The following is a 139,294-nucleotide window of genomic DNA, read 5'->3' as shown; positions in this document are numbered from 1 at the left end:
TTTCTGTTTACTCCTTGGATAATTTTAAAAAGATGACATTGAATGTTTATTGCACCTCAGTGCAGTGATGTGGCAATAAAACCTAAATCTAATAGAGATTGTTTATGGCAGAAGCATGTATTGCTTTACAGAGTTTAGCAAAAGCTCTTTATTTTATGTCAGACTGTAATTCTATTATAATAATAAAGCTAAAAATGTTCAATAATGAAAGTGAATGTTTTACTTTGGTTTTCTTTAGTTACTGCTTTTTATGACATATTGCTTGATAAACTGCTATTCATTCAAAAACTTAGTTTCTGTGGATTTGGTAATGAATGCAGTTTTAATAGAAGTAATTTTTTGGCCAGTGTTTTCCAGGGACAAATATAACAACAGGAATGTTTCTGAAATCTGATTCGATATTCAAAAAAGACAGTTCAGTCTGTGCAATGTACACACAGTAAGGCAATTAACCGAATCAGGTGAACAATTGTTAAGGCTTGGTACCACAACAATGATTATGATATAGATTAGGCACAGAATAAAATGCATTGTCTCCCAGATAAAATGGCAGATAAACCAAAGAGTGAGAATAAAAATGCGGGTATTTGTTATAATTTTCACTGTTTAAATAAACGCACAGATCTAAGAAAGACAGTTAGAAGAGAACCTCAGGCTGTATAAAATAACATTATTTCAGTTATTTAATGAGTTGTGGGGACAGCATTCAAACAAGCATATGTATAGCTTGGAATTTTTTCCCACACAGAAAAATGCAGAGAGAGAAAAAGTCATTCCAATGCATTCAGCCCTCAAATTTTCTTAGAAAAGTTCTGGAAAGCAAGGCTCATGCTCTTAAGTAGGGGGAGACAACCAATTGCAGACATACAGTTTTAGAGGATCCAAAGCAGGAAAGGCTGATATAAGTGTATATAAATATATAACAATATTCATAATGTTCTTAAGCACGAGCCCTACAGAAGAATTCTTCAAAATGGAAGGAAAGATTGTATTAATACAGACACAGATTCTATTGACTTCTTATTCTTTCCTCTGTTTTGAGTGAGAATAATGCAGTCTGAATCCCTGTTCCTTGCCTCCTACTACTAACTCCACAGAGATGGATCCCTATGGAAACCCACACAGGATTTTCTGGAGGAGCATGGTAAAGAAAGTGGCGAGTGACACTGTTTGAACACCCACCTCCCGTGTTCTCATGCCAGATGCAGAGCATACATGGGGATTCTCACGTCTCCTTTGTCACTGCTCAGACACTTTTAGGCAGAACTTTACTTGAATAAAATGAGTGAAAAATGTCTAGATGCAACAGGATTTGACTCAGAGAAAAATATATAGCACTATTCAGCTTCAAAGAGTGGGAGAACAGCCTCAGATGACAGATTCATGGTCACCAGACAGTCCAGCATGACAACCTGACAGGGAATTGCTGTGTTTGCTCTGATATTCCACCAGTAAGGCAAACTTCTCCAGTTTTTTTGGGTCATCCCTAGAAGCTACTGCAGGACTTTCTTAATGACCAGGACCTTTTTTTTTTTTACCCCACCAATGACTTCTTAATGATATTTTTTCTCTTGGAATGACTATGTGAGACCTGAAAAAACTTATTTCCTTTTCTCTCTGTCTCCTTTTTTTCACCAATATGGTAAATAATAAAAGCTTATGAAACACCCTAATGGCTAGAAAATGGGGCACCCGTGGTTCAGGGAGCAAATAATAAGATAACCTCTTTCAGACTGTTCTTTCTATCAGAATGACCGTCCAAATAAATTAGTGTGACTGGAGAAAGTCAAACTTCTTAGATGCTGTAAAAATTTCAGTCATACTTTAAAAGATGAAAACTCAAGATCTCCTCAGACTTTCTATAGCAGATCTACAGAAGAAAAAAAAAAAAGATCCTCCTGCTATGCATAAACACGACATAGCTTAAATAAAAATGTGTTTGCAGCCTTAGCACACGAATTTTGCAAGTGAAGTGTATTATCAGCTTGTCAAGCTGTTGCTGTCATGTTACATCTGATTACAGACTACGTCAAATACAACAAGAGAGGTAAAAGCCTTGAAAGGACGTGTTTCTATAAGCTCGCTCACTCTGGCTATAGGCCCATCCAAACAGGCAGGATGATTTCACAGCTGCTGATAAACTTATTTGATTAAACTGCTTTAGGGCATTTGAAGATGCTCCAAGTAGATTTTGCCCTTGCAGCACAGCTGTTACGCACATTTCACCCAAAGACTAGAGACATTTCCCGTCAAAAACCCACAGAGAGATCAACCACCAAAGGGCACTGCTTTTCTGAATGTGCTGTCAAGGAAGGAAAGATGTATTTGCTGAATCCTTTCTCCAGTCAAGACCATTTGAATGCAAACAGATATGATGAATTTCTTACCAAATATCCTCATATATGAAGTGTTCAATTAACCTCAAGTTGTACAAGCTTAAGGATCTGAACCAGGCCTAATACGTTAAATTTGTTTAGAAGTGGTTTCCTAACGGCTGCCCAGAACGCGCTATCTTTGCTACACGATAGTTTTATATGTATGCATCATCTGCTTAATACTAGGTGACTAAAGTGCCTCATAGGAAAAGACATAATTTAGCTGCTACAGGATTAACGCAAATTCTTTAAACAACCCCACATACTTAGAGCTCCTATTCCAGTACTGCCCATAGCAGCACAACCACGCTTCTAAACAAGTAGTTTGTAAGCCTCTAGGATTGCTCTCCATTGTAGTGAAAAATCTACTGCAAGGGTATGAAAAAACGCAGAAAAAAAAAACAGAAGAAAACCTTTTATGATCATCTAAAGCCAAAAATAAAATGCAGTAAAGCCACAACAGAAAGATCTTTCTCTTAAAATACATTACTTTTTTTATGCAATACCTTACAAACCAGAAAAGTGGATTTCAGCCAAGAATCTTTTAAATTAATTCACCTTTTAAATAAGAGAAAAAGCCAACATAAGCCACGGTTAAAATCTCTGCCAATTGTTAGGACTTGCTGTAGGGACAAAAATTTTAGAAGGAAAAATAGCATTTTTCAATTAAACATAATCAACTAAATTAAGAGGCCATCTCCTTTTTTTGGATGAAATTGTTAATTTCAATAGCTTCAGGAGACATTTCAGACAGGGTTTTTGCTTTGATTTTGTTTTTTCTACAAGAACCCATGAAATTCCAACTTCATTTTTCATCTTTTTCCTGTCTGAGGGGCTATGGCAGGCATGAAGAGGTGAGGGACACAGTTCTCAGATGGAATGGTGCATATCTCAGGAAATAACAGCGTGGGAGTCTTAGATTGAACATTAGTTTTAATACGGCAATGTGAAATATTTTTGTAACAACACATAATGCTCAGCTAAGCCTCATGGACGCAACACAATAATATGCAAATTAGCATAAAACTTTGTGGGCTCGATAGGATTTTGTTTATTCATTTATGTGAGACAGCTAATCAAACTTTGAAGAAAATTGCTACATACAGATATTCAGAAGATGATACCTACTGTCAATCAGCCTGCTGATTTCTGCACATTTGTATCATCTCATGCCTAGCTTGCCTCACCAGTGCTTGGATTTGTAAGGAACGGGCTAATTTAGACCAAGCGCAATGGGACCTTGGGTTGTTAGGGCCTTTACCAGCTTGTCTGTGACTACCTTCACTCCTAACTATCTTTTCTGTGGGAAGGTGAAGAAAACGTAAATAAAGTAACTAGAGCAACACATCCCATTTCAACAGTTTAAAGGGACACAGTGTGTATTATGAGAATAAATATGTGTACTGATAAAATGATTAGCTGGCTGCAAAGCCAGAATTTTCACACCTGAATGCACTTCTTTTGTATCCATATGTAATCTCTTCCCCCAAAGGACAGCCAGATTCCCAGAGAAGGTGAATCTTTTTGGAGTTCCGTGTGTGTGATGGTGTGCTTCACCTCCCACCCAACCTTTATGTCCTGTAACCCTGCTCAAGTGATAACCACCCATGGTAGTTATAATTGGTGCAGCTAGTCGTGATGGCTGCACCCAGCTCAACATGGGTTTGGGGAGACAGATAACACCATAATAGCCAAGGGCTAACTTGAGCAATGCACCCACCTAACCACAATACTGGTACTGTGGTCAATTTGCAAATATGACTATATTGATACGATATGACTACATCTTACCCCCATAAATAGTGAACAGCCCAAGAGCCCTTTGAGCTCTCCTGCACAGCAGCAGGCTGCACACCAGGAGCTCCCCTTCAGTAGGGACACCCCTCAAGGTTACTTCTCAAGATTTGGTGATTCATTGCCCCAACAGATCCTTGGTAAGTGACTAACAGCATGCTAAACTTTGAAATCTTAGCTAAGTGATATAAGGGATTGATTGCGTATATATAACCTTTTAGACATAAATGATTGACGAAGACTGGCACTAGGACTGGATCCTGCTGCACCCAGAGTCCTCTCTGAAAAGGAGTTTAGAAAGCAAGGGGGCCCTCTCTGAACCTCGTGACTCAATAGGAGGGTCTCCCTGACGGTCCTGTCTGACCCTGTCCCCTGTGCAGTAAATAACCAAGTGTGCCTGGCCACTGAATCTTGTTAAAACACCATCGCATTTACTATCAAACTTTGTTAAATCCTTTTTTTATATCAATAAATGTGTCGCTGCTTCTCTCTAAGAGTGAGGTGCATCCCTCCTTCTGCAAAAGCATGATACTTCCAGAGGATCCCGGCCATGATTTTACCAGCAGCTTTCTAAGAACACGTCGGAGTTGTATTCTGGTCATTGAAGTACTGGATCTCAATGGTTATGTTCATTTGTAAGTGACCCTAGGCCTTCTTTTCCAACAAAGGTGGCAGGGCTGAAAACGTCCACTTCCATTTCACAGTTTTTGAATGGAAAGAATTTTTGCTTGCAACTTCCAGAAAGTATAAACATTGAGAAAATTAATTTTAAGAACACTGAGACAGAAGACAAAGATCATTATGGATAATATAAAGAACTGGTAAACCAGAAAGTTCATTTTCAGATGTTTATCACAGCTTTAGTCCTGATGATTAACCACCCATCATCCATCCCCCCCATCCCCAGAGAGCATTGGCCTTCTCCTAGCAAGTGAGTTAATAAAACAACAAAAAACCTTTCAAGTGGATACAATCAAAATTAAACGAGTCCCTGTTGCTTTTGAAAACCTCACCCAATATTTCTAGCCATGCGTAGAATGACTTTTAAAAGCATACTAGTGATACTAAAAATAATTATAACAGAAAGCAAGAAAGAGATCACTAGATTCCGCAGTAAGTTCTGCTAACAAAACTTGCTGAGTCTAGATTTTGCCAGAGCATGAGACTAAAAATCTTATTCTTGCAGACACATGAATGGTGCCATAAATACTTAGGTGGTAAGCCACACAAACATGGGTTTCAAGTCTTTGAAAGAGAAAACTAATTCCTTGTTACATTCACACTGCTGCAAAAGATTTTCTTACTTATGTAACAGCTTGAAAGTTTTATTAAGGATTGTCATAGACCTGCATGGAGCTATTTATCAGACAAATTACAGACACAGGTTAATTATTATCTTCCTGTATGAAGCCCTAGTGATGGCAGTAGAAATAACAGTTAGAAGTTCAAGTAACTAAATTCTGTGAAGTATTTCCATGACACTATTCTAGAACTAACATAATTTATCTGTCAACGCAACTTTTTTCCCTAAATATCATGCTTGGTTAATTGCAAACTAAAAGATACAAAAAGCAAGAATAATAATTTTGTTACAGCCTTAGGTTCAAAGGGAATAAGCAAGCTTCAAGAAATATGACCATACACCTAAAGAAAAGCAGTTTTATCTGGCTACTGCAAGAAGTAAATGGAAAGAAGTCTATAAATAAACATGATTCATTTATTTATAAATGTCTAGAGATAAGAAATAATAATAATTCTCTGGTGTAGCACAAGCTGACATATTTATTACTAAACATAGTGTACTTAACAACAAGAGTTGTAAGACAATAGGCTGTTTTACTACTGCCTCTTAATGGGAATTACATGAATAATGAGTCTCAGGAGGCACTTACCAGTGATAAAGGTAAATATTGGCTCTAAAAAATGTCAGGCAAGCTATTATACCTCTGTATTGCAAGCAAGCTATACAGATTATTAGCTATTATTTTGTTTTATTATATCTAGTATTTAATAGCTGTGAATGCGCGTTTAAAAGATAAAAAGACTGATGATGATATCAGAAGGTATGGTCAATGCAAATGGCAAGTAATCATCCATTTCTCTTCCCATCATAACTGTGGCTGGATGGTGTGAATCGTTAAAGTAAAGAAAACCAGCTTCAAGGTCAGCGCAGTGAAGGATCTTGAACAGAAACCAACACAGCAGAAACTGAACTGTAATGCATTATGTCCCCAAGCCCAGATAAAAAATGTCTTGTTTCTACTATTACTAGTTTCTGTGCAGTAACAGAAAAGAACTTGCCCAAGATTTCAGCTCTGCTACTCGAAGCGTTACGCAAAGAGTGCCAGCACTTTACAGAGTCAGAATGGACACACTGGTCTCATCACTGTACATGAATTAAAATAAGGACAAAAAGAAACTTTGCCTATACAACACCAGAAGGCAAGAAGGCTGTAAATAATGGGGGAGGAGGTGACACCACAGCTGCCACTGCACAATCCCCTGGTCAGGCCAGGACTTTGGCAGGAGCCAGTGCCTGCCAGAGCAGCCCGGGCAATGTACCCTGCACTGCTTGGCTTCCCCTGACCAGTCCTTGCTGCAGCCCAAACAGGTCTCCCTGCAGGAGTGACCTGACACAGAGCAGGACTGTACCTGCCACAGGTTTCCGGGGAAAATCCTAACCCTTAGTGCGTGCCTGTCTCTGTTGTTCCCTCAGAAGGGGCATTAGGGCACCATTGAACAATAAGGCTGAAAAGGGCTCCAGGTTTGTCCTTGTCCACCCTTTATTCCAAAGGGGCACCAACAGTCCTCACAGAAATCACCATTCCCTATGACTCAAATATTCTTAAGTGTGCATTGTATTAGTGTGATAATTTCCACAGTTAAACTAATGTGTTTCAGAAAGGCCAAGAAACCATTAACATTGGATGTACACTGAGATCCAAGAAACTACAGGTGAAAAAAAGGGCAGACCAGATCACAACCTGTTGACAATAGTAACTACTAACTCACAGTATCTGGAATTTAGGAAGCTGCTCATCCAAACATAACTTTCTGTCCACTTGTGAACAATCAAAAGAAAAATATTCACCATGGTCACACCACCATAACTGAGGTGATATAATCCAATGGTTTAACTTTCCAAGGAGCTACACTACTGAGTCTTTTCTGGGTGAATGTGGATAAGTCACTTTTTCTATAACTGCACTGCTTCATTGGTGAAATGGTGATAATGATGCTGATCTGCTTACAAATGCTCTGAATTCATATTTCCCTCTTTAAACAAATGAAGTTTAAGAGGAAGAATTATCTTGCGGTTCACTGGGTTTGAAGGATCCACTCACTCTGCTCTCCCAGATTTCTTGTATGACCTTCAGATTCTGCTGAGAAAAAATGTCATGTATCATCTAGGTATTATTGCTATTAGCTATAACAGCAACTGCAATCTGTGGTAAGTGATTGGGACTTCTCAGCAGTGACCGTTGTACAAAGAGGTAAGAGCAGATAATTAGAAAAAAAGGAGGAAAAGATGTAAATCTCAGAGTAACCGTTATGATTACATACATTGTAAGTCTCAGCAGAGACGTTGCTATTTATAGCAAAAAGTCTAGCCCATACTAGACAATAGTATACAAGAATATTGTGACTAAGGCAGTTTTAAAAGAGATTTTTTTAAATAAAACCAGAATACATTTTATGGAGACTTTTTTCATCCCAGCATGTTTTTAATGATAATAAAAAAAAGATTCTTGAGACAAATTATTCTCACAGAGTTTATTAAATTCTTATCGGAAGTCTAAAATAAGTTGTAAACAACTTTGGATTGTGTACTTACAGGGTAGACGCATTCCTTGTCCTTTCAGGAGATTTCTTCATAAAGAAGAAAGTTTCCTAAATTTGAATAGCCTCTGTGGTGACTGATTCCCAGCTGTAATATATTTCAAAAGAACTCTACTCATGAAGCTGTCACTTCTGATGTCCCAGAAATCACCAGCATGACTAACATTTCTTCTGCCACTCATGCCACTGCTGGCCAGTGCAGTGCAATAGGTCAAGGGGTATAGTTGTAAAGATATGCCAAGATGAGGAAAATCAATTTTGAAGCCAAAAGGCAAAACTACTGATGCAGAAGATTACTAAATACAACCAGTTGCCTTATGGCACTTGAGTCTTCCAAGGAGGACGCTGTGAGGCTGCTGTTCAGTAAATATGAAATAAGGTCTTACGGCAAGTCAGAAAAAACTAAGAATTTTTTTTTTTTTTCCTTTGTTCCTAATTACTATTTGCTTGGGGGGAAAATGGTAAAGCGTGTATGCGTATAAAATGCATTACAAAAATTTCTATGGCTAACATTACAGAAAGAGTGCAAAACCTGCTGACCCTTAGACAAATTTGCATCAGCTCTGGGACTCTGCCAAGGGCAGAATGTCCTTGGGGAAAAATAGCTATGTCTTAAATACATATATTTAGAGCTTAAATTGTGGAATAATAAGGGGACTCTCTCAAGCCTAATGCAACAGTCCTAAACATCTAATCAAATTATTAGAATGTTGTTAATACTTATATATTTTTATGTAGTTATATTTATACACACATATGTATGAATTTTCTCCCCAACTTCAAGTGGTTCTTCTTTCTGCCATAGCTTCAATGCAAATCTGCACTTAAACCTTGTTGTCTAGTCAGCTGCTAACACAACAGGATTCACGTAGAGAATGCCATATTACGTAGTTTCCCAAGAATTATGAACAATCCTCCTAAACTTTGTGGAAATCAATGGAAAGTTTTGGGTTTGGCATCCACTTCAAACCTACTTTTTTCTCAAAGGAGTGAAGCATATTAGAAGCTCAGGTACAACATCCCACTACTCAATGGCTGCATCATCTGCTGAAATGGCGAGTTTTGATTTATTAAATTAAATTTAAGTCAATTTATTAAGTTCTTTTCATAGACTTTAATAGTGAACAAGATCGCATAATCTGAAAACTTCCCTCAATGTATATATTAACATTTTGATAACAAAGTACAAGATCCTCTAAAAGTCATTTTTCTGATATGGTGTTTATTCTTGCCTAGTGCATTTAAATATGTCCAGTACCTGAAAACAGCGTGTTTGACTGAGTGCTCGATGCCACTGAGACACAGGCATGGCAATCGCTGTCACCAATGTACTTTCCAACCCCATTTCATCTATGCGGCTGGAGTACACCTTTGATGTGCTGTGGATGTGTTTGGCTGAGAGTTAGCTGTGAGCTTCGGCACAGCTGGAGTCAATCAATCTCTGTGCTGTAACCACAATTTTAAACAAGCCAGATGTGCACCCCATGAGTGATGAACATCTCGGTAACCCCCAAAACTTTGTTCCAATTTCCCATGGAGATAAATGGTGAACTATTCAAATGTGTGAATGGCAATTATGCACCTAACCTGGAATTCTGATTCTAAAGGGATCTTTCAACTTATGATAGAGGCAAAGCTCTTCATTCTGCTTTGCTACACTTACTTGCTATATTTTCTTCCTCCTTGCTCCACAAAGTAACTGTCTTATTATATGGGCATACTTGGTTTGACGGTCGTGGGCTTTTCTACAAACCTGTTTTTCAAGCTGTGTTTACCTAGACAGAGTCATCACTCGAACTAGAAAAATTAAGGCGGCCTAATGTGATCAGTGAGCACGTGATGGGCAGATATCCCTTCCTTAACTGTGGTTAACCACTGAAATGTGGGTGCCTAAATGAGTTTGGGTCTTGGACCATGTAGGCTGAAATGTATTTTTGATTTTTCACTCTCAACATACCATGTTAAAGTAGCAAATCATGTAAAAACATTTCAGTGTGATATTAACAGAACATTTCAGCTAGAATTTCCTTGCAGATTCCCTCCATTTTGCTGAATCCTCAATTACCTGTTGTTGTTTCAATCTTCCTTTTGCCAATATTTGTTAGGGCTGGATATAGGGAATAGACTTGGGACAAAAGTGCCAAGATGACAGATTGTTTCATGCCAGAGAGCTTGTGGAAAGATTAGTGGCTGCAGGCAACCTATGTTAGGATGAGAGCGCAATAGTCCTGGGACAGCAATGCCCCAGAGCTGTGACTTTTAACAACTGCATATGGCCTAGACATCATGCGTCACCCCCCTCCCACTTAGTCATTTCTGAACTAGTCAAAGGAGACAGCAAAACGTAGAAAGGAATAACGAAGTAGCTGCTGCCTTCCTGCCCATTCTGAGAACCTTATCCCTAACTAACACTGCCTTTGGCTTGACAAAAATTAGCTTTTAGAGCAAAAGTATTTTGTTATTCCCTTATAAGATGTTGTGACACATCACCAAACTGAATCTTTCGCATGAATAGCCCGAGTACTCCTCTCCCACCTCAGCACCCTCCTTCCCCTTTGGTTTTCTTTTTTTTTTTTTTTTTTTTTAAATATAATTTTCCTCCACCCACCCACCCCTTCCCTTTTGTGTTGGTTTGTTGGGGTTTTTTTTCTTTTGTTTTCCAAAATATATTTTTCCTCCATATGGTAAATTTTTCTTGGACTCAAGAAATGGAAAAGAAGGGAGGGGAAGATCATGGCTTTTGCTTTGATTATACTGGGAAATTACCCCAGGTTTAACAATTTGATAGTCACCCGTGTAAGTATCATTCCTTCTACAAGCATCCAGCAAGGGAAGCGGTAATTTGCAAAGATAAGGAGCAGGGAGGGAGATAAGGGTACTTTCAGTTTCACTGAATGAGATATCTCAGAAGAACAGTGTTTATTCGTGTCTCATTTGAGATCTAGCAATGCTAACACCCCTCGCTGTAAACGAAGCAGTAATTGTATACCTCTTGTTCATCATGATTTACAATTTTTGATGTTAAGATCTTGAAATGACACACTATTTAGTATTATAATAAAGGATAAGACAACAGATATTGCTGACTAGATCTTTTAGACTGCTTTTTTCCTAGTGCATGAAATGAGTTTGCCTCCAACAAGTGTTGAAGAAATACTGGAATTTCCTTTTGTTAGATCATCCTTAATGAACAGGTACTTTGAACATCAAGCTTCTTGGAGTCCAAGTCTTTATGAGTCAATAATGTACAGTTTGAGAAACTTGAATTAGGAATATCCATGTACCATTGCTCTAGTCTAAAGCAAGTACAAGGATACAATATGATATGTAAGACTAAGCTATCAGTAGAAAAAATAGCCTATTAAATAGTGAAACATAAAATTTCATGGGCTGTGCTCATAAGGTTTTTTCTGCAGATTTTAAAAGACAGATGTACTTTATTTTGAGCAACATATTCTTGCTCTAAAAGAATTGTGATAAGAAATTGTCAGAATTTTATTTCCAAGTGAATAGAGGATATAAGATGCTATGAAAAGAAGTGCTGAAGTCTAAATATGATGACTAAAATGCAAGGTCAATAATGTAGTAATATTATTAATGTGGTATCAAGTGATTCACAGGAAATAAACAGCTGACTGGGAAAAAATACTACTCAACTTCCACGAATTAATAAAACTTATTATAGACATAAGGTATATTCTGCTATACAAAAATTCTCGCATCTGCAGCCTGTCTTGTGGTTTATACCGAATAGTATAAAAAGTGTATTATGTACAAAAGACAAAAAGATGAGACCTGCTGGGGGGGGGGGGGAAGAGGCAGCACAGTATTATATTCCAGAGGTTTGTCTGGAAAGAAGAGCACTAAGAAATGAAAAGCGCCCTACGTGCAAGAAAAGGAAGACTCAAAGAGGCTGCAGCAGAAAGAAAGAGGGAACAAACTCCCATCCCCCAATAACGAGATTTGAGGATGTTCATGTACATTCCAGGCCTTTAGTATTTAGCTGTATTTATATACCTTCATTTTTGATTCATGTTGAGAAACCAAGCTAGTAGTGATTTTATCTAAGCAGTCAGGCCCCTCTCTAGCTACATCACAGAACGTAGTAATTGAGCCAACATACATATAATTCAAATTGGATTTAATTCCCCGATTTATTTGGAGGAAAGGCATGCGGAAAAAAGGAAAACATTCCTGCAGCTTCATCAAGGTAATTGCCACCATCATCTCCTACCTGGCCAAAAGATCTGATGAGAAACTGCAGCCCTAATTAGGAAAATCAGTTTGAACCATCCAACTTTAGATCTGCATACAGAGTGGGAAATTACATGGGTTATAACCATGGGGTTTTTGCACCTCAGCATTGAGCAGAGATTTGAATAATTTGATGCAGTTTGCAGGTTGTGTATATGATGCTGAGTCATGTGCAAAAAAAGTGCACACTGGAATCAGACTGAGATACAAGTGAAAGGTTTTTAGTGAAATAACATTTTCAACTGTAGAGAAGTAGAGGGAGATTCAGTGGCCCTATTCATAACCTGGGTGGTAATTTTTAGACAAAAATTTATCTTCATAGTCTTATGAGGTGATTAAACACAAAGCCTCAATTAATGAGTATTGTTATAATATGATTTTAAGTGGATTATAGCATCATTTTACTTTCTGGGCTTAGAAGATGGAAATAACAGATGAGTGCAGATACAGGGTCCTTTTATTTAGCAATAAAACCAAAGCCTACAAGCCAAAACTGGGAAGATAAAACAGAAAAGCAAGCGAGAAATTACCAACATGAGGACTAGGCTTATGCTGCTGCATACTGACCAGGGGAGGGATTTGGGAGCTACTGCTGAAAATTTACAAACTCCACTCCAATGCACTGCTGTCATGAAGGAGGAAAATGAAAATCAGAGCCAAAGCTCCAAAGAGACAGAAGTGGAACATAAATAAAAAAAAGAATTGGCGGTGTGTCTATTTTATTCTCACCTACAGCACTAGGATGTAAATACAGAAATCCTGTTCATATCCGAATGATAAAGTCGAGACAAGGAATGAGAAGAGGTTACCCAGCAGTGACTGAGTAGCGTAACTAAACACATCACATTACTTATTACTACTCATAATTAATTTTTTAAAATATAGTAAGTTAAAAAATGAGAAAGTGACTCTGATAGAAAAGTAAAGATTAAAATGTGTGGCAAGAACAAGTAAATCTGTGCAGTAGTTCAGACAACTAAACATAAAATGCTATGTTACCTGTTTCATTATGAAGCAATAATCAAGCAAGTTAACTAGACCAATTAACATTATGCAGCAAATTCAAATTAATTGGCCTACTGGGATATTTTCTGTAAAGGTAGAATTATTATTTATCAGAAAACCACACTCCTAATCCAAAGTGAAGGAAATTAATTTGCTTCATCACCAAATCCTGCTGACATGCAAAGTATAAACCTCTAATGGCTAATTCTTGCTCATTCCACAGACTGCTGAGAAGCATACAAGCTCCCTGTCTGGGAGTCCTCGTTGTACGTCATCTTGATCGATGACCAGTTCATTCCAGTTAAAAGAGATATCTGCAAATGCTTATTTAGATATAATGCTTATTTGGTCCGCCTTGGGTGAGACACAGAGTTTCAGTTGGCACAACAGATAGTCCAGAGCCACAGACAGTAGTGTGGCTTAGCTGAAAGAGGCACTATGCAAACCAGAGGCCTTCAGTAAACCACCACTAGCAAAGCAAGATAGAGAAAGGCTGAAAAGAGAATCAGACACACAGATCAGAGCAGAGCAGATCAATATCAGAAAGACGAGCAGACCTTCTGAGTCTTGCCCAGTATCTCCCCTATACAATGCTGTATCTCCATCATACTCAGAATAAAAAATTTGTATCGTAGGTTCTCCTTTTCCTCTTTTCTCACTGACCCAGTAATTGCTTTTTTCCTTGTCCTGTCAGACTGGAAGATGGCTAGACAACAGGCTGGAGGCTCACTTCCCAGCTTTGCTGGAACAATCATCTAAATATTTGAAAGGGATTGCATATAACCTCTCTATAAAATTAATCTCTCTCCCTTCAACAGACCCTTGCTACTCTGAAATACAAAAATAAGTCTCTCCTGAATCCCCATAATAATGAAAGTGCTATAGCCCTTGTTATAAATAGATTGAAGTGATCTCAGATCACTTGTTGCATTACTCTATTAGATAATCTTGCTATCACAAAGGGATTATCATAAATGGCGTGGAAAATTATGTTAACCCACAACGGCTGCAGCATCTTTTGTAGAGCAAGATACCTTAAAGCAGTTATTTCTATTCTTAACACTTATTCATGAAAGGAAAATCTGTACTTGGGGGAGGTCCTTTTTCTACTTTTCTTTCTCCAGATCTCATTTATCTCATAGAACAGGGGCATTCCCAAAAAAGCAACATATACTATCAAAATATTTTCTTTTCTAATTTCCTAAACCTCTTTCCTAATTTTGACTTTAAGATACCAGAAGTCAAGGTTAGTTCTAAGGCATTTTCTTCAACATAACAGAATCCAAGCTCTTTGAAGTCACACTCCAATTAGCTTGTGATTGACAGCTGTCGGACTGGTTCATAATCAGGATTCTGGATAAAGACTAAAGAAGAAAAAAGCCATAGAAAACTGAATTTTGGTAAGTAATCAGGCTACTGTCAGTTGATTGAAACTTTTTTGGTTTTGCATACACGTCTTTATTAATTTCTCAGATAGGCATGCAAAAAAGTAGATAGTTTTTCCATACCAGAGACATCTAGTGAAGTTTATAGATAAATGAGTTTTATCTTGGGGAACTGCTACCTGTTCTTCCTGAATGCCACATAATTCATCCCCAGGATTATTTGTTCTTCCTCCCTTTATTATTATTCATATCATAACCAGAGCCCATACTACATTGTGTCAGGTACTGAGCAAACACAGGCTGAAGAAATGAGTGTGGTTTTACTGCGCTTTCAAGCCAGAGTTCAAAACTAGTGCCAGCTGTTTTGGCACAAAACCCCCCCGCTATACATTTAAAGACCAGCGTAGCTATAAATCACCAAGTAAATTTTGACACCTCTATTTACCCGCCTGCAACCACAGGTTCACTATAACACATGGTGGTGTTTAAATTGCTATATTTTTCAAATTCTGTGCTCTGAATTTGGCCACCGACAACTAATGTACAAGAACCAGCTCAGTCCTCACAAGAAACAGAAAAACTGTCATGGAGTAACAATTGCAATTAATATAATCTCATTCTGTACTGAGAACAAAGGCCTTAGGAATCACTTTGCTTAAAAATTACCTCTGTGCTAGCGCCCCTCTTCCATGTGTTCTCACAGGGAGAGAAAGGAAAAACTACGTATTCTGGAGGGTGACAGCCAGACACAATTTGGGAATGGCCTTGTCTTACTGTGCTGATTTCACTGTGCTCCTAATTGTAGCATCAATAGTCATAATTAAAGTGTCACCAAGAAATTAAAGATGTTCCTACTCAGTAACACAAATAAAGCTCTGTTTATTCGACCAGGAGAAGGATTTTTGCCGCAAAATACCCTTCTCACACATATTTAATGAGCTCATTTTCTAGGGAGGATTAACCGATAGGATGTTTGGATGGAACTTAATTATTCGTAGTGAGATAAAGTAACAAATTAGGGTAGACTGTGTGGATTAGTAAATAAGTAATTTATTTTTCTATAATTAAGACCTAACTTAGAGTACCAAGTAAAATGGGTTGTGTTATCAAGAGACTGTAAGCTGCATTTTTCCCAGCATTCCCAAGTTCCAGCATGTGAGTTTATAATCTAGAATTTAAGGGCATTTAAGAAAGAGGAGAAGATGTAGTTGGAAAATGAGTGGGTAAAAAATGCTATAAGTTTTCGTGATAAATATTTTCATATGAAGTTTTCCATTCAGATTTCAGAAATGTTTAAGCTGAAGAGGCCCAACAATAGTCTTTTCTATCTGTTTCATTGTTTATGATATTTTTTTAAAGATAAAGAGGTTAGTATAAGCCAGCTATATCTATATAATCATAGAAAGATAGTTAATACAGATTGCATAATTGTTCAAAGACACTAACAATAGTCCAATATCATCACATATGGCCATTCAGTATCCTATCACAAGGCCAGAAGCCATAGACACAAATTCTGAGATTTTCTATGGTTTTCTTGCTGAGATTGTTAAGTCTAAAATTTCATAAAATGTTTCAGATTAATGAAAGCTTGTTTTTTAGCTAGATCACCTCTATTCAGCTTGTTTTAAGCTGCATGTCTATGGCTGGAATACATAAATGATAGCATCGTGGGACAAACACCAAACCATGTTAATAAAAATCAGGAATTTTTCATTTCAGTTTCATTTGAACTGAAACAGGCCCGTAGTTTAAAGCGTACTCCATAACATCATTAGCAGTTATACAGCTGGAGCTATTGAGCAATGCTCTGGCCACACCTTGGTTCATTGAGGCCTTAATGCAAACAGCAAAAGCATCAGCATCCAAAGCAGGTACCATTTTGCTCCTGCCAGCGAGCTGGAGGGACCACACAGGGCAGGCATGCCCATAGCCAGTCAGTAACACAAGTTGATATCCTCCCCAAAACTCACTCTGTGCTACTGCATTAGCATTTACATTCATAATCAAGCTGTAAGCTGTCATTTCTGAAAGCAAGTACATAAATAAAGATTGATCATGCAAATTACAACATCTCAATTTGCATACACTCTCTAAATATGTCACAGGTTTCAGCCTACCCATGGCAGAAAGGTGGGGAAGGTCACACTGTTCCCAGTGCCTTATACCTTTAGAATCTGAGGAGCTGCAATACTGCCCCCCTCCTTCAATACCCAACAATAACCACCGCAGAAAGGACGCACCTACTGCCTTTTAATACTCAGGAAGACTGCAATTTTACTCTAAGTTTTCTTTAATTCACAGGTTTTTTAACTTAAGATTCTTTCCCTTCTGGTATTTTTCTCAATAAACTCTATGCTGCTGACAACTAATCAACCAATAGGATGCGATGATTAACCTACTGTGACACACAAATGGTCAAAGAAAATTAGCCATAAATGGTACGAAGACAGAAGATGTATCTGACTTTCACCTTTTCTACTGAAGCCTCAATACCTGGATGCTGCTTCTCTGATATTTTCATACCTTGCCTCTAACACTTCTCTGGGCTTAATCATCCTTGTTTGTTTTGGTCCCTACAAGTGCCTGTAATGTCCTGAAAACAATTACTCAAGTTGCTGGTATGTTTGATTCTTTCAGGAGATGGCACAAAACCAGATGTCAGATATATCATGTCTCTATTAAACAAACTACTGAGCATTCAGCCAACAGCACAGTGGCAGAGAGGGAGGCAAATGATTGACTCCAACCTGGTTTCACATTGCTACCTTCCTTTCCACAGGCAAACGTAAATCAACATTACATGTCATTAGTTATTTAGCTTAAATCAATTCACATATTCTAGTCCTATTTGGATGTATCTAACTGCAGCGATATTTTTTCTCCAAGTTTATTATTCCTTTTCTGCAAGACAAAAACATTTATCTTAACAGTGAGCTACAGCTCCCCTACCAGAAAATTTCATTTCAACAGCGTTATTTTAGTTGTTTGCGGCTTCTTTGCCCTAAAGCTTCCATACTCTTTTCTCAGACCTAACTGCAGCCACTCAAAAAAGCCCAATGTTTATACCCGTACACCTTGTTTTGTTACTAAGGCTTCATGCTTGCCAACACCAATGACAAATAAAGAAGTAGAGTACAATCTAGTCACCACAGGGAAGATACATTAAGGGACCATATTTGGGTTTTAGCTACCGTTTACCCTAAAAAGTTGCAATTAAAAATACAGTATGCTACCAAGCTAAATACCTTATACAAGCCAAGTAAGACATCAGAGTTCTGTGTGAATTTATTTACATTTTCTGCAGCTCTTTAGAATATTGTATTGATTTTTTTCCTCTATTTCATATTCTCATTTTTGTTCTTAGAAAAATATCCTTAAACTGGAATATATTGAGAAAATTCTTTCCTTTGAAGTGTGCTCCATGCTTTTGACAGGTATATCTTTCTGGACATTGTAGATGGTTTTGCTCTTTTGGTGGTGAAAAGAAAAAGAAGAAACAATCCAACTGATTTTAATAAGGAACTCCCCCAAAGAGTTACAATATGCTACCTCATTTCCAAATACCAGTGATCTCTGAAAGATCAAGGCAAAACTCTCACTGGTTTCCACATTTTAGATGTTAACAGCGTTCTTCCCTTTCCTCCCCATTCTGAAAGGGTGAGTTTGAGGTATGAAAGAAGGGCGGAAAAAAATTATTTTACAAATGTGTTTGCCAATGGTTATTAAGTCACTTGAGTAGGTGACCCTGGTAAATTTAAACTCCCTCTCAGAAGGAAAGAAAAATCCTTTACGTCTGTGGATTTTGCTACTTTTACCATTCTCCAAGCAGATGTGGGGTTTTTTCCAAAATAAATCTTTTTTTCTTTTTAGCACTGGTTTTATCTTGTGATACTACAAACACAGAGCAGAAAGCAGCTCATTGTTCATTAATCCTAGTTCACTCTGCCACATTCCTTAAACAGCTACATACTAGAGAAAAGATACACCATTTCAGCATGGCAATCCTAAGAATCCAGCTGCTTATATAAATCACCAGCAAAATGCCTTTTCGGTTTTAGTCATTTTGAAGGAATGTAGCTAGTTCATCATTTGACAACTTGACACTACAAAAAGACCAAAGCAACTAAGACCCCAAACCATGTCAGTTCTATTCCTAATATTTAAATTATTACTTAAATAGTTACATTTATTTGGGAAAAATATTACTTAGCACTTTTACTCCCCCCCACAAAACTGAAGTAGACTTTCCCTTACTCTCCCCATTTCAGACTTTTTTCCAACTAGACAATTCAAAAAGTGGAGAAAATTGTGATTCTACTGAAGTCAGTGACAAATTATCATTGACTTTGAGAGGATTTTGTGCTTCAAAAAATGATTACATGCATATATGTGTAATGTTATTCCTGAATTTCCTGTATCTCTGTAGGAGTAGGAAGTAAGTATAAACAGGTAGACTGATCTTCGCATTTCTCAGATGGTCCTTCTTCAAAGATTCTTATGTCTTTGAATTTTTAACTTTGAAGTATTTAGATTCAAGAGAGCAAATATGATTATTCTCTGGGAGAATTTAACCATCTTAAGGGTTTTTTTTCCAGAAGTGTTCTACTTATAGCAGTAAACTAATTATATGCAATTAGAACACAGCAGAAGACTCAGAGAGAAGCTGATAGAAAGCATAATAGAAAGAAAGAATAACTATTTTCAAGTAGAGTTCCATCTTTCAGTCTTGATTTTTTTAAACCCTGCATTGTAAAAAACAATTAGATCTTTTAATGTTGCCAAATGAATATATATGTATCTTTTAAATGAATTAAGTTACAACTTTGTGTTTGCTTTTCATGAATATTCTAGCAAATAGCTTAATAGGAGAAAAACTTCAAAGCTGCAATGCCAATATGAATGCTACAGAATATTAATAAAAATGTGGTCATGCAAGTAAAGTCATATACATGAACATCTATTTAAAAAATTATTTTTTTTCTATCCAAAGATAAGCACATCTATATCTAAGTATTTGGGGTTAGATCAGTTAGATTAGAAAGTAAGCAGAGCTCGAGTGACTTCAGCATGTTTAGGCCATTTTTTAGAAATCTACTATTCCTTTTTTTTCTTTGAAAATAAATTCTACCACTATTTTATCAGAGCTCAACTGAGGTACTAATAATGAGATACACACTGTGTAAAAGACCTAAAGGACCTAATTAAGTGGCCAATAGCAAGATCCTGAAAATCACCTAAGTGTATTAATCCACAAGCCAAATTCCAGCCATTCACTGAAGCCCCAAAGCCTCAAGATGTTTGCTGTGAAAACATACATATTGCCTGCCTCCCTCAAAAAAAAAATAAATTATAAAATACTTTAACAACATTCATGTAAGAGAAAAAAATCCCATCTATTTAGTTTCACTGATTTCCAAGAAGGTAAACTCAAGTCTCTACTCCACCACTGCATATCAAATAACGACAGGACTGGCACAAGAAAGGACAAAATGGCATGGTAACGTTCATTAGTTAGGTTGAACATTGCTGTTTTCAGCATTGCATTTACAACTAAGACTGTCCTTTAAAGTTCCTATAACATATATAATTATAGAAACACTATTTTTCTGTTACCATTAAGGAAGAACTTTGGGAAACAAAACAAAGACCCCGCTGTCGGCAGAAAATGCCTCTGCCGCTCTTCACTGTTTGATGCAAAGGCTGGTATTGAAAAATGAAAACAGTAGCCTGGGGGCTGGGAACGTCATCGGTCTTCATTAACCACCATCTCCACTGCTATGGACTCAGAGAGAGCCTGAGGGGAAACAAAGTGCCACAGAAAAATGTCTTCCAAATAAATCACATTTTTAAAGAAAGAAGTCAAGCACTCAAACAAATGGCAGCCAGCTGCTAGTGTTAAAAAAAGAAATCCAGCCTTTACTATATATGTGTACTTTTCAAAGCTTTTCATGGTGTAATGGGAAATTATTGCCATTTGAAAGGAAAAAGCAATCAGCACTAACAACCCTATTTGGCACCATCATACATTATGTCACAAATCAGAGTTTCCGGAGACAGGTATATAGTTTACTATTCTCATCCTGAACCAGTCAAAAAATTCTAGACATAATCATAGGTGTGTGTGATAAAAAGATTTTAGTAATGTACAGTTCGGTGGCTGTTTTCTGTTGATCTATGTTCCTAGTGAATTTAAATGATTATGGTTGGTTAACAAATGATTCCTCTTAAAAATCCTTCATATTTTAATTGTAGGAAAGCTAAATGAATGAATGCTACTAGATTATCTCAGAGTGCAATGGGACCACCATATAGTCAAACCTTCAAGTGTGACTATATAAAATGTAAGCAAGAAGGCCTTACTGAGGTATTTTTGCCTCAAGCATATAATTAATTTTAAAAAACAACCTGATTTTTCTTCAGAATCTTCAGGTATTGATTTCTGGTTTAAAAAAAGGCACAGAAACTGTAAGATACAGAGAATCACCTTGTCTTCCCAGAACCTATCTATCTACCCTATTAAACTGTTATCCCCGATTTGCAACCTAGGTTTATGCAGTTACATTTTCCAAATATTACACTTCTGGTGGATTAGTCCCCTAGCATTCAGATATTTTTTTTATACAGATGCTTAATGTTTCTACCATTAATATTTCCATCTACCTTCTGTTTTCAGAAGCGACTCATAGCTTTCCTAGCTCCTTTTAATACTCTCATGAAAAAAAAGTTAGATCAAATGAGTTAAAAAAGTAAAATCCTCAAAGTTATAATACAGTGTGGTGAACAAGATTTAACAGAAGAATAAATACTGAAAAAAATGTTTCAGGAAGCATTTTGTTGTGCACCTGTTTCCATTAAAAAACCCACCATTGTTTTTCTTAGATTTTTTTTTTTCCATTCTATTTGGTAAAAACCCTTTTCTAGCTGATATAAATCTTTATTTTTGCTCAGTATTTTCTAGTATTTTTGCTAGCTTAATATTAGCTGCGTAACCCCATTTAGCTGCCAAATCAAACGCCAAACACTTCTGCCTACTCATGACACTGAATATAACTTTAGGATTCCTTTAGATCAGTTCACCGATCTTTCAGCTTCCAGCTTCAAGTGACTGTGCCGTCTCCTCACTTTGAGGAAGTCACGGTGAAGAACAGAAAGGTATCTGAGCTGGAGCTCTCCCATTTGGAGAGGGGTGTTGGCATGTTGCTCGTGATGAAAAGCTGTTATTCTTAGAACATGTTCTTCTCTGGCATCCACCAGAAACATGACTTGTCTCTAATAACAAACAGCTGTCGTCTCATGGACTGAGAAGAGTGAGCTGTGCTAAAAAGAAAAAAAAAAGACTAATCCTTATTTTGTGGGTTTTAGCTGAGAGTCACCTCCGTATGACTGTTTCAGTGCTCTGCACAGACGCACCACCTGCTCCCACGCCCAGCGGGTGGCTGTGGAGATGGTTGCCTACGAGCTTAAACACTGCTTGTTGCAGAATTGTCCCTCCACATTTTCTAGTCTTCAAAAAAACCTCTACTGTACTAGTACTGGACTAGTAACTATCACCATCTTCAGACATTCACTAAAGACACACCACCCTTGCTGTACTCCTAATTTGTCAACCCAAAGTACCTGAAATGCCAAAAACTAGCAGTTTGTTTTGTCGAATGCAGTCTTCAATGTAATTTTAAAAAGAAAAGACTGGCTAATCTCCCTTAGCTTAATGAAATGGAAGCAAGTTCTGACAGAAATACGAAATTTGGCAGGAAGTTTTTACTTTGTAAAAAAAATTGTATTTTCTGACATTTTGACAAACTGCCAAAGAACAGATGAGCTTCTAAAATACCAGTCTTTTTGGATCATATTCCCCAAACCCCTCAGATTAAAGCAGGAATCTTACAGTGTGGTACTCCAGAAGTAGCTATTGCTATAGTTTGCCAAAGACTTTTCTGAGACATACTTTTCCTGTATGTATGCCTGGTTCTTTTGTAAGCCTGTTTTTTCTAAAACTAAGGAAGATGGTCTGAGAAGGGGTGAATTAATATAATTTTACCATAGTCGCATTTATTTGACAAACAGAACTATCTGCTAAATTATATGTGAGCTGCTAACTGGCATCAGCATCAGAAATAGGTTTGCCGTGGCCAGTGGCAGCATAGAGCTGGTAGGAATGCCCAGGAATGGGGTCAAGACACAAATGAGTATGACTTATTTCAAAATGACAACGTTTCATATTTTAATCTAAGATTCACCCATACTTAATGTAAAACCTTGCTTTACAATTTATACTTTTTCTTCCTACTCAGATATTTAAAAAAAATTCTTCCCAACATCTAAACAAACAATAAAACAGGGTTTTGTATAACCAGCCCCAAGCTTTGTGCAGAGCTCTGAAGGGCCTACATCTTGCGTTACTTTGGCTGTACTTGCTATTCAATCACAATTCCTGCTACATTTATGAAAAACTGGCAGCATCATGATCTCTGTTCTCAGACAAGTTGCAGGATGGGTGCAGGACTGGCTTTACGTCAGCTAACTCCCTGATGCTGGTTTGAGCTCCAAAGACTTAGAAAAAACGCTCAGAGCAAGCAAAAAAAATCTTAGCATGCTACAGAAAGAATAGAGCAAACATGTGGTCTGACATTAGAGGGTTAAAAGAGGGGACCCCAAGAGGAGACTGACAGAACTTGCTTTATCCAAGAAAAACACTATCTCCGACTGTGAGCCTGAAGAAGACATACTTAAAAGATATAACGGATGGGTGCACACAAAAAGATATGCCTTATATGTATTATGTCTCACTCCAAGTTCTCTGTTTCCAAAAGTTTTATTCAGTAGTCTGATAAAACTCAGTTTTGAAGCCTACACACCTTTTTGGTCATCCCGAGATAAAGTCTAGTGACTCCCACTGAGAGCTCTGCCCAAACTGAGTCTTAGCATAAACACTTTGTCACCAAAACATGTCAATCTTGTAAAATTCAGCATTGGTAAGACTTTGTGTTGTGGGATAACTGAGACATATATCCGGAAATGTGAAGATAAGGCATCCTCGTGAAAACGCACCACAAAGAGACTAAATCAACTCCTAAAAACTAAGGCAATGATGTTGTGCTGCTAGACCAGCACATAGTTAAAGAGTTACAGCTTTAGACTGTCTAAATAAGTGGATGCAAAGGGTAGTACGTGAATAGATGAACCGAAAACTGAGTTATCTGAACAGGTCTCCGTAGATCAACTGAAAAATGAGAATTCAGTGCATGGTGCCTTTATCCCCATTCACTGCTCTTTAAACTAGGTTGCCTTTTACACTATGGACAAAAACCAACAATAAACCTAGAAGTCTGACAGGTTGATTCAAGCAAGTTCAGCAGCTTTCCAGTATGCTTTCAGGTCTCTATTTCTGGCACTATCTGCTATGGACAGAAAGAAAATATATTCAGCTGACAGTCATGTTGAAAATTTCTGTCTGCACATTTCACATTTAGACACTTTGGGTGAAGCAGGACTCCTTTAAAGGGGAATGGGGTGCAAGAGGGACTCAACTGCCAAATGGACAACAGTAGAACAAAAATGTCATGAAATAAAAGTGCAAATCTAATCACAACAGAAGTACACGGTAAGCTTCAGACTCACGAAAAGAGTTGTTGACAGACTTGGAGTCTAAAAATTTCACTGCATTTGTCAACCTAATGGCACAATTATTTTAACTAAGAGTATTTCTATAGATATGAAACTTGCAATTTCATTTATCAGCTTATGCTTTTTGGAGAATCAATCAGATAATTTGATCTTTGTTCATATGTCTAAAATATAGTGTATTGCACCACCCTTTATGAGCCAAGCCCATATTATTCTTGCAGATATTTCTACTAAATTAAATGAGGAAGAAGAGAAGTCTGGTAGAAATCACCTGCATAAAACACTCTTGGCAAAAGGTTTTGTCTGAAATACTCAAAGTTTGTAGCTTTATTTCTACCACATTGAAAACTGAAACAATGATCAGCCTGATTAAAGCCACTATTTATAAAATGATAGAGGAGTGACACTTAGACCTTAAGTGTTGTTTATTGTCACACAGGAAGTGATTATGCAGCAAATACCTTGTCTTGACACTGCTTGCAGGAATTGGAAGATTTTGCTTGTCTCAGCTCCTTTCCAACTGAATTCTGTTCTTTAAAGAACAGAAAAGCCTAAAGACAGTCTCTCTGCAGTGAGGATGCTAGTTGAGGAAAGACACCATTACCTACAGGGTACGCTGGAAAGGATGTTTCCTTTACAGAATGTTAACTGTTGTTGGAACCGTCATCAACAGCTATGTCTTCTCATGATTGTGCAGTTCTAAATGCAAAGTCTGGAGTGACGTTTGTGGAAAATAAAATGGTTTTTCCCCTAACTATGCTGTGAGGTTCCAAGAAACAGTTGTACAAGTGGCTTTGAAAATGGGAAAAAGTAATTGATGCTTGGCAAAGAGGAAGGTGACAAAGGGAGAACAAAGACAGACTATCAAGTCAAAAGCACAGACTAGGAAAAGGTCCTTTGCCAAATGGAGAATGGAATAGCACAAAGGAAACTGTCCTAATATGAAATTATAAAAAAAAATACCCCTTACTTTTCATGCTGCTCAGCAGAAGATACAAAGATTGTTGTAGGATGAACTGGCAAGTGAAGAGTACATGGTAAGTATTGATGGAAGTTTGTAATTAGTAGCTCCCACTCTATATTATTAATTTGGAAATGAAAGCAAGTCATCTACAGCCTCATTCTAGAATTGGCTGAAGTGACTTACATCTAAGCTATACAAATTTTCTAATAATTACACTGAATAAAAGGTAAACATTTAAGTTCATCATGTAGACACCTTGGACATACTGACCCCGTAAAAAGAATCACAGAATCGTCTAGGTTGGAAGGGACTTTTAAGATCATTGAGCCCAATCATCAACCTAACACTGCCAAAACCACCACTGAACCATGTCCCTAAGCAGCATGTCTACCCATCTTTTAAATACCTCCTGGGATGGCAACTCTACGACTTCCCTGTGTAGCCTGTTCCAATGCTTAATAACCCTATCTCTGAAGAAATTTTTCCTAATTTTCCTAAACCTAAACCATCCTAAACCTCCCCTTATGCAACTTGAAGATGTTTCCTCTTGTCTGATCGCTCATTACTTGGGAGAAGAGACTGACCTCCACCTCACTATATCCTCCTTTCAGGTAGTTGTAGAGAGTGATAAGGTCTCCCCTCAGCCTCCTTTGCTCCAGGCTAGACAAGCCCAGCTCCCTCAGCCGCTCCTCATCAGACTTGTGCTCCAGACCCTTCACCAGCTTTGTTGCCCTTCTCTGGACACAATCCAGAATCTCAGTGTCTTTCTCGTAGTGAGTGGCGCAAAACCAAACACAGTATTTGAGGTGGGGCCCCACTAGCATTGAGTACAGGGGGGACAATCACTTCTCTAGTCCTCATGGCCACACTATTCCTGATGCAGGCCAGGATGCTGTCAGCCTTCCCGGCCACATGGCTGGCTCACATTCAGCTGGCTGTCAACCAACACACCCAGGTCCTTTTCCACCAGGCAGCTCTCCAGCTACTCTTCCCCAAGCCTGTAGCGCTGCATGGGACTGTTGTGACCCAAGTGTAGGACCCAGCACTTGGCCTTGTTGAAGCTCATACCACTGGCCTTGGCCCATCAACCCAGCCTGTCCAGATCCCTCTGTAGAGCCTTCCTACCCGCACACAAATCAACACTCAAGCCCAACTTGGTGTCTGCAAACTTACTGACGGTGCACTCGATCCCCTCATCCAGGTTGTTGATGAAGATATTAAACAGAACAGGTCCCAATACTGAGTCCCGGGGAATACCACGTGTGACTGGACTGGCTGTCAACTGGCTTTAGCTCCATTCACCACAACCCTTTGGCCCTGGCCATCCAGCCAGTTTTTTTACCCAGTGAATGACAGAAATGTACCCTAATTCTGCTGGAATTGGCCTTCTCCTAAAATGACTAGAGAGGAAGCTTATGTGCCTTTCAAATTAAGATGATTAAAACTAAACACAGGAATTCTACTGTAAGTCACTCCTTCCATGAAAGATGGAAGAATGGAGAGCCTTTCCTCTTTGGGAGATCTAGCAAGTTCTAAGTCCTAAACTTTGGTATGAATAAACATTAAGGAAATGCATATTAGTTGTACCACACCCTTGTTCAATGCTAGAAGAAGTATACTTCATGACTATCCTTTACTGCATTTCTGACTCAGATCATGAGGACTGTATTATCACCACTTCTCAAAGACCCAAAGCTGTGTCTGCTGAAAAGCCATGTGCTGATGGAATGGTATAATCTGCCTGGTCTGGATTTAGTCCTTACTTCACCTTGTCCTCTGATTTGTTCATTTATTTAAATATTAGACCATGAGAGAGCAAACCAGACCCTCATACACTGCTGTAGCTCAGTCAGTTCTCTGGATTTCAAAGAAAAGTGAAAAAAGAATTGGGCCTACCGTGTCTTAGCTGAAAATCACCAGCTGTCTTCAAACTCTGACGTTAGCGACATATGCCATTTTTATTTATCACAGACACCCTTCTGGAATATGCAAGAAGCAAACATATGTACACATTTTGGCCAGGGAGCTAAAAACACCCATGGAAAAAGTTAGTGAACAAGTTTGTCTTGTGTTAAAGTTGCTTTTTACCCTGCACAGCTGTCACTACGCAAATTAGATAGTGATTATCTAAATAATGAAATACATCACAGTATTCCAAAAGGGGTGGAGAATCTCTATATAAAGCTATGCACACTTCTTTTGACAGCCTTCAGCACAGAGACATCAGGTATGAGCAGCTTCATGATGATATCCATCTGTTAAAATAGCCCCTCAGAGATTATCACAGCTGGATGTGAAACAGCAGTCCCCAGGGAGCTCTTATTTACACCTGTGATTGAACTGCCCAGCAGTAACGTTGTGATAGAAAGCTGCTTTTGCCATAACTGCCATCTGTTTCTTTGCCAAGTGTAGTTCCACTGATTCAAATGGCCCCTAAAACTTATATACTTCTTTCGTACAAAATATGAAAGTCTTTAGTCACAGCTTGTAGAAATCACTTAATGATAATTCATTAGATTACAATAACTATTTATTTTAACAAGCTGATTATTTCATATTTGTTTCAAGGTGACTTTGCTCTGTATTAAAAAGAATGAAAACAAAGAAACAGAATAAAAGCCTAACAGTCTCTCCCTATCAACCTGCTACAGGCTGCTGTAGCCAGCCAGCCCATTCTTTTATTGGCAACAGCTCGAATTAAAACACATTCATCTGTTTGTTGCGAACATTTTGTCAGCTTAGATTAAGATTCTGTTTTGTCATCCTTACCCAGACCAGTGAGTAGAGGCATGCATTCAGCTGAAGAGGTGACGTAGGACTGGGATCTATAGGACTGGAATCTATAAGACTTTATTACAAGCCAAATATTGAATTTAGCCGAGCCATCTTTTCATTGTGTAAATGCTCACTGCATACAGATTTGACTTCGCAAAAAGAATAGCTTTGCACTTAAGTTACTGCATGCTAATGTAGTCAGAAAGGGGATGCATCTGTGATCAGCTTAGTATTGTCATTCAGTCCTTCCACCGAGACACCCACCAGAGGAAAATTGCACCACCTTTTGCACACATCTGAAGAGCATCAGAACACTTTTTTCCAGATATCCAAGTATGGATTTCACCCTGTAAAATCATTTGCAGAAGAAATCCATACTTTTCTCTGAAGCATTCCAAACAAAGTTCTTTCAGATAAATACGTACCAAGGCCTTTCAGTAACATGTGAGACCATTTAAATTAGGAAACAGTAACAAATGCAGGGAAATTTCCCTGTATCCCCTTTCCAACTCTTTTTTTTTTTTTCTTTTCTCTCTTTCTGTTAGCTCCATTAGGAGGAGCTCTTGCAGTATTTGGCCTAGATAGGATTTTGGTTTATCTAGTAACATTCAAACTAATCATTACGCAGTAGAAAGGGACATGCACAGCTTTAAAAGTCAAAATGAATACATTTCAAGAAATGTGACTTCAGCCGTACAGCTTTTCATTAATATCATCCACAGACAATGGTTTGACCACTAAAAGGCAAAAAATCTACTACAACAAATAGTACTGCTAGTATTTTTGTGTTTCAGGGCATCTGCACACCTTCAGACGTTCCCATAACATACCACCCTTAATGAAGGAATCAAATATATATATACACTGAGAACACAGAAAAATGCTAAATTATGAGATATAGGCAGAGTAACTCATGAGCCATACCCTTTATGAGACCACAGTGAAAACATATCCAGAAAAAAGTAATGACACATCCTGGCATTGTAACACACACTATGGTATTGCACGCTCCAGTTTCTGGTATGTTTGCTAACTCTGTCATATTCCTTGATGGCACCGAATTGTCAAAGTTCAATTGACAACAATAGAAAGGTGGTTCTGAGAGATGAAATGGAATTCATCCAATTCTTACCAAAGAAAGCACAGGAATGTATGTGCAAAGACTAATTCCTGCACCCACTAACCATAACACATGGGATCACTACACACTGGATGGAGCGATGAGATAACATTCAGATTATTTCAGTATCACTGGCTTCAGTAGACTCAAATCATTAAGTAATGGGTACTGCTACCCAGCAAATTATCTTCTACTTATCTGACTGACACAAAATCTGACACTTCATGAAGAAGGAAAAAACCCCAAAATATTAAGCTTCTAAGCACCTACTGCAAGTTGCTTCAGATGCATAACTGTGTGTAAATCAAGGGACAAAAGCTGGAATTCTTAGTTCCTTTAACAGTCAGCGGGGAGACATGTAAATGTCAAAGCACATAACTAGGTGCAATAAAGTGACTTAAATTACCTAAGGAAGGAAGTGTGAACCTCCTCGAGTCCAAACTACAAAATTTCTAGATACAGAAGAAGTTACTTAAAGAAAAAAATTGATTTAATGTTTTTACAATATTTTTTCATAAGTATTTCAGCTTTGGCAGTGGTTATGTTCAATGACATACTTATGTCCATGGTGGTTCTTTTTACGTAAACTCCACTTGACAGTCACGCACCATTAGCTTTTTCAGTAAAATAACAGTTACTGTACTGTTTGGAGAAAAATAGGATACAGCCTATCATAAACCTGTCCAGTCTGATGAAAATGTCTAATAAGGTGACATTTCAGCTAGTGCTTGGGCTTTCAAAGTTTCTCATTTGGAGCAGCTTACATGTTAAATTTGTCAGAATAAGGATCGATAATAAGGGAGAACAGTGTGAAAAAACATTTTTCAGTGCTGGAAGCTGCTATATAAATTTAACTTCCCGAGGTTTGGGTTGTTTTGGTTGTTTTTTTTTTTTTTTTTTTTTTTTTCCCAGACTCTATCAAAGTCTGAAAACAATTTTCAAGGTAATGCATAGTTCAATTTCAGTCTCAGAATCAGGGTTCTCTTTCCACATCATGAACACTGAAACACAGACATGAGCTAGACTAGCAGAAAGCTGAACAAGTGGGGAAAATTGCAGCAAAAATTTGATTGAGCAGTTCAGTAGCCCTAATGTGTGTGCTTTCCATAAGTAATATTCGATTCATTCGCACAACCCAACATTTTTTTGGTGATTCTAGAGGAAAAATTTCTAATACTATTCTTACTTTTCCCTAATTGCAAAGGTATAATTTGATAAAGAAAGAATTGACAACTTAGGAATGGAGAAATACCCAATAGCTTCATGGTCTAGGCATTTTCTTCTTAGAAATTATTGGCTTACACATTGTGCAATACCACCTTGGGACACAGAAATCCTTCTCGGTGTGCAATGCAGCAAGGTCTACTGTCTGTTATTTCTTGCCAACAGCCCTTCCACACCACCTCAAATGATGCCTCTTGCTGTTCCTAGGAAATATCTACAGGCTAAGATGAAGAAGGCAAAATTAGATCAAGAATCTCTCAGCACTTTTCACCCTCTTCAGTTCCTGCCATCTGCTGTATTTTACTAAACCTCCACAGATTTCACAAATTTCAATGATTTAATCCAAAAAGGAATGCGATACAGGGCAAAATTTGTGCCTCAGCTTGTCCCCGTCTCTGATTATGTTGTTCTTTTTTTTGATAGATGTATGGGTACATGATAAATAAGTTGTGAGATTTTTTTAAAATACGAATACTTTAAGAGACAATTTAAACACATTCTTCATCTTCTAAGACTAAAGAGGAAGTGACATTTACAGCAAGGAAATTCTAAAACCAAAGTCTGCAATACTGAAGGTCTAATTTCAAAGGCAAGGATATTCATATTTTATCTGAAATATCTATGAACAATCCTGCAGAACACATATGAAAAGTTTTAAAAACAATAAAACTAAATCCTTTTTAAAGGGCTTCAGTTATTAGGCTAGCAAGGACAAATAAAGAACGAGTTAAATTCTACCCCTCCTAATGAATTCATTTACTGTTGCTCGTTCATAGCAAATTTTTAATGAAATTTTAACATAAGTTTTTGTTGTCTAGTATATATAAATAACAACGCTAATTACTTTCAGATGCCCCATTCATTTTAAAAACTACAAATACATTGGCTAGACATAAATTGCGTAATTCAATAATCTGAACATCATTTCTTTCATGACGAGTTACGAAGAATGGGAATTGCCTAGGTGCTATTTTTCTCCTTGACTTAGTACTACTCCTTTGAAAATCCAGGGTAATTTTATGCTTGATAATATTTTTCAGAGCCACTATTTTCATTAATTAAATAAGTGTTTCACAAAGACAAGTCTAATGAGAGATCGTATCTTGTGAGACAAGTTAAAAGAATAGCCCCGTCATTTCTGCAATCAGGGCACTTCTCTAACTAGATTTGTGTATAGTGTATGTAGTGCTATTGTAAACCACCAGGTACTATGGAAGTGAAAGGTCCAGTCATAGGAGCATTAGAATAATTATAACGGTTTGATTTATCAAAACCCCTCCAAAATGCGGAGGACAGTGATACACTGCTACTTCTTGACAATTAAAAGCTTTTGACAGAAAATGATAGACTACAGCATCCTGAGAACTGCCACAGAAGCTTAGAATAAAACAGTTTAGCAACTTGCTGGAAATATTAGGACAATTCAATGACTCTCAAAAGAGCAAAGGTGAAGACAGTTACAGATGATCTTTTAAAATTTAATTCAAAATAAGTTTACATAACAATGCTTCATATTTCATAAGTTCTGAGTCTGAAGTGCTTGAAGACAAACTAACAGTGGGATAGTATTACCGTGCAAGTACATCAGTAGTTAGAGCATTTTAGGAAACCACCCTTGCGTTATTGTTAACCATTTTGTGAAGTAAATTAAGGATATTTAGCTGTGACATTTTTCTCTACAATACCTCAGAGTTGATTTGGTAAAATTTAAAAATGAACATTTGACAGATAAATCTGTCTCCAAGTATGAAAGAATTTGAAAAATCATGCAAATATTAACTTAGATGTGCAAAGTGGTCTGCCTGAAGATGTAATTATGCAAATAAGATCACACCCAACAAAAAACCAGGAAGGTGACAGTAGAACGAAAGGTGTCAAGTGTCTTTTATTCAAATCATGATATTTATTCATGAAAGGTTCCCTCCCAAAGACAATGACAGCCATACAATAGAGCATTTGTTTGTTTGAACATGTAGATTAGAAGCCAACATCACGGTGCAGGCTGTGATGACTGATCTCTTGGTTGTGACTGACAGATTATGGAAAGGTGACTGCAAAGTGAAAATAGAGACAAATCGCTTCTATTTGGTGAAACAGGGAAGAAAAAGCAGATCAAGAAAGGTACAAGGTAATGAAAGCAATTTGTGAGTCAAACGACTGTTGACAGTGGTGGCCTGGATAACTCAACTAAGGGTTTCAGGCCAAAGAAAAAGCACATTGCAGCAACCAGATGCTAGAGGAGGAGTGGAGAAGAGCCTTACTGATTGCATAGATAAGACAAGCCTATCTTACATATCTTTGTTGACGATAACCATAGTGATAGCCTATATATGAAGGCCTAAATACAAGTCTGAGCAAAAAAGTGATGTGCAGGACAAAAATGAAAGAGCTGTAGTCTTTGAGAAAGGAGATAGCAAAAGGGAAAACATGTATGGTTTTGCCTAGAGAGGAGATGGAGTCATGTGTGAGGACAAGTCAGAAAAACATGTCATGATTTTACACTGAGCAGGTGGAATCATGTCGTACTGTCATTCTAGAGGTGGGCTGAAATGTTTGTGCTTGCAAATAAGAACCTCCAGAAATATGGCATGAAGCTGGAAAAATAAAATAGCAAGTCTGGTGAAATATGAAAATGATGCCAAGGAAATGAGTGACAGAAGATTAAAAGTCAAAAGAAAACGACAGTGACAAATAGCACAATAAATATTTATTACAAGGAAACATAGAAGTAAATAAAAGAAATGTTTTGCTCTGTCACATTCCTATACTAATTTACTAGGATGCTTACTTATGCTGACTATAAGAGAACTTGCTTCGTACCAACGGGCTTAATTTTTTCATGCTCTTTAATTACTACTGAATGACACTAATTCCAAGCCAGATCATCTAATTTCTGCAAAAATCCAATAAAAGGCTTTGACTTGAAGTTCTTTTGTGGTATCAAATATTTTATGCTGTTATTCCAGAATATTGTTAATGCTGTAGGCCCAAAATATCCCTGATAAAGTTTCCCTCATTAATTCAGCAGGAGATTCCAGAAGGCCAAACTGACCTTACTGGAACGAGGTAATTAGTCAAATTAAATGAGAACTGAAGAACTGAGTTTCATAAATGCCTGTTTGAACACCTGATCCCTTGAAAAATATTTTGACATCCTGAGAGTTCTTTTTTTGTTAAAAACATGTTGGTAAATTCAATTGCCACGTTAAGTAAAATCAAAGATAAACCAATAACACTCCAAGAAAAGTTCATGAACAATTGAATCCCATTATAGCAAAAATCTACAAAGGCTACAAATATTTAAAATCATACAAAAACTTGAAATCTCTTAGAAGTCCTGTTTGCTATAACTTTAAGCTAGCCTATTTGAATTAGATTTCAAAATGCTGAACTCACTCTTGAAAATGAACGTAGACTTCTTCAGACACCGAGATGTTTTTGTAAAAGCAATGTTAACTGTTACGTTAGTAATGGCTAAACATAATCCATTATAAATCTAAAGGAGATGAATGGGATCGGATCAGATTCAGCTGAGGAGTTGCTTCTTCAGTAGCCACTATGGTCCCTAGACACAAATGACATATCAGTATGAATTCTCTGGCCCTGGCTATGTCACTTTGTATTTCCCTCATCATAAACTTGACCCTGGTGGCAATGTGTAAAGTTTTAGAAAGTGTAATTCCATGATACTGGCCAGCTTGTACACACACTAGACTTAAAACAGCATGACAGAAAATGGGTTGGTCTCTTCTAAAAATCTTACTGCAGAGTCCAGTAACAACTATATGCATCCAGAGAAAGAAAGTAAAGTTATGGCACAATCACTGACAGGAAGTAGTCAAAAAGGAAAACAGGCACAGCTTTACACATTTTGAAGACAATCATGATTAAAACGTATATGGGATCCAAGTTTTCAATATTTATTGTTTCCAAACCTACATATAGGGACATCATTTACAAATTTCAAAAAAGATTACCTAGTCATCGAAAGGTAAAATTTCTAAATTTTCTAATTTTTTTCCCCCTCAGATTCTCTTTAAAAGAATGGTTAGTGTTATACAGCAAATTATTTTTAGTTTTCTAAATATTAAACTTATGATAGAGAAAATATTATGTACTTTTCAGAAGTTAAAAACAGAAGCTTGAATCAAAAATAGATATTAGAAATAAACAATTTTAATTTTGTGAATGCATTAAAAGGCCCAATAGTTAATCAAATATTCCTAAAACTGTTTGATTGGAATATTCCTGTTCCAGTTCTTCTAGAATGTCATTCCAATAGGTAAATTGTTCAATTTTCAAGTTTCTTCTTTCTACCTTGTTAAATCGTGCTGCTAAATCCTTGAAGCAATATCAAAAAAGTCTAATTTGCATTCATTTGCATGATATTGTTCCATTTCCCATCTCTTCAGCAAATATGTCCGGCCATTCTGTTTCCAAACCACCAGCTACAGAATCCTCAAAATTATTTTTCCATTTAAGCATTCTTTGATTTGCTTATATTAATGATAAAACTTAGCTATTTTACTTTAAGATTTATAATTGTAAGCTTAAATAGAAAATAATTTAAAAAGAATTACAGAGGGCGTTATCCACTGTTACCGAATTGGATATTCCTTGCTGAGCAAAGGACTTGGTTTAAAAAAATAATCCTGAACTTAAATTCTGAGAAGCACTTACCCTATTCCCTGATGAAGAAAAGGCTGCCAGATCTTCTTGTCTCGAGCTTATCGACATAGTTTTAAGACCACGCGGGTGTACCGAGGGTAGGTGCCAGGGCCCGGCAGCAGGAGGCCCCTCTCTCCCTGAGGAGGGCCCAGGCCCGCCCCGTGCCGCAAACGGCCGCCTCCACCCGGCCCCAGCAGAGCCCTGAGGGCCAGGCGGCGCCCATCCGCCCAGCGCCGCGGGCCGTGTTTTAATTCTTTCGTCTGTGTCACTCCTAAACCTATTTTACCTGACAATAAATTGATTTTCCCCAAGTTGAGTCTGCTTTGCCTGTGATACTAACAGGTAAGCAGTCGGTTTGTCTTGAGCTACGAACTTTTCCATCCTGTTTGAGACACACGCACACCCCACCCCACCCCCACCCCCCCCCAAACAGTCGACGAGGCGGGAGCAAGTGAGCAGTTGGGTGGACACGTGGCTGGTGGCCTAGGTCAACCCACCACACCAAGTCAGACTTTCCACATTCATTCCACTTGATTGCACATAAGGGCTGTGGTTAGACACCCCAGCATGGCCACCTGATGTGTTATTCAGTCATTGCGTTATTTTTATTTGGTCTTTTTTAATTCTGTCAGTGAGTGTAAACTACTGGTCACAAAGAATGCTTTAGCTATTACTATATATTTAACAAACAACAAAGGGTGAGGCTATTTAGGAGGTCTAAATAATTCCACTTGCTTCGTGTGGACCAAAGCGACAGCCTTCATTTGGCCCTCATCTCACGAGAGCAAGGAACACTAAGCATTCCGATATACTGCCAGGGCCTCCGTATGAAGTCTGAGAAGCAAGAGAAGTCATAGTAGATTAGAGACAGTAGAGAAAGCTAGAAGATATTAGAGATATTTGAAAGAGTATTTGGGGAAATTTTTCATGGATCTGCAGTACATGAAACAAAGCTGGTTTAGCTTTCACTATAAAAAATACATCAGATAAACCAAGATAACAAGCACAATCTCTGAAAATATGTAATGAAGTTATTTAATTTTTAAAGTGTGAGAATGCACTTATGACTTCTATTAATCAACCTTTTTTTTCCTGCAATAATAGCTTCAAGGAAATAGTTTTGTCATAATCCAATATTGATCATACAGTTTTAACTTTTTAAAATGGTAGGTCCTAACTACTTTCTGCATACTATCTATATTTCTCCCCCCAAAAAATAAAAAATTTTGCCACGAAGGATAGAGAGAGAAAGCAGTCCTAAGACCTATTTTTAAGAGCTACAATCAAGCTTCGCATATAACATAGAACTGATTGGTTTCAACCATCTGTATAAGGGTTTTCAACTATAATGAAGGCATCGTCTTCTGAATGCATGTGCTATCAGGCTTTTTAACATGCAAATATACTGCTATGATAACGACCACTTCTGAGGCCATTATCAAGAGGCTGGCTAGTGCTCGAGTAAGTAGCCCTAGGTAGCCTCAGATCCACAGAAAAACACTTGCTCACACTGTGCTAGTTTCTCAAAATAACAGTTTAGAATGCTACCAATACCATAATTTGCAAATTAATGCCAAAAAAACAGTAATTCTGCTGCCAGTTTTTTTCAGAGACACACTACTACTGGAACATTCTCTCATCAAGAAGTCATGGTAAACTAGGCAATTATCTTTAGAAAAAAAATTAAAGACAGATTTTTGAGAAATCTGTGAAGATTAATACATCACTTTCTAAGTAAGACAGTCCAGATCAGAAGTATTAGCTACACTCGGTATGAAAGGAGAGAACAGACCCGTATGCTACCTAAAGAATGATAACACGTAAGTAAAACATGTTGACAAAAAAATTTTTACTGTAGGCTGCTATAGCTTTTCCCTTACGCTACTACTAACAAATACAGAATGTCACTAAAATTTGAACACTTCCTTCCTTTTAACAGCCTTCAGCCAAGTTCCCCAAAGCCCCATATACCATTCACAGCACTTACCTCTCTCTCCTCTTAGCAACTAAACCCAGATGTCCATTTGCTAACCAGCTTGTTCTGGTACCAGTCTTTTATAGACTCTGACGGTTTACCAAAGTGTCCACACCTGAGCACATTCTCCCTTTCACTGAGGATATAGACCGACCAATTGCAGACACGATCTCCTAACTAGAGACTACTGCTTAGAAGACAGCCTCTGCGTTTCCCACAAGTGTTCCTATGAACTAGAACTCTATGGAAATTAGTTCCACTGTAAGTGGAATCCAGAGGCTGGATTTCAAAGGTATTTAGGAGTCTGAACATAGGTATACATTGAGTGCACTTTCCAAAGCACTTTCCCCCCCCTGCTGCATCATCAGTTAAGTTATCAGCAAAATCAAGGACTGATGTGTAGCTAACTGCAAACAAATGATACTAATGAAAGGTCTTTTCAAGACCTTAGAAGCAAAAAGATCTCATTGTTTTTTTGTTTTTTTTTATATTGACTTTATAATTCAAGAAGAAGGAGCAGATACCTCATGACTTGAGCAAATTCAATTCATGACACTGAAAGGAAAGTGGTAGTTACAGTATAAGTGAAAAGGTGTCAATTTCTCTGCTTTTCCTTTTGGTGAGTTCTATTCCTCTTCTCCATGTTTTGAATCTGAATATCCCTGGCCCCCCTCTAATGATAGTTTGTCTAAGGAACTTTTATTATTTTTCTTCTTTTTAAACCAAATCTACATGCTAGAGATCAAAAAGTTTTTCAGTTGGTCAAATTCAAGATAGCCTTAAATATACAAAAAAGAATTCTACTGATTTCACCATAGTTTTCTTTGCTTATAGTGCTCCAGCGTTTGGCTTGCGGTAATTTTTCAGGGTAAAACACACACGGAGAAAGGCCATATTATCCACCTCCAAACCCAAAATCCCTGTAATCTCTGTTTTAAGAGAGAGTAAGATGAGACAGCTGCTATTAACTTTGTCAGCATCAGCAGCCGTATGGCACATGGCTGGAAATTTCCAGAGCTAATCTAAGAAGTTGTTAACCTTTCCACTGGTGAGAGAACATAAGAAGCAATCTGAGGACCGAGTTTATCTGGTATTAAGTGAATACCACTGCTGATGTTTTTTCACTGTTTCCACATTAGCACCAAATAAATAAATAACGACTGGAAATAGAGTAAAACCTATGTACTTCTGAAGTGAATTAAGAAATGGCTTCCTGGGAAATGTGGTAAGGGCAAATCCTGATATAACTAACAGCAAATGTTCAAACTTGCCTTGGCATAGAATGTTTAATAAATTTTATTTCAGGAGGTGAGGGACAAATTGAAAATGGAAGGCTCGAAAATTTATTTTCACCACAGCGGATCCAGTGTCGTGTCTCCTCATTTGTGGTATCTTATTACAAGGCTTTCAATGGCCCCACATGCAGAATAAGTCCACTCTAAGAAGGAAGTTATGCCCAAAGAATTTGTGTTTGTGAGATGCTCGAGGGACTAGAGTGTCTCTTGAGGAATGGCCGAGAAACCTGGGTCTTTTTAGCCTGGAGAAGGGAAGACTGAGAGGGGATCTCATCAATGCTTATAAATATCTAAAGGGTGAGTGCCAAGAGGATGGGGTCAGACTCTATTCAGTGGTGCCCAGCAACAGGACAAGAGGCAACAGGTACAAACTGGAACACAGAAAATTCCATCTGAACATAAGGAAAAACTTCTTTCCTTTGAGGGTGGCAGAGCCCTGGCACAGGCTGCCCAGAGGGGTGGTGGAGTCTCCAACTCTGGAGACATTCCAAACTCGCCTGGACGCGTTCCTGTGCAACCTGCTCTGGGTGACCCTGCTCTGGCAGGGGGTTGGAGGAGATGATCTCCAGAGGTCCCTTCCAGCCCCTACCGTTATGTGATTCTGTGTCCAGAATAAGGTTTCTCTCTTCCACGTGACTAGCATAGCAATAATAACTAAAAAATGAATTTGCCCCATAGTGTTCATGACTGGAACTGACCATGAATTGAAATTGTATATTTTAAAGTATACATTTTCAAGACAAAATATTTTCTTCCTGTAACACTTAATCATTTATCCCTCCTTGAAGTTCTTTATTATCAAACATTATTTCTTAAATCAAATCCTTAACCATAAAAATACATTTCTCAGCCTTATTGAACTTTTTCCTACCTTTGGATCATTTCCATGTTAAGTGACACATAAAAGTATTTTTTCCGCCAAGTCTTTTTATTAAGTTCAGTGAATAATTTCATCCAAAGTATCCTAGAGGAGCACTTATGCAGTATGTACTATTTAGTTATTAATACTTGTAACTTTTAGTCTATACATTATAAGGATTATCTAGAAAAGATAAGAAGAATTCTAAAGCACAGGCAGTCACCAGACAAATACAATTAATCAGGAAGTGACCTTTAATATCTAGTGATAATCCCCCCCCAAAGGAAGCTAAACTTCAATTTAAAAGTTAAAGAAAAATGGATTAAAATTCAAAGAATTGTGTCATTGCATGCATGGCTTTATTCTACCAAGAACAAGTTTTGACAAAGAAATGAATGAATCAGGCAGATGCAGAAATCAAAATAATCTTTTGGATGTCTATTATTTAATAGTGTGGAATGTTCTCTCATCAAGGTCACCTAACTGTTGTATATCATTGCTGAAGGGGAACATTAATTAAAATCACTGATGATGAATACTGCATCTTTAGATGTTAATAAATGAAACTAAATGCTTGTTAGATTTTCCAGAAGTCAATCACAGATTTAAATTAAATATAACCCTAAATACCCAAAACTGGCACACAGTGCTTTAGTAAGATCAGTACTAGAATACAAATTCTACAGAATGGTAGATGAATACATCATTCTGGGCAGAATTTTTTTACTTATTTTTCTCTCTTCATTTGGATAACTCTATTTCATTTTTTTTTTCCTTTACATGATAGATTCATCAGCATTATCAATGTTTCCCATAAATCACATATCAAATGAATGGTATGTCCCTGTTACCCTTGAGAAGAATACTGTCATATGAGTTGTGATATTACTATGGAACACCATACAGTTTCCATTTATGCCCCCTGCCCTTAGAAAAATTAATTTCAGAGCCAGCACATTTTTCCCTCTTATCTCTTTTTATTAGAGTCAAGGTTGCAGGATTCTTCTTCTGGTTACTTGTATTTTTTTGCTAAGATATGAGACATCCAATAGAGTTCATCTAATTCAAGTATTCTGCTTTTCACTCAGTACTCTACTGTGATAAGTGCAGGATTTAATTTTCTAGAGCATACGCCGGTTCCTTGCACTTAACAAGCACAAGCTCAACAACGGTACCAGGGAATGACAACCACACTGAATTAAGCAACATGCTCTAACATAAAGAAAAACACCAGACCTGAATACTACAAAGATTTAGAAGTTGTGTCTGCTCCCACTAGCAACATGTAGCATCTTTCTCTCATGCTAAGACTGCGTCACTCCAGTTTTGTTGTTTATACTTCAGAGGAAAAGGTCAGCAGTTAGGTTATTATTAGTTTATGCCTTCAGGAGCCTGATTTCAATTACATTCTCTGCTGTTGACTTCCTGGTGACTGAAGGCAAGACACTGGCCCCAAATACCCAGTATTTGTTGTCTAGCTTTCAACAGATGAATAGACTATTGGATGATAGTATCTTCGTGAATATGAAGCTAAGCTTAAAAATGTCCTGTTTTTCCTGTGATAGACAGTACATCCCATCTGCACATACAGCTTATCAGAGTATTGGAGCCCCAGTGAATGTTGCGGGTAGTTACTTTCCCGTTTTTTTCTATGTTATATTAGTACCTGGGACATAAAGTAAAATCTTAATCCCAAGTCCAAAGCAGTGAAAGAGCACAACAAAAGACAGATCCTGCCTTAACAGGGAGATATCACACCCTGAAATGCTTTTTACTAAACTTTAAGAGCTTTAAGTGCCTCAACTTCCAGTATATCACTTTGTTCACTGAGGTTATTATGCAATGAAATAAAATAGGGTCTATTTCTAATTTCCCTTCCTCCCCAGCCCTAACACCGCCCTTAAATCAGCCAGACACACCCTCTTCATTAATGTGCCTTATCTCTTGACTATTCAGCCTTCCTTCTTAGTTTTTTAGTTGCTATTTTCGTTTGTTTTACCCTGATGGTATCATTTTAGTATTTTACTTCTTTTCCCGTCTTCTTCCTTTTAATGAAAAAAAAAAAAGTATCATTTACCTAGTGGTATCAAAGAGCAAACAGTTATGAGAAATTACCTGCAATTTAAAGTACAGAGAAATTAATTACTAACTCTACATCTGCCTTCTGCATCACCTCCCAAGTTCAAGCAAGACTGAAGATCACCTGAGCACAGTACAGCTGGGCAAGTACTCAGGCAACAAGGGCACTGCTGAGAGAGAGAACAGCTACACTGGATATGATGAAATTACACTTTTTGTGGGCTGGACTTGCTTCAGAGCATTGTGAAAACCATTTCTACTTCTGTTTCAAAACCCCTCGTTGAAGAAAATCTCGGCTAGAAAGCCTCACTAACGTTCATTATTGTAGAGTGGGATTTTTAAGAAAGTACTTAGGACTAAACTCTGAAGCAATCAACGTTAATGAGTTTTGCCAATTCCTTCCATAGCTGTGCTCAATTCTTAAAAGTTTATCCCTAGTCCAGGACTTCAATTTTCAGCTATGTAAAACTTGTGAACTGCCACCTTTTCTACACCATTGTATTTATCATACGTCTGGTGACTGTGGCAGTTAATATTGCTGGTCCCGTACTTCTTAGAAATTCAAAACTCCTTATTCTTCAGTTAGAGTTGAGAAATTAAAAAAAAAAAAAAAAAAAAGAGGGAAGGTGAGGGGAGGCAAAAAAATAAGGTCAGTTTTCAGAAAGAGCCTCTTTGTTCCCTCCATCCTTTGCATGGTCACCTGCAGCACAGTTTGGGATACTGTAACTGTCCTTGCACAGAAGTATGTTTTCCTTATTGAACTGCAACCTTCTGATCTCATCAATGTCTGCTGTATGATATGTTACTGAACTTTGTACCAGCTGGGCCCAGATCAACCCTTTTCCTTACTCTCAGCTAGAAGTCTCCTAATGACTCAGAACTGGAAAGCTGTGTATTCAACATACCCTGTCCTGCCATCTACCAAAAGCTCAAACTACCCCCGTGAATTCCTGCCCAAGGACAGGGCAAAGGAACAAGGACATGTCAAGTCTCTTCATTTACTCGCTCACTGTGTAGGAAGAAAGATAGTAAGACGGAAAGACCTCAAATTGTTCATAAACAGAAACTTGATAGAAACAAATGAATGTGATTTTCAATAAATTATCTAAGCCCTCAGATAAGTCACTGACCATCTGGCATTTGGCAACATAATAACTCATGAAATTACTTTGGTGAAGCTGTGGATTGAAATGTTGCATTCTTTCTCTCTTTCGCTTTTAACTGACTCATAACGCTGAACAGCTTACAAATTCCGTCACAAGAAATGTAATAATGACTCCTATCCTCTTCACCTTCTTAAATTTGTTTTTTTAATAGTACTTTTTAGCAATCCACAGTGACACGTTGTGGGTGGGCTAGTAGCTCAGAATAACTTTTACATACCTTCTGATTTCATGAAACATTTGAAATAGAAACCTGTAGGAGGGAAAACCCTTTGCAGATACATTATTTGCAGGTCATGCTGTATGTGCCCCTATATAATTGCAAGATGACAATGTCAACAGTGCTAAAATTAGGGATAACATTTAGAAAAAAAAAAAATCTCCATAAGAGGTTTAGCCGTTCCAGCTTTCCAGAATATCATGCGATTGGCAGTTGATACCAAGAATACAGCCGCTAATTTTAAACATAATCTAAAATTGAATTTGAGCTACAAAAAGAACAATCAAGTAACATACTGCTGTAGACATTTCTACAATAATACTACGTTCCCAGCCAACAGAACAGAATTTTTAGTATGTATGTGTTTCTCTAATTTTTCAAAGAACCGATAAAGTTAGATATTGACTAGTCAGTTCTAAAGACACAGACTTAATGAAGCACTTAGAACCGATAGAAATTTTCTTTGAGCAGCATGACAGCACTTGTCATTTTGGAAATTCCTTCCATCATTTTTGGAGTTTTCCAAAAGCTCGTGTTGAAATACATTATTAAAAATAAAATAAAATTGTCTTTAAGGAAAAAAGCAACAAAGGTTGAGTAAGCAACAGAAAAAGAAACATACCGTAATTGAAATGTATCAACGGGAGTAAAGATGTACAGACTAATAGATAATTTAGGATTATGTGATGTAAACGAAAAATCTCACTGATCAGTAGGTTACATCACTTGTTGTCTTAAATTCATCAAATTTTATGTATTTATAGCATTATATACTTCTTGTCTTTCAATTCTTAACCAGGCTGGCTGAATTGCTCCCTTGTGTGCAAGCCTTTGACCTAGTAAAACTGGAATTCCTCCTACTGTACCCCTGGGCCAGCAAGCTCCGCTCACAGGCTGCTGGTCCTCTGCTTGCCTGGCTCGACACTGACTGCTTCCCCCAACACTGACGCATTTCATTCACCTCCCCTGAAGGACGCACAATCTGATACGTTGTCAGCTCTTTGGCCACCACCTGCAGATCCTGGGAGATAGTAACTGCTGTCGTGATCACAATTGTCTTTGTAAATGTTCTGGTAACACGTGGCTGGTATGTTAGATATCTAGAAAAGGGACAGCGAATGACACCAAAGTCAAACTCCTGCTAGTGCAAACAAGGCCAGAATGTTATTCCATTGTGGGCTTTTTTCAGTAGGAAGTACCTCTCGTAAGCCTGACTATTATTCTAATATAAATAGTGAAGGATAGAAACAAACCTAAGTTTATGAATGTTGCAAATGTTATTGCTACAGGCACAAACATTTAAGACTTAGAGGTCTGAAAATCTAGTACAAACAGTTTCCTTGCATTTATAATTTCCTTGCATTTATAACACTTATAAATACTTAAAGGGTGGGTGTCAGGAGGATGGGGCCAGGCTCTTTTCAGTGGTGCCCAGGGACAGGACAAGAGGCAATGGGCACAAACTTGAACATAGGAAGTTCCACCTAAACATGAGGAGGAACTTCTTTACCCTGAGGGTGGCAGAGCACTGGCACAGGCTGCCCAGAGAGGTGGTGGAGTCTCCAACTCTGGAGACATTCAAAACCCGCCTGGACATGTTCCTGTGCAACCTGCTCTGGGTGACCCTGCTCTGGCAGGGGGGTTGGACTAGATGATCTCCAGAGGTCCCTTCCAACCCTATGATTCTATGATTCTATGATTCTATGATTTTTGAAGGTAGGTTACCCTTATACAATAGCAATCAGTTCTCAAATTGACCTGAGAATTTGAAATAACTTCCTTGTATAAAACCAGAAATTCTAGCCTTTCCAGCAAAGAATAAAATGAACATCTACAAAACAGGAATATTGTGCTCAAAGATCACGAAATGTATACAGATGAAGCTGTGAATGTGGTTCCCTGCTAACAGAATATGTCTCCGGTCTCCTTCCATCTATGATTAAGTCTCACCTGTCAAACTAATACATAGAATCTATCACTGTAGCAGCTAAAGCCCTTTATTTGCAGAAAGTAAAATTCAACACTTGTGCATCAAAGGAAAACAAATAAATCCATGCTTGAAAAGTCCTTCGTAAACTGAGTTGCTGCCATTTCTTGCACATATCTAAGAGGGTTAAGAGACCGTATATTATGTTTAATGAAAATTAGTCATGTAATGACAACTTTAATGAAGATGTCATAATATGAAATACCTCTTGTGTTTTCTTAATATCTTTGATCATATTGAACAAGAAATGTAACATGATAGACTTTCCTTACATTGAATGTCATTTAGATATAGCGTGAATAACATTTGAGTGGGAGGCCTGAGTGAAAACAATAATGCTTCCGTTTGCTTACATGAGGCTTGTAGAGTAAATTTAAAAAATGGAGATACCAGATACCACCTGACGTCACAATGACGGTTCACAACTCCAAAAGAAACCGACAGCACCAATTGAATCAGCATATTCACCTTCCTTCCCAGGAAGCAAATAATAGCAAACATAATTATTCACAGTTTTTGTCAGGATTGCCTCTGGGAGCAAAAGAATTCCTCACTATCAAATAAAAAACATGAAGAAAGATATATTACAAGTGATGGAAACATTTAAGTAGCAGGTAAAGAAGGACGTAAAACTCCAGACCAATTTTCTTACACCTGGCATAGATGCACCGGTTACAAAACTTCTGTCATTATGTCTTGATTTGTATTCTTCATGGAAATCAGAAAATTACCTGCTTGTTGTGAAGAACAGCTCATTTAATCATCAAGATTACTTGTGTCACTTAATAATGCTACCAAACTGATAGAGGAAATGATGATTTGATTATAAGTGGCAAATCTGCATACAGTTACTCCTGTCATGATGTCGTAGTTTCATTAAGAGGATCTAGCTTGATTTTAATCTAAAGAGCTAAAGAGAGCGCCACCATGATCCTATGCAAATGGTTGACTAAGATTTCTTTAGCAATTAGAGGCCTAATCTGATTTAACTTCCTGTTAGTTAATTTATCTGTAGTACAATAGCACTCACAGCTGAGAACAGAACTTGCACATGTAGTTCATGCATACATCAAGAACTGTTTATTTCTTCTGAGATCTTACAATATACTTTGAAAAAATAAAAGAAAAACATGCTTTTTAACTGTGTTTTACAAACAAGGAAATGAGACGTACAAAATCTGTGGCAGAAGAGGTGGCACTCAAGTTACCTACCTATTTGTATGTTATTTCCTGTGTCTGTTAGTCTTGGATCAAGCCTAGAAGTAGAACATCTTCATTCCTATTGATTAATATAATAAGCTGGTATTTACCGGATACTTTCACAGCAGATAGGTGATTCAAGCTCTATTAATTTTTCTAGTTTTATCTGATTCAGGCTGGGGATTAGAAACAAAGGGACTGATGACGACACTACAGATCTAATCTTCCTCCGTTTAGTAATTGCTTAAAAGAATAGACAAGAATCAATAACATCACACAGGGGAAATGGTGAGTGAGCACCTTACTCCATGTTACCCTACAACGCACCGGTTAGAAGGCGGCTTTTGTAGGTGCTGTAGGTTGAGATACCCTATGCAGTAGAAGGAATTGAACTTAGGTGTTACAGAATGCTGGATAAATCAAGTTTTAAAAATGCTTTTTTTTCTTTTTTTTTTTTTCCTTTTTCCCTCAAAAAAGAGGAAGGGTCTCCCCTTTGCTTTTGGCAATCTGTGAATCTAACTCTTCATTGCCTTTGCTATTGCTTCAAGCATTTGATAATTTAAAAAAAAAAAAGGCGGGGGGGAACATTCAGGTTATATGAAGATTTTATCTGGACTAATTAAAATTTCTTTTCTGAACTAAACCAATCACTTATTAATACAGTTTTAGTAATAAAACCTCTACACAAAGGGAGTTCTCCACTTATTGCTGAAAAAAGTGAACAAGTTGAAAAGAGTATAAGCATAATCTGAAAGTAAGATAGATGAACAGGAAAAAGAATTACCATAAATTATTTAACAAATGGATGTTTTATATCGATTCACATTCATTGTGAATGTTTCATGTTAATATTGATTTAAAGTTGGCTCATAAAGTATTCTGATGACTTTAACTCCTACTAATAATTTGGTTTTTTTCTCGAAGCATATAAATTGTCATGAAAATTGCTGTACCCCATTTCTATTCCCAATGCACATAGACTACAAGTTTATTTACATTACTAAATTTTTAAAATTGTAATTCATCTAGGGTACTTTGAAATGTTTTGAAACTTTCTGTTCTTACCCTCCTGCATAATATCAGCCATTTGCATCTTGATTTCTAATGGAGCTCATGTGAGAATGGCAAGTAATCATGGGAAAAAATCACCTTGTTGGTAAGCTACATTACACTAGCCCAAAATAAAAATCCTTGTAGTTAATCCATGTGTCTCTTTTTCTCATTACTGAACTTTATTTTCAAAATAGTGGAAAAGAACTTATTTCTAATGAAACTGAATTAATACCAAGGGAAAATAAAAAAGATGAGAGTGAAAATAAAGCTAAAAGATGGGTAGGAATTCAAAAGCAACTAGAGAAGTAAAACGTTACCAGTATTATGCTATGAATATGCAAGAATATGCAAAGACTCAGTACATTACTCTCACTTTTCTTGCTCATTGTAGACAGCCTATTTATTGTCATTGTGTTTACAAACCCTTTAACCCATGATAAATATATTTACAGCTGTATGATTTACCTTGAGTCAGTTCAAGCCTACAGGAAAAGAAAAAAATAGTTGATTTGGCACCAGAGGTATTTGTGACTCTAGCAGCTACTTGATGTATATGCACACAGCAAAAAGCCTGAGAAGTTTCCAGAAACATAGGAACAGCAAATACTGAGTATAGAAAATCTTCATGGCATGCCTTTTTTATTTCTAGTTTTATTTCATCAGTTTTCTTGTAATGTCTGGTCAGTCAAGGGGAATAAATTTAACTGAAATTAAAGAACAGAGTGTATGGTTCCTAAATTATAAGACAGTTTATAAAAGATCACTGAATATTATTTTTGTATCGTATGATCATATGTATCATATGATACAAGTGGTCTATTTCAGTGAAGCACTCTTCTCAAAAAGCAAGATACAACTACAATACCTAACACAATTTAAACAGTTACTGTATTAATGATGACTGACCACTTAAAGGCCTTTTTCCACTCAGAGCCACTCTCGGTTCAGTAATATAATGGTAGACTCCTCACCTTGACTTGAGGCTAGTTTACTGTATTTCCACAAGAGTTTCTCTCTCTCTGATAGGATTAACATACATTGCCAGTTCAGCAGAGCCTGAAAGTTTATGGGAACATTTCTAACAAAACTAGTTATATTTAACAGGTAGTGTTACTTACAGTTGGTTCAATTGCTGTAGGAAAATTATCAATTGACTCTTGCCTTCAGTGTTTCCTCTCTACCACTAGTCTAAATAAGAATTACTTTGCAACAAAATAAAATTGTCCTCCCTGGAAATAAGTCATTTACATTATTGTGGCCTTCTAGGAGGTGAGCATCTGTACAACAAAGAATAGTTGAATATATATATTTTTCTTAATTATGATGTATTTCTCCTTCTACTGTTATAAAACTATATCAAGAATAAAATAAAATAAATATGGTGACAGAGTGTATCCTCAGCAAGTTTGTTGATGATACCAAGCTGGGAGGGGTGGCCGACACTCCAGAGGGCTGTGCTGCCATCCAGCGTGACCTGGACAGGCTGGAGAGCTGGGCAGAGAAGAACCAAATGAGGTTCAACAAAAGCAAGTGTAGGGTCCTGCACCTGGGAAGGAAGAATGCCAAGCACCAGTATATGTTAGTGGCGGACATGCTGGGAAGCAGCTCTGAGGAGAAGGACCTGGGGGTCCTGGTAGACAGTAAATTATCCATGAGCCAGCAGTGTGCCCTTGTCGCCAAGAAGGCCAATGGCATCCTGGGCTGTATAGGGAAGAGTGTGGCCAGTAGGTCGAGGGAGGTCATTCTCCCCCTCTACTCTGCACTGGTGAGGCCACAGCTGGAGTACTGTGTCCAGTTTTGGGCTCCCCAGTTCAAGAGGGACAGGGAACTACTGGAGCGAGTCCAGCGAAGGGCAACCAAGATGATGGAGGGACTGGAGCATCTCCCTTATGAGGAAAGGCTGAAAGAGCTGGGACTCTTTAGCCTGGAGAAGAGAAGGTTGAGGGGGGACCTGATTAATGTTTACAAGTATCTAAAGGGTGGGTTTAAGGAGGACGGAGCCAGGCTCTTTTCAATGGTTCCCAGCGACGGGACAAGGGGCAATGGGCACAAGCTGGAACATAGGAAGTTCCGTTCAAATACATGGAAAAACTTCTTTACAGTGAGGGTGACAGAGCACTGGAACAGGCTGCCCAGGGAGGGTGTGGAGTCCCCTTCTCTGGAGATTTTCAAGACCCGCCTGGATGCAGCCCTGAGGGATGTGCTTTAGGCAATCCTGCTCTAGCAGGGGAGTTGGACTAGATGATCTCTAGAGATCCCTTCCAACTCTGAAGATTCTGTGATTCTGTGATATGGTACAAAGACTAATAAATCGGGTCAGATGTGAAAATACATTTAAGTCTACTAATAGTCGACTAATACTAATTAATTATCGACAGTTTTATTTATAGTTTCATCTGGAATTTGATGAAATTTGATCACTCATTTGGTGCACATACTTCTGGAATTGATAGAAGCATTTTTCAGCTAAGCTAAGACAAGTTAATAATCACATGGAAGAACAACACCACTTCTTTTAATCTACTCTGAAACATGACTGATAAAGGTGAGATATTTCAATGCTAAAGAGTACAATATTGTCCAAGAAAGTGAGGGCAAGCAGAGAAAGTAAACTTTTTAAAAAGTGCAGAGAAAAAAAAAAATCTTTGGTTGATTCTAGGCAGAGACTTGTGTACTTTTAAAGGTTAATTTCCTGAGGTCTTTCTTCCTATTATGCCTCTGATGCAACATAAATCCCCCCCAAATTAATGGTGTGCTTGATTTTATCAGGGTGGCTATTTTTTATAGATTCTTGCCTGGTCTTTAAACAACAGAATATTCACAGCAAGATTTAGGAAGAAATTTAGAATTTATTGCAGGAATATAATCCAGTAAGGCTAGAAAAGTCACTGAGTGCATGTGAAAGTATAGCTCTTAAACTCAATTTACCAGCAGTACTCTGTCAGGGAGCAGACAAGTAGCCAACGGAATGTCTACAAGAAAGATTATGGAGACCGCGAAAGACATCTAAAAACTGCTTGGAAACCTGAAAAATCCTGCCATTACTGTGTCAAAATTTACAAACACTAGAGGTTCATCTGAAGTGAGGATCTGACTGCAGTCTGGTCTTCTGATCTGAGTATAGCACAGCTCTATTTTATAATGTACTTTATTTCAGTTCTTAATGTATCTATTCAAAACCCTTTTCTCTATGTTTTGTCTGAATCATGCTCTCATCAATGTTTGCCTGTGCTTTTAAACAAATATTCCTGGCATAAATGGAAGCAAATCCAGAGAAAACGATTTTTGATTTTTTTCCTGGTATAGACAAAGCTTCTAAAAGTAGAGAGACAGTTTCTTCAGGCAGCTAAGTCTGTTAATGATGAATGTCATTCAGAGCACTCTTTAAAATCATGTTATACTAAGAAATTATGTAATGTAGTTATCCATTATCTATTTGAAAATACTTCTTTGAAAATATACAGTAAGAATATATTAAACATAATTACAAAAACAAAATATAAAATGACATATGCATTCTCATTCCACAGATGAACGAGACCCACCATAGTTGCTCACAGAAGTAGTTTGATTCCTATGACATTTTGACTAGCATATTGTAAATGACATATTCTTTGAACAGCAAAGAAAATGGCTATTTATAATGTAGGGGAACATTACTTTGTTCAAAGCTGTGAATGTAATGAAACTATCTGATTTTCCATGTGAAATAGGCACAGTCTTGAAGAGGTTTATGGCTATATTCTGAACAGCTGCTCAGGTCTTACCTAATTGGAAAGATGTATTGTAGCCAAACAAATGTCTCAGTGGAATGTGTTTAATACTTGTATTAAAAATTGCTTTAGACAGGACTAGAGAGATAGCATGTCTTAAATGAATAAGTAAGAAAAGTTTCTTAGCTAATAAATTAGTGAAGAACGTCTGACTTCAATACTAAATTTTACCGTCTAAAGACGTAACTCGTGTTGTGTTTTGGGCCTTAGTGAATTCACTAAAATGCTCAACCTTTGGTAGGTAAATGCATATTTTAGAAATTCTTTTTTCATTTTACCCTTTCTTCATCCTCTGTTCTTATTTATATCTTCAGCGTATTTGCCCAGAATCAGAAAAGGATTCAAGGACCTGAAGGGAACTTTCGTTTTAGGTGTAAGCACCTACATTTTGATGTGTGACTCTTGACACCAGTCATTCAGCTTCTGTGTGACCTTGATGGGGCCCACATGCTGCCAGTGAGAGATTCCTGATGCTCCTCATTCTGCTTGTACCCCCAGTACCTGTTTTGACCATGCTGATCAGTTCTCTACCTGCTTTTCCTAAACATTATCAGAAGTACTGCACTTTATGCTCTGCTCCCAGTCCCATCCCAGCTAATCAGGCTGGTAAATGTTTTTGGAGCACACGTAATGAAGAGTGTTTTGACAAATTTCAGATATGGCTGATTTCTTTTAAACCAGGCAGGCCTGCATTTTTCTTTAAAAAAAAAAGTCTTTAAAACATTAATTTCTGTTACAGGTTCAAGGTCCTCTTCTGCCTAAATAAATTCAAATCTACATTGCATTCCTCAAAAGAGCATATCCTAACCAGTTTCCTAAAAGCTAAGTACTTCAAAATACTTCAGTGTTTTGGATTGCAACTTTCTCAGCCGTGATACACGATTAACCCCCATCCCAGATCATTTTCAGAATCATTGCATGTCTGGTACTACTCTTTACATTTTAAACATGACCTACATTCTTTAATCTTACATGTATAATTGTGCTTTAATATGATGACAGTGACAATTTAACAATCACCTGAGAATCTCTCCAGTTTCCATTTTACGTAATGAAAAACACACACCCAAAAGAAGCTTTTCTCTAGTTGCAGACACTATGTTGAATAACCTTTCACTGTGCAGAATATGCAAGCAACTCTACTCTGGTTTTCTTTTCACACAATAAGATAAGAAGTGCTGCCTGAATTCAACTGGAAGTTTCTTGGCAATGGTACAAAACTTTGGGTAGTAACTGAGCTCCTAAATAAAGAGTTAGATATTGGAGAAATCAAGCATGAAGCGTGGTAGACAGCTTCAAGTCAGAAACTACAGACACTCCTCATTCCTTTGGAGACACATTGTGGCGGAGTGTCTCTGATGGATACTGCTGTGAATTTAATTTGCAAATGAGTCGTGCAGATCTGATCATGTCAAATAATAAATATTTTCTTTCAAATAAATGCAAAGGTCTTAAAAACCCACAAAGATCAGATACTCGTAATTATTGTAGGTACTCTTGCAATTCCAATTTAACTAATTAACCATCTTCATGTTGAAATAGGTACTATGTAGCAGTGTGATTTTCAGTTTTCGTATCCATACAAGGCAGAAAGAATAACTACTTTTTATTAAGGCCATCTATTTACTTCATTATTGTAGATGAGCTTGGATAAGAGAGTATCAACAGAACATTTCTACTATTAAAAAGGTTGCTATTTACCTTTTTAGTTTCCCTCCTACCATTTTATGTAATATAATATCTAAAAATGCTAACTTAGGCCATCTGTTCTTATTCCTATTTCCAGCACATTTTTTTTTTTTCTGTTTCATTCCCTAGTTTAACTCATTTTAGCAGTACTGGAGCTCATTCTGTGACATTTTGCTACAGGGAAAATCCATGTTTATTTCCATACAATTTAATAGAGCCAATCAAACAATGAACATGCAAATTCTGGAAATAGCAAGACTTTTGAAAAAGAGAGCTGTGAAGAAAAAGAAAACCATCTACCTATAAATACAGAACCAAAATATTAGAGAGCAGCTGTAATGAATGTTACGACGCAGAACAAGTATTATAATTAGCCTCTAGACACTACAAAAGAATATATGAGACACTGCCCAGATCAACAAATAGAATAAAAATATGATTTAATTACACTAAAAAATGAATGGGGACAGAACTAGAACTCTGTGAAGTTTTACGGATTAATAGTTTATTCACTGCCAAAAGGAGAAGAGAAGTGATGAGAAATATTTGCATATATGGATGGCATTTCAAGCAAAAAAGGGAGAATTTTCTATTTTGACATTTTGCTTTCTATGTTGGTGAGAAGGACAAGAATAAGTGGCAAAAAACCTGGCCTAAGCTTGACTGGTATTACCTTTGGGATCCTGATGCCAAGAATTTCCCAGCTGCTTAAGCAAATTTCTGTCCATACTTTGAAGCAGTGTAAAAGCTTGGGAACGTGATCTGACAGAACACATCTGAAAATTCAGTTAAATCATCCATAAACAAAATGGAAGGAAGTAACTAAGCAAGCGCGTTGTTATGTATAAATAACTCTGGGTCCTTGTGCAGTCATTTGTCTGTTTAAAAGAGCCCAATTTATTTGTTTTCCCAGGATTTCCTTTCACAGATGCTGCAAAGAGATTTTTTTCCCCGCTTTCTTTCTGCAGGATTGTGACTGCAATGTCCATTAGGCAGGATTATTTTGAGAAATAGTCTCCCCATCTGTTGTCTCTTTTAAACAGTGTTAAGTAGTATTTTTCCTCCCTAGAAAAAAACTGTCCACATATTCCATCGCCGCTCTGCAGCAACAGCCTGGAATGAACACCTAAGAAATGCAACTGAGTAGAGCAGGCCCAAAGAACAATGTTTGTTTAACTGAAAGTAAGAATGGTCTTACATTCAGATAGAATATTATATTCGTAAAAATAAAGAGTGCATCTATTAATGCACTGTAACCTGTGGCTTAAATCCCTTCAAATCTCACCAATGCACTCTGCCTGCAAGAAATGCCACTTTTCGTTCTCTCTGGTGCAGCCTTAGTGGAGAAGCGTGGGCGCTGGCAGCGCAGGGGCACAGCAGTGCTCTTTCTCACCCTGCAGGGAGAAATTGTCCATGAAGTGCTGGGGTAGCTGCATGGTGCTCTGCCTGGGTATTTCAAAGGCAAACTCTGGGCAGTAGGGTGAGCTTAGCTATTTCAAGAGTGGGAAGAAAGAAATTTCACGTGTAAAAAACTATTTCAGGGCCAGTAGGATAATCAGCTTTAAAGCAAGTTCAAATTTCTGTATTTTTGATTTCACATATCTCCGATGAGCTCTATGAAATTTCAGTTTTGAATCTAAACTCGTGATCTTCGCCACACCTCTCTGTATTTTTCCTAGAATCTGTTCCATAGACGCTGATGAATAATACAATACATAAATAAGTAAATGTTTTGCTGGTGGTTACGCAAACATACTACCTCAGAAGCATAATAAGTTGCTGCTGTTAGTCCTCAGTATTGCTCTGAAATTATACAAAACTCACTTAAGAAGCATCTCTGAAAGAACCAATCATTTCATTTCCTTTGAATTCTAGTTTAAATAACGGTGCAGGTGCCCACTGCTAAACATCCAGACACAAAAGCAGCAGGTCAGCCTTTATTCCTGGGTTCACTCTGACATCACTGTTGTTGACATCATCTGACAAAGATGAAAGTGTATAGTCCATTAGTTTCTTGGCTTGTTCTTTAGGAAAAGTATGAAAAATTAAACCAATATTTGATGAATGAAAAAGATCAAAAGTTTCAGGAAAATAAACCTTGGTTTATAGCTTCTGAGACACTATTCTAAAGAAAGAGGGGTGTGTAACATTTAACCGATAACTAAAAAGTACTTGAAAGCCTCTTTCTAATGGTTTCTTGCAGTATCAATTCACTAGTGGATTCACTACTGGGTCAGAGGACAGTACACTTCATTTTCAAGTGAGTAAATTTTGAGATTCTCCCATTTTAATTTCTGCCTGGTTCTACGTATCTGAAAGTGACAGTTGATACAGGAATATTCAAAATGAAGCTTTCTCATAGTAGTCGGTTTAACTCCATTTTTCTTGTTTTATTTTTCATTAATATATACATTACTATTCATTTTAGTCCAAGCCCCTGCAAAAACAGCACACACATCTCAAGGCTTTCAGATTTCAAACTAGGTAATGCAGCCTAATCATGATTATCACATGATCAATTTTAATAATATCACAATTATTTAATTATTACCATTGCTAATAATAATCAGTGTCCTAACCTGACAAGACATTATAATGTTTTGTATGTTTAAATTTATTTGAACTCTACTTTTTTTCAGTTATTTTTGCTTTAAAATGCAGTTTAATTTGCCAAAGTTCTAATGGGACTGTGTTGAAACATGAACTCATTAGTTGTAACAGCCCCTCTGATAATAATGCCTTTACTGTAAGAGAACTGGGAAACTAAACTAGCTTCCTTTGAAAATAAAGGCAGTTTACAGATTTATTTTTTTTTTTTTACCATGAGAAGGTGCACAAATCACCTAGGATACACAGCAGACACAAATAAATAAGTAAATAAAAATATTCCACTGGGAAGCTGCCAGTGATGGTATTTCACAATAAACTATTACCTTTTCTTTTAATGTAAAAGAAACATTAATTACAGTTTTTCTCAGTCTGGTTTAGCTAGCAGTTTTACATTTTACAGTTTGTTCTTAATAAATTCAACAGCAGAGGAGACTGGACACACCACCATCACGTTTGTGGATGACACCGAATGGGGGCATGCTGTCCATGTGCTTGAGGGCAGGGCTGCCATTCAGAAAGGCTTCAGTAGGCTGAAGCGATGTGCCAACAGGAATACCATGAAATTCAGCAAGGACAGACACAAAGTACTACCGATGGGACGTATTGATTGCCCACTAAGGTAAGGGCTGGGGACTGACCGGAGGGAAGCAGGAAGAAATGGGAGTACTGCGTCCTGGCAGTGACGAAGGCAAAGAGTAAGGAGGCCATCATTCACCTTTACCTGGCCTCATCAGACCACATCTGGAGCATTGAGTCCCTTTGGGGGGCCCTAATACATGGCCCCCAGAGGGCCATGAAAGTGGCTGCACATGGAGCAGCTCCCCAGGCCCCCCAGGTAGGGATCCCCAGAAGGCAGTGCCAGAGAAAAGGGTCATTAATCAAAGCGGGGTTGAAAATAATTCACTATGAGCACCATTAAGGATCGGAATGAGTTACTCAGAGAGGTCGTGAAATCTCTATCCTTGAAGCTTTTTTAGACCTGGCCAGGTAAAGTCTGGTTTAAATTCAGTCAGTGCTGACACTGCTTTTGAGCAGGAGGCTGGATGAGAGACCTCAGGCAGCCCCTCCCTGCCTGTCCTCGGATTCTCTGAGTGCATCCCAACAACGGACCCAGGCCTCAGGTTTTAGCCTGAGGATAAGGCACTTTTTTCTGAGACAGGTTTTTAGAGATTTTGTGTTCTCAGCCCCAGTTCCGAGTGCCTTATAGTGCTGAAAAAGAGTCAAATACTAAATTCCTACAATTTCTGTACTTGTCGCCGTATGGCCTCAAAGCAGCTCCTGAAGACTCATTTTATCTGAGAAAATAAACTGCGGTAGCCAGTTAAGGACAAAGACATCAGTATAAGCCTTCACATTAGGGGAAATGTTTCTTTAGTATACACTTGACTTATTAAGTGGCGTATATGAATGATATAGAACTACATCACTTCTGTTTCCCTTGATGAGTCGTTGTTTAAAATATATTAAGCAGCTTGTATTTGGGGGTACAAGGATTCTTGAAAACTTAAAACCATAGAGAAACATTGAAACACAATCCATTAACATAGGTAAAAGCTAGCATCTAGTCTGCACCTGAGATTATCAGACAATCCACATTTCCATGGAGAAGGGATGATTCAGATCTTTCTTTTTTTTTGTTATTCTATGGTTCATGTTATTATAGGTGCAAAAGAGGACACTATAAGGAAATTATGCTACTCTCTAATGTCTAAGAAACAGACACACAAAAAAGGCAAGCGGACCAGCAAACAGGAAAGAGGAATAAAAGCCTTAGAGGTCTCTTGCAGTCCCAGCAACCTGAAGACGTTTTCAATGAAGTTACAGTTCTGAGTATGTTGTTATACAAGACCAAACAACGTGAGAAGTAATAAGGTTCAGGCTTTTCATAGGAATACTTTCCTGAAAGTCATTACTTAGCAGTGGACTTTCATGTCAGAAAACTGAACTTGAGAGACAGAGATGAAAAGACGCTATAAACTTCATATAACATCTTTGGAAATAACTATTTTTTCTTCATTTTCCTTTGATCTTGTAAGCAGTACTCCTAATTTCCCATTACTTTTTCTCCATTTGCTTTTTAACTCATACGCCTGATTTTTCATTACCTCTAATATGTGTAGTTTTCCTCATTGTTTTTTCTCATCTAAATCATGAAAATTGCATGCCTTTATTTTTATGGCATCAAATGTTTTCATTGCCCTTTAAATCAGTTCTTACAGATAAAAATATAAGTAGGAGACCACTTTTTCAGGTTTGTGCTTAAAAGCTTAACTGAACAATTCTCTGTTTGTTTAATTTCAGCCCAGTATTTAACTTATACATAGCACTTATCTATATCAGTCACAGAAAGCAATCTTGAAGGGATCTCATATACATATTTCACCTTCAGCAAAATGTTCCAGTGCTCTGAGATTCCCACCATAGGAATTTTTTTCTGAGTTATACAAAGATAATTAATCTAAGAAGCTGTGATAAATCTCTATCATCCTACAAAACAGAAATAGCAGCTATTCCCTTCCTCATTCCACCAGTACATATTTGAAAACTTGGCATAATTCCTCTCAGACTAAACTGCATCTACCCCATTTTTTCCCTTTTCCTTTGAAAACAATTTTCAAGACTTCTGGCCATTCTTTCTGAACGTTTGGAAATTCATCATATTTTTTTCAGATCCACTTCTATTTTTTTAGGGTCTAACCCTATTCCCTACCATGCTTAACCCCCTCCTGCCTCTGGCTTGGCATCCTTAATGAATATAGTGAGGATATTATCCATACTATCATCCAGATCATTGATTAATATATTTAGTAATAAAAGTCCAGAATGAACACCTGATGAATCCTACTCAGTACCCAGCTGCATTTTGAAAGCAACCCATTGAAAATAACTGAGAACAAATTTCTAGAACTAGATCATATATCCTTAGTTTGCTCAAGAGAATATCATACACAATATTAAAAGTCCAGAGTCAAAATATGTATTCCTTGCCTGCTAGCACCCGTGGACTGTTATCGGATATCGTTTCCAACGTGTATTTGCATCCACTGCATGGAATGCGATCCTTCAAAATGTTGAAAGTTTGTTTACAGAGATCAAAAGAGCCTACCCTGAACAGGAAACACGGTCATACTATAAGACTTCTTCAGCATCATATAAAGGCAAAAAACATGAGGAAAAAGTAAGCAAAACTTATAAAGCAAACGTAGACATGAAAACCAGATGTTAAATACTGTATCAATAACCATTTATACCGTCGTGTATCCTTACTCTTGCATAACTAATACAACACTTTAGCACAGATTTTGTTACGGTTTTTCTTCTTTCTTAAAAGGAGAGAATGGTCCGCCTCCTTTCTGCAGGGAAAAACATGCTTTATGGCCTACTACTTCCATAATGTTTTGGACGAAGATATCAAAAACCATTTCTAATGATTATACAGAATGGAGACAACATTCTCTTGGCAAGGCTGCCTGTAAGACTTTCACAGCATAGGCTGCACGGACCTCAGGACTCTGGATCCATTCTTGCTGTAGGCACTCCTGCTCCACTCAACCTGCACAAAAACGTATTTGTGCCCAACTGTGTTCTTACACAAATGGCAGGAAGTTTTTCCTCACATTTACTTGGGGAAGAGATACTGCCTTGCTGATGGAAATGGACTTTGAATATTGCAGTCATAGGAAATAATGATACATCAAAATAGATTTTAAGATTGTGTAAACTGTCTAAGGGAAATACTGAATCTGGCATGGAAATACAGAGCTTTTTGCTCTGTGTTAGAGAACACTAAGTAAAATGTCAAACCCGTATTGTATGTCAAATCAGATTTTCTACACAAAAGGGATGACAACTACAGAAAAAGTCAATGAGGCTGGGTCTGATAGGAAGAGTGGCATGCTCTGAATATTTGCCATAATACAGACATGGAGACTGGTGTCTTAAAATATTCACAGATGACGTCAGGTTTTGTATTGCTAAATCTCACCTTTTTACTTTTAGATCTCGCTTTCCTGGTACGAGAGAAAATCAGAAATAGGAAAAATATCTTTACTGAGAAAACAGTGATTACAATTGTGAAAACTGTTATTCTGAGATTGAACTGGTTTCTGTCAAGTAGTGGCCTTTTCTTCCATTAATGAAAAAAAAGGCTCCACCTCCTTGTGCAAAGTAAGACCTGGACTTAGATAACTCTGATGTTATAGACAGCAGTTAAACGTGCTCTTAATTCTCATCAAAGTTTGTAAGACTTGATCTTAGGCTTTATTCTAAGCATGCATTTCAAGCTGCTTCCTGTGGCCTCTTGACAGGAATCTGCAGATTTTACTCTTCTGAAAAATATATACATTTGTGGAAAAACTGATAAAATACTTATTTCTGAAAGAAGTTAATCACTCTTAAGATAGCCAAGGTCTTTTTCTTGTGTGGAAGCCAAATATCTGGTATTGATATTGATCTTGTTGCATTATAGATTGGGGAAAACTAATAAATGAATGAACCATTCTTTCCCAGGCTATGAGAATTTTCATTCTTCATCTGGGAATAAAAATAATATTGTAGATGCGCACAGTTTAAATGAACAGATTTAGCATCCTCAAGAGTGCTATTTTTTTGGTAAGAGTAAATAAGAAAAATTCTTAAATTTTTAATTTTCTAAAAGCATAAAAAATCATGCTCTATAGAGAAAATAAAAGATTGAATTGAACAACTACAGAAAAAAAGCAGGACTCTCCCTCTTTATCACTCACCTATACCTTAATATAAAATAGAGTGATAGTGAATGCTTTTAATGTAATGGCAAACCAGCCATTAGCAGTATGAAATAATTGAGTGTTGATAGCTCTGTGTTACATATACAGTGCTTTAGAACATTAACAATTCATTTACAAAACACATTAATCCTGCCCATTGTGAGTACACACAGAGGAAAACACATTTGCAAGCACGTTTGTCCATCAAATGTGCTGTTTCTGAGATGATTTCAAGAACACCTCTTTGGTTTCATTCCAACAGACATATATTCATCAAGTACCAGAATATAGTTATTGAAAAATACCCTTTCGAAATTATTTCCTCAAATTTCTAATGTGTCCTCCCCTTCGGTATTCAGTGCTACTTCTGTACACATTGTATTGCTTCCGTTCTCATTGCTAAATAGAGAATATATGCAGTTACAAGTTTACTTATGCCATGCTGGTACTGAAAGGTAACTTCCAAAAGAAGTATGCAAGCAGGTTGAATGACCACTGATCATAATCACACGTGAAACAATTGAACTAAACCCGTCCCACTGAAAGTCCACATTATGTGAATAGGGGTCCCTCATTCCTCCATGTAAAGACTCTGGCATCATCCCAGAAGCGACAACAGCATTGCCTCTCTGCTCTCCCTCACTCTTTACTCTCAGACACGAGAGGAGGACAACTCCTGCATTCGACTCTCCCCTTCGGTTCGGTGCTTGACTACAGGAAGTGGCCACTGCCTTCCTGGGATGGTTTCCAAGGCCATTGATCTTAAACTTAGAGCTTTAGCACAAGGTATGGTGAGAAAGCGAGAGTTTGAACACAGAGTTTTGACCTGAGCTCTTTATACAGCATAAACACACTCAAAATACTGTGCGCAAGAAACCCTCCTAAAGACTAATATATATGAATGTATGTCAATATATGGCTCCTGAAAATCATGCTTTTTTGAAACTCTTGTGGAGCAGAGACTTCTCTCAGGTATTAATAAAACTGTTCAGAAAACAACCATTATTGTGTTCCTCAGAAAGTATCTTAGCATGGTGATTTCTTCCCATAAGAATTTAGTGCAATGCAACTGTGTCCTCTAGGCTGTATTACAGGGTAAGAAAGCTTTCTCAGGTCAGTGGCAGGGAGGTGGGGAACGCAGTTTGCTGGAAGAGTTTTATGGGAAGAGAATCTTAGATGTTTTACAGCACAAAATAGCATTTGTTAAGTCTGTTACTGGCAGGAGCTTGTAAATCTAAGTACAGTGAGAGAGCTCTTAGCCAAAAACTTGTTTTCTTTACTGTTACAGCACAAGATCAAAGCATGTAAACAAACACAGTATTTTAGGTTTGTGTTTTGGTTGTATTTAGGCTACCAGCATTTTTTCTTGTAAGTCAAATACTCAGAAAGTTATTGCTTGGAATAGAAACCTGATGAAACAGTTTAAATAAAAATCTTTCGGAAAAAATGTCCACTTTGCATAAAAACTTGAAATACCACTGTAGACATAGTTTAGGAATGAATTCCCATTTTTTTATTGCTGAGCTCTAGAATAATTTTCCAAATTATTTCCAAAGCAGGACAAGATTTTGGCGTTTTTAAAAATGCAGTAGGCTGAATCCTGTAAGACAAGGATATATTTAGATTAGGTATCAGGAAGAAATTCTTTACTGTCAGGGTGGTGAGACACAGGCCCAGGTTGCCCAGAGAAGCTGTGGCTGCCCCATCCCTGGAGGGGTTCAAGGCCAGGTTGGACGGGGCTTGGAGCAACCTGGTCTGGTGGGAGGTGTCCCTGCCCAGGGCAGGGGGGTGGAACTAGATGATCTTTAAGATCCCTTCCAACTCTAACCATTCTATGAATCTAAGTTGGCTTCAGCTTGACGACTTTCTTGAAATAATTATTGGTTTTGCCTTTTTAGTCTTATTTTTTCTTTTATTCTGACAGCTCAAGTGAATCATCTTAGTTCTAATAAATAGCACTGAAACAATGCTTAAATGATACTTTTTCAGTTAAATAATAGAATCCATTTGGAGTCCTACTTTGTCAATCTAGAATATCCATACTCAGTGATACGCAATTTGTCTGACTCCTCCATCCAGTATTTACCAAGGAAAAGCAGCAGTGAGATTCAATATTAAGAAGTGACTATATTTAGTTATATAACAATAAATAATTAGATTTCAGTTACATTTGCCAAAATAGACTGATCTGTATTTGGATACATGATGCACTATAGTCTTGAGTTCATCTACTTAGTACTATGATCTTAGTCTAGCACTAAAGAATGTACTTTCTGTTCAGTCCACCTCCATCTCACTCCTTCACAAAATAGCTGCATTGTGTGCACACGAATTAAAAGAGAACTACACGTCTAGGTCTGCTAAATGAAATGTCCACCCACAGTCCCTTGACGTGGCAGTAAGAAGTCAGACCTGGTAGTTCCTACTCTGGCACAGAATTTTCTTCATCAGTGAGATAATAAACTAAGAAGCTAATAGGAAAATACACACACAACCACAAACATGTGTATGTTCACAAATGTACAAAAACATGAGCTACCTTTCTTCTAGGAGTTTTACAAGATTCATTTTTAATCATTTCCATTTTTTAATGTACAGTTTTACCCCTATTGATGAGCAGAAAATGTATTACAAGATAGGCCACAGGAAAAGTGAGAGATTGTATCAAATCCTAGAATTCCATCTAAGAAATGTTTTATACTGGACCCTATTTTCTTCTTGCATTCATTATTAATATATTTCCCCAGGGCTACAATGTGCTAGGAGAATATTGGAGGAAACCAAAATGTTATCAATGTTATTACTACTACTATAAAATACATATTTATATATAGCTTTAAACAGCTATATATATTTATATTTATATTTATATATTTAAAAATATTCATGCATTTCAAAAGGGTTTTTTTTTATAACTAGGATATTTTACTTCTGGATAAAAACAATTTGAAACATTTAATACATTTTTCTAATCATCAAATCATTACTTAATATATAATTAACAGTCTCCTAAATCATCACTACAAAATTTACCCACCTCGATTTTTTCTTCTTTTGCCTTTAAACATCCTTCAAGCATCCTTAACACAACCCATAAAAGCCAGTTACCTCTTACCCAAATCTGATGCCCTTTGAGAGATAGTGAAATTGGGGTTTTTTGTTGTTGTTTTTTGTCTAAAGCAATACAAGGAATTACAAGCTGAAACAGAAAATACTTCCAGATACAAACATACGGTAAAAGAAAATAAAAAAATAATATTTTTGTAAATAACTTGTCAATATATGACAGTATCCTTTTTTTCCTTTATTTATCTTTTACTTTTTACTTTTGCATTTGCTTTTTCACATATATCTTTTGTCTTCTTTGTTAATGTATGATGTAGTATTTGATACACAGGAAAAAATAACTTTAGAGTAAGGAAAACCCATGTTTTCTTTGGGATTAAAGATACAGACACCTAGGGAAATCAATGGGAGCTGAGAACATCCTTGTACATGGACAACCTGTCTGCCAAAGTGCAGTAAGATACTCTTGTGAATATCATTCTGGTCTGATATAAAATGCATGTTTTTGGAACAATCACTTCTGTGTTTAACTATTCTTCATAAGACATTTCTTCCATAAAAAAAACACTTTAAGTCATTTGTTATGAAGATACCATATTTGTGCTCAGGGGCAAATTACTATATGGGACTGATTTATCACACAAAAGGTGTGAGGAAAACACTTCACACTAGGCAGTGTCCTCATGTAAATTTGGTCCTTTGCAATAATTTATTATGATGGCATTCTAAAACATCACTGTCTGATCCAAGCTTGTGGGCACAAAAAGCTGAACCCTGTGCTTCAAAGACAATGTGTCCAAATAGAAAACAGCCTATTAGATCTTTGTTTGCTGTAGCAGTTATAGCTGCTAGAGATAAACAATTTTTTTCCCAGCAAAGGTTATCATCATAACCAGAGATTATAACATTGAAATGCATTAAGCATAAAACCTGGTTTTGCTTTCCATTCTGTCAGCCAAGGTTGTCCATCAAAACTCACTGATATCAAATTAACAACGCGAATAGAAGTTACACCTAATAGAACACCTACAGGAATAACATGATCAACTGGCTATGTCTCTGTATTTCTTAATGAACTCTAAGCAGTCAAGGATTAGCATTACAGTAGCTAACTCCTTTTGACACACGCTCTATGTGATGGGAAGCCTGGAAAAAAACTCTTAGAATTTGACACCGGCAGGTTTTTCTTCTATTGCAGAGCCCTTGACTCTCTCAACAAGAATAATGAGCCGGACCTCTGGAGTGAAACTGCATAACAATTTTGTTGGAAGTCCAGGAACTATTTTCAGACAAGAAGGATGTGAAGCATTTTGCTGTGGGACAAATTTCAGTAAAGTGCAGTGTAAAGCTGATATTCCCTATGTTACAGCAGACACAGTTGCTGTAGCTAAGACAATAATTATTTGCACAGTTCAAATTCTTAGATATCAAAAATTTTGATTCCCTCATCAAAATATACACAGCATTGTTAACCTTCAAGGGATGTTTTGATAACTGATGAGAGAGATTACAGCAATAAAATCACAAAAGTGTCATGTTCACAGGTAATGAACATTACGAGCTAATGTTGATATGCATACATACATATCTATATGCTGAGAGAGAGAGAGAGGCGGGGAGAGCATTTGGAATATTTTATAGCTTTTTGTCTCTGAAGTGGCTGTATTTCACAAGTTGGTGAAGTGACTTAATTAAGGTTAGGACCACTGACTAGAAATACTAAGAACCAGGTTCATAACTTGTTACTTTGTTTGGAAACACTGTTAAAACACAGTGACAAAATTATCACAACTATCCAGGGGCCAAGATGTATTACATTCCACTAACAACACTGATATACCGCTTACTGTTGTAGTTAAATATATTGTGTTCAGAAACAAAAAAAAAAATTAGCTTGATGGCTGAGGGCTGGATCTATGTTTTTTGAGAACCTGGGACAGCAACTACTGTAACTATGTATTTTTGATGGGTAAATTTCATTCTGCATTTGGACATTGGGAATTACCAGACTGGCCTGGGTATTGGCAGGTTTGAGCAGGATCCGAGTGTCAAATTTGGTACAGGCTAGACTCAGTCCAGAGGGAAATTTTGATGCTTTTATTGTATTAGGAACTTTCTTTCCATTTAAGTGTTCTTCAGAAGAATTATTTCTTTATTTCTCCCGTGAGTTTTAGAAAGATGAGCTTTGAACCGAAACAGTGTCAAGTCACATCTGCCGGTTCCTGATGATTATGTTTGTACATCAATCTCCCTGTTTATAAACAGCATTGGGAGGCTTGTGATGTCTATATTTGCTTTGATTTTAGGCAGAAAAAATCGGGGAGATAAAAAATGTGTTATTGTAAGTCATGGTCCAAGTACCTATTTTAGACTGAGGTGTTCTTGCTTTGGGAAAAAATGAGATTCTCTGAATTTCTTACTTAACTAATAGCTGCTAAACTGCATTTTTGGACAATGTAACTTGGGATTCTGGTTCCAAAATTTCGCAAGGTCCAGCTTTTATAGCCATCTAGTGTTTCCCCTCTGACCAGGAAGCATTTCCCATGTTTGCGTAGCCTGATTTTATTAGGGGGAGGGGAGATAAAAACGTTGTATGTTCCCCCTAATCCTATCACACACTAAATCACCTCATTCATACTGACTCCACCAATGCTGCTTTCCCCATTTCCTGAGTTACTTAGCAACAACCATCCCTCCCTTTTCCACTCCCCCATCCATCCTTTCATTTTTTTTCCCTTTGCAATCACGATTTCCAGGCTGTTTAGAAAAATGAGGATGCTCAGCAGCATAGGGCAAGCTTTTCCTTCCAGCCTCCCTTTTTATGCCTGCCAAATCCTTCTCGCCTCCAAAATGAAAATCCAGGCTGCCTGCATATGTGTAATCAAAGGTTAAAAAGCACCCCGGCTGACACCACGCATGTGTTAATCTGTGCTGCAGCAGAGTGCATCATTTCCACTTTGACCTCAGAGTTAATCTGCATTCAGGCAGAAGCTCCATTGCTTTATTCTTTCTTTTCGTTTTCGTTTTTTTTTTTTTTCCCCCTCTCATTTACTCTGTCTATTGCTTTATCGGATTTTGTTGCGTGTGTGTGAGTGATTCTGTAAATGTGTGCATGTGTATGTGTTTCTTCTTTCCCTTTTTATTCTGTGAGTGTCTGTGGTTTTGTATTTTTTTTCTTTTCTCCCAATTATATTATTCCCCTAGATTTGGAAGCTGATGCCTGCTGCCTGAGCTGACGTTTTCTGATTATATCTGCAAAGGGCTTGTGCAGATCTGATTTCTGTCCCCCTGCATATTAATTCCCGCAGCTGGGCGCAATGTATCATCCCACTGACGGGACCTGGTAGGGAGGGGGAGAGAACCACTACCAAAAAAAAATTAAAGAAGGGGACGGATCCATCTGCAACCAAGAGGAAAGGGGAAAAAAACTGGGGGGGGGGGAGGGGGGGGAGAAAAAGAGATGATTCCTCCAAATCCAACAAGCCTGGGGAGCACTGCATTCTCGAATCCTGCATTTTCTCTCAAAATGATGGTGTGGGCACTTCTGTTCCTCTCTCTCATCCAGTGGTAAGATGTGCTTTCTGATTCTGTTTGGGGGGGGGGGGGGAAGAGGGAGGGCTGGGGGGTGAAGAATCTGTTTGCAAATTTGCAGAGCTGTGGTGAGAATGCCGGAGCATTACATTCATCTATCTCCTAGCAGCTGAGATCTTACAATGTTTTATTTCTCTTACAATTGTTGTTGCTCTGAAATGGACAGGGAGGGTAAGCAGCGGGTGTGTATGATGGTGGTACATGCCGGGTGTTTCACAGAATTTGATGCCATATTAACGAAGCCTTTTATCTTGGAATTATTGTTTGCTACAGTGCATGGAGTTATAATGCAGCTGTGTTTTGTGGGCAGAATGTCAGTGCATTCATGCTTGTTTTCACCTAAGCAGCCACATCATGGCTGTGCCTGGGCTGTGGGCTGCGAAGCGCCGTCCGTTTGCTCCGTCTGTAGGGAGCCAGAGCGAGGATGTAGGACGAAGGACAGGGCTGCGGATCCCGCACAGCCCTCCCAGGGCAGCCAGCGGGGGCTGCCTGCATTTCTCACTTACTGAAATGCTTTCCATGCTGGTGGAACGAGCAACGGGATGTCATAGTGTTCGCTGATCATATGAGATGAATGTTTACAATAGCATTTACCCCCCCACACTGACACATGTACTGTTTGAAGACAACCTGTGCATGCTGCATATGTGTATTGTATACCTAAATGTAAAGAGGTAAAAATCTTAACAGCAGAGGAAGAAGTAGTTTATATGTGGATGAGTAGAAAGTGGCGGGGGGGAGCGAGTGTTGCTGCAGTGCCAAGCATTACGCTGAACCAGACATTCTTGCAAAAATTTGTGGACTGTGCATTTAACGGATTAGATGAGAAAGTAGCACTGCATTGCAAAGTACCTGGCCTTCCAAGTGGCAACAGACTGTTCCTTACAGTGGCATAAGCCATGTTGTCATTGAGACATAAGAGAAGTTAGTGCACATTCTCTTTTCTACTATTAATGTTGTATTCACACAGGCTCCTCATCCAAGTTTACCTTCGTCCTTTTACCTGGACATTACCATACTAAAAAGTGAGTTCTTTCCATTTGGTTTTTGTTTGCTTGTTTAAGAAAAATCAGAGTTTGTAGCTGCAGTGGTAGGGTTTTGATTCTAAGCAAAATAAAAGGGCAAAATTATTGGCCAGGAAAATTAAAAGTTGCTGGGTTTCACAGTAACTTTCTTCGTGCAAAACGGACTTTGTGAAGAACTCCTGTGAAAAGATGTTTAAAATGGTTGAAAATGGAGTAGTAAGTAAATACAACTTGGTGAGCCTGCCACGACGGATATACTTTGTTATTGGGAGTAAGACAGACGTAAGGTATCTCTGATTCTTACAAAATTAATTTGTGATTACTATGTGAATACAGCAGTAGAAAATGATCTTTTACAGGATTTCATGAGCACAGGGTCTCAGATTATTTTGACATAAAACTTCCACTACAGTAACCCCAGACATTTAGTTTAACACACTTCCTTCTTTTCACTCATCTTTCAGAATAACATAGCCCGAGAGGAATTTTGCCAAAATTACTTCATAAGCTTTAAAAGAAACTCTTCATAATGCAAATTAAAGTTTTATCTCAGCAAAAGATTGTTTTCTATTCATAGCCATCTGACAGCCAAGATGGTTTCCTCTGATAGCTTCCTGACCTCATAGTTTCAAAGAATAAATAATAGACAGAGAAACAATATTAAAAAGCTACAAGTAAAGGGAAAAATTATCCTTAGTGCTTTACAAAAATATGTTAAATGAGTCAACATGCAAACATGATTTTAATTCTAATAATCAGGACACTGTTCTCCTTCTGTTGTGGAAGAAACCTTACTATCAGTTTTGGAAACTCATGGACCAAGACAGAGTTAGAAAAGTTGAATGTAGATACTGTTTATCTATAGCCGGAATGAAAGTTTTCCTTTGTTAAGAACTCATCAAACACTTTAGAAAGAGAGGAATATTATTGTATTTTGAGTAACTTGTATTGGACACTGGCATTCTTAAAGGCCAATGCAACTGAACTCTAACGTATGTGCTCCATGTTATGCATGTTAATAAATGTGTTGACATCAATCAGAATACACACAAAAGTTTAAGTATTTCAGTAACTGAAACCATAAAAATTGATGACTAATATATTGCAGAAGTTTTTCCTATTAATACAAAAAATTACTCTACAGAGAAATTAATTGTTGCACAATTGTTGGTATTTAGAAGATTAGAGACAGAAGAAGAAAGTTAAGGCATCATTCAGGCATTAATGGAAGTAGCTAAAAGTCTGGCATTGACTTCAGCAAACCAAGATTTGAATGAATTCAGAACAAATGTCACATTACAGAACTGCAGTATTTTACCCTTAGAGTAATTTTATGTATTTTATTACATGCACAGAGTACACCCTTACAATTGTGTACACTAAAGTTTTTGGAAGTGATTTCTTCCTATTTGTTTCTTGACATTCATACCTGTACTGCAAACTTCTTGCATGAAGTCCCCCCATCATCTCACCACTCAGACTACTGTAACAGCATTGTGCAGCCCATCATATTGCCTGAAGCTATGCTTCAGTGAAAATGAGTCAAACCACAATCCACATTTCTGAAAATTGTTCATCAAAATCTTGGGGTTTAGAAACACTTTAAAAATATAAATAAAATAGTTTAATATTTGCACACCTCAATATGGGGTTTAAATGGAACCAATTATTTGATTACACTTATTGAACATATAATAGTTAATTAACATGCTACATATAATAGAGCTCACTCACCAGCAAACTTTCAAATGGATTTGAAGCTATACTCTTCACACTATTTACATACAGGTTTTGTTAGTTATTTTTTGCATAGTCCTTAGCTATAACAAATCGTTAGCAAAAAATCACATGAACACATTGCAAAGATATGAAATGTTGGACAGTAGCTACTTTCATTTTTCCACTCATTAGTGCTCAAGTAGTGTCATGGCAATATTTCTATGCTGCAGCTAGATACCTAAAACTGAAAACTGTCAAGACTTATCAGAAAAAAAGCACAAATAAAGCAATCATTTTGGCACCAAAATAGTTTGGTGCGTATGTGAATATATGTATTTTTACTTGTAAATTACTGAACATGGAATTAATAAAATTGTTTTGTTCTTGTAAAGCACTAGCACTGTCAGTTGGGTTCTTGCACTGTGTGATAAGTGATATAGTAACAATGATTAAAAGGGGCATGAATATCCCTGAGTTGAACAGTCATTTAGCATTAGCGTAAAGGTTGCTAACATCGGTTTGGTATTAATCCTGCAGCTGTCGTTATTCATACACTAGCTTCCAATACTTTCACACAGTGTATAGCACTAATTTTAAGTCCAAGGTCCCACTGAAGTCACTTGGAGCATTATTGGAATAAAATGTGGCTCAGCAAGGGACAATTTCTCAACTAACAAGGAATGGTCCCTTTTAAAGAAGTGTAATGACAGAAGATGTGAATCTAGGCGCTGCTAGATGATGACTTTATCCTTACCTATGATACTATGAGATTGAATATTTAGTGCTGACTGGCCTACATACTACAGTGTTTCAGCAGAGCTGAGGCTGTATGGACACAAGACCTGCACTCTATGTCAACATTTCAGGGGTAGCAAGGAGGGTGAGACGGCCTTTGAGTTCTTCACAGCCATGCTGCGTTCCTGACTGCTATCAGCTGGGATACAAACTTGGAACAACTATTACTGTAATAGAAAGACTACCAGAAATGCTGATGTGCTGGAACGTGTCCAGAGGAGGGCCACGAGGATGATCAGAGGGCTGGAGGACCTCTCCTATAAGGACAGACTGCGAGAGTTGGGGTTGTTCAGTCTGGAGAAAAGAAGGCTCTGAGGAGACCTTATAGTGGCCTACCAGTATCGTAAGGGGGCCTACAAGAAAGCTGGGGAGGGACTTTTTAGGATGTCTGGTAATGGTAGGACTAGAGGGAATGGATTAAAACTAGAGATGGGTCGATTCAGATTGGACATTAGGAAGAAGTTCTTCACCATGAGGGTGGTGAGACACTGGAACAGGTTGCCCAGAGAGGCAGTGGAAGCCCCATCCCTGGAAGTTTTTAAGACCAGGCTGGATGGGGCTTTGAGCAACCTGATCTAGTGGGAGGTGTTCCTGCCCATGGCAGGGGGGTTGAAACTAGATGATCTTTAAGGTCCCTTCCAACCCTAACAATTCTATGATTCTATAATGTAATGTAGATTTGAACAATTAAGTAAAATTCTCACTGTCTCATTATTAGTAACTTGATGGGGCAAAAAAGACTACAGACACTGTTTCCCTACTTGCAGGTATATAACTATTTGGAGATGTGGATTAAGCCCTTTAACTAACTTCTGCTTTAGTGACTGTATCACCTAACCATAACCTGCATGCCAAAATTCATGTATTCCAAAATACTCTAATGAATATGCAAAGTGATGTTAGAAAGTCTTTCAGAAAGTTTCAGTCCTTGAAAATCTGAGAAGTAAAATTCGTTAGTAAAAAACTATAGAAACCAACTACAATAAAAATAGCTTAGGAAATTAATCTACTTTTTTAATGTAGTATTTCCCATATGATTCATGTTGTATGTCTTCTTCATGGCCATCCAAATCATGCTTTTGGGTCTCAAGTTTAAACTGTTCTTGATTAGTGCTAATCTGGAAAAAATACCTTGCTGATTTGGATTGTGGTCGCACTGTTTTCCTCTTTATGCTACATTTGCTCTGTTGGCCTATGTCAAGAAATTCTGTAATAGTTGCACAAAAATTTAAAAGGGAAGAAGACTCTGACAGGACTTAACAGAGAAGGGAAAAGCAGCAAATGTCTAGTCAAAGGAAACTCATTCCAAGTCTCAGTCCCAGTACAATTAAATTCTTATATACTTAAGTAATGACCACCACTTTCTCCAACAAATAACTGAATTGTGAATTGAAAGCATGAATTAATAAAGGATTAGATAAAGCATTAGACACAGGTGAGCAATACCAGATGCACATGCTTACAGGAAGGTTGATTTTTTTTCATGTTCTCTTGTGCCTGCTTAGAGTGTATCTGTACTGATCCGTACCGAACCTTGTAGAGATACATTCAAGTAAGCTCCAAAGCAAAGGCAGTTTTAAGGCCAATCGCTCTGACTGGCACTGTCCTGCGATGTGGAGATGCACTAGCTCATTTGAAGCTAGCTCAGTACCCTATAGCTTTTCCCTCTAGCTATAAAAGTTCTATAAATTCCTAGATACAAAGATTCTATTAGGGTGATCATTTAATTATTTTTTTTTAATTAGGCATTCAGCAGAATAACTAGAATGCACTGTGGTTCTCTGCTTCATTAGTTCGGTCTGAACTGCTGCTTTACCAACTACTGTACCTGCAGCCCCACTCACAGTCTTACACAGAAACGGAGTAGATTATGTGAGAATGGCAGTGAAAAATACAATGCTAGCTGGGGGCTTGCTTAGTATGAATTTGGGCTTAGAAAATATACACATTAAAAAAAATGAACTAGAGATGTTAGAACTGATGGGGTTTTTTTTATTTTCATGTTTCATAGCCTATCTAGTGTACTATTTTCATGGACACTTATTACAATATATATTCCCTTTAAAACAGATTGTAAGGATTGATTGTCCATTTTCCCAGTTATTTCTCCTAAGAAATCAACACGCTGTCCTATACCTAATGCTGAAAATCTCACGATGGGCCTAGTTTTATCCTCTCAGTAATCCCTGACCCACTGAAGTCAGTCTGTTGCTGAGGGAAAAGCCAGGACCTATCCGGAATAAATTCTTACAGGTAGTTTAAGTGTTTATGAGTAAAAACTGGGAAATAACCCAAAGTTAAATTATAACTCAGTAAGAATCTTCAAGAAGTGTTTCTTACACTGCATAATGCTTTTACTTTTTGCAGAAAGCTCTCAACCTACATTCCAGCTAACTGATTTACAATACCTCTAAACACTTTTTTTCTTCATTCCTTCTTTTTTATTCTGTATACAAGATCAGTTTAAACTTTACATTCCGCTTCAGCCCACAGACTGTAATGTAAATTGAACTCAAGTGGCACATAGATCTCGTCCTGGCCCTCTGGATATAAAGGAATTTCTCCATTCAAGAACAGAGCTTATTTTCTGTGAATGGAAGTTCTGAACAAAAACTAGGGAGACTTTGTGGCAGTAAAAGAGAGAAAGGCATTTTTATTTATCTCTTTTTAGAAAAGATATGACAAATGATGATAGAAATAGACGTCTGGGTAACCTCACTGGAAGTAGAGGCATGTGTCCAGGCTCAAAGGTGGAGGCTGCCTACTTAGAACAAGATACATTCCTTATAAGATGAATAAAAAGATTGTAGAAAGTATCAGGAAAGAATCAAAAGTTTCAGAAAAAGGAGTCTATCACCATAATCAGGTAACTATAATTATTAATAGATAAGGAAGAGCCTGTTTCATAGAATGAGACTAAAACCAAACTTGTTGAGCACTAATGAAATTAGGGACTACAATTTCCCCTAGTGAATATATCCAAAGCACAAAAAAGAGGGTGAAGAGCTGAAGGGGAGATGAGAAAGGAACAGCGTAAAGTGTCCATTCTAAATTCACTGATTTTGGGGGGGCTTTAGACTCAATATGATGAGTGACTTCTGATGACTTAACATTCGTTGGATGCTTCCTTTTGATACAGGATTATGGCCCAAATTGTCAAGATGCTAATAAAAAGCATACCATGAGAGTCTGAATTCACCTATACACCTATAGGGGCACATTGTCTTTACAGGTGTTTTATTTAGGTGAGCTCCTGGCTCAGAAGAGCCCCGGTGCAGTAAGTAGCAGCTTTGCTGTTGTTAGAATTGGGTCCACTTTTCTAATTGTGATGTCCAGAAGTAACCTGCTTATTTGATTCTCCCAATTAAAAAGAAATTCAGCTTTGCACTAAGCCAGAAGGTGGAGAAAACAGCATTTAATTTTATCTTTGGAAACAAGAAAATAATATTACTTGCTTTTAAACTTGTCATATGATGTAGTTAGAAATTCATTTATATCAGAATGTGTAACCATCTCCTTCAATGTGAGAAATGTACAAAAATCTATTCATTTTTTTCATCTATATGAAAAAAGAGTGGGAAGAGGGAGATAGTGGGTACATATTTTCACAAGTCCCAGCACCTGCCAACTGTCTGAGACAAACTGAGGTAAAAGAGGGGCGAAAGTGGTAGCTTGAAGAAAGCTACTGAGAGAACAGTGAGGATTACATCTAGTGTGATTCTGGGGTATTTGTATAGTTGTGATGGGGAATTAATATGCGAGTCTTGTCAGACTAAATATTGGGTATTCAGTCTGACACAGGGTGATATCCTTTTATTTATATAACTGGGTAATATTTTTAACACAACTACTGCCAAAAAAAAGGAGGCTTTAATGCTGCTGAAAATCACCAGTGACTGCATAAGCAGAAGAGAAATGCAGCAAACACCTTCCCATGTAAATGACTACCTCAGCTGCATAATGCTTTTTCCTACGATGTCCTAAGCAACATGGAAAAAGCTGACTACAGAAGCATTAGTTGTTTTCTCTTCTATAAAGTGCATAAAGTACCAAATGAAATTATCATTGGCTGCCTGAAAACCTATGAAAATGGTTTTCTTTCTAATCAGTGAAGTAATGCAGAGCCCCAAGATTTTTGTAGATCCAAAAGAAGAAAACTCAGTGCTAACATTTTGTTACAGGAACTCTCTATCTGCATGTTTCTGGAAGTGAAGAGATTTTACTAGGGAAGCATTGTTATATTATTGCCCTGATCTTTTGCTCTTAGCTTCTGCTATTGGCATCTGCCAGATGCAAAATACGTGGCGCAAGATACAGCTGATGTGACCCAGAGTAATCATTACATTAGGATTCCTGCAAAGTGATAGCGGGTAATAGAACTTCAGTAATTTATACAAGAATCTCAATGTAACAAATTATTACCATTAAGGAAGAAAATCACCAATGTGCAAGTCAGATTTTCTTATCTACAGGATCAGGTCTATTTTTTCTGATTTAGTGGAAGGACATTTTCACACATATTCAGTAAAGTACAACACAATACGTGGGCTTAGCTGTGAAATCTGGCCATTGTATACGAAACTAATATTACTCTTTTAAGACAGCACTTTCATCTGTTCACAGACAGCCAGCAAAACATTAAAGACATAGTATTTTTGCAAAACCTAAGCCAACATATAGAGATTATTACCAGAAATAAAGCATCAATATATGGAAAAAAAAACTATTTAAAAGAAATGAAGGATAATAATGATCATTTGGAAGGAATGGAATGAGATGATGTCTACTTTTTATACTTGCATTAGCTCTTTCCAAATGATGCAGGTAATCATGTATGAAATTGTATTTTTACTGAATGTCATCTTGGACTTTGGTGTGAACCCTTGAGATGAAAGGCTAGCTTTTTTTCTGAGCTTTTTATCATCTTAAGCTTTTTGAATGCTCCGTGTTCTACAGAAAAATACCTCTGGTTCTATACATTGATGAGAAATGCATCTTCAAAAGGATCTCATGTATACCCAAAATAACCTTCTGACAGAGTTCCCTGGAAAACAATGGGTGATATGAGAAAATGAATGTTTTCCTTCAACCGTGATTCAATGTTACATTGTGTAACAAAAATGGCATGTTCTGGTCATATGAAGCTTTTGTTAATCTGCAGTAAAATATCTTCAGATCTAAACAGAAATCTGCCTGCTGTGACAGACTGAGGATTATCTACTGAATTCTACTTTCATTTAATTCCCTTAGATTATTTTTCAAGAGAGAGGAAAAGAGATAGCATAAAGAAAGGAAAGAACAATTAGGAACAATTAATATTAATGAGATAATGCTAGAAAGCCTTACTAAACTAATCAATGTATTATTCAATATATTATTAAATGATAATGCACTTCTGGGACCTACTGATCCATGCATATGTTTGATAAAGCTGGAGAAAGTGCGTCACCAAACCAGAGCGAATTATACTCATAATGGTCAGATGAAGATACCAGTCATCTCTTGGCCATTTCGTGTATGTCCTATGAAAGGGTGGTATAAGATGTACTCTGCTTTTCCTCTCCAAAAACTGATGAAGACACAAAACATTTCATGCTGTGGATTAACACTAAAAAGACTCCAATCAGGTGTACAGCAGCTAGTGATGCAGGCAAGGGAGAATAGTTCATCAAGGAGCCTGCAATCCTCTTATCCCATCTGCTATCCTGAACAACATCTCTGGTTTCCCCTTCTATAGGCCTAAGAGCCATTCTACCAAAATTTAGGCATTCAGACTGCCTCTGTGTGCAGAAAAGTAATCACCTGACCCCAAAAAATCAATACTATAATTCGATATGCAGATCATTACCTCATGCTTATTTGTGGTAATGGCCAATATTTTCAAAACGATTGTGAAACCATTGCCCAAATAGATTCCACACCAAAGGCAAACAAGCACACAAATGCCAGTGAATGAAGAATGCCACCGAATAATTGATATATAGTTAAAATTACAGTCAGTTTGACCTTCTATAGATAGCTCTTAGAGCTACTTAATACAGAGAGTAAGGACTTTAGCTATGAGCCCCGAAAGGCTGTAGAGTTACTGTGAATAGGAGGCAGAACTGAAGGAGCTATGGAAGTGAATTACAAAGGCTGGAATTATACAGCATTTTTAATATATTTAATATAATATTTTACTATAGTGGCAATAGCCTGCTATTATTTCAAATAAAAAAAACAGTGCGGGGATTCAGAAAGATGAGTTATTAAGATCAAGTTAACAAAGATGACAAATGCAGGGCAACTTTCACATGCAGGAAAGACAGCCTGTGTATAGGTTTTAGAAGTTAGAGTTTGAGAAATGCCACACTCAAGTAAGAACACAAGTGAGAAAGCTGGTGGCAGCTCCGAGTTACGCAGTAAAAGGACAGAGAAGCAGAGAAAGTAATTCCCCTTACTACAATAAGTAACTTGGTTGGAGTAGTGGTCATTCTGTAAGATAGCTTGGAAAAGAAGATGAGGCTTGTGATTCATGCAACAGTATCTACACTGCCAAGAACTGTCTTAGAAGCTGAAGACTGAGAAGACACCTTTTGGCTTCTGGATACATAACTGAAATAACGCATTTTGCTCCTACAGCCTGTGAGGGTTGTGAACCCAAATATGTTTGAGTATTACAATTTTGTTTTGGAACATAGTAAAGGAATCACTATTTTCTTGGAAAGTAAGGATTTGGAAGAGGGGAAGGTTACCAGCAGTAAAAAATATTGCTGCTCTTTTATTGGACCAAAATAATTAACTAGCATCAAAGACTGCATTGTATTGAGTAACCATATAGGATGTTTGTAAGCTCTTTGGGGCAAGGACAACCAACCTTATATTAATAATGGCTTTTTTCATTTTATTTCCCTGGTTTCTAAAGGAATGCTAAAAAAAACTCACTAAGCTGCTTTAAAGACTTAAAGCATGCACTTAAAATGACTTAAAACCTTAATAAAGCTCTAATGCAGCACATGAGATTAAAGTCACCCCAAATCTTTAGGGCCAAATTCTTAACTTCCAAGTCCAGCATAATTAATAAGGCTCTGAACACCATATTTAAGAGGCAATGGTGAGCAACATGAAAATATTCTTCTCTGTCATTGGTTATTGTGATACAGATCCACAACCCTGCCTCCTTGATGTCAAAGGCCTGTAAAACTAAGACACCTCTGTTTCACCCAGGTGAGAACAGGGTTTCTTTTCTCCCACAACATGCCACCCCTGCCTCTAGAGAGAGTTCGTTTCTCTGAAATTAAATTAAGCAATTCCAAATTATTTGCTATTAATATCCAATCATCTTTAACCACTTTTATACCCACCTAATACACTTTAACCACTTTATATCCAATCACTTTTACTCTGGGTATACTTCTTAATAAGGATTATTTCTATAATGAGTTCCAGAATTTACTATTATTAAATATTAGTGTATTACTATATACCTCTAGGTATTATATGTGTGAAAACAAACCCTATATAGATTTGATTTTAAAAGGGAATAGAAATAATTTTAGCCTTACCGATTTCAAAAACTGGATTTTATTTTAAGCTTTGAAATAAAAATAATCTTTGGCCAGAAACCAAGAATTTTAAGTCACATGGTAACTTTGAAAAAGTTCTGAGTATGTGAAGGCTTTTGGAGAGTACTAGAAGATAGAGTTTTTTGCAGCTTTAATTATACAATTTTTTAAGGAAGAAAAAAAAAAGAGGAAATACACTATATCTGTAAAATCAATTCTTTTGTTATGGTCCCCAAAGCTCTATCTCTTTTAATATCCCTATAGCAGATAAGCAGCAGAGGTGATTAAATTCAACGTAACATATATTCGGATTAAAAAATGAGAAACATTTGTTATCTGCAATTGTTACCTGCATATGCAATGTTCTGAGCTCCTCAGTGAAATAGTAATTAAAGGATTTAATGAAAAAAACTTAATAAGAAGCTTAATAGTCAAATTACGTCCAATCATAAATAGTACATATTTTAAATCGGACTTGTCAGTTTACCTGCAAGAATTCCAAACAGCATGTGAAGAATGTATTTCTTTAACAGAGACATCACGTCTGCAATGACACCTTGGGAAACCGGCTGAGGCAGCTACGCTGGGGTTCAATTCTGCAAAGTTTTAGTGTTCAAGCCTTCATCCAGGAAAGCACTTTCACTTGTGTTTAAATGTTTACTAACATGGTTTTCTGCACCAGGATCAGAATACTGAGCAGTTGGCAGTATGAAAAGCATAATCATGGAAAATCTGACAGATATGAGCTAAAAACGCCAACATTGCCAGCAAGGGTATTCCAGTTATATCTTCTCTTATAAATTATTTCACTGGTAATGTCTCCTGGAAGACTGTAGGGCTTGGACTATCACCTGTTCATAATTTAACAAAGTATTTTGAAGTATGTTTGCCAAATTCCCCAGGGATTTAGAAGGTTTTGCTTCAGCAGCTTCCAGTGGAATTTATTCTCATCAATACTCTGCCAGTTATTCTGTATAAGTCCATAGCTCATAAAAAGTTGCTGGAGCTGTAGCAAGGGAAACTGAAGATGAATTTATCCATGTGGGAGATATGCTGCGATTAGTAAAACAACTTTATCCTTCCTTAGCTTCTGCTCACGTTCCATTAATTTCAGGGGTTTGCCCTCTTTCCAAGTTTTCAGGTCTCTGTGCTCACCTGATTGTCCCATATGGCTTGAGTCATGAAAAGACTCTTCCTGTTTTTAATAAGTTCCTGATTATGCAGTTTGGATAAGATCCACAAAGGACCAATGAAATCACTGAAGCATCATGGTGCCTTCTCTGTACCCTTAGAAAAAGGGGTCTGAAACAATCTGCATTTTGCCAGTTAGCTTATTTGTAGTTGCCATGATGCTTTCTGCGGCTATCCTAAATATCTTCATGGATATTGCTTCAGTGCTCACAAACAGTACAATCTCCATAAATGACACCACATGTAGCTGGTGCTCACATCTCTTAAACAGAGCCCCCACAGCTGGGAATGGATGAGTGCAAGATGACCTAGTAATGTCAGATGGTAGCAGCTGCCCATCACTGCTTGGTCTTGTATTGATTCACCTTTAAAACTTATTGCTGTCATGCCATGGTGGGAGCTCCACAGAGCTCTGAGAAACGGCCAAGGAAACCTGCTGGGAATCTGGACATTGTGGCCTGAATATATGGACATTTTGGTTTACATCCAAAACAGTCTCTGCAGCATATTTAGTAGATCCTCTGAGTTAGCCACAGTACGGAGCTGCAGCGAAGATGAGGAGAAAAAAAACCCCACCTCTTATACAATCTTTCGAACTGAAAGAAAGATTTTCACCTCTGTACGTCTTTCTGTGCCTTTTATCATTCTCTGTAGTACCTTCTGCATCATGTATTATTCCATTGCTAAACATATTTGAAACTCTAGTTACATGAGTCTACACCTCCTAGACCTTAATGTGGTTTCTCCCCTCCAGGAGATAATGGTTTGGGAATACGTTTATAGCTACATCGACTGTTATTTCTGACCCTTGTAGCCAGTTCCACACATTAATCAAACCCACTCTTAGCTTCAGCTTGTACTTGGTGGTTGTTCTGATTCTCGCCCTCTTTTTGAGTTATGAGGCATCCATCTTTCTCTGTCCCTGAATACCATCTACTTATACAACAAGTTTCTAGTGGCTTTCTCTTTAAAAGTTTCTTTCCTTTTCCAAAGACAAACTTCTCTGATCATCATCAGAACAATGACAATTTATAAAATAAAATTCTACTACATTGGTGAGAGATAATCAAGAAAGGTATGCCAAAATATTTCTGGAGGAAAAAGAAAAGTCTGGGAGCTATATGTTTGTATGTGTGTGAAACCAAAATTGCTCCTATTTTCCAGGTGTTTTGACTAGCCTTAATAGTCACATTTAAATATAAGGGATGGGAAGATAGGCTTTGCAGTGATCATTATGCCTAGCCCACTCAAATGTCAGAAATTTCAGAGCTAGGTAGAATTTGCATGTCATGTGCCTTGCATTTTACTTATTAGAGACTGATAGAAAGACTGATAGAAAGACCAAAAAGAGAGAAATAAGACACTGAGTGAACCCATACACAGTTTCTTCTCACTAAAATAAAGTTGCAGAGCCACGATGTCATACATTAGTTAGCAACATTAAAACAATTTACCATTTTTCAGAAAAAGATTTTAAGTCCTTGGATAAGAAGCTGAATATGCTTAATAGCGAGATTATCTTTCTATGGAATAAATATCCAAAGTATGTGCTTTACATCTTTTTCTGTACCCCAGCATTTCTTTTTGAAATTGTGTTCCAAAACATCTGTCATAGCAGGGCACAAATAGGAAAGGAAGATGTAGCAGCTTTGCATCAATATTTACCTTGGAAGGAACATTTGGGAATTGTAGCATGTAGCCCTACAATACAACATTGCCATTGCTAATGACAGGCCATCATTTTTGCACTGGGCTTGCAAGGCCTTGGGCCAGGGGTTTGTCAGCTCTGCTGGGTCTGAACTTTTCTTGACCTGCTCCCAGCTTTGTTTTACTTGGTTTAGCTCCCACAGCAACTTCTCTAATTGACTAGGCATCTATGGCTAATTTGTTTGACGTTTTGTATGGTACAACCATAGTTTTATATAGACAATAGTAACAAGCGGTGGCTCTATGAAGAATGAGTTATTTACATGGTTATGTAGTGCAGAGAAAGTACAACAGCAGAGGCCTTGAGCAGTGGTCATGGAATGCAGCAGAGAGGGCTACAAGCACAGGGTGACAGTCCCATACAATAACCCTGCCTGGGCGCATATTACAGCAGAGGTGCTAACGATCTTTATCCACAACGAAGGATGTTCACGTGCCCCACAGAATTAAGGAGACCCTGATATGAAGCCACCCCGACAGTACCAACCACCAAGGAAAGTCCACCAGAATTCCACAACAAAACCAATAGAATCATAGAATCATAGAATTGTTGAGGTTGGAAGGGACCTTTAAGATCATCGAGTCCAACCTTTAGCCTACCCTGACAAAAGCCACTTCTAAACCATGTCCCTCAGTGCCCCATCTACTCTTTTTTTAAACACCTCCAGAGATGGTGAATCCACCACCTCCCTGGGCAACCTATTCCAATGTTTAATAACCCTTTCAGTGAAAAAATGTCTCCTAATATCTAATCTAAACCTCCCCTGACGTAACTTGAACCCGTTTCCCCTCGTCCTATCACTTGTCACCAGGGAGAAGAGGTCAGCCCCCATCTCTCTACAACCTCCTTTCAGGTAGTTGTAGAGGGTGATAAGGTCTCCCCTCAGCCTCCTCTTTGTAGCCCTTCTCTGGACACGCTCCAACACCTCAATGTCCCTCCTGTAGCGAGGGGCCCAAAACTGAACGCAGTACTCGAGGTGGGGCCTCACCAGTGCCGAGTACAGGGGGACGATCACTTCCCTAGTCCTGCTCACCACACTGTTCCTGATACAGGCTAGGATGCTGTTGGCCTTCTTGGCCACCTGGGCACACTGCTGGCTCATATTCAGCCGGCTGTCAACCAACACTCCCAAGTCCTTTTCTGTCGAGCTGCTTTCAAGCCACTCTGCCCCAATCCTGTAGCGCTGCATGGGGTTGTTGTGTCCCAAGTGCAGGACCCGGCATTTGGCCTTGTTGAACCTCATACCATTGGTCTCAGCCCATCGGTCCAGCCTGTCCAGATCCCTCTGCAGAGCCAAATATAGGCCACTTAATCAAAATAAATAAATTCCATAGGGGAAATTCAGGCACACTTGTTGACAACTTTCCTACTCAGCTGACATAGAGACATCAGCTTGCCACTTACATTCTTAATCTATCACACATCTACCCTGTTATCAGAACTAAATTCCACATCCACCTCTGCACAGTCTGTTTTATGAGCATGAGTGCAAACAGCGTCTTGCATGATATAAGTTGGTTTATGTGGGAACACATGGGTTACTATTGGTTACCATGCATTAAAAATTAAGTTAAATCAGAAGCATTGTTTAAAAAAAACCCCAAAACCAGTTTAATTTTTACCATTTGCTTACACTCATTTTGTGAATGAGTTAGCTTCATGATGAGTTAATTAAAGACATATGTATCAAGCAACTATTTTCTGTTCATTCAGCTCTTTCTTCAAGACACGTTTCTATCTAACAAACATTTCAGTAATGATACTTCCATGATCTGAAAGAAGCAAGAATTAAGAATATCCTCAGAATAAACCCATACTGGTTTTAAATTTATTTTTGACTGGCTCGCTGATGATGCAGGGTTTATCTGACCCACTTGGTTTACCAAAGATATGGGCTATAACATTGCTGATAAGCGCGATGGAAGCGTGATTCCCAGCAATGCAATGTCATTTCCTATGGCATGGTTAGTGATTGTTTCTTCCTCCGTAATGAGATGGTTTACCATCATGCCTAGTCTTCACCAAACACAAATAATAAGGCACATTTATGTGCCTATTTATGTTGTAAAAATGATTTACACTTACAAGCAGAGATGATGTAACTTGGCTTATAATGGCAAGTAGGACACTAGTCCTTTAAATGGGGTAAGCATTCAATGCTCCTGATTCCCAACCCAACTCTGGGAACACCACATTATAGCGCTTTGCCATGTAATGGGACATAGAAGAGGAGAATTAAAACGTTCTGTGACAGATTTAGTTCTAATGAGGATTAATATTCAGTTTAACTTTAGTTTTAAAGCTCCCATCTGTAGACAAAAGAGGATATTCTAAATCTCAAAAAAATGCTCAGGAGGGTTACTCAATAAGCAAAACTGCTGGCATTTCTAGCACCTGACATGTTTGTTTTTAAACATTGACAGATAGTGATGTGAAGATGACGACATCATGAATGATTGATTCCAGAAGTTACTTCCTTCTGGGTGAAATTACCATGCTGACAAAATATAGAAAAAGTTGCACAAGTATTCTGAAAAGCCATGACTATGAGTACCTCATAGGGTATCACAGAACAAGAATATTTTTTTCATTTTTCAAATCTAATCGAGCAATAGGATTGGGAGTTTTGAGCTAATGTTGTTTAAATAGATGGCTGGAGGCCATCCACGTTTTCCAAACCTTACTCACTGAGAACAGAGTTAAGTTTTTTGCTCTTCTAGTTAACTTATAGTGAGGTTTTAGAGCAATCTTTTCTAAAAGCAATGGGGGAGGAGGAATTACATATAGTAGTGACTGATGACAATTACATACAATAAAACACAGCCAGAAAAAATGAAGAGAGCTCATAGTAGAAAAGACCTAACTGGATCACATTTCGGTAATAGCCATTTAACTTAACCCCTTCTCTGGAGCTCTCCCTGCTATAGCGGAAATCTGCAGGAGCTGAGTAATAGCAACAGGCAAATATCATGCCCCAACTGCCTTAGATTTCACACGCAGAGATGCACAGAACAGTTTCAAAAGAAGTGAAAAAGGAGGAGGGAAGGAGATAGCAAGGGAGTGGAGAGGAGAGGAAGGTAAACCAAAAAATAAACCTTCTGAGGTTCACATATTTCCAAGGTTACACCTTTTACAGTTAGATAAAGCTAGATAATTTCAAATAAAGTAGACCATCTCAAGCTAACCCTATGATGTAGAAGAATATCTGAACCTGCTTCTCCCTTTTCTATTTGTTTCTATCTAATGCTTTCCTTTGCTTGCCATAAAAATGAGTAGGCATTAGGCATAACCGCAGTAAAGAGAGATACGTGAGTAAATTATGTAACCTCCAGTAAACAAAATGTAAGAAAACACATTCATACAAAATTCCATCTCAAAAAAATTTGAAATAATCATCTTAAGTTATGGAGGCTTATCTGAATCATCTGATCACATCTTAGACTCCTCCAGAGTTCGCATAAGTTATAAATGCTGCACTTCAAGCTCAGGCTGTTCTAAATGAATGATGTGCACTGGTTTCTATAATTATCTCTCTTGTTCCTTACCGGCTATACAAGTTTGTTTCATCCCTCTATATTTTGCTGTCCTTATGGGGGTAGCATATATTTCCTCTCCCTGCCCACAAGTTTTATATTGTGGTGTAATTCAGTTTTGGTCAATTACATTGGTCTGTTCTGATAGATCTAAAGATGGAAATCCTTTATCAACTTATTAACCAATGTGCCTCAACCTTCTGCTGGAGAAACTGATTCTAGACAGGGTGGCTACGTGTCAGCTTCTGGTTCTTTGCCAAGACTGCTAACGCTGGTCCCTGTTTCTGGTAATTTTGGTGACAATTGGCCATAAGCCCATTTTGTTTGTACTAGAAATATTTTAAAAGGGACGACAACCCTCATGCTTACTCACGACTTGAATCCGATCAGTTGTGCAATGCAAAAATTGTACTGCAATTTTTCAGTACAGTGAACTAGAAAACACAGTAAATACTACAAACCAGTTTTATTGGTAGCACTCTCAATAAACACATTCCAAAGGGCTTTTTTAAGAAGTGTTTTCACAAACTTACAGGCAGGAAACAAAACTTAAACCAAGTTAAATTTTTAATTTTCAACCTTTCTGTGTAAACCCTTGCTGTAGCCACATGCAGCTGAAGCTGCAAATATGGAAAATAGGTGCTTTAACTTTAACTATGAGGGGCTAAAATTTATGATGTGATAAGGTGCAGTAGCTAATGTGAGTGCATGTCTCAGGGAAGATGTAGAATGACTGTAAGATAAACCAGTCCGATATGATTGACAGTTTTATAGTGACTAATACAAAAACATCATTGCCATGTAACATTTTAGAAGTCTGTGAAGAGGTTTAAGAACTGGACTGCTTTACTCCAAATGGCTGACAAGTACCAGTGAGGATACTGTGAGCTGCTGAATGACTAGAAGGCGGCCTGTGAAATCCACAGCATGACACTTAGGCGCTGTGTTGCCAGGTATCACCTCATTCAGAGGAAAATAGTGTAAATGTTCCCAGGAATCTGGCCGGCCTTTAAATCTCAAAGTAGGCATAGTTTTCAGAAATGATGTTTGATTGCTGGCAATATTGGACCTTCATGGACTGTAAAGATGACTGAAAAGTCATCTGCTGGGAGTACGCGTCCATGCTACTTTAGTGACTTCTGGGTCTTGAATACCCATTTTGAGACTTGTCTGCTCAGTCCCTACTTAATCTTAGTATTTCAGCTGTAGCAACTTATTTATGAGAACTGTAGTATTATTTTAATAATTTTTTTCTTGTATACTTCAGTACCTCTGTGACTTAGGAATGACACAGAAACTCAGCTTTGTTTTGTTTTTAAATTCTTTACACGATTTGAACAGTTCATGGAATGACAGCAGTAGCAGTTTCCTAGAAAATAAACTTCTACAGGTGACCTACCTAAAATCCAACCTACCCAAAGCGTTAAGTAGAGGTAAAAACTATTTTCTTTCTCCTTGTGGAATTCCTCAGCCTCCCTCGCCACGTGACTAATCATGGCCAAAATACAGCTAATACTCCCCAGTAACCAAGTCTGAAACAAGCAGTTCTGGAAACACTGTAATCTAGTATTTCAGGCTCCTCTGAAACAGAGCTCCATCCAGTTACCAGAATTGCAATCTCAACAGCACCACAGCTCCAGGTGGAGGGAGCAGGACAACAAGACACTTTCTCTGTGTTTTGTTAGCCCAAATCTCTCAACACAGTCTCTAATTCCCTTTATGAAACTTTCGATAACTGACTGGATCTCCTCTTTTCCTCTCTAAGAAAAGCATTATTCTGAGTTTCCACCTCTGATGTGGGAATTGACTTGGGCCAAGATTAATCTTCACATTACATGATTTGCAATCCCGAGAAAAGTGAAGGTTGGGTATTGTGATGAACATTTAGTAGTAAAAGAGAAAATAAAGACCATTTTTATGGTAAAGATAAGAGCATGGTTCTGGGCACAGCCTTAGGATTTAAACAATACAAATGGACAGAATAGAAACATGAACAGGGAGAGAGAATTCAGCATAACACTTTCTGAAAACATTTTCTATTTTAAGTGAGATAGCTTTACTTAAAATATGATTGGCTGCCAACAAGAAAAAATACAGATACAGTTGATTTCCACAGACACTGTAATCTCCTGCAAATACACTATTCTCTACATACTCATATGTCACATCTGCATACAGCATTTCTGTATCCATAGTGGGAACTAGGAATGTGTCCTTCCCTCACAGTGATCGTATTATCATGAATAATGTATGACCTATAGATTAGGGTAATTTTTTATGCACATCGGAAAATGAATTTAGCTTGACTATTCATTAAGTTAAACAGTGCTGCTAGGTAAAATAGCAAGCCTTGTTTCGGTCCTTCACTGAGAGGTATAAAATACTGGTGCTTTAAGTGGAAGACTCACTGTATGGGTGAGTAGTTTATTAAATCTTTGCTGTAGGCTCTGCTATAGCCTACTTGGTATAAAAGATGAAATTGGTCAGATCTTTTTAACAAATAAACTTAAGTTTTTAATTAGAGTTAAACTAATTCGTTGTTGACTATTCAGAACTGCTACTGGTTGTCTTCTTTAGGCACTCTGTGGCTACTCTGCTTCTGCTTGTAAACAGCAATGCAACAGCAGTCAGATTCCAGCAGGGATAATTGACTCTGGTGTGAAATTTCTTAATAGAACACTTGGAAATAGTTAAAATTCATTTTCTGTATTTAGAAAAGTTAAAGGACAGAGCCACAGCAGGCAAAAACTGGCATATCTTACTCAAAGCCACTGGAATGATAAGAGATTTTGACCAGCTAAATACATGACCTCACATCTGAACATTGGAAGACTGAGCAGTCATGGGAGGTTTTGGTGTCAGAGAAGAGCATCGTTTCCCTTCTACTACTCGTAACAAGTTGTGGAAAACACGTTCCTGTGGATTAGGAAATATTTACCTTATTTCAAAGGGATATCCTTTGTGAGTTATTATTCACTAATGAAATAAGATGTGCCCAGTCTGTCCCTCAGTTTAGACTGACAAATTATTGCTGCTGTGTATGATTTTAAATAATGCACAGTGTATCTTTGCCGACATATGGTAGGGTCTTTCCAAGAAATGCTACATATGATTCTTCTGGAAGTTACATTAGAGTGTCTCCGATACAGAGATGTCATGGAACAGCAGAGATGATCCCAAGTTATAATGCTGACTTTATGTTAGCAACTAGATAAAAAATAGTAGTTTTGAAATAGATAATCCACCCTCCATTTTAAATTTTGAACTAAAGAATTTAAGCCAAAGTGCTTGAAAGGATAATAACGTAAGAAAGCTAAAGACCATTAATAATATAATTATCTGTTAAATTTTACTAAAGTGATGATTATTTTTACATAGGTATCAATCTTACTTCTATGGAAATGAAAGCAAAAAAGAAAATAAATAAATCATACTGAATCTATTAAAAAGAGGAATGGATTCCCAAACTGTCATGTGGACATCCACGGTTTTGGACTGCTAAGAGAATAGTGTATCAGCACACTAAATAATGGGCTTTGCCATGTCTTCTGGACAAGATTCAGAAAAGAAGATGGAAAAAAATTATTTTTCTAACACAACAGTGATTTCTCAGCAGAGATATCCTCTGGGACTGACTGAACTAATCTACTATTTCAACATATTTCCGGTATAGAAATAACGCCTTTAGCACTAAGAGGCCTCTAAAAGAGGCTATGCCAATGAAATAGAGCATCTTTTCATTATTTCTTTATCCCTTGGTTGGTGAACCCAGTTCTACCTGCAGCAGGTGCCTCTGCCCACAGAGGTTACACTTGCTCCATGAATGATTAAATGTTGCTCAGGTGATATTGCAAAAAACTTATGGACGATGTGCACTAGCAAAGATCTGGAGAATCCAGTCCTGAACATTTAGTTTGTGTAATTTAGTTTGTACTAAGTTACACCTCACCAATGAGCGCTTCAAAGAGCTATATAAATGCTATAAATCAAGTAATAACTTCTGTAATGCAGAATTAGGATTAGTATGTGTGTTTTATAGTAGGGAGATAAGAAACATGAGTTAAAAGTCTTTTTAGCCCCTGCCATGGTAAAAACCTCATTGGCAGAATGAAGTGTGTATGTAATTGTAGAGCGAGATACCAGTATATAGATCTTTGCATATTTTATAAAAAAAAATAAGGACTCAATCTTGTGCTGCCATCTCCCCCCAAATATACCTGTAGTCCAAATTAATGCACTTTCTGATCTAAATTAATAAATGCTTATTAACACGTAGTGATTTCTACCTTCTAACTGCTTTGGGAATATGTACTTCAAGTAATTTGACACACACAAAGAGTCCCCCTAAATGTTAGGCACACTTATGGTTACATATATGTACACATATAAAAATATATATATATATATCTCTGTAAGTAATTACAATCATAGCTACCCCAAGCAGGCTTAGCTGGCAAAATGAGTAGGGATTGGACCAGATGACCTCCAAAAGCGCCTTCTAACTTCAATTACTCTACAACTTGAACTTGAAGTTTCAAGTTTGGTTTCTGACCCTCGTAAGCCATCTCTTTTCCAAATAGGGAAACTGGATTTATGTAGAGCAGTCTTGCGCACCTCTTGCAATGGCATTAATGTCAGAAGCAGGAATATCTCAAACGGTGAGATTGTGTATGTGTCTGAAACATTAACTTTCAAAAAATTACACTGTAATCTGCAAATAGGTAAATATGTGTTTCTTTGCATACCTATATTACTAGATTTGAAAACTTCTAGCAGTCACAAAAATAAAAAAATATCTCAATATGCATTTGGGTATGGTCTGAGCTTTATCGCCTTTGTTCTGGACATTAAAAGCACTTGCAAAATTTAGGACGTATAATCATAAGGACCGATCTGACAGCCTTAAGAAGATGAAAAGGGCTTTGTCATTATAACTTTCATTAGTAATAATGGCATTGCACAGCTAAAGCCCTGCTCATCTGGATAGAGATGCAACTCTGATTGGTCTGGCTGGTACGTAGTTTTACACAGACAGACATCTAGACAATTGGATAACCATGCTAACTTACTTGTGATCCACTTCGAATTCAGAGAAAAGCTGGAATTCAGTGGCCTTTTTCCCTAATTACATGGGCCGTGTTCCCTTTCCTCTCCCTCTCACAGTAATCTCATTAAGGCATTTACTGATTTTTTGAGATTTGGAGTGCCAAAATGGCTTGAAATGGCAGATGAGCAAACAAATAGCTTTTCCTTTCCTTTAAATAATTACCAAGAGGAAATGGAAGCTTTAGTGACTGTGGGCTGCTGTTCAATAAGGTTGTTCTAGATTTGAGACAAGTCCTAGACAAGCACAGGTTTTCATCTTCTAAATTTGCACTGTCCAGTACACCAGACTCTACTAACAATATGCTTGACTTCTGAAGCTTTCTCATCACATTAATAGTCAGGAACACATTGCCTTTGTGAAAGAATGTATTTGATTTACTTTTCCATTCAGAAAAAATATTGTTTTCAGAGAATGGATGCTTAGTTGGTTATAAAACAGGAGTACAGCTTTTTATACATAAAGTTAGTTTTTTCATTCACTTTGCACAGACTGAAAACATATAATCTAGTGCCTTCTGTTTGCAAAGACTTTATTTAGAAGGGTTTTCTTTCCTCCAGGAGGGAGAACCTCGCTTCAGTTATGTTCCTTTGAATTATAATTAGATCTTTGAACTCCAGACAGCTGAATAAACAAATTTCCCCCACCAATTTAATTATCCTGGTCTGTTTGTCAGTACCAGCAGAATACTATGTAGCACATTGCCAATTAAAACTCTGCTTTTGATTGCCAGTAAAACACTACAGGTTCAGGTGTCTGTAGTCAGAGGGAGGCGGCTGGGTTGCCTATTCGTGGTCTGGGAAGCTGAGGCTCCCAGCTGCGTACGGCCGGCGCAGGGTGGGTTAGGTGGTGCCTGGAGGCTGCATTCAGTGGTACTCAGTACATGTAATAAAGGCACAAATTAACCCAGCTTCACTAGCAGCTCCCAAGCTCAATTCAATTCAGTGCAATGCAGACTGGCTCTCTTGTACATGCTATGCATTCCTAGTTGCTTCAACCCTATGCACAGTCTCAGGCTGCTTCAAATTTTACCATACCTTCAGTATCTCCTGGGAAGCAGAGTCTTACACAGAGAGGCATAGATGTGCTGTGGCTCTTTTCCCTTAGGCTGTGCCCCTGGGGATGAAAGAAGCTAAAGCCTCTTCCATAGCTAAGTTGTATTTGTGCAGTTGGCTTACAGCTCCCAAATGCCCAACATGAGAAAGCCTTCAGGCCATCCACTCTGGGTAGGCATAAGCAGGATGCAGCAGGGTAGCACTGTAGGGAGGAGTGGGCAAGACCTGAGCGAGGCAAAGATGTGTGTTAACAGAACGGCGCGCTCAGCCTCTAGGACTAGTCATTCCTTCACTATTGACCACGGTCAGCTCTGTCTGCTTTCCATCTTGTGTGCCAAGCACGAGTTCCAGCACCCACGGGAATATACTTCTCTGTGCTCTTTCCCACTTCTATACAGATTCTGGCTGAAACAGGAAAATAATTAAATTTTCGGCCTTTGACCCATTCATACCCAAACTCCATCCACTGGCTTAAGACATCTGTAGCATCAATAAGATTTTTCACATCCAGCAGTGTTCAAACTTTGTCACAGAAGCAGGTCAGGAAAGAAGGGCACTGCCATATTATGCAAAAAACTTACAGTTGCCTAGCACCATTGAGCTGATTACCACTGACATTCTGAAATGAAAATATCTGATGATGTCATATTCTAAAGTAGTTTCTACGTTCTCCTCTGGAACTGGAGGCACGGATTTTAAGAAAACAAAATATCCATTAAGGCTAGTTTACACATTCCTGATTCCTACCTTGCCCCTTTTACTGTGCTAAGCAGGTTGAATTATACTAGATCTGCTGTCATACTGCTCAGTAGCAGAAAAAAATGGTAGACAGACTTTTTATCTTCTCTGGGTTCTTGTTAGCAAAAGTGAAAATGAAAATCATTGGCGAAAATTTGTGCTGAACTTTCCAAATGCACAATAAGCTCAAGTTCATCAGAGTGGAGAAAAGCTGTGTGACAGTTTGTTTGAATGAATCTAATTATTGGTCTTGTCAGTAATGAGTTGCATCAAATTGTTCTCTCGAAGAGAAGTAATGCAACAACACTGTGTACATACTGAGTGATATTTTGGTGGAGCGTTGCATAAGCTAAGTGACAATTAGATTTGTTTCATAACAGGTCCCACCTGAGTCAGTGAGAGAAAAAATAGGCATGCCAAAGGTGATAAGCATTGATGTTCCTTCAAATAGACAGACTATGATCTCAACTGTACAAAAAGGAAATGTTGCTAAAGTGAACTGTAACCTCAACTGTTATGTGACATCTTTACTGTGAGTCTCCTTTTAAAAAACAGGCAATTTTTCAACGTTTTGTGCAGTACTATTAAAACCTGAATTATGTGTGTATTGTCTCCAAAGAAGTTGCCTACAAATTCATGTTTTTCAAGGCTTTCCATTTCTTCATTTTTATCTCTTTAACAGTTCCACCCAAAAGGGAGATGATGATTATGAAGATTACACTTCAAATAAGACTTGGGTTTTGACTCCCAAAGTCCATGAGAGTGATGTCACTCTTATTTTAAATGGCTTGCTGGAAGGATATGACAACAAGTTGAGACCTGACATAGGAGGTGTGTTGGTTTTCTTTTTAGACCACTTTTGATTAAGCTGTGAATAGAAATAATTTTTGTACCATATTATGCTACACAGGAAGCAGAATCCATTCAAACTAGTTATGAAAACAAAATACAATGCAGTAAAATATCAGTAGCATGAAAAGTAGTCATGATTTTGGAAGCTGACATAAATTAAGATTGCTAAATCTATCCTGAGACATCTAATTAGACTGTTGTGATTTGCTGAATCAGGCTGCTTATAATGATGCACCTGCATAGGAAGTTCGGAACTTAACTTCTGGGGAATGAAAAAGCAAGTTTTTATCTTCTTTGTATATCTAAGTGAGGGTGCTAGAGAATCAAAAATAATATATTGGAAACAAAGGCCAAAATGAGGATAACGCAGCCTGATCCTTGCATGATGTGATGGACACAGACAGAGCCTCTAACAGCAGCAGTTCTGCATTGACTGATGCAGCATGGGCTCTCTACATGCTCAGCAGGGCAAGAAGTGACTGGGGAATGGGGCACAGAGGAAGAGATTCACAAAACATAACTGCAGTCAAGTAAGGCCAACCTCCCTAGATTTCCTCCACAGCCACTACAAGTACATAGACCCAAGCCTGGACTCATAACGAATTCTTACTAGACTGAATCACGTTTTTCAGGAATCTTTCTCTCCACAGATTAATGAGGGAGCTAGGAGAGATAAATCTCCCTGAGTTGCTGCAAGTCAGTTTGAGAAGGCCTCATGCGTGCACAGAACAGGCAGACAATACTGCTGTAGAAGAGGATACAACAGTAATAAGATTATAGAAAAACGCAAAGAGAATTCACGGATGAGGCAGGCAGAGGAAAGCAGAGAGCAGCAAGGTTAATGAAGGAAGCTGTTTCTAACAAGTTTATAGAGGCTTATAAACTAAGGAATTTTTCACAGTGAGGGATAACATAAGTATTTAACCTTCAATGTATGTGTATGGTGTAAATTAGCAGAGGAATTTCCCTTATTCTCCCAATCCAAGAGTTTAGAGAACAGAAAGGAATTAAGCATTCATAAAAGCATCTGGCTACAATAAAGTAATTTCAAAATAAATTAACTGTTTTTCAGTCCTGTTTTAGAGCCTTGAGTATTATTTTTGCTTTGGGCTCGTGAAATTGTTACTTGCCTACAGACATCTCTGGAGGCAACAGCAGACATGTTGCATTTGGCATTATAATGTAAAACAAGTGATGGTGTTTTGTCAGATGTGTTGCAGTGACCTGACACAAAATGTACATACGCTCAGATATGACTCACTCTAGGTAACAACACTGGCTTCAGTATTTGTTTTCATAGCATATGTGAATTTGTTCTGATAGACTGTATGATATGAGAATTTGTCTCAAAGTGTCTCCAACTATTTTCAAACTGGAGACAATACTGCAAATATATTTTTATTGTACACGCACATTTAAATGTGAGGCAAACATAGCCATACAAGAGAGGTACTATAATAATCTTTTTCTTGTGTTTGACTTTCACGTAGTGGATGTTTGACTTTCACGTAGTGGACTGACTTTCACTCAGGTTACTGATTCTTGTTGTTTCCTTTACAGTTAAACCGACAGTAATTCATACTGACATGTATGTAAATAGCATTGGGCCTGTGAATGCTATCAATATGGTAGGTAAATGATTGCCCATTTTCCTACAACGTTCACTTTGTTACAAAGCCTCCATCCTTTTTGACTTTACAAAGCTTCCATTAGTTTTAATGCTGTGCTATGCCTATATTATTTTTAAAATCTCATCATTATTATGGATGTGAGGACTATATGAGCTATGAATCTCTACAAGACAGGGTAATGGGAAACTGAGCTCTATGCTGAAAAAAATGTAATAATAATAGTTTTAACATACCCTCACACTTCTACGTGCTCTACTTTCAAGTGCTTTGTGACAGTTTAGCTCCTGTAAAACTGAGCTTCCAGATGGCTACGAAATAAGCAAAAACATTCACCAGTGATACTACCACTCTTGCCACCAAGAGATAAAAAGAAAAAAGCCTAGATCCTCTCTCCTCTCCTCTTTCCAAAGTTCCTACAGAAAAATACAATTATATCTCGGCACATGTGATGGAAAGTGGTACAGCCTTAGCACAATGTCTACTTTCTTGCAGTTTTTATGCATAGAAAGAAATCCCAGCTTGCTCTTTTCTATTCTATAATTCCCTTTGCAGTTTCTGGCTGCCCAGTGCTGCCAGGGAAAGTGAGATTTCACCAATTCTGATATTAACTGGGGGTCACAGGCAATTAAGGCAGCCAAATCGGCTCAGTTTTTCCCGTCTTAGATCCAAGTGAATAAGTAATTGTTCTCTGACCTGATCAGGCGTGGGTTGAGGTGTGAATTAGAAAGATGTGTATACCTCTCAATTCCATCTTCGTTTCACCTGTCAGTGGGAAAACAACAGAATAAATTGTTTTTAAACAATAATTTTTGGTAAACCGTGCCCTCAAAAATTGACAAAAAATTGTTTTTTATAAGTTCTAGTACCATCTTCTGTAGTTCACATTTTTTTCATATGAAATTAAGGAAAGTATATCAGGAGTTATGTGAAATGCTGAGTGCTATGTTTTCATCAGTATTTCTGGTTAACACAACAGGAATACACAATTGATATATTTTTCGCCCAAACGTGGTATGACAGACGTCTGAAGTTCAACAGCACTATAAAAGTGCTCAGATTAAACAGCAACATGGTTGGGAAGATCTGGATACCAGATACATTTTTCCGAAATTCCAAGAAAGCTGATGCACATTGGATAACAACTCCTAATAGGATGCTCAGGATCTGGAATGACGGCAGAGTGTTGTACACACTGAGGTATTTATACCCAAATTTAATTTCAGTTTCTCTTTAGTGAATTCTGGTCATTTGATATTATCTATTTACTCACGCATAGAACCCTGAAAAAGGGAAATATTTAGAAGATATCACTTGCATGCAATTTATTTTATATTGGTATATTGTCACAGTAAAGAGTTCTTCCTATAGATTGTACTGTCTTCCTCCCCAGTAGTCATATTCCTATACTAAAATGAATATAAGCATTGTTATAGCAATTCATCTTCATTTTCACGTATGTTTTATTGTTTGCCACTGGTTTCGTCCATATTGCCTTTTTTCCTTTTTATTCGGTTAAACTGATGAATTTGAAATATCCTTGAATTAAGTAGATGGTATAAAAGGGGGTATTACATACATCAAAGGCCTCTTATTCTGAATTGATTACAATTTAGCTAGATGAAGCTCCACCCTGCAAAAGCATTTCAATCCTCAAATATTTTATGAAAATAAGGATTATCATTTCGGTGGGGGTCATTTAAGGTTTAATTCAAAACCTACAGACATGCCTTGTTCCACTAAAATTTTCATGAATCTAACGTGATATGCTCATCATGTGTATAGCTTTTCTTTTGAGACAGATTACCTTTAAAAACTTTTCAATAACTAAGCTACACGTATGCCTACATTTAAGTGTAACATGTGCACTATGTAACAACTCAAATATCGTATTCCAAATGACCATATGATACTTCCTAAATGTGAAAATCCTACGTGTATTTTTTTTTACTTGTTCTTACATGTGATATATTTAGTTCTACATAAAATGTAGATAAAGACAGCAGAATATATTATATAATATAATATATAAATTATATTATATAATTTTAAATGACAGTACAGAATGGAAGATATTAGGCATAAGACCATCTACGTTTTAGACTGCATTATTTTCAAAGTGGTTTTTCTGCCTTTGTTTTATTGGGTGCCAAAACCAAAGCTTTGAAGAAAAGTACACTCATTATAATTTTAATGAATAGATTTGAAGCTTTGGTTAAGACAACCTTTTAATGTTGCCACTGTCTGAATTACAAAAAGGAGTTTTATTTCATAGTTATTTTACATTCATTACACAGTGCATCGCCAGAAGAGATAAGAGAGTGATCGGAATTGAAATACAGTGCAAATCAAAGAGTCTGATAAAGAAGATCCTAGGTCCGCTTTTGAAATGTTAAATTTAGAGTTAGACACTTTCTCTTTGGATTTCATTACATTTCTCTTAAAACCCCTCAGTTTCTCTCATGAGAAAGAGATATATCTGATAGAACTTAGAAACGGTTATCTGTTATTAATGTATACTTAGTTGTTCTAGAGAGTCACACAGAGCAAGCACCAGAATGGATTCAACCTGGATTAATCCAGAGGTGAACTGTGACAGTATCATCACAGATCTGGGATTCTGTCCTGAAGAGAAGAGGGCTCCGCAAGAGCTGGTTGATTTTCTCAATCACCTCCCCCCACACTCAAGAACAGTACATCCTGACCAGCAGGCAATCTGCGCAGATCAACATAAAGATCCTGACAAAACTCAAACATGAAAAGAACATGTACTAGAGATGGAAGCAGGGACAGGTGACCCAGGAGGAATACAGAAGTGCTGTCTTAAGACTCAGGGACAGGGTTAGAAAAGCCAAAGTTTAGCTGGAATTGAATTGACTAGGGACATGAAAGCAAGAAGGGTTTCTACACATACATCCTCAGCAAAAGGAAGACTAGGGAAAACGTGGGCGCACTGCTGAACAGGAATAGGGACCTTGTCACAAAGGACACCAAGGTATACAATCCCTTCTTTGCCTCAGTCTTCAGTGGTAAAACCCTGCCTTCAGCAATCCCAGATCCCCGAGACCAGTAGGAAAGTGGAGCAAGGACGACTTACCTTTAGTGGAGGAGGATCAGGCATAAGCTAAATAAGTGGACATTGAGGTGGAATGAATATGCCTGAACTGTCAGGCTCAAAGGGTTGGGATGAGGGGCATGAAGGCCAACTGGAAAGCAGTCATTAGTGGTGTACTCCCCAATTTTGTACTAGGCCAATACAGTTTAACATCTTCACATCTTCATTAATGACTTGGACAATGGGACAGAGTGCACCCTCAGCATGTCCGTAGATAATACGAAAGTGTCAGGAGTGACTGGTATATCACAGGGTTCGGCTACCACTCAGAGGGATTGTAACATGCTGGAGAAATGGGCCAATGCAAATCTCATGGAGTTCAACAATGGAAAACGTTGTCCTGGGTGCCGACCAGCACCTTCCAGAAAAAGACCTGGGGATCCTGGTGGGCATTCACCATGAGCCAGTAAAGTACCCCTGAAGCAAAGGCAAACAGGATCCTGGACTGCATTAGGAAGTCAGCAGGTCAATGGAGATGATCTTTCTCCTCTGTCTAGTACTAGTGAGACACACCTGGAGTGCTGGGTCCAGTGCTAGGCTCCCCAGTACCAGAGGGTTATGAGATTACTGGAGCAAGTGCAGTGAAGGCCCACTAAGATGCTGAAGGGCAGGGAGCGTCTGATGCGCAAGGAGAGGCTGAGGGACCTGGGACTGTTCAGCCTAGAGAAGAGAAGGCTTGGGGGATCTTATCAATGTGTGTACTGTGGGGGGGGAGGTAAAGAAGGCAGGGGGATGGAAGAGATAAAGAAGGCAAAGACAATCTTCTCAGTGCTATCCCGTTATATGACCGGAGGCAATGGGCACAAACTGAAGAACAGGAATTTCTTTTTAAACATAAGAAGGAGCTTTTTTACTGGGAGAATGGTCAAATGGTGGAACAGGTTGTCCATAAAACTCCAAGCTTGGAGATATTCGAAGCCTGGACTGTGCTTTGTGCTGGTGAATGAAATCGACTCAATTCCACAGAGCAAACAAATAAAAAACCAGCAGTAAATCTGAGCCTATCCCAAATTCAAACAGTGTTATTCACCAGAAAAAAGGCAATATCAAAGCAAGAACTTAATCATTTTTTGGATCCATATTATGATTATTTTGAAATGAAACTGAAGGTGATGGAAATGAGAAGAGAAAGAAAGGTTAGCGCACAGAGTCAGTTCTCCTTCTGTGTCACAAACAGAACTTCCCTTAGTTTCAAAAGAAATTAGATTTGTTCCCAAATCCCTAATGCAGAGAACTTTCCTTTTGATGCCATTAAGTTGGTGACTAGTGGTCACAGGATCCCTCTGCATCCCACAGTGTGAGACTCGGGGAGTCATTTGCACGCAGCACCTACATGCAGGAGTCAGGAGACAAACCCAGCTCACAGCGTTGCTCATTTGGACACCCGGGAATCATCAAAGACCATAAACCTATGGTTTTCCTAGAGACTCATGGAACAAATAAACATCACTCAGCTCTTTTTTTTTTCTTCTCCTTTTCCTTTTTCCCTCTCTCCTCCTCCCTCCTCCCCAAAGTCTAAGTATCGCGCTGCTCATGGCAGGGCCAGGGCTATGTATAGACTAGCAACAATGAAGGGACTGAATGAAAAATGGTAGAGTTTTTAGCATGCACATCAGGGGATACATCTCATCTGATTTTGGATTTCTAAAAGTACATGTCTCTCCCTGATCTACAGCACCTATACCACCTGAGTTATCATGGAGACTCTCCTGATATTCAGTGGAGAGAAACACCTTTCAGTACATTTTTCTTCTGATTTAATTTAAATGTCTTATTTTGGAATGAAATGAAGTATATCCTCAGAGCGCCTTTCCACCAGCTATGAAGGAAGTCTAGATGGCTGTCTTGGATGTAGATGTCTAAATCTGGAGCCTCATCCATCATTTCTGAAATAGCATTTTTGTCACGTAAAATACATTTCCCTAGTGCATTATGGCATGTTGTGACACAGAGATTCGTCACTGCTTATGAGATGACCCGTATATCTACTTATGGATTTGCCAGTCATGAGTAATGCTGCCATTTCAGATGCATAGCAACAGAACTTTAATACCTTATTCTATTACACAGTCCAGAAAGTAGATTATCAGGGCCTTCATAACCAAAAAAGAAACACTGCTTATCAGTAACTACGATGTCTTCCTATGCTTGGAATATCCAAATTAATACAAACACGTCAATAGTTTACTTTTGTTTCTCTATATATTTATTATATACTTGCATGTTTCATAGTCAGGTTCCATAGCAGTAAGAATCTCGTTTTACTTGCCATGATGTAGCTTTCAGGATAAACTTCTCAAGTATGTTCTGTATATCCTGATCCCTTTCTCCTCAGGCTGACAATTGATGCTGAATGTCAGCTACAGTTACACAACTTCCCAATGGATGCCCATTCCTGCCCCTTGGAATTTTCAAGCTGTAAGTAACATGTTTAGAAATATCCCTTTTCTGACCTTCGCTGAAGCCCTTATTATAAATTTATATTTATATACTTAAGAGTCAGTGAGGGTTTTGTTGTTAAGTAGAACCATATTCCAATGGTTTTCAGTTTTATTTTGACCTTGTTTTCAAGCACCTGAATCGTATATCTTCACAAATATAACCGAAGAAGGAATGCTATATAAAATTTGCTACAATTTCTGGGACCTATGCTTATATCTTAGCATAACAGTAGAAATTCATACTTTCAGCATCAAAGCCTGATACTTTCTGCGCATGGGTGTTTTACTATTGCAATAGCTGGAGTCAAGAGCTTGATGTTTTGCAGTCAGGTCAAGGTGTGAATTCCTGGTCCAGCTGCGGACTTTTGAGGCATAATTGAAGGATGGGCAAAATTGCATTCCTATTGGGTCCACAAAAGTGGAAAACTCATTTTTGAAAAATTTATCTCAAGTGCTATTTTACTTTATAATAAATAAAATAAAATGTGACATTAAGTAAAATGCATTACTAAGTAACTTGAGAAAAACCTATCTATCATTTACTTGCAATGTGCTTGTCCAGTTTTTTCTAGAAATAGAAAATAGTGGTTTTACTCCCTAAAGTACACTAAAATCCTAGCAATCACTATGAAACAAAGCATTCTGTATTTTCCATTGCAATAAGATGGCTACCCAAGAGAAGAGATCATTTACCAATGGAAGCGCAGCTCAGTGGAAGTGGGGGACACCAGGTCCTGGAGGCTTTACCAGTTCTCCTTTACAGGATTAAGAAATACAACTGAGGTGGTGAAGACTACTTCAGGTAAGACAACTGATCTGTTTACCTTCAGATTCATTTAGGATTTTATTAACAGAAAGAAAAGAAGAAAGATATCTCTGCTTAGAACTTAGCATTGGCACTTCACTGAACAATTACAGACTTTTAAATACCTGTGGAACCATCCAGGCATTAGTATTTCTGAAGAACTCCTCACAGGAAGTAAAATAAGTTGTTTTCTACTGTCCATTCTTGTCCTCCAAGAAACACCTAGAGCTGTCAGGAGAAAGCCACTCCTACAAGGTCTGTGAGGGCAAGGGAATTTCCTATCCTGCTTCAGTGTAGAAAGCAGCACAGCTGAGCCACTAAATGATAATCTTATACTGAATTGAATATTTTACAATCCCCTTTTAGCTTCCAGAAACAGAAAGCAGGCCTGAACAGAAATTAAATTTGAAGTCCCAGCTTCTTACTACAGCAGCTCCAAGTTTATTATGTCCCTTAAAACAGGGCAGATTCCATTCTCATTAAAGAGAACAGCCTTACAAATCAGTCTTTCAGATGATTTTCCCGCATATTTCTATCTATCTCCTTGGAAACAAGTAATGGAATTTAAAATGATAAATGAGGAAGTACTCAGTGCTTAATAGAAAAAAGCAATTTTAACCCTACTAACTAAGCAGGAAAATACATTCTTCTAGATATATATATTGTTTTATTTCTCAGTGGAAAGAAAATCAGTGAATATGAGAAAGGATGTAAAGAGGAATTGCATATTAATATTCTTGTACGTGCATGATATGCCTTGTCTTTGATTTCTTACTTTCAAAAAGAACAGTGAAATGAAAGCAGTTTTTCTTTTCAGTTTACGTTTGATTTTTACCTTATCTTATTGTTCTGGCAAATATATTGATTTAAATTCAGACCTCTGTGTTAATTCTGACTTCAGAAATATCCCCATCCATATTATTTCTAAAAGGTCAGCATTGCTGTTATATTGAAAAGGAGAGTGAGATACGCTAGAGTTCAGAGGAGCATGCTGTGCATTACCCTGGAGTGCAAACAAAGAGGCTGAGACTTAATTCAAGTCCCAACTCCTGAATCACTGGACATTAAGCACCAATGACATGTTCAGTCTTATGAGCAGAGCAAAAACGGAATGAAGCCTCGCAGCTGTAGCCACATTTGCCTTATGGCATCTTCTGCCATTTTGGCTGAGGGAGATATTTAGTCATCTATTCAAGAAAGCATTTGACCTTTTTCATTTTGCCAGGAAAACAAAAATAAAGGTGCAAAAGAGGACAAGAGAGCAGCATGTGCGCAAGCCAAAGCTGCTAATAATCGCCATTACACATGACATGGTGGAATTGCTCTCAAAGCAATCATAAAAAGAGCAATACATCTCACCTCAGGCTGCCCCTGCAACAGGCAAAGCACAAAAGGCAGCAGTGTACCCAAGTGTGGTCTAAGGTCTCATCCTGCCCAGGTTCAGAACTAACTTTATTTCTGCCTTAATTTGAGTTTCTTTTATTTCCACTTTTTCTTTCCTTTTCTGCTTAAGCCATCCTCTAACGAGCTTTTTTTTTGGCCAGAGATAGAAAGTAATAAAATCTTAACATGCTACAAGCTCCAGATCCACTGATTTCAGCACATCTTGCACTTGTGAATGAAAAGTGCTCTCTCATGTTCTGCCAATGTGAAGAAGGTGCACACTGGGAAACAAAGAGTAAAACACAGAAAGCAAAAAGATACTTTCCTATGCAAAGAAAACCTTTTCTTTTTTCAGGGGATAGCCATTCAAGCTTGTAGTACTCACCTGGCATACTACCATAGTGTTGCATCAGTAGTTTTTAGTATGATAACACACACCAGCCCTTTTAATTTGCTTTAAAAAAAAAAGTAATTAGCAGCTAGCATGCACTTTAAAGCAGCAGAGAGTCACTCTAGTCATCACTCGATTCCTAAGAAGAAATACTTGTGAAAGCTACTCAGCCTGCTGAGCTGCTTTCACATACCTGCTGAGTATAAAAACTTGGAAAACATGTCCTGTGCACATATTTCTTTTGCTGCAGTTATCTTATATTTCTATTTCCTTGCTCCTCTTGTTTTTATGACCACAGATACGCAAGAAAATTGGATTTGATTTTGATCTAGGGGCAGTATTAAATAATTAGAGTGTGAGGGGAAAAAATTAGCCAGCAACAACAGGGCTTGTCACAAGTCTGGTGTATCTCCTACAAATATTTTGCTAAAGCTGGCAGAGCCCAAAGAGTGTTCAACGCTTACTTAAATGCCTTATTAGCATACTGGGAACTACATTAAGTCAAGTATTCGTCAGCCAACCCCATACTCTCTTTTTACCTATAATTACTCTCTTACATGCACACATTTTCAATAGAGTTTCCCCAAAAGAAAAGATGAGAAAATTTTTCCAAGCTTATAGATTTGTTAGCAACCTATGTGCAGCCTGAGTAGAAAAGTTTGAAATGTACAAATACAAATTTGTGCAAGTACAAATGTTTGAATGCCCATATAGCCAAAAGGAGGCAATGGAAAGATTACTGAGAAGCTGGAAAGAGGCCTATACTATACTTCCAAAAAACTCTTCCACAAAATTTAGATGGCAGCAGAAACCAGAGAAATCTGAACACAAAAAGGAGGAATTAGAGAATATGAGATTGAACAGTTACCGAAGAGAAGGAGCCTGGGAGTACTGTTAAGGCATTTGAAACTGGAGTAAACTTTCCATATCTGCATTTACTCCATTTCAAAACAAACCCTTGTTTCCAGCTTCATGCCTCCCAGTGACTAACACATCCTAGTCCTCGAGGGCTGTGCTTGCTTGGTGACTGGAGCAGAGAAGAGAATCAGAAAGGATGGCTGAGACTTGGTAATTACAAACCCTGTTACCTCTCTTTCTGTCATGCCATAGCTGAACATTTGAGATCTGGGCTGAGTTATGGGCAGAGAAGGACAAGGATTGTTTGAGTGTAAGCTCCATAAGATCTGACAGACTTGCTGAAGTGACATTTATCTTCTGCTCTTCCTTTGCATGTACTACAGAGATATAAGATTAACCGAAAGGGCCAGATGTCAGAATTCTGTCCTTGATCACTTAGCGAATCCCAACAACAGCAGAAAAAAGCAACTGGAATATTACAAATCATCCTGGTCTTTTTCTCTTATTTGAAATGAGTCATCCTGAATTGCCAGCTTGTTTCTCTCCCAACTGAATATTCACATGTGACTAATTTTCTTCGAAAGCCACAGACCAAGCAATAAGAAATGACTTAGATAATGGAATCCACTGTCCATGAATAGAGCGGACTGTTAGGAAAAGTTAACTCTAAACCTTCTACCCTATGAATACTTCATTAAATAACCTGTACATTTAATAATATATTACCTGTATAAATTTTTTGCTTTTTCACTACAACCTATGCTGTGTAAACAGCAGTGGTTTAGTTCAGATTATTTGCAATAAAGTGCACGTTAAGACACAATATCATCTGAGTTATGTAAACTACTATAGTTGACCAAACACACTTACAAGCTCAGATGGGTTTAAGGAATTATTGTATTATTGAAGTATGTCCATAATCACTGCTCTAACTGTGCGTGTCACAGTCATTTATTAAGAAACTACCATTTCTGCTGTGTAACCTTTTTGCTTACAGTATAAGGCCCCATCTGCTGAATGGTTGTGAGATTCTCCAATAAAAAAGGGATGAACTAACGGAAAAGCCTAGAGAATAAAAATTCACCAACTCCTGAAATTTGGATGGATGCTGCCCTGAGTAGTCCTTACAAAGAAAGCATAAGATTTACAAAATCCTACCTCAAACCTAGTGCTGCGGTTGACTACTAAAGCCAGTTGCTTTACTGACATGTTCAGAGTTCATGTTATACTTACAATGTCTCTAGTTATTAAAGGGTGTGTAATTTATTAGACACATGGTCTATATAAGGGACAAATGTAAAACTCACTGGCAAATGTGGCAGAAAGTGGACACAGCACAAAGAGAGTTATATCATACTATAAGTGGCAATCACTGCTCTAGCACTGGATGTACTTTTCCGTCCTCCATATTCTCATTTAGTATTGCACGATACATTTAATTCAAATGAATGTCAGTTCTTCTTTTTTGCTTTAAAAGCTATTCTATATCTGGTTTCTGACCTTTTATATTCACTGTGGATTAAAAATAAGAAACAAATTAGGTGAGGAAATAGTCCAGCAAGTCCACCACTTGTGAATCACATCAGAAAATGCAGATATTCTTCACTTTTTTTGAGGTCAAAATGAAAATCGTGTTACAGAACAAAAGGTGTCTATTGTTTAGGAGGGACTTCAAGGAAGGTTTTGTAGAGAACTCTCTCAACTCAGATTTGACTAGTGAGAATGATAAGCTTTATTTTTTCTGATTGTTAATGCAATGCAACAAGTGATACAGAAATATAAGATTATCAAAATGTAATGCACAAGTGGATGACACTGATCAGGGAAATGTTGCACTTAGGGATCAGGAAAATAGGAAAATTCCAAAAATTCAATTAGTTACTTTAAATAGAGATTGTAGGAAGGAAATAATCAAATGCACCAATATAAAAAAATTCAGTAGTTATGTAAAAAAAAAATTCTGGGGGCTGTAGACAAACACACGAGGATAGAGAAAGTGATACTGTTGCAAGAAAACACCTTTTCTGGGATGCATTACTCTGAGTGTTTTGTGTAAACTTGGGAGGAATAGTCACTGTTCTACTCTATGAAAAAGTGCACTCAAACGGTTGCTGCATTCTGCTTGATTAAAAAAAAGAGTTCACTTTTAAATGCAACATTTTAACAGGGGTGTGCAGGAAAGTATAATAAGCAAAGGGTTTAGAAAACATGAGCTATGGAAATATTTGGAAGCATGGAACTAGTCTGGAAGAAAATATAATTGGTGATCAAAGGAGTAAAACAAACATCATATTTTTAAACCATTACAATAATCAGCACTAGTGTATACTATTTAGGAAGACTGCAAAACCCCTAAAATCAGAGCTTTTATGAAATCACACCTCAGACCAGGAGGAAAGGACTAGCTTATATCTTGAAATTCTTCCTGTCAATAAGTTTCCATGAATTTCATAAAAATTACTAGATAAACTGCATTTCTACTCACTATTCTAATGTTTTCAAATGTACAAAATACTGTACTATGCAAAACAGTTTGTGAATGTGTAATTATTCAGGACAGATGGAGCTTCTGGTATTCCCAGTTCATTTCTATGACGGGGTAGTTCCTTTTTTAGACCACACATTGCCTATTGCTTATCACAGAATCCATCCCGAATTTTTAATTAGATACAAAGGCATTATAAGAATAATCAATAAATAGCAATTCAACAAGCTGCACAGGATCCACGAAACTGGTGAGCCAATACTTGTAAATTCCTTTTTATTTTCTTCCTGCTCTGTGTTTTACAGAGCTAATCAGAGATGTGCAGTAGAGACGGTGTATTGCTTATAACTGATAAACAGTGTCAAATTGGTAATGAAATATTTTATCTTGCTATGCATCTATTAAGCCACATAAATGGATCTGGTTCTGGTTTCTGTTTTATCAGGAAAATGTCATGAAGGCTACTACGTTGTGGAAGAGGATGTATTTGCATACTTCATTTTAATGTTGTTATTGTAATGAATTGAACTGTGGGCAGGTCTGCAGGATGCCCCATCCCTGGAGGGGTTCAAGGCCAGGCTGGATGGGGCTTTGAGCAGCCTGGTCTAGTGGGAGGTGTCCCTGCCCAGGGCAGGGGGATTGGAACTAGATGATCTTTAAGGTCCCTTGCAACTCCTTCCAAACACACTTTGTATCCACTTTGCAGAGGAGCAAATGATGACACAAGTTTTAAGTCAGAAAACCCAACCTATTATTAAATGGTTCTGTGTATCCGTATTGTTCTCTTTATAGTTTAGGAAGGTATTTATCTCAATATCCTTGTTTTTTGAAAAGCTATATTAAATTATTGCCTTAAACATACTTGCTAAAAGTCTGTCTTGTCTCTGTAGGACAGGGAAACATTTAAAGCAGTAGGCAGACACAATGGACTGAAAGGCCTATTTTTCTGTTTGCTGTTTCAAAGGAAATCCTCAGCTCTAAATTAATATCCTTAAGATAATCCTAAAATATCTTAATGGCTACACCTAATGGCTAGGAGATTTTACTCCTCATATAAATATTCTTGTCACCTGTCTAGAAAGAGAGCACCAGGGAGCATTTTTGATTATAAATTATTCCTTTTTTAAATTTTTTTATTTAAAGTCTCCCCTATTTTAAGTCACATGAACCGCCGTTTATCATCGCTGTACCCAAGATATCATTATTTGAAAGAAAATACAGGAGGAGCAGAGTTATTTAACTTTCATATACCCCCATTATGAAGGGTTACACACAATTCTGTGAGGAGGAGGATTTTTGTTTTGGTGGTAGCTTACAACAGCTTGATACTGCTGTCAGAATAAAACCAGTCTAAGGTAACTACTCCTGCATATTTTTTTGACGGACAATGAATAACAAACAGATTTATCAAATATGAATAATGAACTTTTCTCAAATAATCCAGATAGTCCTATTTGTTCAGTCATTCATCAAATCATAGCAGTTAAGGAACTTTGCTAAAGTTATAACTGTTGAAAAGGATTAGTCTGCTTCTCAGGCTCATGTCTTTAAAGAGTAAAGATGTAATACAATTCCCCCCACATACCTGTTTTATACTCCACATTTTCTCATCCAACTTGGCTAATTGTGTGGCAAATGAGCATTTATAGATGAATTCACATGATTGCATAAATTCAGTAGGCAGGCTCCTTGGTTCCTCGCTGTCATGCAGACATCCAAGACCTACGTACATGCACTTTTTCAGAACAGCAAAATCAGAACACCTTAGAACCATTTATCCCTATATAATCCCTGTGAGGCAGACATGACAACAGGAATAAGCTGAAGGCTTCCTGAGAAACTGAACAATGAGCTGCAGACAAGAGGGACAGAGACCTCTCCCAGAATGGCTGGGAAGCACTTGAGTCAACTGTATTTGAGTGTCTTCTGTACTGGCTGCTTCAGCCCTTGGCAACACCCTGAAAGACCTGAGAAAATCTGTACAGCTGCCTTCCCACTTTCTTTATTCATCCAAACACCTCCCTATTCATCGTCTGGTCTGTAGTTGGTTTTGAAATCACTATGGTCCTATTCCTGTGACAGTAGAGCAATAGGAAAATCCATGCCACCTTAACAGTATAGGCCGAGGAGCAGGGATTTAACACAAATGACAAATCCAACAAGAAAGCCTGTGGGTCCAAGTAATAGATATAATTAATAGCTGGTTTTGGCCTGTTTTCCTGCTCCACGCTCAGTTATGAACACAATAAAAAAGATATTTCCAGTTTATGTGGCAAGTGTGGTTGCACCCATGTGAATCGTTTCTGTAATGTTGTTAGCTGCTGTAAGACTTCTTGGGCAGAGCTTGCTGGTACGCAGTGAGACACGCCAAGCCATGGTAGTAGTGACTGCGAGTGAGGATTGAACGGCCATCACTGCTTTGGTGTTGATGCAAAAAAGCATCCAGAGCACAAACACTCCTTAACTTTTCTGTCTCTTGCACAGTGATGTGCTAGATCTTTGTGGTTTAATGGGCAGGAAAAAAAAACGCTATTCCTGTTGAATCAATATATTTAAAATTCTTACAGACTGAAAGAATCTGACTTTTCTGTTGAGGTTTGTATCTGTATAGCTTCAGGTTTAAGTATTCAAGTTCACCTGCTTCTAACTAATCACATAAAGAGTTGAAAGGCCCTTTGATGATTATTTTTTATCTTTTGTGAGGAGTTAAAGGCTTTCTTAAAATTCCAGTGACAGTAATTCAGCCCTTTTTTACTCTCAGTTTTTCCTATGCTCAATGTCAACTGAGTCACCCCAGGAAAGTAAAATCACGACCATCCCTGAAGAAAAGGGTTGTTGGGGCCTGAATCCTCTTTCAACCCACACCAGCATGACTTCCCAATTAAACAAAGACTCTTGAGAGTCAAGTTTATTTTTCTGAGTTTGTCTTTCTGAAGGTTTGCCGTATCTGAAAGCATAGCTGGCTACAGTTTAAACTGAGCTTTAGAAAGGTCAGGTAAGGATAAAAAGGCTTAATATACAAGTAACCAGAGAATAAGGGATAATGTCGAATCTTATAAGCATTTCCACTGGATCTAGTGCAGGGTAATTGCAAAAGCACAGATGTTAAAAGCAAGATTGGTTTTGTAATAAATATAGTTTCATAGGTATAACAGAACAGCGGCTTTAAGAAATAATATTTGTTCATTTAACAGCAAGAAAATAATTATATCTTTTAGGAAATTTAAATCATTTAAAAAGAAATAAAAAGCATAATTTTGAATTTTTTAAATTTTAGGATAAAATAAGCAAATTAACAAAGTGACTCTATGTCTTATAGCCTCTCCTGCAAATAACTAAGCATACAAATTTTTGTGATACCTCTAATGCCCCACGAATGTATTTTCATACGAACTGATGAATCTTTGACACACAAAGCATATTAACATCCCATCTCCCTTTGTAATTCCTGTTTGGTAATGAAATCATCCTATGGCATCCACTGATTGACTTCCACAGAAACTGTTGCAATATCACAAGAGAAAATCACTATGATTCCACACTTTGCAACTGGAACTAGATCTAATTATAATGAGTTGTGGTGAGAAATCTTTGGTTCGAAAGGATTAGACACAATGGCTTAGTAGTTAAAAAACAATGTATATTCACAATTATTTTAGCATTAAAATAATTCTGAATATTGAGCATTTTCAGAAGACTTTTCTTCATAGTGAATAAGTATGTTCAAAATATTGATTTAAATAAATGTTTTATTGTGCTGCTTAAATAATTAAACTTCAAACAATCCTGTGATAAACTGGAGGGCTCCTGAGCACTTCAGCCTTTTGGCTGTAGAGTCACAATGTAACCTTTGGGACCTGTAAATTGATCAGCATAGCACTGACGGTAGATTTCCTCACTGATTTTTCACTTCCAGACACTTTTCGTGTTCAAAAACTGTTTGTAGTACAAATATTTTAAGAAAATGTCTTTCACTTTTTTTTTCCCTTTATTACCATCTTCCTGCTCCTTCAATGGAGAAAAACAAATTCATCAAGGATGTTTGAAGGTGAGGACAGCTTGATGTTCATTATGTGTATGGCGTAGGGATAGTTCATTTGAAGTAAGTTCAGATATGCCTGGGGCACATATATGTCCTAAATAATAAACATAGGCCTCTAAGGCAGTTCTTATACAGTTAAATCCCTTCAGTTTGCAAGTGCAATTTCTAGCTTCTCAATCGCATGTCATTACATAGCATTTTTAGTAACCAACTTATCTAAGATGCTGTTTGGTGGGGGAGGTTGTCACTGTATTTGAATAGACATAATTGAAAGACGGAGTGGAAGTAAGACATACAAGTTTGTGTAACAAGAGCATCTGAGTCAGGCGGCATCAATGGGAGCTAATAATACTCAAATAGAGCCAACTATCCCATGTAAAAAGCAAATGAAACTAATTAACACCACTAAGTTTAAAGAGACCTTCCCAGGGAGCTTTGATTTTTAATTTTTTTGTATCAAATAAAATAGGAGAAACAGAAAGAAAATAGACTAGGGTGTTAAATGAAAATATGTATAGTATGTACAAACTTCTAAACTCTCTGCAGTACACTGTGATTATAAAACGTTCTACTTACATTTTTAGATACGTTATCTACAATTCCATAAAACTATCCTATAATGTTGACAACATATTCTCACAGAGGAATACAGGATCATAAGCTCTAGAAGTGGGTCCATGTGAACCTCATGAGTTTAACAAGGCGAAGTACAGGGTCCTGCACCTGTGTCAGGGCAACCCCCAGTATCAATACAGGCTGGGGGATGGAGGGATTGAGAGCAGCCCTGCCAAGGAGGACTTGGGTGTACCGGTGGATGAAAAGACGGACATGAGCCAACAATGCACGCTCACAGTCCAGAAAGCCAACTGCATCCTGGGCTGCATCAACAGCAGCGCGGCCAGCAGGTCAAGGGAGGTGATTCTGCCCTTCTACTCTGCTCTGGTGAGACCCCACCTGGAGTACTGTGTCCAGCTCTGGGGCCCTCAGCATAGGAAAGACATGGACCTGTTGGACAGGGTCCAGAGAAGGGCCACAAAGATGATCAGGGGGCTGGAGCACCTCTCCTATGAGGACAGGCTGAGAGAGTTGGGGTTGTTCAGCCTGGAGAACAGAACGCTCCAGGAAGACCTTTCAACACTTAAAGGGGGCTTATAAGACAGATGGAGACAAACTTTTTAACAGGGCCTGTTGTGATAGGTCAAAGGGTAATGGTTTTAAACTAAAAGGGTAGATTCAGACTAGATATAAGGAATCAGTTCTTTACTGTGAGGGTGGTGAGACACTGGCACAGGTTGCCCAGTGAAACGGTCAATGCCCCATCCCTGGAAACATTCAAGGTCAGGTTGGAGGGGGCTCTGAGCAACCTGATCTAGCTGAAGATGTCCCTGATCGTTGCAGGGGGTTGGACTAGATAACCTTTAAAGGTCACCTCCAACCCAAACTATTCTATGATAATGTTAAGCATGGCAGTAATGTTCAAATATTTGTCATTATCATTTTATGTTTCACAAACATTAACTCCCTCATTTTTATTAGTAAAACAAATTCTTAATTGTAAATAGTGTGTGTTTTAGCATTGCCTTTTTAAACAAGGCGTAATCGTCCTCATTTCGATGTACATTATAGAAGCTATAAATATGCCACTTATCTCAAAAAGTGATACAGTCTATTAAGTGAGTTCTTTGCTACTCTCAAGAAGACTGCATAATTAAGGCTAAAGAGCTGCAGGATAAAATTTATGTAATATTACTTTCTTGTATCATGCCCTACATAAGAGAATTTTGAAATATTTTTCAAGATTTAATGCATAAAGTACCACAACACCCTTTGTGTGTCTTAATGCTAGTGACTAGCCATAATTTCTACGATAGTGAAATTTTTATCCAAGATCAGGGTTGCTAGCTCTTGGTAATACAACTAAACAACATATAAACTGTTTCATGTTGAGAGCTGCTTGGAGAACTTTGTTTACACCTGGGTTCATATTTTCAAACATTCACTTTGTTTAGAAAGGTGTTCACATAGAGTTGTTAGGATCAAGAAACAGGGAAGAAACAACATCAGCAAAACGTATTTTTCAAAAACTACCATCACTCATGTTCTTTTGAACTTATTTTACTTCTAGAAATAATAAAATGTTTAAAATTCATCTGGCTGGGAACTGTTGAAATGCAATTTGAGAACACTGATGTCATTTCCACGGTAAAAAATGGAAGTCATGACAAAACCCCCAAAACTCGGACTTCTCTCTTTCATTCTGCTGAAGTATTTTGAATGCTCTCTTGGCTCTGTCTACTCTTTCTCTCCCACCTGCTGTATGTGCGTATCAATGGCAAAGTGCTTGCTAAGGAAGGGGGCCAGCAGAGCTGAACCAAAATGGAGGCCTGCTGCTGGGCACAGCGCCATGGAGGAGGAGTGCTGCATTTGCCTGGTGGGAATGTTGGTTTCCTGAAGGAAACTGGGTGGCATTTCCATATCCACGTCCCTTCCAGGAAACTCATGAGTTCCTTCAAAACAAATATTGTTTTGTTGGGTGTAAGAAGTTATTGCTTGCAATTTTATTGCTTTGCCTCTTGGCTTTAGAGTATCCTTCTCTCTTACGGCATCTGAGGTAACATCATGACTGACTTTGCCTCATAGAGAATCTCTCTAACAAGCTACACCTGCAAGATATGAATGACCACTCCATCATTTCTGTATCCAACCTATCATCTCAACTCATAAGTCTTTTACAACAGCAACCTCCACAGAAAGATAAATGCAAAAAGGAATAGCTGACTCTCTTGAGCATATTAACCTTTTCTGGTGCCTAGCACCAGTTGCAGACTTACCTCTCTGTGGAGATACATAGCAGCTTAACTTCTAAAAAACAAGGTAGGAGAGCTTACAGAGATCTAGCTTCCAGTGACTTCATATTACATCACCAATATGTAGAGTACACTCCAGCCCATGTGGTAAAGCTCAATCCACAGTTCCCTCACCACAGTCCTGTGGGACTCCAAATGCATCCTTCTCTGTATGCCACACAATGTTTCAGATTCAGAATTCCCAGTTCATTTCTAAAAGCTTTCCAGGACATAACATTTTCAAATGTTAAAAGAGAAAAGTCTTAACATAACCCATGGGATTCACAGTGTTATAACCTCACTTTTAAGAAAAGATTAAGAGGTTGCACTTCCTGGCCTGAAAACATACAACGTGATGGTATTCACACTGTGACGTGGAATGGACACTCCCAGGGGAACCTGTTTTGTAGTAGCTGTGAATGTTATCCCGAATATGTCTGTTTGAGACATAAATAATTCTTCAAAGGCCTCCTCTTGAAACGGCCAAGCCACTTAAATACCTTGTAGGATTTGGACTAGGGTGATTAGATACACCTAGAAGCTCTGCCTTTATTCCTGTGAAGCTGGTAACTGAAACTTCAAGATAGTATCAGTAGTCTTTAAAGAATTTTTTTACATCCTAAGCTTGATCTGTTTGACTTCAAATGGCAATGCTGGTTATAAATTATTCATGATTCATAGCTGTCTCTTCCGAGACATGATCTTCAAACTAAGCATCCTCTTCATCTCTATTCTTCCCTTCAGGCCTGTTGCATGCAGGCCCGTAGCCTGTCTTACTCCTGCTCTTTGTATTAAGTGTAATTTTAGGACATCATGTCATTGTTTGCCATTTTTCATAGTTTCTCTCTCTTCCTGTCTCACTATCTCCGGTATCATCTACTTTTTTTAACGCCACCTGATGTCAATAACATCCTCCTAGAAAGCTCAAGAGGTTAAAAATACACCCAAACACATTTGCCATCTCCTTTCTTAGTATATAAATAACTGTTCTGTTAGAGATAGTTTTTTCCCTTTCATTTCCTCACCAATTACACCTTAGACTATTTTGCAACACCTACTTTTGCCAGTGGATGTTTCTGCTGTTACATGTTAGCTCTGGTTGTGAACAAGATTAATTTGCACATTGCTGAAGGTTTGCACCTGCTTTCTGCAAGACCAAATGCTTAAGAAACCAGAAACAATTGGAATCTGCACACAGAGCAGGCATTGTCCTCGGGCAAACTGAGAGCAGGAGAATGAGGATACTGTTTACCTCTCAAACATTAGTCCACAATAGCCTTTCCTGGAGGAACGTCTCAAATTGGAAAACAAATACATTTGTGGTATTTTTATTTGAAATCATTTTAAGTAGTTATAAAAACCTACAAGTAGGATTCAGAGTGTCTCATTTTTAATAGTCGTATATGTGAACTCTGGAACACTCTTTTCCAGGTAATTTGGCAATCTCTTACAGCAATATAATGGATTTATCTACTTAAGTATATTGAACAAAATGTCTCTGAAAATACTCCACGTTTCTCATTAGAAAAATTCAGTTTTTATTACCCAGATGTTATAGTTTTAAAGCATGTTTCTAACAAATTTTATACGTTTACAAAATCTTGACAATGAAAAAGCTACTCTCAAACAAGTGATCCCAAATACAGATCCAGATTCTCATGAAAATCATTCTAAGCCTTAGTGTGTAGACTTATGATATTTTGAAAGCTTTTTAAAAGTCACGTGTGTACGACTGTATATAATATAGTCACAGATGTAACATTTTACTTATGTAGTATACATGACCTCGTGTCTTGTATATTACATAAAAAAATGATCTTTTATTAAACTCAGTTCATGGCAAACTAACTCTAGAGCTCAAAATCCTAGTAGTCAGCAACAATCCTGAGGCAGATGCATATCTTCCTGAAACATGTACATTAACAGGAATAACCTGCTCCAATACAGCCATTTACATGTACAGCAGGAGAAAAGTAGAGCTCATGTGTGAGAGAAGGTACTTGTGTGAGACAGCATGTACTGCTCAGAAAGTAGGTAGGCAACAGATATATACTCACTGAGACAGAGAATGCTGTTCTTCCCATGCCGTGAACAGACCATGCAAGGTAAAGAAAAATGTTTTGTTCTTTTGAGCAATGAAGACCTCTGTAATAGCCAAACACAGCATATTTTTCAGGTTTCCTACATTTCACATTAGAAAGCTGATTTCTTTTGAGTCACACTCATTCTCTTAGGTCAAAAGGTGCTCTTTCAACTAGTCCAAACTGAGTTTACTCTGCTATGGTGGATTTTTACAAGCCAAAATTCTGGTTAGGACCTACAAAATAAGCTTAAATCCATATATGCAGACATACATAAATTGGCAAAACAGAACGTATGTTCACCAAAATGACCAAACTCTGAGCATGGACTAACTATGGGTTAGTTTAATTCCTGGTTTTATTTGTGAGAGTTAAATGCAACTGAACTGAACGTTTTGTAGAAGTTAAATGCAACTGTCTCAGCTTCAATTCTAGGCAGCTACGTATTAACAATTAGAGGAAAATGACAAGTATGCTTTTCTCCACTTTTAAAAACACCCTAACACAATCTACATAGATCTATGACTATTTGCCACTGTAAAACATGTTGGGGAGGGACTCAAAACTGAAGAAGCTTTAAAGGTTGCAGGCACAGGTGGGAAGCTTCCTTGTACTTGATAAGTCTAAGAAACCAGTAACTTCTGTCAGGCAACTGTTTTTAAGGGTCATTCTACCAGTGTCCACGTCTCAAAAAAAGTAATCATTCCATTCACAAACAGTAACATAGTGTTAGATGTAAGTAGAAAAGAAAAATTACCTAGCCCATAAATGAGTAGCACTGATGCTGGGAACCCTGACAGTAGCTGCGTTTGGCTGCAGGTTCAGAAAGGTGTCACACAACATCAGCAGAAGGAGCACAGGGCTCACTTTCCTAGTATACAAACAGACCATACCCTGCTACATACGGACAGTGAAATTGCCATGGTAATCACTATTATAATTAAAAAATAATAATAATTTGATGAATACTAGAACTTCACAAATAGTTACAAAAAGTGTACTATTTTTCTCCCTTCTTCCTTTCAACCCTATGTATTATACATATATGCAGGCGTGTTCAAGGCTCATTCAAACAGCAACTCCTCCTGGTATAGCCAATTTATACATTCGTCTGCTAATGCAGATGAATACTAAGATATGCACTGGAATTCCTACACAAATACCAGTAAATCTTAAACAAGAAGTTAGCGTTAGAACTCAGTTTAACAAGGTGCATAAACATCCTCTCTTCCTACCTGCGTATGTGGGTAAACAACAGGTTTCTAAAGAACTTAATCTGTCAACGAGTAAAACTAGAGAGCTGATTAGGAGGACTCCCTGCAGAATTCTGCAAGGAATTTCAACATTGAAAGCCTTCAGGATAAAAACATGAATTTTTAAGCAATAGAATTATCTTTTGCTATGGAATTTCATTTTAAGTCAATATTCAACAGAAACAAATAATGGACTTATGCATTGCTGTGTCTGTCATTGATACAAGAAACAGAAAATCGTGGACTGCCTCTCTCAATGGCATAATCACTACCTGGTTTATGTGCTTACTTACATTTTAATTAACTCCTAAATGAATGATCTGGTTACCCTTCAACTACATAGTGGGATCCCGTAAGAATCAGGAGTATCGGGAAGTTCAATACTACCATAATCATTCAAGAACTGATCTCATTTAGTGTCTGAATATGGACAAGTTTTTCAGTGGAAGGCGCAGAGATCCAATCCTACACAACACTGAAATAATCTAACTCTCATGCCTCTGTCACCTTTAATAGTCTTAATTTTTTGTAAGCCCCAGTGCATGAGGGTTTTTATTCTTTTCTAAAATTCTGTTTTCTGAATTTTCTTACCATCATAGGCATAGGTGTCACCTTGTTTCCATGTTGCATTAAAATTCTTTTTCAAAGAGTACAGCCTGCTATTTTTTGGCAACCCAGAAACATGACAAAACTGAATGAAGTTTGGTTTTTTCTTTGTATTTTAAGAAAAAAAGTTTGGAAAAATGCAGAAAGTTTCAGGACAATCCTTATAGCAACGATTATGGGCTCTGATTTTAAATAGGAATATTTGTGAGTTTACTTTATTTTGCTTTTTTGCATGACCGTGCCTACATTGGTACTTTCTAGTATCAGCAGAAACAGAATATATATTTATTATTTGATATGCCAGATGTTGTTGAAGCATAGTGTGCATATGCTCCAAAGAAACTCCACGAGAGTAAAGATGGGTTGAGATAAGAGAAATAACTATCCCACAGCTGCTCAGTGAGAGCAGTGGGACTAAACCTGAGATACCTTGCCTGCTTCTTCAGTGTCCTAATCAATAATCCACATTGCTTCTTTGAGGTATTTTTGGGCTATGTTGTTTTCCAACAAGCCAATTTACTTTTTACTACCTATCTTTGTTGAGTTCTTGTGCTCAAAGTCATCATCTTTTGTTACTCAGCTGCCCTAGCTCTCTGAAGCCCATGACATTTGGTAGCTGATCATACTGAGCTCTAAAGAAAGTTGGGTTTGATCTGTACTACTTTTGCCCCTTGATGTTTTGCCTTCCAGGATTTCATACCCAAGTGATTTTTAGTCTTTTCTTGGTTACTTAGATTGGTTTCCCGGGGGTTTAAAACTAAATATTTGCTGATGAAATCTTCTAAAATATTTAAAGGAAGCCAAAAATAAACGGAATTGAAGTCCTGAAAAAAAAAAATAGCGCTGTAAGTTGAGCAAAAAAGCATGTTGTATTCCTCCCAGCATCCCTCGGGCTCTTTGTTTATGGTACTGTCTTTCCAGTAATCTCCCTGTGCATTCAGTGGAAGTGAGATGCTGGTGTTCAAGTGGTACTTTCTTGTATAAATATTTCTTCTGCTGGGGGGTCAGACAGAATGAATCTGTGAAATCTGTAGCTCCCCTGCAGAACATTGCCCCCATGCAGTCATGCCCTCTCTCCTCTGGAGAGGAAGTAGAAGAAAACATCAAGTTTTATTGCAGCCTCGGGTTACATAATACTGTCTCTTGGCTCTGAAAATAACTGGAAACATCAAGATCAAAGATTAAATGTACTGTATCCTCAAATTCCTCTTCTCTCAGAAAGAAAGGCTTTCAGAGGAATTCCAGAATGACCTTTGCCATGCAAGACAATTTATAAAGATGTAAAAGCAAATCTGAGAAGTGGTATTTTATGAACTGCGTTAGTCCTCTGCAGTCATTTCAGCAACCAGGACATGCGCAAAGCTTGTTAAACAGTACTAATTTCAGGGGAGTTTTCTAACATGCCTGTAAGTCTGTTGTTATTTAGACCAAAAATATTAAATACTTTCTTTTCTTCTCTTGTGGCGCGTTCACCAAATAGGTTTGTATCTAATTTTCAACCACTTCTGAAATTTTGAGAAGCCTACAGTAGAGTCCATGGATGGCAGCTGGGTCTCTTGTTCAGCCAGTATGGCAGCAGTTCTGTCCACAGACTTATCCATTGACTACAAACAGAGCCCTGATGTCTAATAGTGGATTAGCTGAGATGAGATCACGAAGGGAACTGGTCCACGTAAGATCTGACTCCCTTTGGGAGTTTTCTGTCCCTCTTGATTGACCATTTGCTTTTTACTTTGTTATTTCAGGTACTCAATGTTAGCAGTTTTTACCCTAGGCCTCAAAGTGCCACATTTAACTTCATTCCCATTTTCACATCCTACATTTATCTTACTACCCCTGGAGTTGCCCACACTCCCTTTTCACACAAATCCTTTGCATTCTTGTCTAGAAAGTCCAAACATGTAGACCCACGATATCGTGTAAATGTTGCGCTTTACCACCTTTGCAAAGCAGAAAACCCAGCTTTTTGTGCTTTTTTCCTTGGTGCAAACTGCTGAAAATTTCAACAAGATAAAATTTACATAGCTTTGATAATTCTTATTTCAAGCTGTTTCATAATCCTGATAGCGTGTTTGATCTAAAGTACCAGAGATGTGGTGTACTTCATGCTTTGGAGTATGGAAACAAACCAGTTATTTCCAATTCTCCTTGTATGTAAGAACATGTAAATTGGATGTTGCCAGGAAGCGGGTACACTATCTGGATACCTTGAAATGAATGTAATTAATAAAACATATTTCTTATTTGCTTACAGTGGTGATTTCACCATCTCTCAAAACCTTTATTATTGTAATGATAATATGTGAAATATTCAAAATTAATCAAGTTAGTGCTTTAAACGTGCATGGAGCCCTTATCTGTAGGTGCATTTTTTTTTTGAAGCAGACAGCTTTTCCTTAGGTATTCATATAACAACCAGCCATCCAAAAGGGCCAAGGACACAGGATGCCTGACTGTGTCAGGCACAGCAAGATTTCTAACAGAACAGCACCCCAACTGGCTTGTGTTACCTGGAAATTGTGGCTCTCTACTTTCTCACATTACTCGAGATTTCTGTCATCCTCACATTTTCTCATTTTTTTGTTCCAATTTTCTGTCACAGTAAGTCAAAGAGGTTATTTAGAAACCTAACCACTCCTAAGCATTCAGAGATGAGACACTGAACTTTCACCCTGGGATAATGCTTCCTAGGCAGGAGGGGAGTGGGAAAGGGAGCAGAAGGTTCTATAATTTGCAGATTATTTACACACTGGAGCATAACGGTTCACTCACAGCAGTTGAACTATATTACATCGTGTTGCTGCCATATCTGAACACTAATCCTGCACATTAAAAAGTCTCCTGTATTTGCTAATGCCAGTATAGTAGCTTAGCTGCCTTCAAAAACAAACAAAAAAGATCAGTTGTTTGTAATTATGTCCCCAAATAGGAAAAAAATCGTATGTAAATATATAGGGTCAGTAATGTTCATTTTCCCTTTGAACTTTTAGTATTCACAGATGGAACCTTAGAAACAAACACACATAAGTTTACCTTACCTCAATACATTTCCACATACTGACATTTTTCAGCAACAAAAAATTCTTAGGGTGAATCTTGTCTCTGTGAATTCTAAGGGAAGGTGGGAACAACAGTAATAGATTTTAATTACTGTCTAGTGTCATTACATTCTTTCCTCCTATAATTAGAAACTAATGAGAAGTGGAACACATTCTGTCAAATGAACTGAGAAAACAGCACTTCAAGTGGAATGAGCGGCCAAGGACCAAATAAAATCGAGAACTGTCAGGCAGAAAGACACGTCATACATAAAGAAATTTCATTTGTTTGGATGGCTGTAATGATTCATCTCATTTTGCAGGAGCTTCATCAGCTGGGGTTGTCATTTCACACAAATATAAACTAATTTCAGTTCTCTTCTCCCTGCTCCCGCAGGAAATCAAGGTGTTTGATGTCAGACACATTCACATATAGACATACACGTTACTCTTTAAAAACAGAAAAAAAAAAAAAAAAAAAAAAAAGACAAAATCTGCTCCCGTCCCCTGCCCTCCACCCAGCTCTGCAATGTAGTTAGGATTCATCCTTTGGAATGTAAATTGAAAACCAGGCTTGCAGCTATCTGAATCCCAGAGATAATCTTATATAAATGGACTATAGTGCAGGCTTTGTCAAAGTCTTAATATTGTTTTACCTCATTACATAATCAAGCTCTAATCACGGCTTAGAAATGGATATTTAGAATCGGGGTGAAATCACTTAGTACAGCTGCTGTGCTGTATCAGCAGTGACCATGAATCGCCCCATTCTTTACGTAATGCCCAGACAGAGTGAGTGCCAACAGTCAGGTAGAGAATAGCAACATTTCCAAGTGCTTCAAGTCCGCTGCAAGCAAATATCTACAATGCCATGGCAGATTTTCTTTCTTTCTTTGCCCTAAAGGCTAAATATTCACTGTATTTTATTTCACATCATGACTTCCCTATGACACAATAGCGGCATTTTCCTGCTAAACCTCAGAGGGAAAGAGATTGTCAAGCATTTTTGAAAAGGAAGAGACTTAATTATTTTTTGAAACTGTCTGGCCCTTATGCAATCTAAAAATGAGTCAACGAAAGAAACAAAAAACTGTGAAGGACAGAAACAATGAAAAGGGCATTTAGCAAAGGATGAGATAATGAGAAGGTCTCATGGTCAGATTTCCAGGGGACAGTGGCCTTTCTGATTTTGCCTTTTCCCCAGCCTTCTAATTTCTAGCTGTGGACACCAATAAATCTCATAAATATCAACTTATGATCAACACCGTGATCAAAGTTCTGTCCTATCTTTATGAAAATTCACTCATGTCCCCAGTGATCAAATACTTCAGCTGAAATTATTTTCTGTGATATACGTAAAAACATATATTGCACTGTAGGAGCTAATATCATTTCTTCATGTGATAAATGACCACTTTTAGAAGAACTGTTTCATTAGTACTGAACTGGATAGACTTTCTGATCTGATGGAAGAAGAAAAACCCATCAAAAATAGGTGACTTCAGGTTTTATACAAGAGAGTCATTTAAATAGGTTAAATCTGAATCCTCATAGAAAACTGCGTATTTAGAAAAAATATTGTTTTCCTCATACCACAGTAACAGTGCAAGACATCACACTGAACTGCATTTTCAGGCTGACTCAGTACCTTCACCAAGACAATAAATGCCAGAAGAATTCCAAATATAGACCCCGTCAAGACAAGAAAAGAGATGGGGACATAAGCCAAATGAAGATGCATCAGGACAAATACACCAATCTTGAACTATTTATGTGATTTTTCATCCCAGATTAGTGCTACACTGTAGAATATAGTCCAGTCTGACACTAGCCTGATTTGGGAGAGAGAGATCTGACTCCGCTCTCCCATTTGCCCCTTTTTCTGCCTTTGCTGGGAGCAGTAAACTGCATCCAGTCACTGCTGAGCAGAGTATACACCAGAGATCTGGTACCATCACCTGTTTTGACATGAAAGAGAAAAGGCTTTGCCCATATTTTACCTTTTCTATTTTATTTTATTTTATTTCTCCACTCGTAGCAGTTTTCGGGCAATCCTGCTGCCCTCCAGTCTGCCGGAAGTGGATGAAGAGCACACAACGTGAAATAAATTGGTTGTTTTACAGGCAATGGTGTTGCGGGCGGAGTGAATAACTTCCCTTGTAAGAGAGAAGCAGTGAAATGTTTATTAACATAAAACAGTGATTTAACCAAGTTAGTCGTGAATGCAACAGTGTTTTATGAGATTCGATGCCAGGGTACACTTGATTATTTACTGCATAGAGGCCAGGGTCAGACAAGCTCTCAGGGAGACCCTCCCGTTGAGTCACGAGGCTCAGAAAGGACCCCCTTGCTTTCTAAACTCCTTCTCAGAGAGGAGTCTAGGTGCGGCTGGATCCAATCCTAGTCCCAGACTTGGTCAACCATTTATGTCTAAAGGATTATATATGCGCAATCAATCCTTATATCACTTAGCTAAGATTTCAAAGTTTAGCATGCGGTTAGTCACTTACCGAGAATCTGTGGCGGCAAGGAATCTCTCAACCTTGAGGAGAAGAGCCTTAAGCGAGCGTCCCCACTCAAGGGGAGATCCTGTCGTGCAGCCCGCTGCCGTGCAGGAGAGCTCAAAGGGCTCTTGGGCTGTCCGCTATTTATGGAGTAAGATAATTGACCTACAGTCATATTCTCATGGGAACAAGATACCTAGGCCCCCACTCCAGACAGTGTTTTGGTTATGTTGCCAGCCATCTCCCACAGTTCAAGTGCAACTCAGAACAACTCCCGCTGATGGCCATGGCTTGAGCAGGAGCCGAGGGGGGAAAAAGGGGGAAAAGGGAGAGCAGACCGCCACAAATGCCCCACAAGCTTACCAATTATTTGTTATTACAGTATATCTGCATAAAAATGGCACCTCCTTTTTTTTAAAGGAGGAAGATGTATTTAGGATCCTTTTGGTCCCATTTGCTACTATTTTTATAGAATCATAGAATCATAGAATTGTTGAGGTTGGAAGGGACCTTTAAGATCATCGAGTCCAACCTTTAGCCTACCCTGACAAGAGCCACTTCTAAACCATGTCCCTCAGTGCCCCATCTACCCTTTTTTTAAACACCTCCAGGGATGGTGAATCCACCACCTCCCTGGGCAGCCTATTCCAATGTTTAATAACCCTTTCAGTGAAAAAATGTTTCCTAATATCCAATCTAAACCTCCCCTGACGTAACTTGAACCCGTTTCCCCTCGTCCTATCACTTGTCACCAGGGAGAAGAGGTCAGCCCCCATCTCTCTACAACCTCCTTTCAGGTAGTTGTAGAGGGTGATAAGGTCTCCCCTCAGCCTCCTCTTTTCCAGGCTAAACAACCCCAGCTCCCTCAGTCGTTCTTCATATTGATCCAGTAGGTTAGCATTTGAACAGCGAGAGAGAACTGGAAGTTCATCTGGGATTCAATAGGATTTGGGTACGTAGCTCCAGCCCAGAAACGTAAGGCACTGAACTAATACCCAGCAAGATGCAGTAATACCAGCTCTAGAAAAATAACAGATGTTATTTTCACATGTTCTAGAAATCTGAATATTGCAGACTAAGCCAATAAACACTTTGGTTTGGGTCTGGGATCATCTTTTTATGTGTGGGTACATTATGAAACAAAATGGTCAATGATTAAAGCCTTTCAGTTATGTTAAAATATTTTACACTTCTTTAAAAACTTTTTTTCCCCAAATTCATCAAGTGTCTATTTTTAAAAAAAATATGATTAATTCAGAGTGAGAGCTTACTTAGAGTACTGACAACAATGGACTTACAATAAAGCTCCTTCCTTAAAAAAAGGTATTTATAGAAATCATATGTTACTATTTTAATGGTATTTCCGTGTATCATGACTAAACACAAGAAAACATATATTTTCTATTAAGCTACTATTTACCTGTTCATTCTTTAAAAAAAAAAAAATAAAAATCAAACAACAGTGCTAGCTGTGATCTCTGCCTAACAGAAAATGAGACTGTTGGCCATGTTAACAGTAAAAGAGAGAGAGAACAAGGATGTATCTATTAGTTATTTATGAGGAAAAGAAGACAAATTCTGCTGACACAGTTGTTCTTCATTAACAATTTATGTAGTTTATACTCATTACTTGTAGCATAAAGGTGATGTTACTTCGGTAATATTTCTATCATACAAGAGCTGGTTTAGTTCTTTACAAGTGCTCCTCTATTAACAGAGCCACAGAAGTCAGTTATGCCATTTGAGTGTTTGTATCAACACTCAATGGGGAGAATAATTAGAAATTTTTAAGATTCGGTTTTCCACTGGCAGACTTGCAGTTGTTTCTCATTTCTATTCTGAGGTGACAGTGCCCTCCTGTGGCACGATTTTTTTTATTTGCTTTTTTCCCTATATATACTCCATCCAGAAAGATTAACTGGATAGGGTTTGCCATATGTAAACAAGTAATTTATTTATGCACTTGTTATATGAGCTCATTTTGAGAAAAGGTTCCATTTCTATCTATGTTTTCTTATGGTTCTCTAAACAAACCTTCTAAAAGTTCTTGCTCTTTTCTGTATGTTTTCTGTGTAAAATTAGGAAAGAAAAACCCATTGGAAATCCGGACAGCTGGTACATGTCTGGGTCTGTATGAACCATGTGGCTGCTACTGGCCACACTAACAAACTTGTGCCTATTAGTTACCATGTAAACAGGTACCTACATTAATCCTAGTTGCTAGTCGTTTGATAAGTCCTTAAAGAACAAATAATGGCCTGAAATTTTGGGAGAGTTTGGCTCATACATTACTCTTCTCCTGGGTTTTTTTCTTGGCAGTTTCACAAATCTATCAAGTGGAGGAAAACGTCAAGTTTTAAAAAGATATAATAAAAATACTTGGTAGCATTTTTCTGCCAATTATTGCTTCATCATCAATATTCTCCTATATAATTTATTTTTGCCACAGATTTTTACATTTTAGGCATAAAAAGTGCAAAAATTATAAACATTATCAGAATTACTAAAGCACACATTGATTTTCATACTACTAAACACTGGCAAAAATACTTAAGGTAACCACATACTCAAGGAAAAACCTGCTCAGGCCCTGGACAGAACAGTTCCTGGGGCAGAGCTCCACAATGAAGCTCCCTGACACCACAGAGTCAGAATGAAGTGAGGAGCTCGTGTGCTGTATACTTTCAGCACACAGGAATTCTGGAGATTTTAGGTAGTAGACTGTATGATGGAACAAATAAAGTCTGAGAAGAACAGAGCGACCTCTACCATCCATCTGGTTTTGCTGTACCCTTTAGAGTGGTGTGTAGCTTTGTGAGAAACAGAGATAGCACGGGGCTAGTCAGAACAAAGTCATCTTATAAACTCTCAAAAAACTTCTATCTATGGACACGTGCCTATGCACACATTGCTTGTATTCCAAAACCTTTAACTTTGCCAGGAAAGATTTTCACCTAAATGCCAACATGTAAAAAGGCCAGCCTCTCCATATATTTAACAGAAATGAAATACTGAATTTTTTCCGCTCCAAAACCACCTATGAGAGTGAACTGAAATGACACACACACAAATAACTTGACCAGGTGGTCAACATGTAATTTTTGAAGCTCTTCTGCAGTTCTTTTAATAATTTAAATCTAGCAGTGTTTTAAACAACAGAAAACAATCTTATAATAGTAAGTGTAAAATAATCTTAGCTATAAGTGTTACTACCTGAACGATAATTAAGACACCAATTTCCTGTAATGCTAGAAAGCTGTTCTTTTCTCTAGCATTTGTACTAGCTTCCAAATCACTTCTGAGTACAAATTAGAGGCTTGTTTTCCCAGTACCTTACACTTTGCACAGTCACTTAAACATGCATAAAGAGAGTACTAATGGGTATAATTTCCCATTGACTTCGCACAGGTATAAATGATTCCACAACCAGGAAGCAATGAAGGATCACACCCAGTGTGCTGATTAAATCCGTTAAGTGCAGTGTACATTCCCCCTGGCTATACTTCCTGGCACGACTAATTCCTTCTATCGAACCTTTGGGACTTAGGCCAGGACGTATGCACAGATGGTTCCTCAAATCAGGAATTCACTTCCCTACTGTCTAACAGAGCCTGAATCCTGGTATTCAAATTACTATATCACACAAGTGTGTGGTAGGAGGAGCTTACCTATTTCCAAAGTTCACATAGACTGCTTTGAATCTATGTAAATTAGGATGGCACAGGACTGTTAGAAATAAAATATTTTGTAAGGTCATGTAAGATCATGATCACTAGATACTGATGGTATGTATCTCCTTTGCAAAACACATCCTACTCTAGAAGTGGCTTTAGGCCCGTGCACTTTCTCTGCGTAGAGCAGGGATTATTGCCACCAAGAGATATCTTCTACTTCCCATTCATAGCAGCAGTATGAAGATTCTGTGGCTCAAGTCAGAACCCTGCCCTGAGTCTTGTGATCTTCCAAAACATAATTAGCAGGAATATCCATTCATTCACATAGAAAACATCATATGAGTATTTATACATGAGGATAAACATGACCTGGATAGCATTTTCCTGAGGGACTGCATTTTGATTTAAATATATGTCACTGAAGGAACTGATTAACTGGTTATCATCTCTTCAGATGAGGAAGACTTTATCGATACAAACATAGATGAATACAGAGGAAAAGGAAAAATACATATATTCAGAGGGAGAGATGAGGTCTAGATATATTAAGGATGACTTACTATGCTTTTCAATGTAATAAAATTATTTTTTCTGGGGAAATTTTGTATTTCTTTAAAAACTGAAAATTATCTAGGATTTATTTTCTAGATATATGTAAGATTTATATATACCTTTGAATAGGTAGCAGGATTGTAAAGTCTCTGGTGAAAAGCTAAGTAATCAAAAATCTTCTAATTAGGGGGCCAAATATTGAGTAATTGAGTATATTGTCTTACAAAGATACTGCCAGATTGCATTAACATTCATTTCTAGAAAAATCCAAAAGTATATTAGCCCTCCAAACAGCAATCTGGCAGTCTGAGAAGCTTTCTTGCTGCAGTAGACAATATTGGATAAACAAGAGCCAGAGCTCCGGGAAAGAGGATGAAGTAATAATGAAAAGATTATCAATTTGCCAGGTGAGGGCTAATGAATGACACCATGCTAAGGATCAAGTCTGGCCATTTTTTACTAAAATAATGTCTTAGTTTGACAGCTTCATGCAGGCATCACACCAGGAGCGAAAAATCACCTCAGGCACAGAGACAATCTGAAAAAAACAGAGAATATTTAAACTGGTCCCAGATGAAGAGCAGAGAGGTCCATGAATAGAGTCAGAAAAAACAAATGTGGATAAAAACAGGGCTGAGGCAAGATTCCATCATGAAAGGTATGATTAAAGCAAAGTACTGTCAAGTCCATGAGTCCACATTCCACAGAGGACTTAATGCATTTTACATTTTGCATGTATGTGTTATGGTAACTGTTATTAGGTCCTAAATTGCACGTCTTTGATTTTGCTTTAGTTTGTACGCTCAGAGTACTTTTCTTACTCAAAATCTGAGAAGGCCTGCTGTTACATCATTACAACATCACTTACGTAAACTTAAATGCTTCTCTGGAACATCCCACCACTCTTTTCCTTAATGCTTTATTTACAATTGTTTGTATTAACTTCAAGGCTAAAAGAGCTATTCAGTACATTACAGAATTATTGGCTTGCCTTGTCTTGGCATTTCCTAACTTATACTTGTTAGTCTCACTCTTCAGAATCCCAACCAAGCAAGGTAAGAAATAGACAAAACACCTCTTTGTGATGTTAACATTATTTCTTCCTTTAGTAAGATTCTCTGAAATAGTGGAATTAATTCCACAACGCAACAGTGTCTCTGCAGCACCAGCAGGCTTTCAGATTAGAAAGCAAAATGTAATTTAAAAGAATTTATGCATCCTTGAATGCTTCTTCAGACTGGTCAACTCCACACTGCCTGGCAAGTTATAGTTGACACTGAAGTTTTCGCTTCCTTTGATGTAATCTTGCCATTAAGTAGAAACTTTAAAGCCCATATAAAGTATATATGGTCTCTCGTTTCCTTGAGCTTTCAGTAAAATGTTTCCAATTCTACAAGACATGAGCAACAAGGTCTGCCAGAATAGTTCTGTGGACTTTGTCTATAAATATTAGGAGCTGATACAGTGTTCCCTATGGATAGCATTCTGGAGTGTTTGGGATTTTTTTTACACAATTATCCATTAAGAAAGAAAGTCTTTGCCTAAAGGAAAGTACAATAACACTTGTGAGGGTTGAACAAAATCTAGAACGATTACATCACTTTAACTTATTGGAACATGTCAGCAGAGATATGTTATTTCTAACCATACTTGGTTAAAAAGTCCAGTATAAAAAAAAAAAGCGCAGAGGGAACTATGTTCAATTACATATAAAACACTTCCACCGGGAGTGTCTCCAGCTTGTGCAGCCAAAGCTCTGTGACAGGACACTGCTGTTGCTCTATGGAAATGGATTGTCCTCTGAAGTGCATCTTTGAGACAACAGAGAATTCAAAGAGATGTTTCATTGCTGCTGAACGGACTGTGGTCTTTACAAGTTAGTTAACATTTTAAAAGCTCTTGTACGTAACATGTCAAACAAAAAATATTTCTGTTTTAAAATAATGCATAAAATATTGTAAAAATATTATTTTAATAGCTTACTGTATAAAAAACCTCCCTGTGTTAAGGGAAAAATCCAAACAAGTCTCCATGAAGACCAGATGATCACCAGCAAGCTTTCTAGAAAAACATGATAAAACAACGTATATGGAAATAGTCTACAAAATGGAAGGACTGAGGCTACTCTCTGTATATACACATACATGTATATTCATATGTTACCCACACCACCATTTGGCTTGGTTTGCATAGGCTGTTATCAAACAAGGACAATGCATAAAGTCTTTACAGTACGCCCTGGTCTAGGTCATCTGGATGTGTCTGTTTTCTCAGCACCCACGCTGAGTTTTGGATTTGACTCCAATACCTGTAAGAAAGTGCTGGCTTGTGTACTACATTCTGATATTTTCTGTTCTTTTGAATAAAAGATCCTACAGGCAAGAGTGCTAGAACTACCAAAACAGTTGAGCTAAAAGACCTGTCTGAGTACAGGACAAAAAATATGGAGAAAGTAGTTACCTAGCATTTGATATGTCTGTTCAGCTACTCCAAGAGTCCATAGCAGTTGCAGCTTTAGAAAAAAGCAATAACAGAAAACAGCTGATTTTTTAATTTCAGTTGTGAGCTAATCTTTTGTACCTTTTTATGGTCACATCTATGTTCAGATTTACATTTCACCTCTTCTGATAATTTTTTGTCTTTTAAGAAAAAGTCCTTCTTAAAACCATTTGCGTGGAAGTAATACAGCTACTGCTTAAAGTAATCTCTACCATAGTATATCAAAAAAAAAAAAAAACCAAACCACTAAACAATTTTGAAATACCGATTATATTAATAGCACATATGAAGGTGAATGAAAAAAAAGTTAATTCCCCAAATTGACAAAATAATCACTTCTCAAGAAGTTAGTACATGATCCAGAGAGATGAGGAATGAGTCATAGTGTAATTTTATGGCTTCAGTTTTACAGTGTTCCTGATCAGTGGTATTTTTTTGGGGTTGAGGTTTTTTTGGTATATGAAGGACATACACATATAATGCAAACTTATCTGTGAATTAAGGGGATAATCAGACAGCAGTTACTAAAATTGGTTGCTCATATTCAGCCATATTTCCTTATTCAGCCGTATCTCCTTATAAATCACACACATATAATTTGTTTCTTAAATTCTTGGTTTAATTATAATATAATTAAATTAAAACCAGTTAATCCCTAGGATATGGACATGCACACTGAAAAAAAATAATATAACAAAGAATCAACAGCTAAAAAATGATCTCTGAAGTTTCTTCTGTGACCAGGTTCAAAGGGATTATTTTGGGGGAAATTAAAATTTTAATTATGCCTGAAAACAGAGAATTCGATGTTAACTAAAGGTACTGATCTAAGCAGAATACACATTAGCCACTGAGTATCTTTGATAATGCTGGAAAAGTATCTCAGTCTAAATTTGCAAGTCCTGTTCCATTGCAATTGGAGACTTCTCTGGACTGCACTTCACCAAATTGCAATGAAGTCTTTTGTAGCCTGGGGTTCTGTAGTTCTTTTGCAATCAAGATTTCCCAGGAGTGCTGCAATCTGAAGTAAGGATCATAATGAGGGGGTTTTTTAGTTTAGAAAAAAATGCGTCAAAAACTGAAGCTTTGCTGTATTCCCGAATCCAGATGGAATTAAATTAATAGCTTGAGAGGGGAAAACAAACTGGAAATAGAATCACAAAACTATTGAATGGTAATGATGTGTTATGCATACCAGGGTAACATATAGCCTGGCTTTTTTGGGCACTTAGGAGATGTAGGTTCAAATGCTTTTAGAGGAGATAATACAACAGAAGATCTGCAAGCAAATAAAAAATTAATTATTGACACAGCCTAGCCCTGAAGAATAGTTGAGAACATGAATAATTTAGAAATACATCTGAAAGCATGCATTATTTGAGAACAGGGCCGAGAGCACGCTAAGAGGGACAGCATGGTGACTGGAGGTTTGCTGGACCACCACCACTCACTCAGTTGCTCCAAGAGGACTATACCAGGCATTTACAAGTTATGAGGAGTGACTCGGGTAGAAAGAAGCCTGCTGTGCTATGCAAGGGAGGTTACCCTTGAAATCTTAAAGTCCAAGTCACCTAACTGAACCTGCAAGTCTGTTTACTTTCATAGTGTGGAAAATTCACTAGTTCTTGAGCTATACCAGTGTTGAAGAAGAGGCATGCATGTATTTGCCACCAGTATATCTGGTGAATCAGCTTAACATATATACCCCAGACATAGAATAGGAAAACCCCAGCTATTATATAAAAATTCTATGTTGGGCTTTTAAAATATTATTCTATCTCAGTGTGCTTTTATTTTACAGGAGACTATGTAGTCATGTCTGTTTACTTTAACCTGAGCAGGAGAATGGGTTATTTCACTATTCAGACGTACATTCCCTGCACACTTATTGTTGTGTTGTCCTGGGTCTCTTTCTGGATTAATAAGGATGCCGTTCCCGCCAGAACATCACTGGGTAAGTTGTTTTTTCTTCCTGCTTTTATTCAAGCGTTATGATGTTTAATTGACACCTCTGCGGATCACAAGTTTAAATGTAAGAGGAGAGACAATTTCCCATGAGCTTTCCTTGTTTAGAGGGATGTAGTCATTTCCAGGGAATAACACAGCCCAAACCATATTTGCATCTCTTCCTTTTTACTATGTCACATCCTAACTCTGAGTATTGTAGATTGCCTGCAATAAAAACTTTTGCATCTTTTCTGATGACAGCAGTATTTTTATAAACATGAAGAGGATGGAGAACATTGCTGGGTTAGAGGCAGGGACGCATTAGTTTTATTTGCTCTACTTCCATATCATGGTGACTAGCAATACAAATGAAGTAAATACCAAGAGGGGAATCAATCTTTCTGGATGTCTGTGTGCCGTAGTGCCGTAGCGGTAAAAAGGGGAGAATGTAGTACCCTGACTTCTGCTTTAGGGACCAACAATCAAATATAGCTTTCAGGATACAAAATCAACTGAATTTGGTGGTATCTAAAATCCTATACGTGAAAACGTGACAGGTAACTAATCAGCAGTAGCAATTTCTACACATTTAACAACTATTCCACAAGTAAACTAAAAGAGAGACTAAATTAACCTGGCTTGTGCAAAGCAGCTGTAAGAATTAGCAAAATAGAAACATTCAACTAGAGAAAGTTAAATACATTTTCTACTTTTGTGTTAAATCAACAGAAGTGAGAATCATTTTAGTTTCTCCTTCTGCATTTTCATTTCTTCGTAGAACTACAGCACACGGCACTGGAGTGCAAAATGAGGGACAGCATTTTCATTCCAGAACTCCCTTGAAAGAAACACAGGAACAGAGGCTCCCATGACAGAAAGTTTTAAGCATTTTATTGCCCTTTTCACATCCTCTCTAAAAAGAGGTTCTAAAATCTGCTTTTAAAAAGTATAAAATTAATGAAAGCATTCAGCTGTTATTTTAAGTTTTACTTAGATAGACCCGTCCCTCCGTTGAGAATTAGTCCATTTGTACCACTGAGGAGGTAAAATCAGTGATACGAAATTTTCCATATAAAATGTGATGGATTTTAACTGTTTTGATGCATTTTTAATGTTCTTCACATCCTAGCACAGGAAATAATGTTCTGAAAGGAGAAGGATGGTTAGGCATGTCACAGTACTTCTCAGTCATAGCCTACAGTCACTTAGGAAGGCCAGAAGAGACGCAGCTCTGGCACCAAGAGAAATCCGACCCCACAGTGTTACAATTATAAGGAGCCCAGAGAAACTCTCCCTTCCAGCTTTATTTGAAAGAAATCACTTAAATAACAAGCAGCAGATAATTTGTGTGGGGCCAGCATATTTTGCATACAACTAGAATACATTTAGGCAAGAAAAAAGGAACAGTTTTATTTCTTTGTGTAGCACACGTACAAATCTACACACATTTTGTCCTGAAGTTCCTGCTGAATTACATGAACTGATAGAATGGCTGCAAGTGTGTCTCTTACTGACACTGGTATGATTACCGTGCAACTGAAAATAAGCAAAACTCATCCAAAAAGCACAAAAAGTTTGAGATTGGTCTTGATGTTACTTTGAAGAATGGAGTAAGGCCATTTTTATTCTCCATCATGATTTTCTCACTTTGACACAAGTTGTCTTCTGTCTAGCTCTGTTTAAGGGTTTGAGCACACAAACCCTAAATTTCTCAATTAAAAATAAAGGCCCCCTAGAAGTAAACTACAAAACTGAAAAATTAAATTAGATTTCTTAGAATCAGAATCCATCTGTATTCTGCAGAGCAGCACTTCCAGTGACCATGCAAAAATGTTTCATCCCCTGTGTTAATCCTCAAAGCTCTCACTGAATCCACATTTCAGTGCTGGAATGTGCTGTTTAATATCTTTGCTATATGTTTGAACTCCAGGCATACTTCAAAAGCAGTCAGAGAGAGATAACTGGCAAAACCAGTTTATTACGTGAAATAATAATATTTCTGTTGTTTTCTATCTATCTACCAGGTATTACAACTGTCCTGACAATGACCACCCTAAGTACAATTGCTCGTAAATCTCTTCCCAAAGTTTCCTATGTAACAGCAATGGATCTTTTTGTGTCAGTCTGCTTTATTTTTGTTTTCTCTGCCCTGGTGGAATACGGAACTTTGCACTACTTTGTCAGCAACAGAAAGCCAAGCAAGGATAAAGACAAAAAGAAGAAAAATCCAGTATGTATCTTTTTACTGGTCTGAAGGTCTAAAATTCAATTAGGTTTTCTGAGAGAGCATTTAAATCCTTCTTTATGCTTGTACTTTCTTTTCAGATTCTGCTATTACATATATACTCTTCCTTTGTATTAATAGGAATGCAAACACCCACCTTGAGAATGAAAAGCTCATATATTATGGTTGTCTGGATGCCAGAGAAGCTAATTTCTTAGAATAAGGATCCTTTTAACCAAAGTGTTCTGCAAATCACAATTACCACCAAAACCATTATTTACGTTACAGACAGAGCTCTTGCTGTGACCTTTATGGAAGAATTATCAGTTTCTCAGTCTTAGCTTTAGCAATATTCTCTGCCATTAACTTATGCCTGTATTATTGACATGACTGTTTTTCTTACTATCAGGATTAACAGTTAAACTTTTATATTCAAACTACAGAATGTGCTTTTTCTAATCCCCCCTTAAGCATCTGTTTCCTTTTTATTGTTTCCTTATCGTCTTTTTCTTGTATTTCTTACCTCCTTTATCTACTTCTCTCCCTTAGAAAGTGATTTGGCTAGTAGTTTACAATGTTACTGATGGATGCATGCTACACAATAATAAAGAAATGTATGTAATAGCCACAATAAAAAAAAAAATCCTGGAAATACCCACAGCAGGGGTTTGGGGTTTTGCCCAGATAGAGAAGTTGTTTGTTGCTTATTTTATCCAGGACAGATTTCTCCTTTCCTTTTGCAACTGAGCTGAAAAGTCTGTTGTCTAGAATCTCTGAGGTGAAAAGATGCAGTGTGAAAACCTAGAGGGAAAAGTAGCCTAACAGTCTACAAAAAACCCCAAATATGCCTGTGAAAAATGTGAAGAACAAGTATTTTACATTAATAGAGAGTATTTTTAAATCTATTTCAGGCATCTAGAAAATAATGAAGTCACTTAGATATGCTCTGCTAAAATCTTCAAGGACTTTTGAAGATATTCTCTTTTAGTTATAACATACAGCACAATAAGAATATAGAAAAAATAGTAATTAAAGAACCTTTTATTACACATTATTGCTGTAATTTCAAAATGCTGTTGAGAAGTAGACTCTAAAGAAAAAAAACAAAAAAACAACAACAAATCAGATGTACTCCGTGGTGAATAAACAGCCAGAAAAACATCTATAAAACTACAGAGGAAGAATTCTCACGTAACTTTAGGTATGCTAAAGTTGGATTTGATCACAGACCTCTCTTTTGGTCAAAAGAAAGGCACTTCCGGACGGTGATGCATCTTGGCCTGTCTTAGGCCGAAATAAAAGGCTGTCTGTGTGCACGTGTGTCTCTCACAGTCAATTAAAGGAGCAAAGATTAACTACCTCAAATTTAGTTGTTTCACTTAAAGATGTCCATATAAGGGCAGATTACTTGTTCTTTACGTTACTTATCTGTGAACATCTGGGGACAAACAGAAATATAAATTATTGCCTGGATCCTAATCCCAGAGTCTAAAAAACTTAGAAGTACAGTGTTCAGGACCTAGTCTGCAGGTAAAAAGATTTTTTTCTAAAAAGTGTTTTTATAAACTGTGAATGGTCTCCTCTCAAAACAGCTCAACATAAAAGATTGGAATCCCCTGAGAATATGAAAAGATCTAAATGGAGTTTAATATCTTACGTCTTTGGACCAGCTGTAGTTACAAGATAGTGAAAAGTCAAAAATGTGGGGGTTTTATATTACAGATACTTGCTTAAATTGCTATTATCCCAACCTTTCTATAAATTTAGTTCTTTTTGACTTACTATGTTTTAGAAACATATTTTTAATTTACATTATTTTTGTCTCTTTCTTTCTTTCCTTTCTTTCTTTAATTTAAAACAAACCCCTCTCTTTTCTGTCTACAAAATGAAAGCTTCTTCGGATGTTTTCCTTCAAGGTATAATGTTTTTTGGAATGGAAATTCACTGCATGCGACTGCTGAATTTAACTATTAGAGCTTATATGAGAGTGGTGCTTTGTTGGTTTTGGGGGTTTTTTTTGTTTTCTGTTTGTTTTGTTTTTGTTTTTTTTTTTTTAAATGAGACATCTAAGCATTCTACTCAAGGTAACTTCCTAATTAAGTAGAATGGTTACATATTTCTAAACAATCTGTAGAGTTGATTCAGCAGCCCAAATATTGATTCACTATGGTTCTGAACTTACCCAAGTTCAAGAGTGGTCAACGTTATTGGATCGCATGAATTAAGAGAGTTTGATGTTGAAACATTTCTGCTCCTCTCTTTCTCAATTTGTCATGGGATCCAATACCACCAGCTACACCAGAAGCCTGCAATACACCCTTTTAGAACTCAGCTCTGACCCCGCCCTTTATAACTTCTGTGATTTCACTCCAAATTATGAAACCAAATCTGTCCTGATGTTGACCTGAACAAAATTCAATGTCATCATCGATTACTCAAATGCTGTTCCTTATGCAATAAAGTCAGAGTTTTGAAAGGGTTTAAGATGCACATATATTTTTAATGCTGTCCCTGGATCAACACACTCTTAGCAAATATATCTAGCTATGTTCCACATCTAAACCCTATCTTTATTTAGAAATGCAGAGATTTTGTAAAACAAAGAACAAAACCAAACAAATGAACAAACAAAAAAACAGGGGAAAAAAGAAGCCACATAAAACAAAGACAAGAAATTTACTTACTCATGGAATTTGTTGTTATTTTACCCTAACTATCAGCAGAAAATGTCAATGCCTGTCATCCTAATGTTTACCAAGTCCTCAAATGTGTTTTAAATGCTTCATTTGCTGAATTCACTGCAAATATATACATATATATATATATATCTATATCTACAGCTACTATATAAAATTTGGAATATGTTGAACCTTCTAGTTGGTAAACGTTAGTACACGATGAACTGCATATATTCAAACGATTGGAAAGTCTTATAGAGATTCTCCTAATCTATTCAAAAGACTCAGGTTTTGCCTTTTTTCCTGTATATATATTTGCTCATGTCTCAACACGAACCAGCTCTATGTTAAAATCCTGCATTTCCAATTGATTATTTCAGTTCCTTCTATGTGCAATACATAAATTGCCTTCAGATATCAAGCAGCTATATAACATATAAAACACCAAAGAAATTCAAAATACCATCAATTACATGCCTGAATCTTTCCCTTTAACATCTAATGTTTATTTAGTTTGGCTTTAAAGCAAATTGTCCACAGCTGTTAACTGTATATTGATTTGTGCTGCTTTCCTATAAAGTTATAATGTATGATGCTACTTTTAATGAGTTCAAGGTAATATTACCTTTAGAACTCCTCAGCAATTTCCCATGTACCACCCGCAGAACCATCATTCACATGTTGACCATTACTATCTATCTCCCTGTTGGTCTGGTGATAATAACAGTCTCTCCCCTCCTGCCATCTTTTTCTTTTTCTGCCACCCCACCTTAGGCACCTACAATTGACATCCGGCCTCGATCAGCTACTATTCAAATGAACAATGCTACACACCTCCAAGAAAGGGATGAAGAATATGGGTATGAGTGTCTTGATGGCAAGGACTGTGCCAGTTTTTTTTGCTGCTTTGAGGATTGTCGAACGGGAGCATGGAGGCATGGAAGAATACACATCCGCATTGCCAAAATGGACTCCTATGCCCGCATCTTCTTCCCAACTGCCTTCTGTTTATTTAACCTGGTGTATTGGGTATCATATCTTTACCTTTAAAAGCAGAAGGAAATCAGTGATATGAGCCTTACTCACTGAATTTCTTAGAGAGATGGTTTCCTATGTCCACTTGAAGTATTTACGACACGCTTTACAGTGGTCTGAATTCTTTAGTGCCATAACCCGGTAAATATCAATCATATCATTTGTCCACAAATTGCCATCAGGTTATTGTGAATTAAATGTCCATTCAACATGCTGAAATAATTTGAAATAAAAATCATATAAACAGGTAATATACAGCCATACCTGCTGGAACAGAGAGAAACCGAGTAGACAGCGTAAGGGGAGCGTGGCAACATCACTTAAAAGTTGGTACTGCTATTTCAAACAGGAGTGAGAGAGAGGAGAATTCCCAGGTAAAGAGCTGTACAGTTTGTTAACATTGGCTATAATTACGCTATAGCTTTATTCTCTGTGGGCTTTTCTTTTTGGAAGAGTCATCTCTCACTTTGAATAGGTATTATTAAGCTAAGAAAACAACTTCTACTCCCACCAAGATAAAAATAGACCTTTCCCTTTGCCATCCCTTTAAGAGCACATGTACAATGCTGTAAATATTTCAATACCTTGTAGTACATAAAGTCTAGTGCATGCATCTTTTGGGGGCCAAAATAAATGAAACAAAGGTACCATAAAGTATTGTCTTTTATTTTGTGTCTCTGGATGTGCTATCGTAATTGAAATGTGGACAATATTTTTTTTTTCCTTGAAAAATTACCCCTTTCCCTCATGCATGGAAGATCCAAGCAGACAGCACTTTCATGTAAGACATTAGAGAAGCCTTAAGGATTCAAATAAATAACATGTAGACAAATCTGTATGGCCAATATAATAGCTCATAAAGTATATTGTATGTGTCTGCTGCAGTTGTAGCCTTCATTTTCCATTGATAATGTTGCTATATTTCAACTGAATTTCCAGTAATTATACATTGCAAGATCAGCTTCTGAATTTAATCCATGTGCTTCTACTGTTCTTTTCCTACCTTGAGTTCCACCTTTTTCCTTACAAAAGTGTTTGTGGGGTTTTATTCTTTAATCCAGTCCAGGAAATAGCTTTTATTCTAGACATTATTTTTACATAAGAGCTTCAAGTTCGTTTTGAAACATTTGATTTTGTATTATATATGCACATTCAATTCTCTGCCCATTCATGTCCTTGATTAGCAATAGTTGTTGTCAGTGCTGCTTTTCACTCAGTGAGTACCTTTACTAAAACAAACCTTTACCATGGCTAGCACACAGTTTATAGATAGCCTTGAAAATAAAAGAGAACAAAGGGTGTCTTGGCTACTAAATCACATGGTATGCAGTTTATGTGTATTTAAAACCTTCAGCCCACCTGGGTGAATCTTGAAACCCATTTCTCCACTGGTTTTCAGAACCTGTATGATGCTCAATTATGCAACCTTAAGCACATGTAAATATGACTGACCTTTTTTTTAATTGTCAAAGATGTAAAATGTCACCTCCACAAAAGTGGGCTTGCATATTGAAAAGGGAGATATATAACTTACCATTACAGAATTATTAATAGCTAAAATGGAGGAAAAAGGAAAGTTTTCCGATGTTTGTATAGTTTTGGAAATAAAAATGTATAGAAAAGGAATAACTCTTGATCATCAATTGCTCCTTGTCCAATGTATTTGAAAACATTTTAATAAAGGAATTGCACACACCTGTGGACTTTTTCAATAAAACTGCTGCACTCAATTCCAGTTTTCTTGTGATTAGTTTGTTAAAAGCATGCTCCAAAGACTAGACTCCTTGACTAGTTTGATTCATCCACTGCCTAAATATAAGTGATTATAATTCTCACAACCCTCTGCATTGTCTCATTTTGTAGTCAAATGGCTCACCCACATGACTTTCAAGGATGGAGACTAAATCTTTAAAACCTTTTTTAAGATTATCTTATTCTTAAAAAAAAATATAAAAAGAAATCACTGAATTGGAAGTATCATAATGAAGAGAGATAACCTTTCTTTATCTACTCAAAGCAGAGAGTGTCTCCGCTCCCTGAATGAGCGTCAGTCATCTTCCACACGGAAATGTGTTTCAGCTGGTGCCAGACAGATCACTATTTTATTTTTTTTTCAGTGGTCAGTGATTTAATGGCTTTCTGTTAGTTCCTTGCAGTTAATAAGAGTGGCTGATGTTACAAATTTAAGGTTTCAATTTTTATCTGGATCTTTTCCCTGCTACCAAATAGGTTTTATATAGATCATTATGAATCTCAGCCCAACCCAGCCCTTTAATTCTCTCAGTCCAAGTGCATTTCAGTTAACATATTTAGATTTTTTTTTTTAAATGCCTGTGAAATTAAGAATTCAGTGACACTGAGTACTTGACTTTAGTTCAGTCACCAGATTACCTGTGCCTATAGAAAGCCTGCAACACTCAAGAATCAGATGCAGTAACAAGGAGCAAACAAATGGATCCCTCACTTGTGCAAGCTGTCCTTCCTCTTCCAGCAAGGGAGGAGTTTAGTTAAAAGATTGATATACCACCCTCTCAATAATACCACACCTACAGTTAAGGATTTGAGTGAAATTTTCTCACCCTATATCAATAAGTAAAGGAAATAAACCCTTAATCTGTAATTACCCAACATCAACGCCTTGTCTCCTGCCACACTTATTTAGGTAATTTGTCATTTCCTCTTGGGGAAAATGGCTGAGATTCAAAGGACAGTTCATGAAGAAACACATAATTCCTAGTGAGAAAATTACACCAAAACACAATCTAGTGCTCACTAAACAAAAAGTATAGCGTTGTTCTGAATAGAGACTAAATTAGCTGTTCAGTACAGAATCAAAAGATGACCTTTGTATTGTCAAGCCAAACTGCCACCACAGCATACAAAATAGCAAGAAAATAGCAGTTGGGTATGATGAGGATTACAATTCAGAAGAAAACTGCTCACAAACCTATCTATGTAGACACATTCACACATACATATTACATAAAATATATTAATATATACATTATATATATTAACTCTCTCAGCTGCAGTCTAGGGAAGAAACTCACTCTTGATGCAACAGACTTAATAAATGTTTTCAAGCTCTTGGTATTGCAGATAGCTATTACTGCTCTGGGATATGTCTGAGGATGCTCAGACGGTCATTAAGAGTTTTATTAAGTATACACTAGTGGCACAATTATTTACTTACTATTTATATTCCAAGAGTATGTAGATGTCCTGACTGAGACAAGGCATTGTTGTCCCAGGGATAATGTCATATATAGATGAAAGAGAACACCTCCAAGCATATATAAATGTTTATACATTTATAACACTTACAAACCCCAGTTTGTAAATAAAGAGCTGGTATTCAGAGAGACAATGTGACTCAACTACGGTTCTCCTATTTTCAATGTTAGGCAACCAAAAAAAACTATATGTTATCTAGCCAGTATAGAATAATTTTAGCCTCTGCACAATAAAAAATGATAAAGCTCCTAAAGGTGCAGTTCCCAGCACAGATTATATACACACATGCAGAAAAAGGAAAAGAAAGAAAAAAAAAAAAAAAGAAAAGCAAGTGGTCTTTTTTTAATCCATTCATTTCTACCTCACTTTCCC

At 37.5% G+C, this 139,294-nt stretch overlaps 1 protein-coding gene across 2 annotated transcripts; it reads left to right on the top strand.

Moving 5' to 3' along the window:
- The first annotated feature begins 65,469 nt into the window (after nt 1-65,469).
- GABRG2 (gamma-aminobutyric acid type A receptor subunit gamma2) lies at nt 65,470-137,418 on the top strand. 2 transcript variants are annotated; one of them, XM_074604565.1, is made up of 10 exons: nt 65,473-66,315; nt 91,434-91,582; nt 93,164-93,231; nt 94,211-94,431; nt 98,682-98,764; nt 99,452-99,589; nt 129,606-129,758; nt 131,776-131,981; nt 133,868-133,891; nt 135,428-137,418. In XM_074604565.1, exons 1-10 carry the CDS (start codon nt 66,209-66,211, stop codon nt 135,701-135,703), a joined length of 1,425 nt encoding a protein of 474 aa, XP_074460666.1. In that variant the 5' UTR covers nt 65,473-66,208; the 3' UTR covers nt 135,704-137,418. The 2 variants fall into 2 exon arrangements, with proteins under 2 accessions (XP_074460667.1, XP_074460666.1); XM_074604566.1 differs by lacking the exon at nt 133,868-133,891 and having other exon boundaries at nt 65,470-66,315.
- Nucleotides 137,419-139,294: the final 1,876 nt, after the last annotated feature.

Source organism: Larus michahellis, chromosome 11, assembly GCF_964199755.1.
Source record: "Larus michahellis chromosome 11, bLarMic1.1, whole genome shotgun sequence".
Lineage (NCBI taxonomy): Eukaryota > Metazoa > Chordata > Aves > Charadriiformes > Laridae > Larus > Larus michahellis.
The sequence above is the reverse complement of the archived record's forward strand: the minus strand, read 5'-3'. Positions and strand labels throughout refer to the sequence as shown.

Excerpts from the sequence above, each read along its gene's own strand:
- GABRG2 (XM_074604565.1), top strand. The coding sequence starts at position 66,209 with ATGATTCCTCCAAATCCAACAAGCCTGGGGAGCACTGCATTCTCGAAT. Across the intron at positions 99,590-129,605 it reads GGTGGTGAAGACTACTTCAG|GAGACTATGTAGTCATGTCT; the intron begins GTAAGACAACTG and ends TTTATTTTACAG. Across the intron at positions 131,982-133,867 it reads ACAAAAAGAAGAAAAATCCA|CTTCTTCGGATGTTTTCCTT; the intron begins GTATGTATCTTT and ends ACAAAATGAAAG.